This window comes from Jaculus jaculus, chromosome 9 (assembly GCF_020740685.1).
Source record: "Jaculus jaculus isolate mJacJac1 chromosome 9, mJacJac1.mat.Y.cur, whole genome shotgun sequence".
NCBI classification, from domain to species: domain Eukaryota; kingdom Metazoa; phylum Chordata; class Mammalia; order Rodentia; family Dipodidae; genus Jaculus; species Jaculus jaculus.
The window spans coordinates 10,133,802-10,277,980 of NC_059110.1; the positions used below are offsets into that span (position 1 = coordinate 10,133,802).

General features: G+C 44.5%; 2 long non-coding RNA genes across 3 annotated transcripts; one reads left to right on the forward strand and one right to left on the reverse strand.

Moving 5' to 3' along the window:
* The first annotated feature begins 7,243 nt into the window (after positions 1-7,243).
* On the forward strand, positions 7,244-94,545 carry LOC123463594. Of its 2 annotated transcripts, none has more exons than XR_006639006.1 (4): positions 7,244-7,316; positions 34,585-34,676; positions 38,731-38,817; positions 94,312-94,545. It is a non-coding gene; the product is annotated as an uncharacterized LOC123463594 (long non-coding RNA). The 2 variants fall into 2 exon arrangements; XR_006639007.1 differs by lacking the exon at positions 94,312-94,545 and adding an exon at positions 40,481-40,555.
* On the reverse strand, positions 68,862-117,769 carry LOC123463595. Its single transcript, XR_006639008.1, has 3 exons — positions 117,610-117,769; positions 91,066-91,223; positions 68,862-69,375 (listed from the first exon to the last, which is right to left on the reverse strand). It is a non-coding gene; the product is annotated as an uncharacterized LOC123463595 (long non-coding RNA).
* Positions 117,770-144,179: the final 26,410 nt, after the last annotated feature.

Genomic DNA, 144,179 nt, shown 5'->3' on the forward strand with positions numbered 1-144,179 from the left:
GTAGTGCTGATTGCCACATTTCCAAGCTTTATATAAATGGTATCACGTTGCAGTTATATTTCTCTAATTGGCAATATATCCCTCCACATTGTGCTCTTGTGATATGGCCACGTTGATCACAGTAGCTCTGCTTCCTATCTTTCAACTGCTGCTCCCAAGTCAGCTGTGCAGACATGTAAGCTCCTGGTGATGGACGTTACTCGCTCGACTTCTACTTCAGCATTAACAGTGTTTGTGTAAACGTTCTTGTGTGTGCCCCATTGTTCATATGTAAAGTTTTTCTTTCACCCAGGAGTGGAAATATTTCAGAATTTGTTTATCTAAAGGACTTTATTTTAAAATATTTTATTTATTTGAGAGGCAATATATATATATATAAAGAGAGAGAGAGAGAGAAAATCAGGTTCTCCAGCCACTGCAAATGAATCCCAGATGCATGTACAACCTTGTGCATCTGGTTGGTGTGGGTAGTGGAGGATCAAACCTAGGTCCTTCGGCTTTGCAGGCAAGTGCCTTAACTACTAAACCATCTCTCCAGCCCCACTGTGTATAGACTTTCAGGGGACTTTTAGGGAGATAGTCAATTGATAAAGTGCATGCTTCCCAAGTATGCAGATCTGTGTCCAGTCCCCAGTACCCATATAAATGCCAGGTCTCCTGAGGTGTGCCTGTAATCCCAGTGCTGTGGAGGCGTACACAGAGGGAAGCCCTGGAGCTTACTAGCTAGCCAGTATGATCCAATTGGTAAACTCACGTTCAGTGAGAGAGACTGTCTCGGTGGCGATGGACAGTGCTCCTGAGGATGACGCCCAAGGTTGACCTCTGACCACCCCCCCACACCATGCACCTTTATACACACTTTATACATACACACTCACACATTCAAAATACTCTCAGGTTTAATCTTCTAAGACATATATGTGCATGAACAATTACCATATATGTGTATATATTATTATCTCATGTGCATGTATACTTGACATTTGTATACACATTCACATTTGTATATGCATATATATAAGTGTGCATACACATATGTGTATTATATAAGTGCATATGTATACATATACTTAAAGTTTAGGGACCCTCTATCTGAAGTACTTATTTTTATTTATTACTAATAACGTATTAATTATAAGTTAATTATTAATTCATTAATAATTATTATCGTTAATTATTTATGCAGTTTTGGGGATGGAACCCAGGGCCTCATGTGTATTAGGTCTTTATTTTATCACTGAGCCAAGTCCTAACTGCCTATTTAGAAGATTTATAAAAACAAAGTCACTATTTTTATTATTATTTTAGATAGGCTCTGGCTAAGTAGCTCAGTCTGGCCTCAAATTTATGATCTAATTTTGGGGTTATGGCCACCACACCCAACTTGGCTGCTCTGTGTTGAATTTAACATTATATGGTGAACAATTTACCATATCATTAAATATTAATTTTTATAAATTTCATTTATTTATTTGCAAACAGAGAAAGAGAGAGCAAGAGAATGGGCACACCAGGGCCTCCTGCCACTGCAAACAAACTCCAGATGCATGTGCCACTTTGTGCATCTGGCTTTACATGGGCACTGGGGAATCAAACCCATTTCGTTAAGCTTTGTAGGTAAGTGCCTTAACTACTGAGCAATCGCTCCAGCTCAGTAAATTTTAATTTAAAAGCATTATGTTGATGGTTGCAAATTAGATCCCTGTCAGAATATTTCCTTACTCTATTTACCTGTTTAACATCTAACCAGAGATTTCTTGCTCTGAGCAGAAGTGTTCTGAAGAGGTACAATTTGGTTTCATACCAAAATATTTTTTGATTAATTTTCTTCATGGCAATTTTAGTGGCTGAATTAATCCTTTTGTTGCTGGAGCAAGGAGCATCCTTCAGTCCTTCAGATAAAATAAAAGTATTTTTTTACATTTCTCAAGTGCCTACCACTCCCACTTTACAGATGATTAAATACAGGTAGAAAAGCTTAAACCAATCCTGTAGGTTACAATAAAAAAATTGGTAGGGTTGTGGTTCAGACTTGCAGCTTGCAGACTACCCCAGGAGGCACTCTTCCAGAGTGCCCTTTAAAGACATTTGCTCTCTCTTTTTCTCTCTCTCTTTCTGTGTGTCTGTCTCTTGCTTCTCCCTCCCTTCTCTTGTTTCTTTCTATGGAATTCTTTTTTGTTAATTTTTATTTATTTATTTGAGATTGACAGAAAGAGAAAGAGGCAGAGAGCGAGAGAAAGAATGAGCACGCCAGGGTTTCCAGCCACTGCAAATGAACTCCAGATGCGTGCGCCCCCTTGTGCATCTGGCTAACGTGGGTCCTGGGGAATCGAGCCTCGAACCCGGGTCCTTAGGCAAACGCTTAACCGCTAAGCCATCTCTCCAGCCCTCTATGGAATTTTTTATTAACCCAATTTAAAGTTGTGGATGTTGTAGTATTTTAATCCTAAATATCTCACAGTTAGCACACACTTAATAAAATTAACAGTAATTTAATATCACCTATATCGAACACACAGCTTAGCATGAGTGTATGTTTACACACATCTAGAAATAGAATACCTGGAACTTCAGGTGTGCTCATGAACTTTATTATGTAATGCAAGTTCTTTTTCTCCAAAATACTTTACCTTTTATATAACCTCTCCCTGTCCTACACCAATTCGTGTGAGAATTTGTGTGGTCTTATATCCTTAAGAGCACTTGCTATTGGCAGAAGACAAATTTTTGCTAGTCTGATGAGGTGTGAAATGGCGTTTCATTGTAGCTTAATTTGTATTTTCCTGATTATTTATGAGGTTAAACTTAAAAGACTATTCTTTCCCCTCTTATGTGAAATGCCTGTTCATTTCTGTTACCCATCTAAAAAATGGTTTGTTTGTCTTGAAGGCCTTTTCTCTTTAAGATGGAAACTGGCATGACAAATTCTCACTGTAACCTCTGGTTACTCAGTGACTCCACATCCCAAACAAATGGCCCATGGAGAATGAAGCTTAAAACAGAGGAATGCTTTCCTAAAAGTGATCATGTGGGAATTCGGATTTCAAAGGTAGAGATGAGGAGCGACATGTACTGGCAGCCTGACCTCCCGCCCGCCGGAAGGAGCAGAACCAGCATTGGTGCTGCATTGAAGAGCGAGACGAGCTGAATTCCATGTCCTGTTTCCTACCTGTCCTGCTTCAGGATGCAGGAATCTAAGTTATGAGAATTTCTGGAGGAGTGAGTGCCAAGTGCTTCTTCGCTTTTCCACCTATCCTCTGACATGAGTGGATCTCAGTCATTAATGCTGCAAGTCACTCCATTTTCCCCAGTCCTAAGCAGCGAAAATCAATAGTAGGATCGTTTAATAATGCTCCAAAGGCTTGAAAAGAACCTGGTAAGAGTGGTTTAAACCAAAATAAAGCAACTCCAGAGTGAGCTGGCTCCTGTATTTGTTGTTATTTTCCTGTGACTTAAAGAGAGCTATTTGTAGCTATGTGCCCCTGTTGCTAGAATGGAATTCATCTTGGGCTGTTAATCCAGATTTTTCAGATAGGTCACACGATAAACGGTATGGGCATCTTTATGCAGCAGTGTGAGAAAACTTGAAAAGAAAATGAGGTATGATTAATCACTTTTTTTTCAGTGCATGAATGTGAAGATTTGAATTTGAAAGTACAAATCACTTTATGGTGATTTATGGTGCTGACTGTTTCTTATCTAAGTCCCCGTGGAAAATAGCACTGTTCTGGTGAGTGGGGCCGAATGTTCTGCCTGCTATGCTTTATCTGTTTCCAGGGTCTGCTCATATTCTCAAGATTCTGACCACAAAATTTGGAACTAGAAGAGGACTTTGTGCTTCGCGGCTGGGACTGTCTCCTTTAGACTGGCCATGCTGTGTCTTGACTGACAGACATGAGTGTTTGGCTACAACAAAATTAACAGAATTGCAGAAGCATGTAGGTTTTATAAAATAGAAATGAAACTTCACATTGAAGTTTCCTTTATTTATTTATTTATTTGAGGTAAGGTCTCACTCTGGCCCAAGCTGACCTGGAATTAACTGTGCAGTTTCAAGATGGCCTCAAACTCATGGTGATCCTCCTACCTCTGCTGGGATTAAAGGCGTGAACCACTGAGCCCAGCTTTGAAGGAGGTTTTAAAATGTGATTTTCCCTAATACTCTTTTCTGAGGTGTGGGAGTTTGAATGTGAAATGTCCCCATAACCTCATGTGTTTGTGACAAAGTCTCGTACTCAATGCCCAGCTGGTAGCAATTTGGAGGTGAAGACTTGCTGGAGGAGCTGTGCCAGTTGCAGCAAAGGTAGGAGTATCGTCATGAGTTCAAGGCCAGCCTGAGACTACACAGTGAATTTCAGGTTAGCCTGGGCTAGAGTGAGACCCTACCTTGAAACAAAAGAAAATCTCCTTCCGTGTGTGTGTGTGTGTGTGTGTGTGTGTGTGTGTGTGTGTGTGTGTGTCTTCAGGGGAGGTAGTAGAAATTACATAAATACTCATGAGACCTCCCTGGAATCCATGAAGGGCTCTATTAGGACAGGCCCAGGAAGTTATGTTTGGTAGTCTTGGTGTCTGGGTGGTTTTTCCTCCACTTTGAGGAGCAAACAATATCTAACAATAAAAGCCAGGAGCAACTTTTCCCTCTGATGTGTCTCCACGGCTAGCTTGAACTGTTTTCTTTTCACTCTAGGCCAAGGTAAGAGAGGCCAACTGTGATGAACTTTCCTTTCCAAGTTGACTGTGTTCAGAATCACCTAGGAGACTGGTAAGGCACACCTGTGGGCGTATTTGTGAGGGCATTTCTGGAAAGAATTAACTAAGGGAGAAGACATGCCCCAAATGTGGGTGGCACTATTCTATTGCACTGGGAGCCCAGATGGAATAAAGACCGGAAAGAGAAAGTCTGGGAAGTGCTGGCATTCCTTTCCCTCTGCATCCTGGATGCCATGGTGTGAACTGAACTCTGTCTACTATGTCTTCTCCACTGCGATGGACAGAGCCATCTGGAGCTGTGAGCAGAACACGCCTTCCATCCCCTAGGTGGTTCTCTCAGGGATTTTGACCGTAGTAATAGAAAAGTAACTGATGGGCTGGAGAGATGGCTTAGCGGTTAAGGCACCCTTTTGTGAAGCCTAAGGACTCAGATTTGATTCTCCAGGTCCCACATGAGCTGGATGCACAAGGTGGCACATGCATCTGGGGTTCGTTTGCCATGGCTAGAGGCCCTGGTGTCCCCATTCTCACTCTCTCTGTCTCTAACAAATTAATAAAATAAATCTTAAACAGAAAAGAAAAGTAACTGCTGGGCGTGCTGGCACACGCCTTTAACCCCAGTACTCGGGAGGCAGAGGTAGGAGGGTCGCCATGGGTTCAAGGCCACCCTGAGACTCCATAGTGAATTCCAGGCCAGCCTGGGCTAGAGTGAGACCTTACCTTAAAAAAAACAAAAAAAAAAAAAAAAAAAAAAAAAAGAAAAGGAAAAGTAAGTGACTAGTGAACCCCAAAGTGTTCTTGTTCCCACCCCCTCAGCACTGAGGTTATAGGTGTGCACACACATATGGGGGGCTGGACTCAAGTTCTCATGTTGGCATACGAAGCCCTCTTAGTCCCCAGCATCCTCCCCTCCCCCCTGCTGTTTCTAACTTGTCGGGGAAGCAGTTTTCTGGAGTAGCGCGCTGGTGTAAAACTACTCTTCTTAGACTGGCTCATCATTTTCTTTTCTTTTTATTCCACCTTATAGATAAAAACGTAAAGGACCTTTGAAGCCACTTTATGCCTGTTTCCAATTCCTTTCCCGTCTGAAATTCTGGCCATCTTCCCATACATGTTTCTATATTTTTCTTCATGTTTTTGTCCTCCAACAATAATTTATTGATGGTTCGTGATTTAAGAAATATACATTCATATAATATCACTCTACGTTACGGTTTTACTCTTTAAATTTGAAATTTACTGAAAATTTTTCTATGTCTCTCTGTTCTGGCCTCTAATTGGACCATCAGTGTTTCAAGTTGTTTGTTTGTGGTTTGTGGGAGGGAACCCAGGCTCATGCATGCAAGTCAAGCACTACCACTGAGTAAATCCACCACCCCATGTTTTTTCTTTCTTTTTTTTTTTTAAAGAAATTAAATTATAATTCTATTCCTTTAACATTTATTATCAAAAATGCTTTTTTTTTTTTTTTTGTTTTTCGAGGTAGGGTCTCACTGTGGCTCAGGCTGACCTGGAATTCACTATGTAGTCTCAGGGTGGCCTTGAACTCTCGGGGATCCTCCCACCTCTGCCTCCCGAGGGCTGGGATTAAAGGCGTGCGCCACCACGCCCGGCTAAAAATGCTTTGTTTTTAAAAGATACTTGCATATGTGGGTTGCATGCCCACGTATGTATATGCATGTTCATATGTGTGTGTATATGCATGTTCATATGCGCGTGGCCCATGTGTATGAGTGGGTGCATGTGCGCACACTGGTGGAGGCCAGAGGTCTATAATGGGTTTCTTCAACCTTAAGGTGTGGTTTTAATCCTTTTGGTGGTGTGTGACTGGTTCCCATCTTAGTCTCGGTGCCACAGACTGGTTAAGCAAAGGGAGAGGGACGCGACAAAGATGGCTCCCCAATCAGGAAAGCAAAACTTCCCAGAAATCCAACTTCTGCTTTAGTTCTGTCTCCCAGAACTGTGCCCACAGTCACCTCCAGTGATGAGGGCTGCGTAGCAGTGCTTCCTGTCCACCCGCGATGTCCCTCTCCATCTGTGCGACCTGGAGACGGCTTTCACATCAGCTGCTGCAGCCCGTTCTTGGTGGCTTTAAAGAATCCACAGGGTGTACGCATTTGTCAGTCTATTGGGTTGCAGAGGGAGCCATTCACTGATCCACAAGCTTTCTACTTTCTTCTTTCCTTCACTGAGCAGATATTGAGATTCCATGCCAGGGTCACGGGAGTCGATGGTGAGTGGGGTGACGCAGCTACTAAAGCCCTAATTATTTCCCCCTCCGAATCCATCGGGAAGTTCAAAGTCAGCAGACTGTTCTGTTTCTCAGCCTCCGAGTATCTCCTTGAAGAAACATTGCTCTTGATACAGGAGACGATTCTGAGTCTCTTAGCTGGAGACAAAGGCTTAAAATGTGTAGGAAATACGTAGGGGAAGACTGGCTCAGCTATTCCTCAGCCTTTAATTAGTTACCTATGTTTTTGCTCCACTGCCCAGTTAAGCTCCCCTCACCTGCTGAGCTTAGGGCTCCCCAGGAAGAAGGGCTCGCATTTCCATAGCAGCCCTTGCCTTGCTCCCTTCATCTGTGGTTTTGTCTGCCTTCTCCATCGGTAGGATTCCATCTGTTTTCTTACCTTTCATCAATTTTTCAATGTTTCTAATTGGCTGTTGGCACCCTTTCTTGTTTATGTGCTGTTATGGAAATATTAGTGTTTATCTATCATCATTTCAATGGGATTTGGGGCTGAGTAAATGTTTATATACCATTTGCAACCTTGAACCAGAAGCTTCAGAAACGTGGTCATGCATTCTATTTGTTCGGCACTGCCTATGGAGCTAAGAAAGACTCAAGAGAGCCAGGCGGAAGGAACGATTCCTGGCTGCAGAGGTGCGCGGCAGCCAGCTTGCACCGACTTGCAAGAGCTGATTGTTAACATTTCAGGAATTTTGAGTTGGTTGATTTCACTTTGATATCTTGAAATTGGCCTTGGTTAGCAGTCTTTATACCACTGAAGTCAGCAGACATCGAGATTCAGCTCTGTCCCCTCCTTGAGAGAGCTGCTTGTTAAACATTTATCAGCACCTCACCAGGTTTTCCCCTTGAGTGACTTGTAGTATAGCTGTATAGATAAGATATTTACTGGAGGAAAAGTAAAATAAGTCAGAAGCCATCAAGTGCAGAGCAGAATAGAACAGATACTCTGGCTTCTTAGAAATTCAGACAGTAGAAACCTGGGTCAACTGTAATGGCTGAGGAAGCTTGGCATAATGGTGGCAATGGCAACAGAGCCTTCTTGCCCCTGGCATGGTAGAGGGCTGTCACTCTCCAAGGCAGCCTGAGTTCTAGCTCCTTCACTTTCTGCTGTGGGACCTGGGAGAATGACTGAACCTCTATAAGCATAGTGACAGGCAATGATGATTGACACCTTACTATTGGCAGGCGCTGTGGTGAGTGCTTCACATAAACGCAGTATCCACTAAACGGTGCCTACTTCAGAGGGCTATTCTAAGTGTAAAGGATAGAATCCTGTGCGAGCCGTACCAAAGGGGCTTGGGGAGAAGGGTCAGTGGGTAAAGTGCCTGTCCATGCAAACAGGAAGACCTGAGTTAGTGCTCCAGCACCCAAATACAAGCAAGGAGTGGGAGCACGTGCCTACAATCCCAGCATCGGTACATAGAGATTCCTGATGTTCGATGGCCAGCCGGTCTAGACTATTTGGGGAGCTCCAGGTTTAGTGAAAGATGCTATTTCAAAAAGCTGGGCGTGGTGCCACAAGCCTTTAATCCAAGCACTCAGGAGGCAGAGGTAGGAGGATCACCGTGAGTTTGAGGCCACCCTGAGACTACATAGTGAATTCCAGGTCAGCCTGAGCTAGAGCGAGATCCTGCCTTGAAAAACAAAAACAAAACAAAAGAAACCCCAAACAAACAAAAATAATGTGGGCTGGGGAGATGGCTGAGCGGTTATGGCACTTGCCTGTGAAGCCTAAATAATTCAGGTTTGATTTCCCAGTACCCACGTAAGTTAGATGCACATGGTGGCGCCGCGTCTGGAGTTTGTTTGCGGTGGCTGGAGGTCCTGGCGCGCCCGTCCTCTCTCTTTCTGTCCTCTGTGTCTCTCTTTTTCAAATAAATAAATAAAATATTTTTTTAAAAATAAGTTGGAGGATTGGAGAGATGGCTCAGCAATTAAGGTGCTTGCCTGCAAAGCCCAAGGACCTGGGTTCGATTCTCCAGTACCTATGTAAAGCCAGATGCACAAGGTGCTGCATGCGTCTGGAGTTCATTGGTAGTGGCTAGAGACCCTGGTGCACCTATTCTCTCTCTCTCTTTCATAAATAAATATTTTAAAACTAAGTGATTGATTGAGGAAGACACTCAGTATTGACCACTGGTCCCCCACCACACACACATCCTGGTTTTGAAGCAGGACTCTCTTCTTGTCTTTTGCTGTCAGAACGGCCAACGGAGCTGGCCTGCAAGCTTTGGTGCATTTTCCTGCATCCTCCTCATTGCAATAGCTCTGTTGGGATGTCACACAACATACTACCTTGTGGCCAGTTTCACATAGGGGGCCTAACTTAGGCCAGCAGGCTAGAGAACAAGTCCCTTTAACCACTGAGCCATCCCCCTAGCCCCTGGCCTCCAGCTCTTGTTGCTCTGATGTTAGCCTCCCCAGTGCTGGGTTTGCTGGCTTGGGCCACAAATATTGTTTGGTCAAAAGCTTTTTTTTTTTTCTTTCAGTTTTTTTTTTTTTTTAAGTTGCGAACTGTAATAAATGGACATACAGTACTTTGATCTTGTTCCCATTTCATTATCTGCTTTTGTCCCCTTTCCCTCACGCCCATTCCCCTGGGGATTCTTGTCTGTCAAGGTATTCCTTCCTCTGACTTATTGTCTCATTCCTTTTCTCCTCCTCTGTCCTTCCTGGCGAAATATCAATGGACTCAGAGCCATCCTGGTCTTGCACAGGCATCTGTAACCACTGAGGGGACATGAATGTACCAGTTGGTTCACTGTTGGAAGGACAGTGCCCCAAAGAATGTCTACGTTCTCCATTTTTCTTATAGTCTTTCTTCCCTCTTTTCAACAACATTCCCTGAGCCTTGGAGGGCTTGAAAACAAAACAAAACAAAACAAAACAAAACAAAACAAAACAAAACAAAACAAAACAAAACAAAACAAAACAAAACAAAACAAAGCAAAGCAAAACAAAACAAAACAAAACAAAACAAAACAAAACAAAACAAAACAAAACAAAACAAAACAAAACCTCCTAGCCACAGCCTCTTGTTTTCTGCTTTGATGAGTTTTGAGTCTCCTCAGTGTCTGCCGCCATCACCACAGAGAAGGCTCTCTGGCTACTGGTGAGAGTGGCACTCATATTTACTCTTCCACTTCTTCAGCAATGTGCCCCGAGCCCTGGTGGGTGGGTGGACATGGCTCATCCCGGGCTAAGATGTGGGCTCTGTCTTCCTGTCATTGTGATGAATCTCAGTGTTTGCTTCTATGTGTGAAAAGAAGGCTCTTTAACCAAAAGTGAGATCGAGGGCTGGAGAGAGAGAGAGCGAGCTCAGTTGGTAAAATGGTTGCCTTGCAAGCAAGGATGTGAGCTCAATCCCCCAGTATGCACATTAAACACACACACACACACACACACACACACACACACACACACACACACACAATGAGATCAGTATTAACTAAAGGACATAAACAAATACATTTAGAAAGCTTTAATGGATAAGGTCTTGGTTTAGCTAGAGGACAGTGAAAGCTTCTCTCTGAGTCTATGACCTTCCAAGCTGTAAGCTTTTGACTCAGTTCTAAGTACCAGGTGTGAATTACCTCCTGCTAAGTAAAAACCTTAAAAAAAAAAAAAAACTGGAAAATTAGCAAATATATTTAGATTTTTTTCCTGCTAGGCCATAAGAAATGGGTGGAATTTGCTTAGGTGAATAAGCAGGTATCATCTCCAAGAGAGCCATCAAAACATTTGGAGAAGGGCCAGTAGCCATGCCTGGGGCTGGGTCCAATGCCACCTAAGGGCAGAGGATTTCCTTTGGAAAGAGTGAAAACAACAGAAGGAATCAATCGGAAGCCGAAGGTAGAGAGTCCCGTGTTCTAAGTAAAAACTTTTAGATTTCATGTGATGGGAAGTAGGGAGGCACTGTAAGTTCTTGGAAAGTCAGAGACATGATTAAAACAGGATTTTAGGAATAAAATCTGGCAGGCTGGGGTTTATGCAATAGAAATTGGAGGGGCCGTGGCAGTCAGTTTGAGGTAGCGCGAGTAAGAACAAAATGCCTGGCTGTTTAAGACAGTGCAATCTGAGCCAGGAATTAGGAAAAATACAAAGTGAGGGTTCTTTCCCCATCCAAAAATGCCAAGGGTAAGTTAGGGAGAGAGAGATAATAAGCATGCCAGGGCCTCCAGCCACTGCATATGAATTCTAGACACATGTGCACCTTGTGCATCTGGATTATCTGAGTTCTGGCAAACTGAACTTGGGTCCTTTGGCTTTGCAGGCAATAAACGCCTTAACTGCTAAGCCATCTCTCCAGCCCTATACATTTGTTTTTAATCCATGGGAAGTTACTTCTCTTTTCTTCACTCTTTTTGCAAATTGCGTGTAGGTTTTAGTACATTCTTTTCATTAACTTACATAAAGTTAATGTGAATAAATTTCTTGCACGTGTTTGGTTTCATAACCAGTTATCATGGTATATGTATTTGGTGTTTTTTTTTTTTCTTCCCCTAACTACCCACAGAATGATGTGAAATAATAGCTTTATTGTGGTTAGGGGCAATGACTTTGAACTTCTGGAGAGGATGAGGACTCCACAGTGCCGCTGTGTGTTCTCAGGCTCACATCAACCCGTCCTGGACAGGCTCTGCATAGGAGAAACACGAGGATGCCAGACCCTGAGACCCCAGGCCTTTCCCTCATCCTTGTCCCCTGCCGTAATTGACAGGGCTTCTGGAAGGCTGTGCGCACCACAGTGGGCTTCTACCTCATTATTCTGCTAACATCCGACTGCACGAAGGCTGCCATATGACTTTCATGTTGCCAGGCCCATTTACTTCAGGCTGGAGAGATGGCTTAGAGGTTAAGGCATTTGCCTGTGTAGTCAAAGGACCCAAGTTCAATTCCGCAGGACCCATGTTAGCCAGATGCATAAGGTGGCACATGCATTTGGAGTTCGTTTGCAGAGCCTAAAGGCTCTGGTGTGCCCATTCTCTCTTTCTCTCTCTCTCTATCACTCTCTGTGTCTGCCTCTCTCTCTCTCTGAAATAAAGTTAATAACAATTTTAGAAATTATTTATTAGTTAGAGAGAGAGAGAAAGAATGGGCATGGCAGGGCCTCTTGCCACTGCAAACGAACTCCAGCTGCATGTGCCATCATGTGCATTCAGCTTACATGGGTACTAGGGAAGAGAACCTTATGTTTCACAGGCAAGCACCTTAATCGCTAAGCCATCTCTCCAGCCCCCATTGGAGGTTTTGATTTCTCATCTTTCTTCAGTTTTGACTCAAGACTAGGATACTATTTAAAACAATTTTTTAAAAACTTTATTTACAGATAGAGAGATTGAGAGAGAGAGAGAGAGAGAGAGAGAGAGAGAGAGAGAGAGGATGAGAGTAGACATGCCAGGGTTCTAGCCATTGCAAATTAACTCCAGATGCATGAGCCACTTTGTGCATCTGTCTTAATTGAGTGCTGAGGAATCAAACCTTGGCAGTTAGGCTTTGCAAGTAAGTGCCTTAAACTCTGAGCCATCTCTGTAGCCCAAGACTTGGATACTTTTAATCCCTCTGTCCTTTCTGAAAAATCCCTGTAATGGTTAATTTTCTTAAAAAAAAAAAATATATATATATATATATATATATATATATATATATATATATATATATATATATATGTATGTATGTATATTTGAGAGAGAGAGTATGAATAGGCACACCAGGGCCTCTAACCACTTTAACCGAACTCCAGATGCATGCATAACCTTGTGCATCTGGATGACATGGGAACTGGGGAATCAAACTAGGGTCCTTAGGCATCACAGGCAAGCACCTTAACCACTAAACCATCTCTCCAGCCCCACAATGGTTAAGTTTAATCAAGTTGATTGGGATAACACATACCTACCTAGAGTATCAGAGAGGCATAACTTCTAGTTCCTCTAGGAGGCTTTCCAGAGGGAGGAAGACCCATTCTGGTTCCAGGCAGAATAAAAAGGAGCAATGAAGAGAGAGCCTGGCATTCCCCTCTCTCTGCGTCTTGGCTACCGTGATATGCACTGAGCCCCGCCCCCATGCCTCCCACACCATGATGAGCAGCCCTCTGAAATCATGAGAAGAAGAATCTTTCCTCCTTTGTCTACGTCAGGTCATCAGGTCACATATACGATAAGTAGCCATCAAAATCAACTATCCTACCACCATCCTTTCATTGTAAAAGTACGGTGGAAACTGGGAATAAAAGGAACATATCTCAACATAATAAAGGCCATTTATGATGAACCTCAAGCCAACATTATACGAAATAGGGAAAAACTTGAAGCTTTTCCACTGAAATCGCCTTTGTCGTCTGGGGCTTCTGAGACACCAACTTCTCTTGATTCTCCTCTCTTTCTTTGTTTTTCTTTTTCACATGTGTATGTGTGGGTGGGGATTCACAGTATGTGTGGATGTGGAGGCCCAAGGTCCCTTCCGAGTGTCTTCTAACACTCTCTACCTTATTCTTTCAGTCAGGGTCTCTTGCTAAACATAGAGTTCACTGACTCAGTTAAACTAGCTAGCCGGTGAGCCCCTTGTTCTCTGTCTGTCTCCCCAGAGAATAAGGATCGCAGGCACATACCACCCATCTGACATTATTATTATTATTATTATTGTTATTACTATTTTTGCTGGGCACGCCTTTAATCCCAGCATTCAGGAAGCAGAGGTAGATCACTGTGAGTTCAAGGCCACCCTGAGACTACATAGTGAATTCCTGATTAGCCTGGACTAGAGCAAAACCCTACCTTGAAAACAACCAAACAAAAAAAATTATTTTTATTTATTTATTTATATTTTTTGGTTTCTCGAGGTAGGGGTCTCACTTTGGCCCAGGCTGATCTGGAATTCACTATGTAATCTCAGGGTGGCCTCGAACTCACAGCGATCCTCCTACCTCTGCCTCCCGAGTGCTGGGAGTAAAGGCGTGCACCACCACTCCCGGCCGTATTTTTTATTTTTATTTAAAAAAATTTTTTTTGGCTTGTGTGTGTATGATGTGCATGTTAGTGTGTGTGTAAATACGGTCATATGTGTGCTATGGCACTCATGTGGAGGTCATAGGACAACCTTTGGTATCGGTCCTGTGTGATATGTGCATATTTGTGTGTGAATGCTGTCATGTATGTACCACAACACTCATGCGAAGATCACAGGACAACCTCTCATGTTGGTCCTGTGTGATGTATGCATATGCATGGTAGTGTGTGAATATGGTCATGTATGTGCCACAACACTGATATGAATGTCACAGGACAACCTCTGGTGCCGCTCTTTGCCTCCTGCCTTGTTTGGGAAGGTCTCTCGTTCACCACGGCGTTGGCCAGGCTAGCTGGCCCGTGAGCTGCTGAGGAGTTGCCCTGCCCCGCCTCCCTCGCTGTTGGCGTGCCGGGGTCCGCCCTGAACTACTCTGTCTGGCTCCATGAGGGAAGTAGGGATCAGAACTCATGACTTCATGTTTGTACCACTCGTGCTCTTTCCACTTGCCATCTCCCCCGCCCTCCTGGCTCCTCTTAATACGAAAATGTTTGTCTCTCAGATGTGAAATGATAGTTTTAGAGTTTCTTATTTATTTTATTTTTTAACATTTTTAGAGAGAGAGAGAGAGAGCGAGAATTGGCATGCCTCTCTCCTCCCCCTTTTATTTTACTATCCTCTACTGGGACAAATGTACCGCTGCCTTTTGATCACCACCTCTATGCCAATGATAGCTAAATTTTTATATCTGACTGCCTCAAAAATCACGTCAGATTTACCATGTTCTAAATCAACTTTATGATCTTTTCCTACAAGTATGTCTCCTGTTATTTTACTCATTCCTTCATATGTCACCGGTAGCCATCTGAAGCCTCACCAGGAACACAGGAATTGCTGTACCTCTCTCCGTGTCTCCCTTCTCCCTTCTCCCCAGGGATCTGACGGTTTCAGCCCTGGAAGTTCTACCTCTTTTCGTTGTTTGAATATGAAGGCCCTCGGGTTCTGTACTCAAGGCTTGGCTGCCAATTGATAAGCTTTTGGAAAGTGGCTGGATCCCTGGCACTCAGCGTGAGAATGAAGGGGGGTCTTATTGGAGGTCACTGGGAATGAGTATTTCAAAGATACGCTCTGCCCTCAGTCCCTCTTATTTTGTTTCCTGTCCACCATGAACTGGGCACCTTTGAGCTTCTGCCATGATCTTCTGGCTCCCCTTGGGCTGCAAAGCAATGAGCCAGCAGCTCATGGACTGAAACCTTTGAAACCATGAACCAAAATAAATCTGTCCTCCTTTAGGTTGATTTTGTTCAAGTACTTTTTCATAATGAAGAAAACTAACACACTTTATAACCAGCTTTTAGATTTTTCTTAAAAAACATGTATATGTATACACACACACACACACACACACACACACACACACATATTTACTTACTCATGAGAGTGATGGAGAGAAAAAGAGAGTATGAACACACCAGGGCCTCTTGCTACATAAAAGATCTCGGGCACAGATGTGTGCCTGTCTCTATGTGGCTGCTGGGGAATTAAACCCCGGGCCATCCGGCTCTGCAAGCGAGCACCTTTAGTTACTGGGATTTCTCCCTAGTCCAGTATCTACTTTCCAGCTCTGAACTTACTGTTGTCTATTTCCCAATATCTGAAGCTGTGGGTTGCAGCCCGTGTGTGGTTATGTAACTAAATGTGGGGGTTTTGAAAAGCTTGGCAGCAGTTGAAGGTGTTTGAATGTACCACAACAAGAATTGAATTCAAAGTCGGATGCTTAATGAACGCGCAGTGTTCCTGGCAATGCTCACCCATGTTGCATCACATGACTTCGCTGCAGTCTTGGTTGTGAACACACCACATGCCCACTTTGTACTGTACATGCCACCTTACTGTGTGATACAACACATACATGTGAACATCACCTGAAACACCTCAGCTCAGAGTCGTGACTATTATATTAAGAATTGCAATGTTTTTACTATACAAAGGTTTCTGCTCTTAGAGAAATACAATGCTTCAAGCCGGGCACAGTGGCACATGCCTTTAATCCCAGCACTTGGGAGGCAGTGGTAGGGGATCACTTTAAATTCAATGCCACCCTGAGATTACATTGTGAATTCCAGGTGAGGCTGGGCTAGAGCAAAACCCTACCTCAATAAACCACACAAAAAGCTTAAAAAGAAAGAAAGGAAGAAAGAAAGAAAGAAAGAGAGAAAGAAAGAAAGAAGGGAAGGAAGGAAGGAAGGAAGAAAGGAAGAAAGGAAGAAAGAAAGAAGGAACTATAATGCCTCAGTAATAGAAACAGAGAAACAGACTTTTAATATTCCTTACTATTATTCTTCAGCATGGAAGTGTCAAATTACTGTATCTATGTTATAATATTTGATATTAGTGTACTATACTATAATGTTTGATTTTAAAAGTCACTGTTTGGGCTGCAGAGATATCTCAGCAGTTACAGGCACTTTCTTGTAAAGCCTCATAGCCCTGGTTTGATCCCCCCGCATCCACATAAAGTCAAATGCTTCAAGTGGCATCTAGAGTTTGTTCGCAGTAGAAAGAGGCCCTTGTAAGCCAATCAGGACTCATCCACTCTCTATCTTGCTCTCAGATAAATAAATATATAAAGGAAAAGTTGCTGTTTGATTTGCTGGCTTCAGTTTCATCAAATAATTTCAATTAACTTTGACTTGAGATTAGGACAAAATTTACAGCAATTTTTGAAGCTATCCTGAACATATGTGTCAATTATTGTCACCTTGCTGAGACAAAATATTCAACCAGAAGCAACTTAGGGAAAGAAAGAGTTTATTTTAGCTTACAGTTCCAGTGGTCTTCCTGCAGATCCTCTTCCCACTAGAATTTTTGGAATTCTTCCTATCTTGAACCTTCAATCAATTGGGTCTTGCCTTCAGGACATCTTTCCTATTGTTTCTGTGAAAAACAATTGTCTTCTCCTTATGAGGTCATCTCTTTAACACATGTAGCTGAATTGTCTGCAGTTCCTTTGCCTGGAATGTTAAACTTGCTCACATTTCTTTCCTTTTTAACCTTCACATTTTTATGTCTCTCTGCTTGCCATTTTACACTCTTTCATTACAGATCTCAGTAAAAGTAGCTAAGAGAAGCCATACTGCAAACTCAATGCTGTTCTGCCTTGACATTTCCTATGCCAGACACATGAATCCATTACTTTTAAATTCAACCCTCCTCAAGATCTCAGGGCACAAGCTGAACGCAGCCGGTTTCTATGCCACAGAACATCACATGAACAACCTCTAGCCCAGTCCTTGATAGAGTCCTTGTTCCTCTCTGAAACCTCATGAGTCACCTTCCACCGTCTGCATTTCTCTCAGTCTCCTGGTCTTTCAAACTCCCACCAGAATGACTCACTCAGGTCTAAGGCTGCTCTAGTCCAAAATTCCTAACTCTTACACAGTTCTCCTGCAAACCAGTTTCAAAAGCCTGCAGAACACATGCCGGGTTTATCACATCAATGGCCCCATTTCTCAGCACCAATTTTTTTTTGGATCCATTAACTTTTTTCATTGCTTGGACAAAACACCTGACCTTCAGAAGCACCTTAAGGCAGGGAAGGGTTGAATTTGGCTCCCCGTTCCAGAGGGTGGGGTCCCTCATGGAGGGGGGAAGAACAGCAAGTGGAGCTCTACTGTGCAACCTCAAGGTTTGCTCCCCAGCAACACACTTCTTTTAGCAAGGCTCTGCACCTGAAACTTCCACAGCCTTCCAAACAGCGCCAGCAGCTGGCCATGGAGTATTGGAGCATATGAGCCTGTGAGGTCATTTTACATTCAAAACATCACCACATTCTGCCAGTTTGTACTATGTATTTACATGATGTGGCATTCTCAACATGGACAATGGTATTAGAAGGTCACTGGAGGCTTGCTTTATGAGGGGATGCTGAGGCTCTGCCTCCCTTGTGCTTCCTGGTTGTTTTGAGATGTTTTGTTATAGGAGCAGAAACCTAACTAACTCCTGAAGAGTGTGCCCTCCAAATTCTTGTGTTGGAAGCCTAATCCGAGAATGTTGACGTTTGGAGACAGGACCTTTGGATGGATGCGATTAGATGGTGAGACTGGACCCCATGTGGATGGGATTAGTGTGTTTGTTAAGAAGAGACTTTCTCTGTTTCCGCTGCCTACCATGCAAGAATGTAATACAAAAAAAAAAAAAAAAATAGTCATCTGCAAGTTTTTCCAGACACCGGACCCTCCAATACTTTATTCTTGGTCTTCCTGGCCTCTAGGATTGTGATAAACAAATTGCTATTGTCTACTGCCTGGTCTGTGGTATTTTCGTTTTAGCACCCAGAACGGTCTAAGATAGTCATGTTCCCTCAGGCCTCATAAACCCCTTTGTATCTGCCAGAGTAGATTAGATGATACTTCAGTAACAAATGACTTAAGACATCTCATTAGCTTTTGTCAACAGCATTTTGTTTCACATTCACGTGGCTCTGATCCGCAGAAATAGCACTGTGGGATTCAGAGTGACGTAGCCGCCTCTGTGTGAAACATGGCTGATTATGGTGGGGAGAAAGGAGAGTGAGCCACATACTGTCTCTGGAAGCTTCTCTCTGAGAGGGGCCACCCATCATTGCTGCCTGTGTTTCCCTGGTCAAAGCAATCTACAAAGGGTCTTGGATATCACAGAAGGAAAGACATGGAGGAGGAATGGAAGGCAGACTCCTGGGTGACCAGCAACTTACCACCAGTAGTCACCCCTATCAGTGACTTACTGTTGTTTTTTGAAGATAAAAACAAAAACCTTTTACAGAATGGTAAGGGCTTGGGTGATGTTCTGTCTGATGAATTCTCCAACATAGCCTCTGTGGTGGTTTAAGTTAGATATTGCCCCGTAAACTTCTTCATCATGAATGCTTGCTTCCTAGCTGATGGCAATTTGGGAGGTGAAGCTTTGCTGGAGGAGGTGTGCTTGGGACTGACTTGGGGTGTTATAGCCAGCTCCCTCTTGCCAGAGCTCAGCTCTCTCTCTCCTGCTACTGTTTTCCACCTCTTGTGGCAAGGAGGTGAAATCCAGCCTCTGCTGTTCTCTGCTGTTGTAGAGCTTCTCCTTGAGACTGTAAGTCACAATAAGGAAAACTTTCTTCCCATCAGCCACTTTTGGTCAGGCGCTTTATCCCAGTAACGGAGGAGGAAACCACTGCAACAGCCTAAGCACGTTGTTCTTAGAACGTGTCACGCAGCTTCTCTTCTCAGAGTCCTTAATATCGTGTCCCCTCCTGCCCTCTCTTCCCCACTCCGTTTTGCTGCTCTTCATGCCAGGTTACCACTTCCTCATAGATATCTTCCCTGGCTCTATAAACTATATCAAGGTCCTCTGTTGCAGGCTGGCATAGGATCACATATATTTCTTTCAGCGCACTTAAGTGGGTTTTTCATCCTGAGCACATCAGAAAGTCAATGTGTGATCATGGTGGTGTGAATGTGAAATGTCCTCCGCAGGCTCATGTGTTTGGACACTTGGTCCCTAGCCAGTGGTGCTGCCTGCAGAACCTTTAGGAAGGGGAGGTTTCCTGGAGGAAGAAGGTCACTGGGGCCTTAGGTTTTGCAGGCTGGTTCTACTTCCTGTTCCATCTCTGCTTTATGACTGCAGTGTGTGATGAGCCCGGTCCCCGCTCCTGCTGCGATACCTTCCCCACCATGATGCAAATTCATCCCCCCTCAGAACTGAAAGAAACATTAAACCCTTAAGTTGTTTCTGTCAAGTATTTGCTCATAGCAATGAGCACATAAACCATACAGTGACAAACGTCTACCTTCCTGTCTCAACTCAGGGACCTAAGAGAGCAAGCTTAAAATATGCCTGCTCAGCCAGGCGTGGGCCACAGGCAGCGTTATGCTATTGAGGAAAGCACTAGAAGTTGACTGAATGATGAGAAGTTGAAATGCCCCTCAAAACTGATGGAACATTTGAAAATAGCTGGCTGGGAGGAGAGAGTACCCATGTGGGGCAAGTTAGGAAGCCATACATACCTGAAATGCTCAGGGTTCTCAAGAGGAGCCTAAGCCATAGAATTAATTGGTGTTAAAGAGGGGAGTTATTAGTTCATGACCTCCCAACAATAGCTGTCTGCAGGCTTTAGAGCCAAGGAACCCAGTAGCTGCTCAGTCCATGTGGCTGGATGCCTCAGCTGTCCCGATTCAGTACTGAAGGACTGAGGATTCCCGGAGAGCCGCTGGTCTTCAGTTCGTGTGGGAAGGCTGAGAAAACTTGGTTCTAATGCCGAATTGGAAAGGCGCATGGACAAGTGGAGGCACTCACGAGCAAGCAGAACAGGCAGTCAGGGAAAAAGGGATTGTTTCCTCTGAAAGCTTTTATGTATATATATGGTCTACCTCTGGGAGGGTCACCCACTCTGAAGGAAGGACTCTCTGGAGGAAGGACTTTCTTCTTTCTTCTCCTGTTAATCCTTCTTGGAAGCAACCTTAGAGACCAGCCCATGAGGAATGTCTGTAGATTCATCCTCTGATCGAGTTGGCAGCAGACCTTCACCATTACAGCTTACACTGGCTGAGGTTTGACTCAGCAGCAGGGATCTTACTCAGCAACTAGGAGGCTCGGGGTTTGACCCCCAGTGCTGCCAAAACAAAACAAAATGACAATTCTGTGAGGGTCTGAGCCATGATAATGAGTATGTATTCAAGGTCCAAAAGGCAGAGGTAGAAGACAGGAGTGGACATTCTAGATAGCAGAGGAGTAGAAGGGAGGTAGAGTGCTTGATTGCCTCCAGTTTCAAAGTGAGAAAGCACAGACGGTAAACGTGGAAGCAAGGAAATACGAGGCACAGATCACAAGGCAGCTTAATTGTGTCTATGAGTGTGCAGCCGTTAGGGGCTTTGCTGATACGCCTGTCTTAGCTTGTGTCTTCAAAGCTTGTCCCAAAGAGGATGTTTCTGTAGGTTATCCTCTTAATTCATTTCTGCATTTTAATTGCTGAAATGAACTGGTTGTGGTTTTCTCTTAAAGTATTTCATTTAATTATTATTTGTGGTGCTGGAGGTTGATTCCAGAGCTTCACACATGCAAGGCATGTGCTTTACCACTGAGCTGTATCCCCAGAACGTTTGCAGTTTTTGTTTTCAGACAGGCTCTTGCTAAATTGCCCAAGCAGACCTCAAACTTATGACCATCCTGCTTCTGAAGGAGTTGAGATTACAGGCTTGGGTGACCACAACTGGCTCTTTAGAGAATTTTGGTGATCTCTGGAGATTCACAAGAATGGGCAAAATAGGGCTGGAGAGATAGCTCAGCTGTTAAAGGTGCTGGCTTGCAAATTGTGATGGCCTGGGTTTGATTCCCCAATACCCACGTAAGGCCAGATGTAAAGTGGTGCAGAAATCTGGAGTTTGTCTGCAGTGGCAAGAGACCCTGGTTTGCCTATTCTCTCTCTCTCCTCTCGATCTTAAGTAAATATTAAAAGAGAATGGCGAAAATAGCTTATAGGCACAACACTCTTAGATGTCTAAGAATTCCAGCACTTTAAAATGCCATGGCTAATACTGTTTCAATGGAGCAAGTGTGTCTCTTGGTGGCAGTGAGCGCTCTAGCACGCACTGAGCCCTAGGTTCAATTCTCAGTCCCAAACAGATGAAATGAAAAGAGTTCCTCAATTATGGTAAACATTTCTATAGAGTATGAGCTCACAAATGTTATTTCCTTTTCAAAGTCCTGTAGTATACTTTGTATTTTTAAACATCGTCCTCCTTTTGTATTCTTTTTGTTTTCTTTTCGAGGTAGGGTCTCACTCTAGCCCAGGCTGACCTGGAATTCACTATGTAGTCTCAGGGTGGCCTTGAACTCACAGCGATCCTCCTACCTCTGCCTCCCAAGTGCTGGGATTAAAAGTGTGCGCCACCATGCCCAGCCCTCTGTATTCTTGCCAATGTCACAGACATATGGTTTATCACATATGATAACATTTAGAAATAGCACAGGGGCTCTGGAGAGATTGTTCAATGGTTCAAGTACCCATGTAAAGCCAGATGTATAAAGTACTGCATGAGTGTGAAGTTCGTTTGTCGTGGCTGGAGGCCCTGGTGCACCTGTGCTCTCTTTCTCTCTCGAATAAATAAATAACAATATTTTAAAAAACCACTTCTTCATTGTGGTAGAGGGGGAAGACTGTAACAGCCACCTAGTGGGTAGAAGTTCCCTAAGGCATTGTTCTCCAGCTACCCCCACTGGGACTGACTGAGACGTTCACCATGACCCCACAGTGAATACCATAACCCCACTAAGGAGGGCCCCAGGGAACTGGGACCGAGGAAAGGGGATAAAATACTATAACATATATATATATATGGCTACCCTCCCTGAAAAAGAAGTAAAAAAAAAACAAAACAAAAAATAATCTCCACTTAAAAAAAATATAGAAGTTGGTGAGATAGCTCAGTAGTTAAAAATGCTTGCTTGTGAAGCCTTCCGGTCCAGGTTCGATACCCCAGTACCCACATAAACCTTGATGCAAAATGATGCATGCATGGTACATGTGAACACACCCACACCCACCCACACCCACACAAATAAAACTTTTTTTTAAATAGTATGGATGAAGTTACAATATCACAATACTATATATATATATATATATATATATATATATATATATATATACATACATATATATATATATCAACATGAAAATAAATAAAACACTGATTTTAACATTATTAGTTCTTTTTTTTTAAAGAATTTCTTTGCATGTGTGTATTGGGGGGGGGCATGCCAGGGTCTCTTGCTGCTAATGAATGTCTGTTCTTTATTTTAAAAATTGTTTTGTTTATTTTTACTTATTTATTTGAGAACAACAGACACAGAGAGAAAGGCAGATAAGTAGAGAGAGAGAGAGAGAGAGAGAGAATAGGTATGCCAGGGCCTTCAGCCACTGCAAACGAACTCCAGATGCGTGCGCCCCCTTGTGCATCTGGCTCATGTGGGTCCTGGGGGATCCCTAAGGCCTTTAACAGCTGAACCATCTCCCACCCCTACAATGGGTTCTGTGGGAGAGTTGTGCTCCATTGGAACAACTCAAGCAGATTTTTTTTTTTTTTTGATGGATGCCTATGTGTTTTCCTCCACAGCAGGGTGAATTTGTGTGGACAGGTAGGCATGAAGAAATGGTTTGAATATGATCACCTCATCCTGGAGACCTGAGACAGTTTTCTCAGCTGTAACCATGGTTGTGCAAGTTCAGCCATTATTGTTAGAGCAAGTACCCTGCTTTCGACTTGGAAAAATCCTCAGTGTGGCCATAAGAAAGTCCGTGGCTGTGAAAAGGACAGGGCCAAGCCATACGTCAGGTGGAACAGTGTCATCGGCTATCCCCGTCTCCAGCTATGTCTCCCGTCCCGAGTGTCCTTTCCCCCAATAACAAACTGTGAGATCGTCCCCACGGGAGAAACATTTGCAATCTCTCAAAATGTGATGGGGTCAAAAACATTCGGGGAGGACATGCAATGCACCATGGAGATTGTGAAATAGTAGTCATGGTTCTGGGTTTTGCTCTGCGACAGAATTCAAACTGAACATTCAGAGCTGGGAAGATGGCTCAGTGTTAAAGACACTTGTTTGTCAAGCCTGCTGGCCTGGGTTCAATTCCCAAACCACCCGCCCAAGCTGGGCACAAACATGTAGCCAGCACTTGGTATTATTTTGCAGAGGCAAGAAGCCCTGGTATGTCCATCCCTTAACACACACACTCATGTGAAAAAAAATTAAAAAAAAAATTTTCACAGTAGGGTCTTGCTCTAACCCAGGCTGACCTGGAATTCACTCTGTAATCTCAGGGTGGCCTTGAACTCATGATCATCCTCCTACCTCAGTTTCCTGAGCGCTGGGATTAAAGGCGTGAGCTACCACATCCATTAAAAAAATAATTTTTTTAAACAGCAAACTTTTTTTATAAGACAGGAGGGCAGGCCCAGGGGAGACCTGAGCACTAGCTCCTGCAGTATGTCACCAGGTCACATCTGACCTCTTTCTCCTTTCTCCAAGCCAAGATCCATCTTGAAGGTGAGAGCCTGACCAGGGACACAGAGCACAGGTTAAGAGGGCAGAGTGGATTGGGTGAGATTTTTTGAGAGAATAATGTAGACATCTTGTTTCTTTGGCTGGTATAATGATGAGGCAACAGAAATGAGGTAGAGGGCTGGAGAGATGGCTTAGCGGTTAAGCGCTTGCCTGTGAAGCCTAAGGACCCCGGTTCGAGGCTCGGTTCCCCAGGTCCCACGTTAGCCAGATGCACAAGGGGGCGCACGCGTCTGGAGTTCGTTTGCAGAGGCTGGAAGCCCTGGTACGCCCATTCTCTCTCTCTCCCTCTATCTGTCTGTCTCTCTGTGTCTGTTGCTCTCAAATAAATAAATAAAAATAAAAATAAAAAAAAGAAATGAGGTAGAGTCACGGGGTTGTGACTCAGTTGGTAGAGTGCTTGCATGAGACCTGCTTTCACTCCCCAGAACCACATAAATTGGGCACAACAAATTGCCCTATAATCCCAGCAATTGGAGGTAATGACAGGAGGATCAGAAGTTCAAAACCATCCTTGGCTGCTTAGAAAGTTCAGCCCTGGGATACATGAGACCTTGTTTTTTTTTTAAGAATAAAAATAACAAAAATTAGTCAAAAGGGGAGGTAGAGAATCACAGTATTAACTAAAAGCAAATAGAGCTTTCAGTTTTTAAAAATTATTTATTTGAGAGATTGAGACTAATGCCAGTTTGTCCTTGCAAACAAACTTCAGATGCATTGGGTGATTTGATTCAGGTGTCCCCCATAAACTCAGGTGTTCTGATTGCTAGGTTCCCAGCTGATGGAGATTTGGTAATTAACATCTCCTGGCCTCCTGGCGGCAGTGTATTGTTGGGGGCGGGCTTATGGGTGTCATAGTCAGTTTCCCCTTGCCAGTATTTGGCACACCCTCCTGTTTCTATTGTCCACCTGATGTTGGCCAGGAAGTGATGTCCACCCTCTTCGGCTCATGACATCATTATCCCCTGCCATCATGGAGATTCCCCTGGAGTCTGAAAGCCAAAATAAACCTTTTTCCCAAACGCTGCTTTTGGTCAGGTGACTTCTGCCAGCAATGCGAACCTGAATGTAACGTGCATGCACCACCTTCTGCATCAGGCTTTACATGAGTATTGGGGAATCAAACCCAGGTCAGCAGGCTTTGCAAGCAAGCACCTTTAACTGCCGAGTCATCTCCCCAGCCCCTCAATTTTTGTTGTTGTTGTTTCTCCAGTGAATTAAATACCTTGGAACCTTTAAATAGTGTTCATGAACTATATAAAAGCTGGCTGGAGAGATGGCCCAGGTGTTAAGAGCACTTCCTGTGCTAGCAGAGAGCCCGAGGGGGCCTGAGAGACCCCGGTAGATTTCTAGCCCCAGGATTCTCATAAACAGCTGGGCATGGCCATACGCACGTACCTGTCCCATAGGGGAGCAGAGACTCATTGGAGCTCTGGGGGTGGGGGGCAAATCCTGGGGATTCTTAAGTTTCTGGCCCAAAAAGATCTGGTAAAAGAGCAACGAAGCAGGATGCCCAGTATTCAGCTGCTGCCAAAGGTGAGTGCGCCCTGCTGCAAGCAAGCCCATGGGCAAATACACGCGCACACACCACATCACAGCACACACACCGAGAAGCAGAAACGTACATAACATGCAAATAGCATCAGTCTGTTCAAAATAAGAATCACGGGATGGAGAGATGGCTTAGTGGTTAAGCACTTGTCTGTGAAGCTTAAGGATCCCCATTCGAGGCTCGATTCCCCAGGACCCACTTAAGCCAGAGGAACAAGTTGGCGCATGCGTCTGGAGTTTGCTAGCAGTGGCTGGAGGCCCTGGTGCACCCGTTCTCTCTCTCTCTCTCTGCCTCTTTCTTTCTTTGTCTGTCGCTCTCAAATAAATAAAAATAAACAACAAATAATAAGAATCTCCTTAGAATGAGAAAAAAATTCATTGTTTTCTAAAAAATATTTTATTTATTTGTTTGCAAGGGAAGAGAGAAAGTGCAAGCGAGCTCACTAGAGCCTCTTGCCAGTGCAAATGAATTCCAGATGCATGTGCCACTTGGTGTATCTGGCTTTACATGGGTACTGGGGAATTGAACCTGGGCTTCCAGGTCTTGCAAGCAAGTGCCTTTAACCACTAAGCCATCTCCCCAGCACAGTTTAATTGTGTTTAATTTTTCTCAGGTCTTGGTTCTAAATTTCATCATCATAGCCAAAATACAGTTGGTGAAGATTTTAGAAAATGAGTGTATGTGAACAAGAAGGCAAAATTCTCTGTGATAACATTGCTTTTCTTTGGTTCCTATTTATTATTAAGATATATCAGGGCATAGTGGCACCCACCTTTATCCCAGCATTTAGGAGGCAGAGGAAGAATGATCATCGTGAGTTCAAGGCCACCCTGAGAGTACATATTGAATTTCAGGTCAGCATGGGCTTGAGAGAGAGACTCTACCTTGGAACAAACAAACAAAAAACAAAACCAAAAAAAAAAAAAAAAGTGTATGTTGGAGAGAGAGAGAGAGAGAGACTGAGAGAGAGAGAGAGAGAGAGAGAGAGAGAGAGAGAGAGAGAGAGAGTGTATGGGCATACCATGACCTCTTGCTGCTACAAACAAACTCCAGATGTTTATGCCACTTTGTGCATCTGGCTTTTCGTGGGTACTGGGGAATCAAACACAGTGGGCAGGCTCTGTAAGCAAGCACCTTTAACCACTGAGCCATCTTCCCAACCTGGCTGATTCTTATTAAATCTTGTCATTTATTATTTTCACTTAAGCAGAGCCTGGCTTTGATGAGGGAAACTCAGTAGTACCTGCATAGGCAGGATGCAATCACAGCACCAAGGACTTGGCACAAGGTTAACAACTCCTGCCAATGTCTGCACCATACCATGCCCTAAACTTTATCTAGAAGTGAGACTTTTCTTCTAAGTAGAATATTTCATCTCCCTGAACGCTGAGGGTTCCGTGTAGAATTTCCTAGATTTCCAAAGTCCTCCAAGTCCACAAAGTTATCTCTACCCCCACAACCAATTAAAATGAAGATCTGTGAAAGATTAAAGGAGTTTCTTTTCTCTTCAGTCCATACTCTTTCTTTCAGCCAATTCAACTGTCAGCCTGGTGAGCTCCGAGTGGCATCCATTAGCATCTGGAAAGGGGCTCATCTCAGTCATTAGCACATGCATGCAAACCCAGAGGCCCTGACTGGAACTAGTAAGCACGTTGGTTAAGCCTCGTAGATAGATATGCTGATTAAATGAATGCATACAGTTTTGTTTTCAATTTAACACTGAAAAATCCTGTCTTTAGGTCGGTAAAACAGTTGGCATCTTCCACCTGGGAGGCAGGTGAGGAGAATGTGAGGCCAAGATGATTGGCTTTGAGAGAATGATTTTTGCATCCTGAGTTGGGATGGATTTTGTGGAATCATCAGTGATTCTCCCAGAGAGCTCTCCAATTTGACAACAAAGTCAAATGGTATTAAGAAAATTTTATAGTAGTTGGACACAATAGACAAAACTGGGGAAGACACCATGTTTGTGTGAGTTCATGCAACAGTTAGACCCATACGAAAGAGTATTTATTGTTTCTATTTAGATATATCAAAGACATCTTGATTCATTACTAAGTTATACAATCTTATTTTATTTTATTTTTTGTGTTTTTTTTTTTGTTGTTGTTTTTTTGTTTTTTGAGGTAGGGTCTCACTCTAGCCCAGGCTGATCTGGAATTCACTATGAAGTCTCAGGGTGGCCTCGAACTCACGGCGATCTTCCTACCTCTGTACTCTTGAGTGCTGGGATTAAAGGTGTGCGCCACCATGCCTGATTTATTTATTTATTTATTGAGATAGAATCATGCTATGTAGCCCAAACTGGCCTTCATCTTGAGATCTTCCAGCCTCAGCCTCCCAAGGGCTGGGATGGCTAACTCCAGCTCCCACTAGCATCTTCCTAACTGATTAACCCAATGGCTGATTACGAAGCATGTACTGAGTGCCCACATTGTTCCAGGCAGACAATGCTTACCATGGCACTCATCTCAGTTTTCTTTCTTGCTTTTTGTTTCTTTTTGTGGCACTATGGATTGAACTGCAGGCATCATGCAGGCTAGGCAAGCACTCTGCCACGGAGCCTCATCCCTAGCCCTTTAAAAAAATATTTTAATTAGAGACACGGGTTTCACTAGGCAGCTTTGGCTGGTCTTGAGCTTGTGATCTTCCTTCCTCAGCTTTCTAGCAGCTGGTCCTACGATTGATTATAGGTGTGTGCTACCAGTCTCTCGCTTTTAAAAAATGTTACTCATGTATTTCTGCTTGTGTGCATGCATATATGAGCCTATGAGGGTCGACTGCCACTGCAAATTTGGAATACTAGATGCATACCTCGCTGTTTGTGCTCAGCTTTCCATGGGTACAGGGGAATTGAATGTGGCCAGTCAGGATTTGCAAGCAAACACCTTTAACTGCTGAAACATCTCCCCAACCCCTCTGTCTCATTTTTATAAACTTATATTTTTCTTTTTTTTCCTCCTTTTCCTTCTTTCTCTAACATCTCTTAAATTTTCCTACTTAGATTTGTCTTGTACTTTTTTCTCTACTTTTTCTTTCTTCATTTGGATATGGACTTTTCCATTTCTACTTGCTTCATCTCTCCTGGAGGAGAACAGATCTCAACAGGAAAAGTGGAAAATCCCTATCCATTTCAAGCACACAATAATTATGGCAGCATATCTCTTCACTTATCATTTATCATTAACTTGGTTTAGTCACTGATTTGTTTCTCTGGAGTATATCTTGCTTTTCAGGGAATTTTAGCCACTTTGAATGCCATCTTTCTGGTCCTCAGTGACCTAAACTAAATTGCCAAGGCAATTTAAGAGTGAAATAGGGGTTAGAAAGAAGGCTCAGCTGTTAAAAGCGCTTGCTTGAAAATCCTGCTGGCCTGACTCCAATACCCCACCAATAAAGCTGCATGGGCATGTGTTTACAGCAGCAGTAGACCCTGATGCACGTGCAAGCACACACAAGAATTTTTAAAAAGGCAAAATAATTGCAGCAACTATGAAATTCTTCAAGAAAGTGGGCCTGACAAAGCCTTCATTCTCTGTGTTTGCACTGATACTGATCTTATTGGCATGCAAAAGCTTTGCTTTTTAAAATTATGTTATATATATTATTACAAGATATACTCTGGCATCCCCTAGTCCTGGCTCCCATTCCCCTGGTGGCCCTCCTTGGTGGGGTTATGGTACTTACTATGGGGTCATTAAGTCCTCAGTCAGTCTCTCTTGGGTAGGGGTGGGGATTGAATTGTGCCTCAGGGTATTCCTACCCACTCTGTAGCTCCGACAATCTTCTGCTCCCTCTTCCACAATGTTCCTTGTACCATGGCAGGCCTGTTGGCAGTCTGATGTAGTGCTGAGTTCTCTGTCCCTCTGGATTTCTGTGTTGATAGGTTTTGCTTGATCACTGAGTCAGTTGCCATTACTCTGGAGCTGGTTGTCAAGCTACATGTAGGAGCAATATTCATGTCTCTGCTTCCTCTGCAGTTTTTCCTGGGCCCCAGCAGAACTGGTAGAGGTGGCAAGTCTCATGCTTGGTGTTGCAGTCAGGTTCACATTGCTGGTAGAAATCACCCAACCAAGAGCAGCTTGTGGGAAAAAGAGGTTTATTTTGGCCTACAGGCTCAAGGGGAAGCTCCACGATGGCAGGGGAAAATGATGGCATGAGCAGAGGGTGGGCATCACCCCCTGGCCAACATAAGGTGGACAATAGCAATAGGAGAGTGGGAGAGTGTGCCAAACACTGGTAAGGGGAAACTGGCTATAACACCCATAAGCCCGCCCCCAACAAGACACTCCCTCCAGGAGGTGTTAATTCCCAAATTTCCATCAGCTGGGAACCTAGCATTCAGAACACCTAAATTTGTAAGGGACACCTGAATCAAACTACCACACTTGGCAATAGGCTATCTTCTTGTGTTATGAATGAATCTTTTCTTTTGTCTGTTTTCTCTGCCATCTGTAAAATAAAACAGATTCTCCAACCAAGAGTGAGTGCAGCTTTGATTAAAGTATTTGATGCAAAGTTATTTGAGATATTATTTGATTAAAGCTTTGATGCAAAGTTATTTGAGAGATTTTGGTGAGCAATCCCACTTTTCTTCTCCAGAGAGAGATGGGGGGGGTCTGACATTTGTGTATCAATTTTGTATCTAGCCACTTTATTACCTTTAGAAGTTTCTTGGTGGAGTCTTTTGGGTCAGATATATATAAAATCATGTCATCCTCAAATAGGGTTTTTTGAGTTCTTCCTTGTCAATTTGCAAACCCTTATATTTGTTTCTCTTGTCTTATTGCTTGAGCTAAGACTTCAAGTACTATGTTGAAAAGCAATGGTGAGAGTGAGCACCCCTGCCTTGTTCTAGACCTTAATGGGAACACTTCAAGTTAGTGTGATCTTGGCTTTAGGTGCTTTATAAAATAATGTTTATTATGTTGAGATGTGTATGGTCCCTTCATCTCTAGGCTCTCCAGTGTTTTAAACATGAAAAGGTGTTTTATTTTGCCAAAGGCCTTTTTTGCATCTATTAAAATAATCATGAGAGTCTTACGTTTAAGTTTATTTATGTGCTGAATTACATTGAACCATCCTTGCATCTTTAGGATGAAACCTACTTTATCGAGGTTGATGATACTTTTGATGTGGTCTTGAATTTGGTTTGTGGCTATTTTATTGAGTATTTTTTTGAATCTAAGTTTATTAGGAATATTGCTTTACAATTTTATATTTTTGTTGGTTCTCTGTCTGGTTTAGGTGGTAGAGTAATGCTGGCATCATAGAAGTTTGGGAGCATTCCCTCTTTTACAATTGTGCAAAATAATTTGAAAAGTTGTGGCTTCAGTTCTTGAATCAAGGTTTGGTATGACTGAGCAGTGAATAAATCAGGGCTTGGACTTTTTTTTTATTGGGAGCTTTTTTTGTTTTGTTTGTTTTTTTCAAGGTAGAGTATTTTTATAGCCCAGGCTGACCTGCCATTCATTTGGTAGTCTCAGGGTATCCTTAAACTCACAGTGATCCTCCTACCTCTGTCTCCCAAGTGCTGGGATTAAAGGTGTGAGCCACTATGCCCCCTGATGTTGGGAGTTTTTGTTGTTATTGTTGTTTGTTTGTTTTGTTTTGCTTTGTTTTGTTTATTACAGTAGGGTCTCACTGTGGCCCAAGCTGACCTGGAATTCACTATGTAGTCTCAGGGTTGTCTCAAACTCCTGATCTTCCTACCACTTCCTCCCAAGTACTGGGATTAAAGGCATGCGCCATCATGCCCGACTTTCGTTGGGGGATTTTTAATTACTTTTTCAATTATGTTAGAAGTAACAGGCTCGTCTAGGGAGTCTACTTTTGTAAGGTGATATGAGCCAAGGAATTTATTTCTTCCAGGTTTTCCAATTTTGTGGAATACAGGTTTTGGAAATATGCCTTGATGATTCTTCTAATTTCAGTGGTATCAGTTGTGACGTCTCTATTTTCATTTCTCATAGTGTTGATTTGACTGTTCTCTTGTTTTTTTCTCTTGGTCAATTTGGCCAGTAGGTTTATCAATCTTGCTTACTTATTTATTTATTTTTTGGAAGAACCAGCTCTTTGTTTTATCTTAAGATCAGATACCTCACTGAGGATGTAGCAGTAGCAGCTCTTGTACAGCCTGTGTTAGGTGGCCTGCACTAAATTGATCAAGGTAAGCGTGGGATTGAAGACCGTCCACTGCGTCCACTGTGTTGGGATGGGGGCCACTGAGCCTTAGCAGGATCTGCTTTTTGTATGCCACCTCCCTGAGGATCTGGGTAAGACCTGGCTTTCCTGGTATCCTGGCGCTTTTCTTCCAGTCTTACTCACTGTCTGACTTTCTAGAATGAGATCAGCTCCAGGCTGCTCTTCTGAGGGCCAGGGCCCATACACAGTTGGCCTCTGCTTCAGCCCTTTTCAGAGAATTTTTTTTGGGGGGGGGAATCTGATGGAGGAGTGGCTTACAAAGTAGGTATGAGAAGTACAATCTAAGTCGGTTGGTCTGCTGCTCATCACTGACCTTCCTCTCTCTGGCTTGTTTCCTCCTAGGCTGCTGCCCTGGGATGGCATCTAGCCCTGCCATATAATCCTGGAAACTTTGCTCTTTAAAACTGTTCATGTTCAAAGACAACCCATTTATAACCAATCAGTTTCGGGGCCTATAAAGTATTTGCGGTAACAATCCAAAGGGGGAATTGTAAGTTAGAGCTCATCTTAGACAGCTTAAATTTACACGATTGGCTTGGGAGTTGCTCATCCTGGTGCATTGGAGGCACAAGCTCCTGACCAAGCACGATTCCCACTTCACCATTGTAGGAATTGATGCACATAGGTGCACCGTTATATTATTATTTAATCAAATTGCTTTGCCATTAACCCAATATGACACCCATACAAATGACTCAAAGAGCCCTGTGTTTCGCAGGGGACAATCAATCGATACAGGGAAATCATGGCTATGGACAATGCCAACAACTTGGCTAGTTGTGAGAGGACTACATTTTCTCAGGTCGCCACTGCTAGTCCATCTTGTGAATTACAGCGGCCATAATTTTTGACTCTTGTCAATAACCACACCTCACCCAAGCATAATATTCAAATACACGTGGTCATTTTAAACCCCTCTTAACAGGTGCATTTGAGGTGATAACCAGCCTGTAATGTGCTAAATCATAAGTTTGTTGCCTTCTTCCTTTGCTCTCAAAATGAAATCAGGATGTCTTATCCCCAGGTAAAGCTCCTTCCTGAGATAAGTGTCTAGGTAAAAATAAACCTTGCTTTCCCTTTGCACAGACGAGATATCTAACAGCAAACCTGAGTCATGTCACAGCACAGCAACTTTCTTTCTTTTCTTCCTTCCTTCCTTCCTTCCTTCCTTCCTTCCTTCCTTCCTTCCTTCCTTCCTTCCTTCCTTCCTCCCTCCCTCCCTCCCTCCCTCCCTTCCTTCCTTCCTTCTTTCCTTCCTTCCTTCCTCTCTGTCTTTCTCTCTCTCCCTCTTTCTTTCTTTCTTTCCTTCTCTCTCTCTTCCTTTGTTTCTTTTTCTTTTTTTGTTTGCAGCAGGGTCTCAATCTATCCCAATCTGACCTGGAGCCCATCCTCTCTGTATTCCGGGCTGGCCTCAGACTCACAGCGATCCTCCTACCTCAGCCTCCTGAGCACTGGGATTAAAGCGTGAGCCACCACTCCAGGCCACAGCAGTATCTTTCTCATGGACTATCGTGGCGATCAGTGTGCTGGAGCTTTACCACCTCCATTTTAATTAAGTAAAAACACTTTATAGCCATGACTGGTTCAAACTTCGTTTCGTATTTAAAAAAAAAAAGCATTGCCACTATCATTGTGCAGACCCTCTTTCATAGATTTGCCCTGCGTGCCTATCCACCAGATGACTCATTTAGAGAATCAATTTATAGAGAGGCTAGGGACCATGCACCTTCTTAGGAGATACCCATAGGCTTGTAAGGAATGCATTGACAGGGGCTGGGGAGATAGCTTAGTTGGTAAAGTGCTTATCTTGTAAGTATGATGACCTTACTTCAATCTCCAGTGCCCATCTACGCAAAAATGCCAGGTGTGGTGGTACATGCCTGTAATCCCAGCCCTGGGCAGACAGAGACAGGGAATCCCAAGAGCTCAATGGGCAGCCAGTCTATTTCTAGTTGGCAAACTCTATTGTAATGAGAGACCCTGTCTGAAAAAAAAAAAAAGTTTCTGAGGAACAACATCCAACATTGTCTTGCAGTCTGCACATGCATGTACTCACAGATGCACACCCAGGTACACGTACCTGCACATTCACGTGCACCTGCACACACACATCCATGCACATGTAAAAGAAAAAGAAGCTTATTGATAGGCTGTTGGAATTCTATTTTGGCAGAACGTTCTCATATGGGAGGCTGAGGCAGGAAGATTGAAAGTTTGAAGCTAGACTGAATTATATAAAGACTGTGTCTCAAAAAGAGATAGATAGAGAGAGAGAGAGAGAGAGAGAGAGAGAGAGAGAGAGAGAGAGAGAAGAAAACAATCAAATACCCCCAAACCCCAAAGTAATAACAAAAGACCTCCAGCTGGGTTTGGTGGCACATGTCTTTAATCTCAGCACTTGGGAAGCAGAGGTAAGAGGATTGCTGTGAGTTCAAGGCCAGTCTGGGAGAACAGGGTGAATTCTAAGTAAGTCTGGGCTAGAGTGAGACCCTGCCTCAAAAAAATCAACCAACCAACCAACCAAACAAGCAAAAAAGACCTCTTAACTTATTTTAAAGCCAATTGAACTTGAGCTCAAAGAGCATTTATCACAGGCAGTGATGAAACTTGTCTCTGCTTCTGTTACTTTCAGAGACCAGGCAAGTCAGGATACATCTCTGTGAGGCCACTCATCTCTCAAAATGGGGCAAACAGAACATCAGCCATGTAAAATGCCGCCTTTTAAATAAACACACACACGATGTGTATGACTGAAAACAATGACTTCCTTAATCCTTCCCACCAGAGCCTGTTTCTCCATGAATCATACTGTATACATAACGGTGATGAAAACGTTCAGTTGGAAATTTCTCCCTGACTGTGGAGGAAACTGCGGAGGTGAGTCACAGTTTGCTTGATGACTGCCCCCAGGGGAGCTAAATCGGGAAGCCACAGGTTTAAAAAGGGAAGAGTGAGTCCTGAGCAGAAACACAATGGTCAGAAACTCCTAGAAGGTGACAGATAGCTCCCCAGGCTTCTCACTGTGGGGCAGGGCGGCTGCTGGCTGCTGGCTGAGAAGTCCCGAGGGGTGAGGAGTCAGGCTCCCTGTGGGTGCCCCACAGCCTGGGAAAAGCAACAGGATTTCTCATTGGGGGGAGAGATGAACGCTGCCTGTAATGAGACGCATAACTGAACACACTCACTCAAGTGAAAGAGACTCGTTTAAGAGCAATTGGATTAGAGATGGAGATTTACACGGATGACTTTGAAGAAGAGGAATGTGTGAGAGACAAGAAAGTTGCTTGTTGGTCATCTGCTACAGGACTGTAAAATGGCTTGTTGACTTAGTGTCACAGGTCACAGTCAATTTTTTGTTGCTGGGACAAAACACCCAACCAAAAACAGCTTATGGGAGGAAATGATGTATTTTAGCTTACAGTATTTTTTTTCTTTTTTCTTTTTTTGTTCTTTGAGGTAGTATCTTGCTCTATTCCAGGCTGATCTGGAATTCACTATGGAGTCTCAGGGTGGCCTTGCACTCACAGTGATCCTCCTACCTCTTTCTTCCCAGTGCTGGGATTAAAGCTATGCACCACCACTCCTGGCTGGTTTATAGTCTTGAGGAGAAGTTTCATCATGGCATAAAAGCATGGCAGAGCAGAGACTGGGCATCACATCTTGTTAATCAGCTGGAAGGTAGCAGCAAAAATGAGCTAGCTATGAACATTCAATTGGGCTGGACTAACAGACTCCAGTGTCACACCTCTTTCAGCAAGGCTCCGCCTCCCAAAAGGCTCCACTAGCTGGGATGGGGAATGAGGCTTAATCAAAAGCATATGAGGGTTAGAGAGATGGGTGAGCAGTTAAAGGCACTTACTTGCAAAGCCTTACAGCCTGGGTTCAAATCCACAGTACCCATGTAAATATGTCCATTTTGTCAGTCTCTCTCTCGCTGTCTTTGCAAGTAAATAATAAATAAGATAACATGAAGCTATGGGAGACATTTTATAATCAAAGCATCACACTTAGAATACAGTGTAAAGTGGAAAAAATGGAGACCTAACTCGTAATTAAAGTATGATGTGTAATTTTATACAATGTGTCCTCTGGAAAAAGATTGGGAATACATAGATGTGAACACAGTTACCAAGCTAATACAAATACAGGCGTGGTCTTTGTTTTCCATTGTTTTATTGTAGTTTGGACATGAGGGCTGGATGGGAGTGGGAGTAATTAAGTATAATAGAATCAAATGGTAAGACCCCTGCCCAAGGAATCAGGAAGACTGTGTCTGAGTGTCACGTGGCCACATCAGCTGCAAACTTAACCTCTGGTGTCCATAAATAGAAAGTGAGAAAGATACCACCTGCTCAGCACTAGTGGGGTGTTTTGTAAATCTGAGAGAGTATTGTAGGTGATTGTGTGAGGCATCAGGGTCCTAGCGATGTGAGACTGGAGATTTAAGAAGAAAAAGATTCCAGAACTCCAAAAAAAAAAGCTGAGCTGAAATTCTTGTTAACAGTCACTGTGAAAGCTGGAGAATGTATTCTATTTAATTTTACACTAAACAACTTACATTACTGGATATCTATGAATGATTTCACTAACCAGACTTTGTACTACCATTGATAGAAAAATCCATTTCTTTTCTTTATGAATTTGGAGAGCTTCTTTTTACCATTTAATCCTAAACTCTGTTATTTCACTGTGCACCGTTCTATTTAAATTACTGTAGAGGGATAATATTTTTCATCTGCTTGGGAAACTTTCTGTAGTTGCTGGGTTTTTGTGTGTGTGTGTGCATGTTTCTATACATGTGAGCACATGTGTGTGTGTGTGTGTGTGTGTGTGTCTGTGTGTGTGTGGAGGGGGGCGTGCAAGGAAGGGTCAGAGATCAATATCCGGTGTCTTCCTCTGGTGTTCTCCATCCTCTTTTTTTTTTAATTTTTATTTATTTTTTTAAATTTTTATTTATTTATTTATTTATTTATTTATTTATTTATTTATTTATTTGAGAGCAACAGACACAGAGAGAAAGACAGATAGAGGGAGAGAGAGAGAATGGGCGCGCCAGGGCTTCCAGCCTCTGCAAACGAACTCCAGACGCGTGCGCCCCCTTGTGCATCTGGCTAACGTGGGACCTGGGGAACCGAGCCTTGAACCTGGGTCCTTAGGCTTCACAGACAAGTGCTTAACCGCTAAGCCATCTCTCCAGCCCTCCATCCTCTTTTGAGACAGAATCTCTCACTGAAGCTGGAGCTTCCCAATTCCCTGGGCAAGCTGGCCAGCCGGCACCAGGAGTCATTCTGTGTGTGTTGCTAATGCAGGGATTACAGACGTGAACTGCCGTTCCTGGCATCTACATGGCTGCTGGGGACCCAAGCCCTCCTGCTTGTACCGCGAGCACGTGACCTGCTAAGCCATTTCCCTTGCCCTCATTGTTTTTATTTTTAAATATTTTTATATTTTATTTATTTGTTTGAGAGAGAGAAAGAGGAAAAGAGAGAGAGAGGGAGAGAGAGAAGGGAGAGAGAGGGAGAGAAAGAATGGGCATACTAGGGCCTCCAGCCACTGCAAATGAACTCCAGACACATGCGCCCCCTTGTGCATCTGTCTTATGTGGTTTCTGGGGAATTGAACCTGGCTTCTTTGGCTTTGCAGGCAAGTGCCTTAACCACCAAGTCATCTCTCCAGCCCTGTTGTTGCTTTTTTTTTTTTTTTTTCCCCTGAAACGTACTCTGTAGTCTCAAATTGGCCTCAAACTCATGACGGTTCTCCTACCTCTGCCTCCCGAGTGCTGGGACTAGAGGTGAGCGCCACCATGCCGGGTCCCTGTTTTTTTTTTTTTTTTTTTTTTTAAGTAGAATCCACCAGGCATGATGACATACTCCTTTAATCCCAGCACTCGGGAGGCAGAGGTAGGAGGATCACCATGAGTTTGAGCCTACCCTGAGACTATATAGTGAATTCCAGGTCAGCCTGGGCTAGAACGAGACTCTACTTCAATAAACCAAACAATAAAAAAATAAAAACAAAAACAGTGGAATCCAGAACAGAAGCTGGGTGTGGTGGCGCACGCCTTTAATCCCAGCACTCGAGAGGCAGAGGTAGGAGGATAGCCCTGAGTTCAAGGCCACCCTGAGACTACATAGTGAATTCCGGGTCAGCCTGAGCTAGAGTGAGACCGTACCTCGGAAAACAAAAAACAAAACAAACAAACAAAAAAAAAAAAAAAAAAACAGAACAGAAAGGAAGTGATTCAGGAGATAAGCAAGCTTGGGGTAGCAAAGGCAGGTCACCAGCTCAAGGGCACAGGGCACTGCAGTCCTTAGTTCAAATCCTGGTTTGTTACTCAACAGTTGGGTGACCCAAGGTAGATTACTTCATCTCTTTGACCTCTTTGTTCACCTGTTGAGAGAAGGAAAAAAAAAATATTCAGCTGCTTCCAAATGTCATGGTATGGATTTAGTTGTAGAATAAATGTAGGCTTCCCTGCCATCCGGACTAACCTGTAGCTGTTGCCATGGTCCTTGTTTTATTTATTTTTATTTTTTTCTCTTTTTCTTGGGACTGAACCCATAGCCTCATACAATTTTAGGCAAGTAAAGCCAGCTGTGGTAGTGCATGCTTTTAATCCCAACACTTGGGAGGCAGATGTAGAAGGATTAACTGTGAGTTCAAGGCCACCCTGAGAATGTGAATTCCAGGTCAGCCTGGGCTACAGCAAGACCCTACATGAACCCCCACCCCCCGCCAAAAAATAACAACCAGGCGAGTACTCTATCACTGAGCTGCCTCCCCAGCCCTCTGCCCCTAGGTGAAGGTCCTGCCACTGGGCTACACCCCCATACTTCTGGAATCCGCTAGACAAGGGCTCTACCAGGGTCCTCAGCCCTCCTCAGCTTCCTTCAAAAAACATTTCTAGTGGAAAGGAATGGTTTCTCTTTGCCAGGTTTTCTTTCATCTGGCAAGAAGGAAGAACAAAGAATTATTACCACGCCTGTAACAGCACTTTGAAGGCTTGTTTCACCAAACAGAGGTACGTGATAGCTGTATGGGCAGGTATCAGCTATTTAAATCATGTATATGTACTCTCACCTCCTTGAATAGAGGAAAGCAGGAGATAGATACCGCAGGCCATAGGCTCTGCAAGGTGTGGTCACTTAACAGTCATGAAACGAGACGTCTAGTGAGTAAGCGCATGGGGCAGCACACTGGACTTCCTGTCCAGGTGGGGGGGGGGTGCTGCCTAATGCAGAGAAAGGGGACGCTGCTACAGGTGACGGAACGGACTACGTGACAGGCGCAGACTACTGAGGGTCTCTCTTTTCTCTTCTGCTCTGACCGGTTTGGAAGGTGATTTGAGGGCAGCGATCACATCTGTTACTTTCCCCTTCTGTCGCGTCTAAGAGTGTTGAGTAACATTTAAAGCTGTTTGGTGAGGAGAACGGAGTGAGAAATTGTCGCACAGGGCCTTGGGAAACCCTTGGCGTCCATGGGCAGCCAAGATGACTTCGGAGGAAGGGTTCTGGCGACTTCTTCTCCTTGGGAAGTGATGGATGGGGTCTGACCATAATTTGTTTGAATAAAGACCTGATGTGCTATGATAGAGTGCTGGCCACTTAACAGAACCAGCAGACGCCTCCGTCCTCTTCTACCATTGGCTTTAAGACATGCTGAGTCTGGTTAGAAATGGTTTTGTGTCTAGACAGGCAAACAAAAGGACAGTCTACTGACATTTGCTGTTGGGTTGGACAGATAAGAAACAATAAAATAATAACATGTGCCAAGTGTGGAGGCCCTGACCTGCGCTATTCACTGAGTTTTGTGCTCTGTACACATTATCTATGATTACTTAATTTATTTTTATTTTTACTTTTTGGTTTTTCGAGGTAGTGTCTCACTCTAGCCCAGGCTGACCTGGAATTCACTTTGGAGTCTCAGGGTGGCCTTGAACTCAGGGTGATCCTCCTACCTCTGCCTCCCAAGTGCTGGGATTAAAGGCATGCGCCACCACACCCGGCTGATTAGTTAATTTAAAGAAATTGTTTTATTATTTGCACGCATATACACTCATACATGTGTATGTGTGTGCATAGCCACACCAGGGCCTCTTGCTGCTACAAATGAATGCCAGATGCATGCGCCACATTGTTGCCAGCTTTACGTGGGTTCTGGGGAATTGAACCTGGGCCATCAGGCTTTGTAAGCAAGCACTGCGCACCCCCTCGCCCCAGGCCCAGATTACTTAATTCTTTCCACACGTTTCTCAAGTACCTGTTACGTGCTAGGCATTCCAGATGCTGTAAGTACTACAGGGCATAGGGATGAGAAAGTCCTTGCCTTTGGGGAATGTTCTGGTACATGCATGCAGGTGAGAACAGACTACTAATGCAAACAGTGTTCACTGGCAGTGAGGACCAACAGGAAGAACCAGGAACAGCGAGAATCAGGTACACGTAGAGGAAATTTTCGCGCAGGTGTCCGAGGGCATGGCACGGTGATCCTCCTACCTGCTGCCTCTGAGTGCTGATGGCACAGGTGTGCCCTGCTACACCTTGATACATTTTTTATTTGTATGCTTTGAGGAATATTCATACTGCTGTTCCCAAGGATGCACCATTTGCTGTTGCCACCACCCAACTTCTCCTCATCTTCACTTTGTTCATTTCGTTTCTTTTTTTTCTTTTTTCTTCCTTTAGTTCTCCTCCTTTTCCGAGTCCCTTTCCACTGAAATAATTGTCCACGTGAGCATGAGATGCTCCTAAGGCTCCGTCACGGCACCGTGCTTCCACGTTTTCTCTCAGAAGGACTCAGAGATTTCATGTTCACATTCAACTCCGCCGCTCATTGGTGGGGAGAAGAGTGACAAGAATGGAAAGGGCCCAAACTTAGGTAACTTGCCTAGATTTCCAAACAAAAATCGGCACCACATGTTCAGTCCTTAACAATGTTGCCCAATGACTCGAGAGCCCTTGAAAGAGCTACACTCTTCTTTACACATTTTAGAATTACAGCTATAACTCGATCATACATTTAAATATTGATGTGAAGAATGTAGTATCTAGCATCGTGTAAATATTGATATCTTAAAATCAAGTGGTGATATCACTCTCTTAAATGTATCTAAGTGAAATCTAAAAATCCAAATCTTATCAGTTTATTACCACCATCATCCATTTAAGAAATACATAAACAAACTCTTTTTTTGGCAAGCAAAATTGCATTCCGTTTTCTTTTTGAATCTTGATTTCCATTCTACTTCCCCTCAGAGTTTTATGCTAATGTAATATAATTACAATACAAAGTCTTATGTTGTACTTCTATCTATCAAACATACGTATAAGAATGAAATTTATACATTTTGAGATTCTTGTGACTTATGGCTCTAAGTGTTTTCTGGATTGAGTTATCTTTACAATTGCTAGTATTACACAATTGATCAAAGCAACCTAAATGAATACAAAAATTTTGATAAATGCTAGCATAAAAGTAAAGTTTTATTGGAAGTTTGCAATTTTTTAATAAGAGAAATGGTGCTGTTCTTTGTTCAAATGTCATGTGATGGTGGATGAACATTAATTTCACTAGGTTGCTGGGTTGACAGAGTGTGTGGCATCAGCTCTGGTTCTGTTTTACATGATTTAGTGTTAGGAGACCTTGTGCTTATACATGAAAAGGGAGTGGAAGGAATTTTGTTATAAAAGTGTCCTTTGAGTTTTGGATCTGCTTCCCACTTACTTGCCCCACATTATTTGATCATCTGTTGTCAAAGATTTTCTTCTAATTTTTAAAACTTTTATTTGTTTATTTGCAAGGCGAGAAGAGCAAGAGAGAGAGAGAGAGAGAGAGAAAGAGAGAGAGAATGGGCTCACCAGGGCCTATAGCCACTACAAATGAACTCCAGACACATGTGCCCCTTGTGCATCTGGCTTATGTGGGTCCTAGGGAATTGAACCTGGGTCCGTTGGTTTTGCAGGCAAGCGCCTTAACCAGTAAGCCATCTCTCCAGGCCTCAAATATTATTTTTAATGAGCAGTCAGGTGATGACTTTATTAGCTCTTTCCTTTCTTTTGTTAAACTTCAGCACATGAATTGCTACTCAGTCTATTATAGGTGGAACTGTGTCCCCCAGATTCATTTATTGAATTCCTAACCCCCAGTACCTCAGAATGTGACCTTATTTGGAAATAGGATCTTTGTAGAACTAATTAACTAAGATGAGGTAAGAGGGTGGGCCTCAAACCACTGAGCCTGATAGCCTTTAAAAGATTTTTTTTTTTTCTTTTGTGAGGTAGGGTCTTTCTCTAGCCTAGGCTGACCTGGAATTGACTATGTAGTCTCAGGGTGGTCTCCAACTCATGGCAATCCTCCTACCTCTGCCTCCCAAGTGCTGGGATTAAAGATGTGCACCGGGCTGGAGAGATGGCTTAGCGGTTAAGTGCTTGCCTGTGAAGCCTAAGGACCCTGGTTCAAGGCTCAGTTCCCCAGGTCCCACGTTAGTCAGATGCACAAGGGGGCGCACACATCTGGAGTTCGTTTGCAGAGGCTGGAAGCCCTGGCGCGCCCATTCTCTCTCTCTCCCTCTATCTGTCTTTCTCTCTGTGTCTGTCGCTCTTAAATAAATAAATAAATAAATAAATAAAATTAAAGGTGTGTACCATTATGCCTGGCAAAAAAAGAATTTTTTGATAGACACAGACATGTATAGAGTGAGGATTAAGAGACACACAAAACAGATGGCCATCTACAAGCTGAGAAGAGAGGTTTGGGATATTCCCTCCTACAGCCTGTGAAAGAACTAACTTGGCTGACACCTCAGTTTGGACTTTTTAGTCCTCAGAATTGAGAGGCAGTAACTTTCTGTTGTTTTATGCCCCTTGCCTTTCTGTCTCTCCCCGTGACACTTTGATAAGGCCACCAAAATAAACTAATGCACAGCTATCCCCTCCCCTCTCCTCCGACCCACTTCCATTTTTCCTATATTTGGTGTGTAGATGAGTTATTATTTTTATGTTTTACACAGGGCCTCCCCTTGTAGTTCAGGCTGGCCTGCAACTCACTATTGGGCCCAGGTTAGTCTTGACTCACAACAATTCTCCTGCCTCAGTCCTGAGTCCTGGGAGCATGAGCCAGGTTCACTTTTCCTTCAGCAAAGCACCATTTTGCAGACAGCACATGGGAAAGACGGGCCGGGTGCTTAATATAAAGCAGAGACCGCATTAGAAGCCCTGTGTCAAAATACCCTTCCCCCTGGGACCCTCTGGAAAGTTTTGAAGTCTTTTGAAGGGAATGTGCCAGATTTTAGGATGTTTGCTAATCTCACGCATGTGAGAAAACATTCATCACATGGAGGATCTGCCTGTGTGTAGATTTTTTTAAAAAGTTATGGTTTTTAGTTTTTCAAGAAATTGATTGATTTAGCCAGGCGTGGTGGCACACATCTTTAATCCCAGCACTCGGGAGGCAGAGGTAGGAGGATCACCATGAGTTCGAGGCCACCCCGAGAATACAGAGTGAATTCCAGGTCAGCCTGGGCTAGAGTGAGACCCTACCTCGACCCCCCCCCACAAAAAAATTGATTGATTTGCACATGTGTGTGGGCACACGTGAGTGCATGCTTGTAGGCTAGTGTCTCTTGTCACTGCAAATAAATGCCAGATGCTTGCACTACCCTTTGAATTGAACCCAGTCTGGTAGGCTTTGCAAGCCAGGGTCTTTAGCTGCTGAATTGTCTCCCTAGCTCTTAATATTTTTAGTTTTTGGAGACAGGGTCTTAAATGGTAGTGCAGGCTGGTATTTAGCTTGCAGTAATCCTCCTGCCTCAGCGAAGGGTTACAGGCATGCACCGCCACTCTCGGCTCTGCGTGTAGAATTCTGACTTGTGGCTAGGAGAAGAAGGAAGAGTATTCTGGCTCCAGAGGATGCAATTTGGGGATGGATATCCTCCTAGGGAATTGCTAGCGCGGGGCCAGCACTTCCGGCTTCCGTATTTAGAGGCCCATATTCAGACTTGGTACTCCGCTACTAGAAGTCTTTTTGTGAGCAAATGACACCATGGAAGGAAGCAGTGCTTAGGAGGATGAGGATGGGAAGCAGGGAAGGACGCAGGGGCTTGGTCAATAATGCCTGGACTAGCATCTTGGGGCTGGAGACAGGCAGCTGTTTTGAGGGAGACAGACATGAATGGTTTCATTACAGAGAAATTGGGCGTCCCCCCCCTCCTTAATGATCTTCCTCTTGGAGGCGCTGCCAGTCCCAGCTCTAAGACTGCGTCCTCGCTTCTCTCTGGGGCCCTGGGGGAGAGCTGACACCCAGGTGGGCCGAGCACTTCAGCAAGGCTGCCTGCCCGCCAGCTTCATGGTCCTTCCACTAGGAGGATGGAGAGAGAGCGGCTATGTGGAAAGAGTCCCCTGCAGACGCAGAGATGCCAGGACTCATCACTGACGACTGTGCATCAGAGCCGCTCTTCCTTAGCCGGGAGAGGACGGCCTCCGAGGGCCTCGAGGAAATCCTGGGAACAGAGACGCCTTCGTGCGCCGCCTGAGGATGCCCCTCTCCAACGGGGAGGGTGCTGCCATGCACCGTCCTGAGCCCCACGGGGAGGAGAGCCACTCCACACTCCTTCTGGATTCTCGCAGGGATTTGGCCCGGTGCCCAAACTCCCGCAGAGGACTGCTCATTTTCTGTCGGAATCATGGGCCTGGCTGGTTATGCAGCCACACAATCAAAGCGTCCCTGGGCCTTGAAAACCAATCTCCACCTGCCACCGCCCCCCCCCGCCCCCCATCACCAGGTGCTTCAGGAGAGGACCCAGACCTCAGGGTGATCCATCCAGTGACACACAGCCATCTCCTGGGCGAGAGTCCGCTTGAGATTTTAAGACTGAGAGGATAACAACACGGGTTTTATTTTACTCATTTAATTGCTTTGCTTTAAATCACTTATCTATTTAAAGCTTTGAAATTTATTTGCAAGGAGAGAGAGAGAGAGAGAGAGAAAGGGGGTGGGGATTGGGTGGGCCAGGGTCTCTTGTCACTGCAAAGAAACTCCAGATGCATGCGCCACTTTGTGCATCTGGCTTTAAGTGGGTATTGGAGAATCCAACCCAGGCCTTCGCGGGTTGCACGCAAGGACCTTTAACTACCGAGCCATTTCTCTAGCCCTATTTAGTGGTTTTTGAGACAGGATCTGCCCATGTAGCCCCTGAACATGACATCCTTCTGCTTCCGGCCCCAGCGTTGGGACTACAAGCGTGTAATCTGCGGACTCTAGGAGTGCGTGAACATTTGGCGTCTCCGTGGAGGACGGGAGGAGACGGCGGTAATACCTGCCCGAGCATCTCCCCTGCATCACTCGGGCGTGTCGCGTTCATGCGCGAGTGTCCAGTTACGCGCTGCGGGACAAGAAGCGCAAGGGCCAGAAGACCAGGGCGGGCACAGGCACACGTCCTCGGTGCTGGTACCTGCTCTCGTTCAAGAGTCGGGCAGGGAGGCCGATGCGGTGATGTGCCAGCAGAGCCTGTCACTCCCCATGTGCCCATGTTAGCTCAGGACAAAATGGAGTTACAGCAGGAGGATAAAAGGAAGTGGGTCTTTTATTGGGCGGGGGAGCACAGGAGCACAGGGCTGGAGAGATGGCTTAGTGGTTAAGGTACTTGTCTGCGAAGCCTAAGGACCCAGGTTCGGTTCCCCAGTACCCACATGCATCTGGAGTTTGTTTACAGTGGCTAGAGCCCCTGGTACTCCCATTCTCTCTCTCTCTCTCTCTCTCTCTCCCTCTCTCTCAAATAAATAAACAAAATATTTAAAAGAAAAATATAAGAGAATGGAGTATCGTCCTGGCAGCTCATGTTTTTCCCGAATAAGAGCTTCCATCTTTGCTTCAGAGTGGTCTCCGTGGTCTTGGTCACTCCTGAATCTTACACCTACCAGGCTCCAGGCACTACACACACATACACACACACACACACACACACACACACACACACACACTTTCTCCTCTAACCCTTTGGGGTGGGGACATTATAGCCACATTGTACAGGGGAAGTGATGACATTGGGAGCTAGTAAGCACCTATCTCAAGGTCTCAATTTTAGAAACTGGCTACAGGCTTTGGCAGCAAAAAGCTCCCAGTTAAAAAATCTTGTTATTTGTTTATGAGAGGGAGAGAGCAAGCTAGTGTGTGCATGAGAGAGACACACACACAGAGAGAGTGGGCACACCAGGGTCTCTTGCCAGGGTAAACAAACTCGAGACATGGGCACCACTTTGTGCTTTACCTGACTACTGGGGAATTGAACCCAGACCAAAAGACTTTGCAAGCAAGCTCCTTTAACCACTGAACAAACTCCTCCGTCCCAAAGAGCTTCCTTTTTTTTTTTCTCTTTTCTTAAAAATATGCTTATTTTATATATTATAATAGTTTGTAGTCTTTCATCCCTTCATCCCTGTGCACAGCTCCCTGAGGACCCTCCTCAGCGGGGTGTTATGGTATTTGCTGTGGAGTCATGAAGGCCTCAGTCAGTCTCTGTTAGGTGTGGGGGGGATGCCTCAGGGTATGCCTACCCACTCTGTGACTCTTAGACTCTTTCTACCCCTCTTCTGCAATATTCCTTTAGCTCCCAGCTTTTGTACAAGTACATAAAATATATGATCATATTTACCCTGTATTCCCCTCTCCTGTCTCCCACTGAGTCCCTTCTTCCCAACTTGTCCCACTTCAACCTTGATGTCTTCCTTCCTCTCCTCTGACTCTTTCGTTCTCCTCCTCTTGTATTTTTTTTTTTTTTTTTTTTGGTAATCCACCTTTTTATTATGGTCGCTGGCATGCACATGGGTGGGGGGTTATTCACTGGAGTGTGGGCAATATGCTATGCTGTTGAAGAACATGTCTCCAACTTTCCCAGCAATCATGGACTGCCAATAATTCCTCAGGAAGGTGTGGGGCCCTTACAAGCCCCTCCACCGTCCATGGTGAAATATTGATGGGTCCAATACGGTGCAGGTCCTTTTTGTTTGTCTGCTTATTTGTTTTCATGGTAGGGCCTCACTCGGACCTGGAACTCACTCTGTAGTTCCAGGCTGGCCTTAAACTCACAGCAAACATCCTACCATTGCCTCCCAAGTGCTGGGATTAAAGGCATGCACTGCCATGCCTGGCTTTGTGAAGGTCTTGTGTAGGTAAAGACAGCTGCTGTGAGCTCATGAGTGCAACAGACATGGCATGTTCAGAAGACAGAGTTCCACAGCACTCTTTTTCATCCTCTCTTATATTCTTTCTGCCTCCTTTTCCACCAATGTTACAAGGATTAGGCCCTTTAAGGGGTGATATAGATGTCTCATTTGGAGCTGAACATTCAATCGCCACTTGTTTTTTAGCCCCTTGACAATCTCTGACCAAAGGTGAGAGCAGCATTAAGCTATAGACAGATACAAATATTTAGAAGGCAGTTTGATGGGCACAGCTTGTCCATTTAGACACACAACAGTAGTAGTAGCTTTACTCTTCCAGGTTCTGACTTCCCCAGCCATGGGATTTTGACTTAAGTTTTCAGTACCAGGCATGGATCTCCTCCCATGGAGCAGGCTTCAAATCCAATAAGAAAGCAGTTGGTTACCCCCATAACAGACATACCGCTATTGTACCAGTGGACATATCTTGCCTAGCAGTTGGTCATGCAGCACACAGGGCCTATTGCTGGGTAAGACTACTGATGATTTTTTTTCTCTCTGTGAGCTGCTTTCAATGCACCTTTTGGCACTATGAGGGGTATCCAATAGGGAGGAAGCTTCCAGCTCAGTCCCAGCTTGATTTCTCTGTGTCCTGTAACCTTCACCATTAGGGGTTTACCATCTAATTGTAAGCAAGAGCTCTGGCCATCTACTGTTTTGTTTTGGGACACTCAGGGGCCTCCCAGACCAACAACTCACTGGAAGGTGTGAGTTCTCTCTCACTCTCTCTATATTTTTGTGGCTTGCAATAGCAAACACTTATTCCTGCCTCATGTTACATATCTCTCCAGGGTCACTAGAGGCTTTGCTCTGTCCCCAATCTTGGAAGACACCACTTGAGTATTTCTGGTTGCTATAGAAGATGGAAAAAAAGAGAAGCTGGATAAGTGTTCAGGGGTCACATGTGTTAATTTTGTCCACATTGGTGACCAGAGCCTATCAAATGACCGTCCATAACTTCAAGGTGGAAGGAAGTCCAATCTTACCATCTGAGAGGGAAGGAGGAGCATTTGTGGGCAGAGGAAGGATCTGCTAACAACAGTTTTTACTGGGGCTGGAGAGATGGTTCAGTGGTTAAGGTGATTGCCTGTGAAGCCTAAGGACCCAGGTTTGATTCCCCAGTACACATGCAAGCCAGATGCACATGCTGGCATGTGTGTCTGGAGTTCCTTTGCAGTGGCTAGAGGCCCTGGTACACCTATTCTTTCTCTCTCTTTCCATCAAATAAATAGATAAAAATAAAAATAATAAAGCAGTGTTTTCTAAAGTGTTTTGCTTTCCATGGAATCCTTTCTCTCTCAAGCAGAGGATCTGGTGGTGGTGGCGCTTTACAGATGTTATTTCTGGTCCTTACAACATCCTGTTAGGTAGATACTATTATTACCTTCACTTCACAGATGGAGTTATAGAGGCCCAGAAAGGTCTTGTACTAGCTGGATCCAGATGGCACAGGGAATGAAAACTGATGCCTGTGCAGGACTCAGGTCAGCCTGACTGGAGACTGTGTGCTTTTGTTTGGAGGAGGATTTCCAGTGAGACCATCTGCACTTCAGGGCTGCAGCAAAGGGACCATGTATAGTTTCAAAAGATTAAAAACTGGTTCAGCATGTATTTTTTTTTTTTTATTTACTGTTGCAAAAGATACTAGTTACTCTTTGTAAAACTTCAGACAATACTTACAGTGATGAAGGCTAGTGAAAAATCACTGGGGATCACATTTGGAGAGCACTGATGACAGTTTAGATATTTACTTCCACACCCGTTGACTTGTACCTTATTCTTCACATAAGTGCGTTTCAACATTCCTGTTTATTTGTGCGTATGTTCATGTGTGAGTGTGGGCATGCATGTGCCAGGGCACACGCGTGGAGGTCAGGGGACAGCTTTTGGGTTGGATCAATCCTCTGTCTTTCAACTTTATTTTATTTTATTTATTTATTTGTTTTTTAGTTTTCTAAGGTAGGGTCTCACTGTAACTCAGGCTGACCTGTAATTCACTCTGTATTCTCAGGGTGGCCTCGAACTCTTGGCGATCCTCCTACCTCTACCTCCCGAGTGCTGGAATTAAAGGCGTGCCCCACCACGCCCGGCTTTTCAACTTTATTTTGGTCAGGGTTTCTTGCTATAGATAATACACACACACACACACACACACACACACACACACATACATACATATATATTACTTACTTATTTGTGAGGAGAGGGGAAGAAAGAGGAAGAGAGAAAGTGAGATAGTGAGAGAAAGAAAAAGAGGCACCAGGGCCTCTTGCTGCTACAAATTCCAGACATATGTGCCACTTTGTATGTCTGGCTTTATGTGGTTACTGGGGAATCAAACCTGGACCAGCAGGCTTTGCAAGCAAATGCTTTTAACCACTGAGCCATCTTCCCAGCCCATGCTATGGATTTTTGTTTTGCTGAAGACTTCTAGGCTTCCTGGAAATTCTTCTGTCTCCACAATGCCTTCAGTGTGCTGGAGTTACAGAAGTCCATCGTGACCTCAGGCTTTTTTCGTGGGATCTGAGGACTGAATCTGTGCACTCTCATTTGAATGGAGAGTGCTGTATTCATTGAGCCATATCCATCAGCCTATGAATTGCATTTTCAATGACTGTCTGATATTCTCTATTTTTCTTTACTAAGTGACCCTGCCACCATTTATTTAAAATGTCTAAGGATGGAAAATGTATCTTGTGTTCAGTGACTTCCATCTTTTATTGTCTGTTTTATAGAGATATCTGATATATGTTTCTGTTTCTAAATCAACTCATGCCTTCACCAGTGAGAATTTCTATAATGGTCAAAGATCTGTAACCAAAACATTAGTTCCATGCTTCTCTTTTCTCTCCCTCTTCCTGAGAGAACAACCTTGATGTTATTAAAATGTTTGTTCCGTGGGCTGTAAAGATGCTCAGTGCTTAAGGTGCTTGCTTGCAAAGCCTAAGGACCCTGGTTAGATTACCCAGTACCCATGTAAAGCCAGATACACAGAGCGGTTCCTACATCTGGAGTTCCTTTGCAGTAGCTACAGGTACACCCATATTCTCTCTCTCTCACTCCCTTCCTCCATGAAAATTATATGTATGTATGTATATAAATATATGTATATGTATGCATATATATGTATATATTAAAACATATATATTAAAATGTTATATATACATATATACATATATATATACACACACACAAATATATATATGTAAATACACACACACACACACACACCTTCCCATTCTAGCGTCTTAGTTTTCTTTGATAAGGCCCTAATCAATAACTACTCCGTCCTGCCTCGTTCCTACCCATTGCAGTTTTCCTGCTTTGCGCATGGTGTCACCTCAACCTGGAATGGCCCTGGTCTCCAAGGCCCAGCTTCAATGCCCTTCCTTCATGAAGCCCTTCTGCCTGTTTTCCTTCAGGTTAATTCTTCTTTTCTCCAGGCTTCACAGGACTTCCTTATCTCTACCATTCTCTCCTCCAGGACCACATTCAGGCCTGTGGTGAGAGCTCAGAAGGGCCTGGGAGATGCAAAGAACAATCAACCTTGGTTCCGGTGCTTTAGTGACCCTCCACCCGTGGGAGCGGCGATGGAGGGAAAGCAGCAGGGCTGGGTGTTGTAGAAGGATGCCCTGGCCATTCTCATCAGAGCAGCTGTGATGACCTGATTGCACCCGGCGATGTTCCCTCAAAAAGGGAGGAATGGCTGGGTGTGGTGGTGCACGCCTTTAATCCCAGAACTGAGAGGCAGAGGTAGGAAGATCACTGTGAGTTCAAGGCCAACCTGAGACTACATAGTGAACTCCAGGTCAGCCTGGGCTAGAGTGCAACCCTTTGTTGAAAAGCAAAACGAAAATAAAAACAAAAAATAAAACGGAGGGATTGGGGGCAGGTCAACAGACCCTCCACTGAGATTCTAGTCCCTCCATCCTGGCTGAGGCCAGATGTCATCTCTGGAGGATCTAAGAGTACTTAGGGTGTGGAAGGATAACTGAAGAGTTAGAAAAACAAACACAACAATCTATTCAGCTATGGGGGGTGGTCATGCACGTTGGGGTAAGCCATTTGTGGTGATGCTATTGCTCTGGGGTCACCTGCCCCTCTAAGTAAACCCGATTCAGTCATTGCGTGGAATCGTTACTTTGGTCTGTGGCTGGTGTCCTCTTTGGGGAAGCAGGTGTTTTGTTCAAGTCTCCCCAGAGAAAAGTTCACAGAGCTTTTGGGGGTGTAGCATGGTTGGTACAGGTGGCAGAATGCTCGCCTAACATGCAGGAGGCCCTGGGTCTGATGCTCAGAATTCTTTCTTTCTTTCTTTCTTTTTTCTTTTTTTAAGCTCCACAAACCCAGATCAAAACTTCAGTGGCGAGCATCAGGTGACAAATGAAAAACATCGTACCCCTGCACCAGCTGGACTGGTGGACTTTTGCTTGATGGCTGTTTTCACTTTGAAAAGTCAAGATCCCCAAAAAGGAGTGGGGCTTCTTCCCTGCTCCACCTCCACCCTGGGCTGAGAAGCTGAAGATTGTGTGTGTGTGTGGGGGGGGGGAGGATGGGGTTATGGGAACTTGTTCCTGCTAGGCAACCCCAGTAACACTGAGCCACACCCCCAGCCCTTGGGTCATTTTAAATTCAGTCCCTCTGGTTTTGCCCAGAATGTTTACTGAGGCTTTCAATCTGCCCTATGCCAATGATCCAGACCAGAGGTGTGCAGGAAGATCCCAGAGGGTGGGCACCGGGCACAATCCCATTCCACTGCCCCCATTTCCCTGGTGTCCGGTGTACTTTTCACAGTCTTTCTTTCTCCCTGAAATAGATGCACGCTCGCCTCCAGATTTAGACCTGGAGTCATGACTATTTCACGAAAGCCTGGAAAATATGACTTTTCCAGAAATGGTTTTAGGTCGGTCATAGATCTTCAGACTCCAGGCAACTGAAGGACGTGGCTGTGCCCTAATTAGATCGCTTTCCTTCCAGGCCCCGATGGGGAATTTTGCACCAAGCCTCTGGAGCCCCACACGGAAGGCGATGCCCGGAACGGGGCCTCTCGGCTTCTCCACGGAGCCCGGGGCGCCGCCAAGCGCTGTCTTGCAAACTCGCGGCGCCGGAGTCCGATCCGCGCGCGCACTCCGGCCCGGGTTTTGCGGCTCTCCGGCCGCCGCGCGAGCCGAGCCGGAGACTGGCGCCGCCGAGGCCGCGGCGGCTGGGGCGTGGAGGCCGCACTGCGCACGCGCGCCCCAGGGAGACGGGGGGGGGGGGGGCGGAGGTGGGGGCGGGCGGGTGTCGCGCGCTCTGTTGCTCCCCGGCTCGCGCACGCGGCCCGGAACCCTCGCGCCGCCCCCGCTGCCTGCAGCCGCCCGGAGCCGCCCGCGCCCCGGACCCGCGCCGGCCGGGCGGGCGGGCGGGCGGGCGGGGCCGGAGCTCTGCGCTCGCGTCCTCGCCCCGCCGCGGGCCGGGGAGGAACATTCCTGGCTCGCCCCACCCGGCTGCGCCCGTCCCCGCTCCTCCCCCGCCGCGTGTTTTCCGCCCCAGTAAAGATCGTGCCACACAAATAAGCCTCCGATGCCCTTTGCGGAGCGAGCGGGAGGGAGGGAGGGAGGCCGGGAGGGAGGCCGCGAGCTGCCGAGCCCGGGCGGGCCATCTTTTATTTATTTATTTTTTCCAGGGCGCGTCTCCGAAAGCCTTTTTCGAAAAGTCTTGTTTTCGCCCCAAAAGTGGAAGGTGTTGGGAGGTTGGGGCGGCGTGGGGCCGCTTCCAACTGCTACACACGCTCGAATAGTCGTCAGTAAAATCAAACTGACGTCAGCCCCGGGGAAAAAGATAGGTCTCTTTTGTTCTCCGGTACTCCCCCCTCCCCTCCCTGGCGATCAAAGGCAAAAAAAAAAAAAAAAAAAAAAGAATCCTAAAAAACAAAACAAAACATTTTTTTGGACTAGGGAAGAGACAAAAAGGAGAGAAAAAAAAAAATTGCAGTGCAAAGAGATAGCTTCCATTAGAGCTCCCTTGCTCGGGCGAAGGGAATGTTTAATGAATGCGTCTGAGTCTTTTGATCACCCTCGCTCGGCTGGGTTCAGTAGTGCCGGAAGGTTAGTTGCATATCCTGTGGCTGATCTGAAATTCGATCAGCAGAGGGGGCAAAGAAAAGAAAAGCATTTTAATGGGAATCAATAGAGGATCATAGGTCCTGGAAGGAAATACGTGTTGATTAAAAATGCCACAAGATTTAAAAAAAATGTTCACGACTGGTTTTTTAAAAAAAAAAAAAAACAACGAGAAAAAAGGAAAAAGCGAGGGAGGGAGAGAGAGGGAAGAGAAGAGAGAGGGGGAGGAGGAGGAAGGGAAAAAAAAAAAAACCCTTAGCAATCTATTTTCTGTGTGTGTTGCTGCCAGGGAGGCAGTCAGCAGACCAACAGTTTGTGTAATGCTTCAAGCTACAGCGGGCAAATTTAAAGCTGTACGCTCAGAACAACATAATAAATACTTATTGAAAATGCATTTCTATTTCTAAGCGGGGCTCACTCATGCATTATACAAAACCCCTAAGGCTGCAGCAGCAAGGCACAAGGGGACAAAATAAGGTATATTGTGACTCAAGTTCTTAAAACTAAACAGAGTTGAGCAGAGGAGCAAACACATCCCCCCTTCTCCTTAAGTCAAAAACAAAACCGATGGCTTTGAAAGATACCAAGACTTAAATTATCTGAACTTTAAAAAAAAAAAAAAAAGAAGTTGTAATTCTCTTTTTAAAAAAAAAATCTTAAAACTATGATGATAAGGAGAAGGGAAGCCAGGGGAGTCGACAGTGGTAGATAACATATTGATTGTGCTACTGCGTGGAAAATTATTGCCCTGTAGGTAGGGAAAGTGATCAACAATGTGATAAAACAGTTGAGGGTTTTATGGCCTCCTACCCGTTACAGTGGGAAAGGGCAGAAAGCTTTCGAAGCCTGCTCTCACACAAAAACACAAGTGCACAGCCTGCCTGCGCAGGTTGCTGGAAAAGACCATGGGGCCTGCCTTCAGCATTGTTTCAGGAACTCAGTGGCTCCTGAAAGCTAGGTTCTCATCCATCGCCCATCTCTTCCTTACTCTTACATCTCCCCCCGCCCCCCAAATCTCTTTGAAGAACATAGAAAGGACCAAGGAACATTTTGAAGGCAATTTCCCTTGGATGTTCCCAGTGCAATTGTACCCTGGATCCACAGGGGTTTTTGCGTCTAGTACCCCTCTTGCACACTCACACAACTCCTCAAGGCCCGTGGATGCGAAAACCCTCTGATCTTGTACCTCTGAGCTATGTACCATGGTGTATACTTGCGCATAACCACTGCACATCACTCTGTATACTATAATAAATCATCTTCAACTTACAGTTCCCAGGGTCTGAAGAGATGTTCAGTGGAGAAAGTGTCCTCCCATCAAGCCAGAATACCCGAATTCAGAACCTTGCACGCCTCAAAGAAGCCTGAAGCCAAGCGGCGGCCGGCTTCGGGTTAACCCAGCGTGCTGGCAGCGAGATGGGAGGTGAAGACAGAATTTCCTAGAAGCTCCTGAGCCAGAAAGAGAGTGAAAAACCCAGCCTCAAATGAGGTGCAAGCCGGGGACTGACACCCAAAAGTTGTCCTGTTATTTTCCACACGTGCATTGTGGCACACGCAAATCCCCCCTTTTGTGAATGTGTACACATACACATCAATCTTGCACACAGATACAAACACCTGCCTTATAATACCTACGAAAGCTAAACGTCATAGAGGCAGTTGTTAGGCTGTATTGTTTGGTCTGTACGGCTGGGTGTGGAGGCACAGGCTGAGATGGTAAGTTTGGGTCAGCCTGTTACAAAGTAAGACCCTGTCTCAAAAAACAGACAAACAAAATGCAACAAAATTCAGCCTTTCTTTGGTTGATTCCACGGTGGGAGCCAAAGCTGGAGTGCTGATGACATTTGATTTCAGTACTTTGGGTAGAGGAAGATCTATCAAAATTGAGGTTTCAGCCCGGTGTGGTGGTGCACGCCTTTAATTCCAGTGCTTGGGAGGCAGAGGTAGAAGAATCACCATGAGTTGGAGATCAGCTTGAGACCACATAGTGAATTTCAGGTCAGCCTGGACTGCAGCGAGACCCTATTTTGAAACACACACACACACACACACACACACACACACACACACACATTGAGGCTTCTTGTTTGTCACATTTATTTACTTATTTAAACTTGAATAGTTTTGTTCTCCCGTAGATTATAAAATCTTTGAAGGCAGGGCATATATCTCCTTTCTCATTCCTAATTTCAGCAGTGTTCCTCAGGATAAAATTTTGCATGTGAAATGTAGTAGAGAGCTGATTGAATATTTGGAGTTGATAATGACAGGTGGCACATTGATGGATTTCAAGAGAAGTAATATTGCTAGGTGATGTCAGACAAGTGACTGGGCTTCTCTGAGCTTCAAGTGGCTCATTTATAAAATGAAGACCCTTAAGGATTTACCTACCAGGATTCACTTTTGTGGATGAAATGTGTATAATGTCTATATATACGTACTCCAATGTATGTATGAATGTATGAATGTATGTATGTATGTACGTACGTACCCTTTTGTTCTTTTTCCAAATATCTCCCTAGACCAGGAACCATGCCTCCCTTAGGCCCACTCTTACGTCGTCCTTCCTTGAATCTGGGCTGCAGCTGAAGTGATGCCGTCTTATTTTCAATGCTAGGTCCTAAGACTCTTGCTGCTTGGTTTACTTTGGAATCCTGGCTCTTAAGACATTCCTTCACAGGAGCTGGCTGTTGTCTTCAAGATGGGGGCATTGTGGATAGGCAAGATGATTTATGGATAGGCAGGTTGAGAACATGCAAATCTTTTCCAGCAATGTTGTTCCAGCCAACCAATAATGTCATCCACTGGCCACCTGTTCTGTTAAATCAGTTGCTTTTATTGTGAAGGCACAGAAGCGCCCAAGCAAGAGCTGCCTAGCTGAGCCATGTCAACCTACAGCACCATGAGAGGCAATAAATAACGAATCCACAAGATGAGGCATGGGTTGAGTGTGATCTCAAGATTTCGTGTGTTGGAAAATTAATTCCAAAACTCACATGCTCATGGTCTTTAACAGGTGTGTGGTGGTTTGAACGTGAAGTGTCCCCTATAGCTTCATGTGTTTCTGATTAAGCCTCATACTCAATCTCCTGCTGGTGGGGCCTTACTGGAGGAAGTGTGTCAGTAGGTCTTGAGTTTTTTGTTCCAGCCCTCCTGGGTGTTCACTGCTTGCTCACTCTATCATCATCATCATTATTATTGTTGTTATTATTATTACTGTTGTATTTTAGAGAGAGAGAGAGAGAGAGATTGAGAATTGGCATGACAGTGCCTCAGCCATTGCAACTGACCTCCAGATGCTTGCGCCACTTAGTGGGTACGTGCAACCTCACGCTTGCCTCACCTTTGTGTGTCTGGCGTACATGGGATCTAGAGAGTGGAACATGGGTCCTTAGGCTTCGCAGCCAAGCGCATTAACTGCTCCAGCCCCTAGCTTGCTTGCTTTTGCTACTACCTCCTGAGTGTTGTGACAAGAAGTGATGCCCAGCCTCTGCTCTGCTATGCCGTGATGAAATGTCCCCCGAGACGGTAAGCTGAAATAAACCCTTTATCCCATAGGCTATGTTTGCTCAGGTGTTTTGTCCCATTAGCAAGAAGGTACCACAGCTTTGTGGTAACAGTGGGCTCTGTCTGACACATGGTTGTCTTTGTTGTCACAGGAAGCCCCCCGCCCACTTCTGATGTAATAAGATCAGAAACTGAGCTGATATGGCTGCCCAGTTCTGGACTTTCAGGTTCCAGAACTGTGAGTAAAAGAGACTTCTTTATAAACTACCTGGCCTCAGGTGTTTAGTTACAGCAACAGGAAAGGACTGAGGCAGCTACCTAATACGACGTGTTTATTTCACGGCAGGACTAAACCTGCCTGTTTAATCCACAGAAATGAACTGCGCCAAGCGCCCGGCAGTCTTTGCCTTCCCCCGCCTCCCTTGCCTGCGTTGTTTTTCAGCTTCCATAAAAGCATGTCAGCTCGTCTTCCTCAGGTTATTACGCTAGAGGCTGGCTCTGCAAACACAGAATCTTATAGGCTCTTCCCAGGAGATTAGGGAAATCCCCGAGAGAGGAAGTCCAGCTGTGGATGGTTGGCGAGGCCCTGGCCTGCAGTGATGAAGGGTTGATCCATGTTTAGTTAAATGAGAGTAGTCTTCACATTCTAGAATATGCGGATAGGAGGGAGAAGAGGCTGTTCAGAGCTGAGCTACACTTTTCTTTCTTAATGAACTTTGTACTCATTTGCATGTACTTATGTACATGTGTATGTAGGCACACTCCCGTGTATCACTTTGCATGTGCTTTACAGGGGTGCCAAGGAATCAAACCCAGAGCTGACAGATTTTTGCAAGCAAGCACCTTTAACCGCTGACCGATCTTGCCAATCCCCAAGCTAGCCTTTTCTTATAGGGATTTTCCCGCTTAGCTTCTTTTGATGAACTTCTCTTGTTCATAGATTTTTTTTTTTCCAAAAAAATTTAGAGTTAAAGAGGACACAATTTTCAAGTTTAGAGCTATAAAAATGTGCAGATGTGGTTGTTACTTACTTAGTGTATTTTAGTACTAATGCCACCAAATGGTCACTTGGAGTCGAAGTCCTTCAGTGTCTGCTGGTAGATGAAGTGTTTCCAGGATCACTCCGAATGCTAAGATCTGCGGATGCCAGAGGCCTTACATATGCGATGTCATAGTACTGGGCTGGGAAGTTGCTCAGCAGATAAGGGCACTTGCCTGAAAAGCCTGCTGGCCTAGGTTCAATTCCCCAGTAGCCACCTAAAGTCAGATATAGAAGTGGTACATGTGTCTGGTGATTGTTTACAGTGGCAAGAGACTTTGGCATGACCATACACATATACACCCCCTGACACACACTATTTAAAAATGACATAGTATTTGCAGGAAGCCTTTGTAAAGAATGATGATGAGGAGGAAAAGGGTCTGTGCATCTTTCCCCCCCACCCCCAATCTGGGTGGATTTTGTTCAATTCACAGATGGGGAACCAGTGGATATAGAGGGCTGTGGTGGTTTGATTCAGGTGTCCCCCATAAACATAGGTGTTCTGAATGCTAGGTTCCCAGCTGATGGAGATTTGGGAATTAACACCTGCTGGAGGTAGTGTATTTTTGGGGGCGGGCCTATAGGTGTTATAGCCAGTTTCCTCATGCTAGTGTTTCGCACAGTCTTCTATTGCTATTGTCCACCTGATGTTGGCCAGGGGGTGATGTCCACACTTGCTTCATGCCATCGTTTTCCCTGCCATCATGGTACTTCCCCCTCAAGCCTGTAAGCCAAAATAAACCTTTCTTCCCCCACAAGCTGCTCTTGGTTGGGTGATTTCTACCAGCAATGCGAACCTGACAGCATTAGGGACTGACTGTATGTGTCTCACACTGCATAGTCAGTGTCCTCAGTGGAGAGTAGTCAGTGGTTTTCATGTGGAAGGAACAGATCTTGGGCTATACCCACTGTGTACTTCAAGATGAGTTGCAGTCGTCATGAGAGGCTTTTTACCAACTAAGAATGTGTGAATGATGAGGAGTTGTGGGCAGCAGATCAATTGGGGTTCACAAGTAAAGTACAAGTTAATTCTTTTATTTTTTCAAAGGTAAATTATAAAATTACTAACTTACCTTAAAAATTAAATAGGTACCATCAATGTAACAGGAATTCTTCAGATCTCAGTGAGGGTGGTTTGAAGGCAGAGGTGGGCGTGGAGGAAAGAAAAGCGAATCCATACAGTGTGGAGGGAAGAGCAATGGGTGGCAGGTGGATCCCAGGATGGGGCTGTGCCATTGATACCTACCTGAATTAGGACTGAAGTGATTCTGGGAATATCTTTAGCTGCCATGTCTTTGTGTGCGTGTGTGTTTTCTTTCCTTTCCAACAAAATGTTTGCATAGATTAAAATTACAAATCCTTTGAAGAATTTAGTCAATATATATGACTACATGCTCAGAAAATGCGTGCTTAGGGCAATAGCTTTTCCGTTAGCAAATGGCCCAGTGCTGGGGCACACGGATGGAGGAGGATTAGGGGGGCTCACAAGTTAGCCAGTCCGTGGGGTTGGTGGGGGGCACGGCAGCTCAAAGCACAGTGAGAGACTCCAGCTCAGGGGAGCAATGTGGAAGAAGGGTAGAGGGGGACACTTAACATTCCGCTCTGGCTTCCCCACATGTGCACCTGGGGTGTGTATCTGCACACACACGTGCACGCATACACTGTACCTCACATGCTGTGTACCTCCTCAAAGTGTGTGTGTGTGTGTGTGTGTGTGTGTGTGTGTGTGTGTGTGTGTAGTTGTATTTTGAACACGGTCTTTCTGCACGGAAGCTGCTTTCTGAAATGCACCAGTTAGGAAGTGTGTTCCCTCCTCACGTGAGGCTGGCAGAAGCTGCCTCCCAGCCCCTGGCTGCCGTGGCTGACTTCATTCGAGTCATCTCTCTCTCGGGTTTTATCCCACTTCATTCCAACAGGATGCCTAAGTCCAGATCAGTCTTTGTGGTTGGGTCTAATTCTTGACGCTGGGCCATCATTACGAAGCTTAATTCATCTTTTCTTCTCAATTAATTCCACAAACATGTACTATCCATTGTGTCCGTTAACTTCTCCTTGCTGAGACAAAATAACCGGACAAAATCAGGTTAATGGAGGAAGGGGTTATTTCAGCTTACAGTTCCAGGTGACAGTCCGTCGTGACGGGGAAGGCAGGTGACAGGACCTTGAGGCCTCTGGTCACATTCAGTCCACAGTGAGGAAGCCCGGCAGAGTGACGAACGCTGCTGCTCAGCCAGCTCTCTCCTGCTTGTATAGCTCAGGACCCTGGTGCATGAAACTGTGTGACCCACAGCTAAGGTGGGTCTTTCCGTCTTAATGACCTCATCAATGTAATCCCTCACACTTGATGTCCTCAGGTCATCAGATGAACCCTGGATGGGAAACCAGCACCATTCTGACCTGCTCCATTTCCTATCTGGGCCAGTTCAGCCTTCCTTAGTGGTGGTCCCTGGCTCCTGGGAGGTCACCATATTGATGCCACACTCAGGGCAGACACCTGATTGGCGTAGCGTTCTACAGCCCAGAACTCTTGGACTCAAGTGGTCCTCCTGCCTCAGCCTCCAGATAGCTGGGACTACAGGCATGTACCACCATCTTGCAGTCTCTAAGAAAGGTCAGGGAATCAGTCAGGCAACTGCTAGAGCCTGAGAAATGATAGTAAGATGGGAGACCGGAATTACAGGTATTTGAGATGTTACTAATTTTTTCCTTCCCTTTCCTTCCTCTTCCTCTTTCCCTTCCCTTCCTTCCTCCCTCTTTCCCTCTCTTCTTTCTCTCTTACTTTTTCTCTTTTTTTATTGACAAGTTCCATAATTGTAAACAATATCCCATGGTAATTCCCTCTCTTCCCCCTCTTTCCCCTTTGAAACTCCACTCTCCATCATATCCCCTCACCGTCTCAATCAGTCTCTCTTTTATTTTATTTTGATGTCATGATCTTTTCCTCCTGTTATGAGGGTCTTGTGTAGGTAGTGTCAGGCACTGTAAGGTCATGGATACCCAGGCCATTTTGTGTGTGAAGGAGCATTCTGTAAGGAGTCCTACCCTTCCTTTGGCTCTTACATTCTTTCTTCCACTTCTTCCACATTGAACCCTGAGCCTTGGAAGGTGTGATTGAGATATTTCAGTGCTGAGCACTCCTCTGTCACTTCTTCTCAGCACCATGGTGCCTTCTGAGTCATTCCAAGGTCATTGCCATCTGAAAAGAGGAGCTTCTTTAACCAAAAGTGAGAACAGCATTAATATGTGGGTATGAATATGTGGGTATGAATGTGCATACTGGGCAGTTTGGTGAGCATAATATATACATTTAGCCAGACAGCAGCAAACATTATACTCCTAGGGCTCATGACCACCCCTGTTGTAGGTTTTCAGTATCAGGGATGTATTCCCTCTCATGGAGTGGGCCTCCAGTTAAATTAAAGGGCAGCTGGTTTTCCCCATAACAGATGTGCCACTATTGCACCCGTTGGCTCATTTGGCCTGGCTGGCCAAATATAAGGCTTGCAGTGTCTACTGTTGAGTATCTTCAATGGTGATTTCTCTCTGCTATTGAACTGCATGGCTTTTTCCAGCTTTCTGTCAGCTGGTCTACATGGAAGAGGTTTTCAGCTCAGCTCCAGCCAAATTTCTCAGTGACCTTGCAGCCCAAGTATGTGGACTTTTCAGCAATAGGGTCTTACCATCTATTCCTGGTGGGAAACCAAGGGCCTCAGCAATGGCCTGTAATGTTTTGGGGGCATCAGGGACCTCTCTGGCCAACAACTCACTGGAAGGTATCTCATCCCTGGCACTGAAAATTTTCTAGTAACAATCTATGGTTCCCAAGTGTTCCATTGTCCAAAACGTTAGGTTTCCATGTGACTTATTTATATCCTCTTAGATTTTGATTAGCCCTCCCTCCACCTTACCTTTACTCAATCTCTTCCCCTGATATCACTTAGGCCTTTTCACCCCAATAATCTGTTCTTCTACTTACATATATATAATACCATCCTATCAAGTCCCCCCTCCCTTTCTATACCCTTTATATCTCCTTTCTAACTTACTCCTTTCTTCTTCCTTCCCTCCCTCCCTCCCTCCCTCCCTCCCTCCCTCCCTCTCTCCCTCTCTCCCTCCCTCCGTCCCTCCCTCCCTCCCTCCCTCCCTCCCTCCCTCCCTCCCTCCCTCCCTCCCTCCCTCTCTCCCTCCCTCCCTCCCTCCCTCCCTCCCTCCCTCCCTCCCTCCCTCCCTCCCTCCCTTCCTTCCTTCCTTCCTTTCGAGGCAGGGTCTCACTTTAGCCTACACTGATTCTGTAGCCTTAAGCAAGCCTCAAACTCATGGCAAGCCTCAGCCTCTTGAGCGCTCAGACCACAAGTGTGTGCCATCATGCTCCATAGATGCTGCTAATGTGGCCCCTGGTGCTGTGAAGACACCTAGATATAGGGGTGTTTAAAGTAGACCTGATCTTTTAAGTTTTGAGTTGAGTGATTAATAGAAGACTCCATTTTCTTTTGAGACATGAGCTGTTTTGTAGGCCAGATGTACCCCACTTTGGTCTTAGTGATGGCTTCTGAGTATGACCGACCCTCTTAAACAGATTCTTCGGGATGGAGAGATGGCTTAGTGGTTAAGGTGCTTGCCTGCAAAGCCTAAGGACCCAGGTTCCATTGTCCGGATCCCATGTTAGCCAGATGCACATTGTGACGCACGTGTCTGGAACTCGTTTGCAGGGCTGGAGGCCCTGGTGTGCCCATTCTCTCTCTCTCTCTCCCTCTTTCCCTCTGCATCTAATAAATAAATAAAACAATAAAAATGATAAAATGGTTTTGTCTATATTAGACATACTGGCAGATTTTGGAAAAGTGATTTTTTCCTCTATTTTCATGGTTGTTGATAATAATAGTAACAATAAAAAATATTAGTTCCTTTCTTTTGTATGTACAAGCATGCTGAGATGTTTGCATTCATTTTGTACTCACAGTATTTTAATTACATTTTATTTTTTTATTGTGGTAGAATTTACACAACATAAAATTTATCATTTTAAGTATTCTTAAGGGCACAGATTAGTGACATTAAGCACACATATTGCTGTACAACCAATGATCATCTATTCCTAATAGTTCCCTGTTTTCTTCTCTTCCGTCCCTTGGAAATCACCATTCTACTTTCTGACGATGAATTTGACCATCATAGTTACTCATGCTGTCATTTTACATTTTAACCATTGGGCAGGATAGCTGTGAGACTTGCCATGGCATCGGAGAAAGATTCCACAGGATGGGACACTGAAAAAAAGTAACGTATCCACGTGTTTTACGCACCGATTTTCAATTTTCTGTGTATGTGTGATTTATCCTGAAGCTGGCTATATCAAGTCATTCTCAATGGTGGGGGGGGGGAGTAAAAATTTATGGCCTGGTAAAGTCAATTATAAGGAATAATAATAGGGCTGGGCAGATGGCTCTGGAGTGAAAAGTGTTTGCCTGCAGAGCCTGCTACTCAGAGTTCAATACCTCAGCCACCTATATTAAGTCAGACGGGCATTCATTTGCAGTGGTAAGAGGCCTTGATGTATGCATACACACATGTGCAAGTAAATGAAGAAAAATTTTAAAAAATATAATAGTGTCTATAATATATGATATTCTATCTCCTCTGATTTTCTTTGTTCCGTCTTTTATGTGCTAAACTAAGTGTTCTCCAGTTGAAGCAATCTTACTCAGGACACCTTTGTTAGTGTCTCCCATAAAGTACAAAATAAGATGGTAAATACAGTAGTATGATTTTATAATCACTGATTTTGTCCACTTCTAGAAATGATAAAAACATTTTGTTCTAGCTGCAAATATCTGAGAAATGACACTTTGTACTCTAGTGTATACATTTTTAAAAAATTTAAATAAAGTGATTTTGATAAAGATAGGAAATTATATCTTCTATTGTTCTTAGCCTTTGCAAAAAAAAATTCCAGTAAGATTATTTATTTATTTGACGGAGAGAGAGAATGGGCACACCAGGGCCTCCAGCCACTGCAAATGAACTCCAGATACATGTGCCTCCTTGTGTATCTGCCTTTACCTGGGTACTGGGGAATCAAACCTAGATTTGCAGGCAAGCACCTTAACTGCTAAGCCATCTCTCCAGCTCCCCCAGTAAGATTATGAACATATACTTAGAGTATAAATAATTTTATTGCCAAGTTATTCATGTGAAAATTTAATTAATATAAGTTACATATTGCAATAAAAATGATGTCTGTAATGGCAAGACGAAGATTTCCACAGCTCTCTGCTTTCCCTATGATGTCATGTCTGTCAGGAGGATTGGAAGAGGTCTTCACTCTTAGAATCTATCTCTTTATCAGAATTCTAGTTCTTAGGTGGCAGTAAAGACAGGAGTGCCTCATTAATTCTCACTTTGTTAATCCATAAACTCTACAATTTTCTCCCAAATTCCTCAGCAGTATCACTTTACTTCACAGGAAACATTTTATGGCCAGGAGCTCTAGGCAAATCTCAAATCACTAAGAATTCATTACTTTTGCCCAATATCCTACAAGCCATTCACAAGCTGACTATCGGAAAGTATTACGACTCAACTACATTTATCTAAATAAACTAGGAAAGCAAACACCATGATTCTAAATTCAGTTTGAAAACAACACATTGCGCATAGATGCACACATTTACATGTACAAATGTCACACAGGATGTAGTGGATTGTTAGAAGAGTAGCCTGAATGAATCTGACTTCTCTGTATTCACACCTCTCGTCTACTCCTTTCACCAAAGGAAGGTGTTCGTTTTTCTGCCCTGTGACTGTGCCCTGGTCTTGTGACTTGATTTGACCTATAATATGGCTGCAGTGACACTGGTGTCATGTGAGGCTAGACTTCCAAAGACTGTGGAACCATTTGCTTTTGTTTTGGCTATGAGTAATACTGGTCAGGTTGAAAGCTTTCTGGAGAGGAAGCCCAGATGGGCCCAACACTTGCCAATCTACCAGCTGATGGTATCCAGGCAAAATTTCCCCAGTCAGCAGAATCCTGGGAAATAATAAATTGTTTTTTATATTTTATTTTTATTTATTTATTTGAGTAAGAGAGAGACAGAGACAGAGACAGAGAAAATGAGCATGCCAGGTCTTCTAGCCACTGCAGATGAACTCCAGATGCATGCACCACCTTGTGCATCTGGCTTACGTGGGTCCTGGGGAATTGAACCTGGATGCTTTAGCTTTGCAGGCAAGCATCTTAACTGCTCAGCCATCTCTCCCACCTGAATTGTGGTTGTTTTAAGCAGCTAACTTTTAGGGTGTCACAAGTGGTGATGAGTAACCCACACAGAAATTGATGTCTGGCAGTGGATATAAACGTAGCAAAGTGTGAAAGCAAGTGACTCTGGCTTGGGGACTGCAGGGCTGAAAGTACAGTACCAAAACTCGTTGTAGGCAGAGGAGGAGCAGCTCATGCCTGGTTATGAACAGCCTCATGACTAAAGAAACTTGGAAGAGAAAAATGAACCCTAGGTCAAGAAGATTTCGGGCAGAGCGGTAGAAAGGCCTATTGGGTTTTTTTTTTAAAGGCAAGAAGAGAGAACTGAGCCAGAGTAAAATGGTTGTTTAAAAATTTGCACTGCCTGACACCTTCATCCCTGAAGTTTCTTGTGACAATGGGCAGCGGTTAATGCAGCGATGCTCAGCTGGAGAAATTGCCAAGAGTAAGTGGCTACTACTGTGTGCTCAGCCTCAAACAGGGCATGTAAACTACCCCCACTCCAAGGCCCAGGGAACCTTCCAGAAGAGGGAGTCAAAAGAATGTAAGAGCAGAGGATGGGGAGGTGGTGCAGTCAGGTTCGCATTGCTGGGAGCAATCACCCAACCAAGAGCAGCTTGTGGGATAAAAGAGGTTTATTTTGCCTTATAGGCTCGAGGGGGAAGCTCCAAGATGGTGGGGGAAACAATGGCATGAGCAGAAGGTGGACATCACTTCCTGGCCAACATCAGGCAGACAACAGGAACAGGAGAGTGTGCCAAACACTGGCAGGGAAACTGGTTGTAACAGCCATATGCCCACCCAGAACAACATTCTGCCTCCAGCAGGTGTTAATTTACAATTGCTATCAGCTGGGGTGACTAGCATTCAGAACACCTAAGTTTATGGGGGACACTTGAATCAACCCACCACATTTGGCCCCTGGCCCCCATAAACTGATAACTATCCATGAAATAAAATGCAACACAATCAGTACAACTTTAAGAGTTCCCAAAGTTTTTATCAATCCTAATGATTTTCAAACTTCCCTGTAATCTAAAGTCTTTTAACTGAGCCATAATACCAACAAATCCCTCAAAACCCATAATGGCACAGAATAAACACTGCATAAGATGGCACTGAGAATAGCAAAGAAATATTCAACTAATATGCCAATTTGTTAATCCAGGGGGGAATAAAATGGACTTTGAAGAACAGGACACTCCTTGACCATTCAGGCCCCTTCAAAAGAGTGTATATTCTTCCTGTTGCCCCAATGCAAGTCAGTTGGTCCAATCTCAAAGGTTATAATCTCTTATGTAATTACAGTGGAACAGGCAGAAGTTTCTTCAGCCCAAAGATTTCATTTCTGTGCCATATCCCTCTGCATATGCCAGTCCTTTTCTATGCAATGCAACATTGTACAACTTCTCAGGACATGGGCATAACAGCAAGTCTCTCACACAAACTGCTTCTAGTCCAGTCCAAGCAAAAGTTTTTCTCACCCTCATAAGCCAAACCTCACAGTCCATAGTCCTTACTGCATTCAGGTCTTTCAACTCTGACCAGAATAGCCCATCAAGCTATACTTACAGCACTGCAAGGCATCTCTTAGCCTAAGGTTCCAAATCCTTCCACAGTCGTATTGAAAATCAGCTCCAAAATGCCATAGCCTCACAGTCAGGTGTCTAGCAGCAAATTACCCTACTCTTGGTACCAACATTACTGTTGCAGTCAGGTTTGCATTGCTGGGAGAAATCACCTGACCAAGAGCAGATTGTGGGAAAAAAGAGGTTTATTTTGGCTTACAAGCTTGAGGGAGAAGCTCCATGATGGCAGGGGAAAATGATGGCATAAGCAGAGGGTCGATATCACCCTATGACCAACATCAGGTTGACAACAGGAACAGGAGAGTGTGACAAACACTGGCATGGGGAAACTGGCTATAACACCCATCAGCCTGCCCCCAACAATACACCACCTCCATGAGGTTTTAATTTCTAATTACCATCAGCTCGGGAGACTAGCATTCAGAACACCAAAGATTATGGGGGACACCTGAATCCAACCACCACAGGAGGGGTGCTATGAAATCCTGTCTTCTGGATGAGACATGGCGATCACACTTGAGCTCATGGTAGTGGAGCTTTCCTGAAAAAGATTGAGCCTGTCAATACTTACCTTTGATGGGGGTAGGACACATGAGACCCCAGATCTCCCAAAGTAGCTAATGACAGCCAACAGTTGCCAGGTTATGGACTAACTCATGACTACAGTAACTTGGAAGAGAGAAAAATAAACCTGAGTTCAAGAAGATTTCAGGCAGAGGAGGAGTCAGTTCATCAGTGGTGTGGCCACTGGTAAGTTATCCATCCATTCTGTAGTAAATGAGATCTTTCACCCAGGGAAACAATCCTAAGTCAGTTCAGTGGGCTTAAAAAAGGCATGAGGGGAGGGAGGGTGTTACCATGGGATTTTTTCTATAATCATGGAAAATGTTAATACTAAAAAAAAAAAAAGTCATGAGGGCCAGGTGTGGCGGCACACACATTTATTCTCAGCACTCTGGAGGCAGAGGTAGGAGAATCTCTGTGCCTGGAACTACAGAGTAAGTCCCTGGTCAGTCTGGACTAGGAGGATATCCTGCCTGGGGCAGGTGGGGGGGGGGCGGGGAACATGAAAATAAGATGGGGAAGAAAACCGTGTTGATGGGTAGGTGAGGAGTAATTAAGGGGAATAAGATCAAAATACTCACAAAACGCATGTATGAAAATGTAAAGGGAAAAAAAGCAAAACTAAAAATAAAATTAGACTGCAGAGATTATAGGAGAGATAGGATATTTTGAGTGAAAAAAAAAAAAAAGCCAAGTCTTTAAAAATCCTAATCTTTCCAGTTGGTTGAAGATTGTCAAAATAAGAAATAGCCTCCAGGTCATCACTGAACCTCGGCTATGACCATTAAGACTTCAGAACAATTTAAGCAGGCGTGCGTGGCGGCTGTCAGCGCCTTGCGAACCCGGCAAGCATCGCAGCTCCACACGCCCCAAGTACAGGGACGCCTTGAGAGGAAAGGCATATCGTGCTTTCTGGGACCTGGAGAAACCCGCAAAGGGCTTTTTAAAAAAAAATTTAAACTTTTTTGTTTATTTTTATTTATTTATTTGAGAGCGATAGACAAAGAGAGAAAGAGGCAGAGAGAGAGAGAGAGAGAGAGAGAGAGAGAGAGAGAGAGACAGAGACAGAGACAGAGAGGGAGAGAGAATGGGTGCGCCAGGGTCTCCAGCCACTGGAAACAAACTCCAGGTGCATGTGCCACCTTGTGCATCTGGCTAATGTGGGTCCTGGGAAATCAAGCTTTGAACCGGGGTCCTTAGGCTTCACAGGCAAGCGCTTAACCACTAAGCCATCTCTCCAGCCCTTCTGCAAAGGTTTTTTAAGAACACTGTGTTTATGAAGTTATGGTGAGCTTGGATTGAAAGGAAGCAAGTGTTCAAAACTAAAGAGGCCTCTGCACTCTGAGAAAGACAAATATATGTTTTCTCTCATTTGTGAATCCTACATCGTGTATAGACACACGTTGCAGTCAGGTTTGCATTGCTGATAGAAATCATCCAACTGAGAGCAGCTTGTGGGGAAAAAGAGGTTTATTTTGGCTTACAGGCTCGAGGGGATGCTCCATGATGGCAGGGGAAAGTGATGACATGAACAGATGGTGGACATCACCCCCTGGCCAGCATAAGGTGACAACAGTGACAGGACAGTATGCCTGACACTGGCAAGGGGGAAACTGGTTATAAGACCTATACGCCCACCCCCAACAATACACTCTCTCCAGGAAGCGTTAATTCCCAAATCTCCATCAGCTGGGAATCTAGCATTTGGAACACCTACATTTATGGGAGACACCTGAATCAAATCACCACAACATATAAAACGCTAAATATATATGACCTAAAAGCAGGTGGGACACTCGGGGAAGGAAGAAGCCAGCAGGGTGGGGAGGGATGTAGGGGAGAATATGGCTTCTGGTCACTATTTGGTCACAGGAACAAAAAAATAGTAATATAGGATACAGCAGAAGCAACATTGCCCAGCTTCTGAGGCTGGGGAACTACAGGCTTTAAAGCAGCTGCTTTTGCTGTCTTAGACTTCACCACGCTGTGGAAAATCCAAACCTCAATGTGCGGAAGAGCTGTGTCTATCATCTTGATTGCTGAGCACCATCAGCTGGTCCGCCAGCTGCACGTGGCTGTGTGTGACCCCAGTGAGAGCCACCGCACAGGTGCCCACCCACAGAGTCATGAAGAATGATGAGTTTTGGGGTGGCTTATTGCATAGCCATAGATAACTGGCACTAAAGGGTAAATAGCGGGGGTTTCTGTAGTCGAGGATTTTCTTCATATTTGTTCTCTGCTTGTCTCTTGAGGTGAGGGTATTTGACAAGATGACCCGCTCGGATGTTGGAAGCGAACACTGGAAATCCCTACGAAAAATGGATGGAAGAAACATAATTTGTCACAGGGTCAATTTCAAATCAGACTTCAAGACTAGCTTATTTATTCACACAAGGCTGCTGGTTTTTCCAAAATAAGGCAAAGGGTGTAGAATTGAATCTGCCTGACATCAAACTCCAGCTCTGGTATTTTCTGACCTTAAAACAAAACAAAACAAAAAACAAAAAACAAAAAACAAAAAAAAACAATGGCCTTAATTGTATCTCATCTTCTTATCTTCCCCATTAAGTTGGCTATTTCGGATCTTTTAACTCTCCATACAAAGTTTAGAATCACATATTGATACCACAAAGTCACTCACTGGGAGTTTGATTGGCATTGTGAAAATCTGTAGGTCAAGTTAGAAAGAACTGACATCATGAGTTTATTGAATATCCTCAGGGTATCTCTCCATTTATTTAGTTCTTTGATAATCTTTTCGCAGAGGGATTTTCTTCACGTAGACTTTCTACCCCTTTTGTTAGGCTTGGAAGTAAGTAATTTCATTTTGGGAGGATGCTGACATAAATGGTAATGTGCTTTTAATGTCAAATCCTACATACTCATTTTTGGGAAATTAGTTACTCAATAGTTGGGAAGGTTTTTTTTTTTTTTTTCAATGTTTGGACTTTTTATTTCATCCTTTATCATCTATACACACTTTATTTATTTTTCTTAACTTAAATCAGGATGACTTCCATTATAATGCTAAAAGCAGGAATAGATGTCGTCCTTACCTTATTCCCTTTCTTAGTGTGAAACTTTGATTTTTCCATGAAGTATGATGGTAGTTGCAGTTTTATTATTTATTTACTTTTATTTATTTATTTATTTATTTATTTATTTATTTATTTATTTATGTTGGTTTTTCGAGGTAGGGTCTCACTTTAGCCCAGGCTATTGTAAGCCACCACACCTGGCTTATTTATTTATTTTTATCATGAATTGAATTAAAAAAAAATCTTCTAGAAGTGACAGTGGAGTATTCATCACTAAATGAGACATCTCTAACATACCCTCAAGGGCTCAGAGACCATTGTGGAAAAGGTGGCACAAAGAATGTAAGAGCCAAAGATGGGGATGACTGCTTACAATACTATCTTCCAGACACAATGGGCCTTGATATTTATGACCTCACAGTAGTTGACACTACCTACACAAGACATGCATAATAGGAAAAAAAAAAGACATCAAAATAGAAGAGAGTCTAATTGGAAAGAAGGGATTGAGTGGAGGGGGCATTTGGGAGGGGTAAGTGGGGGTCATGGGAGGAGATTATGATCATGGTATATTGTCTATGATCATGGAGGTTTTCAATAAAAAGTTTGAAAAAGTGCCCGACATGGCAGCACACACCTTTAATCCCAGACTTGGGAAGCAGAGGCAGAGGTAGGAGGATCACTGTGAGTTCAAGGCCAGCCTGAGACTACATAGTGAATTCCAGGTCAGGCTGGGCTAGCATGAGACCCTGCCTTGAGAAAACAAAACTAAACTAAAAATGCTTTTCTACATCTATGGATATGACTATTTGATTTTTCTTCTTTAGCCTGTTGATTTTGGAATATTGAGTCAGCCTTACCCTGGGATAAAAGTTCTGCTAAGTTGCTCTGCATCAGTCTTTTACTCATGGTTGGATGTATAATTTAATTGGATAATATTTTGGGGGGGGGAGATTTACATCTATGCTCATGAATGATATCCTATAGCTTTATTTTCATATAATATCTTTACGTGTTAATTGGTAGTTATGTAATGAGTTAGGAAATGTTCTCTCTGCTTCTATTTTCTGCAAAGATGGTAGAGAACTGGTATAATACATATGCTCTACCACTGAGCTATATCCCCACTCCAATTGATATATAATTTCTAATTTATGTATTTGGTAGAATTCATAAACTGGGCCTGGTGCTTTTTTGTTTTGGAAACTATTGATCCTATTCTTTAATAGTTACAGGCCTGTTCAGATTGTCTGTTTCTTCTCGTATGATAAAGGCAGATTATACCTTTTAATAAACTGGTGCAATGCACATATGGTAATCCCAGCACTCAGAGGCTAAGGCAGGAAGATTGTGAGTTTAGGGCCAGCTTGAGCTACATGGTGTAACCTATGTCTTGAAAGGAAAACAAACCAGAAATTGGTCCATTTCATCTAAGTTATCAAATGTTTGGGAGGAATTATATATAAAACTTTATATCCATTTAATATCAGTAGGACCTGTTGTGATGTCTCATTTTTCCTCATTCCATCCTTAGCTTAAAAAAAAAAAAACACCCTTTTATTTAGGGTGTGCTCACAAGGGGAGAATTCTAAGGTGAACCAGGATCCATCAATACATCAAGAACAGAGAGCAAGGCAGGGCATGGTGGTGCACGCCTTTAATCCCAGCACTCGGGAGGCAGAGGTAGGAGGATCGCCAGAGTTTGAGGGCACCCTGAGACTACATAGTGAGTTCCAGGTCGGCCTGAGATAGAGTGAGTTCCTACCTAAAAACAAAACAAAACTGAGTAGAAAGCGTACTGCTACCATGAGATGGGTCACCCCCATCTCAGCTGCCTGGCCCAGGAGTCACTACAGGGGAAGCCATGACATGAATACTGATCTCTTTCCCTGAAACCAAGCTCCAGGGACATGGCAACTGCCGTGATGGCCATTCAGACCTCATCAAAATGAGATCCAGAAGCTACAGAGAACTCAACATGAAGTCAGATCCCTATCTCGCCTACAAAGGCTCAGGGAACATGGCCAAAGAGGGAGCAGAAAGATGGGAAGAGCCTTAGGGTGGGTCAGAATAGCCTTAAAACACCATGTTTCCCCTATCCCTGCAGAGACTGACTGAGGCCTCTTGGGTCCCCACAATGAATACCATTAACTCCAGTGAAGTCCCTCAGTTGAATTGGGATGGAGGTGAGGGGGGTCTATGAATACAACTTCTTTAATTAAAAAAAACTCAATCAATAAAAAAATTACAAATGACAGGTGTGGTGTTGCCTGTATTTAATCTCAGCATTCAGGAGGCAGAAGTTAGGATTGCTGTGATTTTAAGGCCAGCCTGGGACTACAGAGTGAGTGCCAGGTCAGCCTGGGCTAGAGTGAAATCCCACCTTGAAAAAAATCATACCCCCCCAAAATAAAACCCTTTTGGGGGACTGGAGAGTGGTTAAGATTCTTGCCTGTAAAGCCTAACTACCAGGGTTCAAGTCCCTAGCCCCATGTAAAGCCAGTTGTGCAAAGTGGCATATGCATCTGGAGTTAGTTGGCAGTGGTTAGATGCCCTGGTGTGCCCATTCTCTCTCTGTCTGGAAATAAATAAATAAAAGTTAAAATAATATTTTTAGTTTTTCAAATTTTGATTTTTCTCTTCTCTTCTCTTCTCTTCTCTTCTCTTCTCTTTTTTCTTTCCTTTCCTTTCCTTTCCTTTCCTTTCCTTTCCTTTCCTTTCCTTTCCTTTCCTTTCCTTTCCTTTCCTTTCCTTTCCTTTCCTTTCCTTTCCTTTCCTTTCCTTTCCTTTCCTTTCCTTTCCTTTCCTTTCCTTTCTTTTCTTTTCTTTTCTTTTCTTTTCTTTTCTTTTCTTTTCTTTTCTTTTCTTTTCTTTTGAGGCAGGGTCTCATTCTAGTCCAGGCTGACTGGTGACTTTCTCTGTAGCTTCAGGCTAGCCTTGAACTCACAATGATCCTCCTACCTCAGCCTCTTGAGTGCTGGGACTGAAGGCATATACCACTACTCCCAACTTCATTTTTGATATTAATATTTTTGTCCTTTTTCTTGTTTAAAGTATCTTAACATTTTTTGAACATTTTTCTTTGTCTTCTATGTTATGTGTGCTTTAACTTCCAAGTATTTTGCTACTTTCAGCTTTTTTTTTCCTGTATTGATTTCTAGCTATTCCATTTTCCTCTGAGCATACTTTACATAATTTCTATTCTTTTGAATTTGTCAGTGAGTTTTTATTTATGACCCATAATGTGGTTTGTCTTGGCGAGAAGTCTGCGTGGCCTTGAAAAGAATGTATTTGTTGTTGAAGAATGTATACATGTTACTATATCCACTTGACTAATGGTGTTCACTTCACCCTTGTCCTTACTGATTTTACTTTATTTATTTAATTGAGAGAGAGAATGGGTGTGCCAGGGCCTCTAGCCACTGCAAATGACATCTAGACACATGTGCCATCTTATGCATCTGGCTTATATGGGTCCTGGGTAATCAAACCTGGGTCCTTAGGCTTTGCAGGCAAGTGTCAGAACGACTAAGCCATCACTCTAGCTCCTTACTGATTTTATATCTGTTGAACATATCCCTTTCTGATAGAGTGGTATTGAGGTCTCCCAATATAATAGTACTTTCATCTATTCCTCCTAGAAGTTTGATCAGATTTGGTTTGTGTATTTTGGTGCTCTGTCTATGGTTAGGAACATATGCAATAACAATTGCTGTGTCTTCTTGGGATTTTGACCCTTTACTCATGATCGAATGCCCCTCTGAGTCATAGATAACTTTCTTTGGTGTAAATGATGCTGTGTATGCAATTAATATAGCCACTCTCTGTTGGGCCAGCATGCTCTGTCTTCATCATCACTTTACTTTTAATCTCTTTGCTTTTATATTTAGAACGAGTTTCTTGTAGGTAACAGAGTTGGGTTGTGTTCTCTGCTTTACTCTGATCATCATTGTCTTTCAAATGAATTTCGGTCCTTCACATTTAAAAGGCTATACTTGGATTAACATGCACCTTTTTATTGTTTTTTAAAAAATATTTACTTCTTTATTTATGAAAGCTAGAGATTGAGAGAGAGAGGGACAGATAGAATGGGTGTGCCAAGGCTTCTTGACACTGAAAATGCACTCCAGCTACATATGTACCACCTAGTACATCTTGCTTTTCGTGGGTACTGGGGAATTGAATCTGGGTTCTTTGGCTTTGGAGGCAAGTACCTTAACCACTAAGCCATCTCTCCTGCTATTGTTCATTGTTGTCTTGGCCCTCAAATTTTTTTTTTTTTTGCCTTTTGTAGCATTATTTTTAAATGGTCACATTTTCTCTTCTTTCTTAGCATATCAATTCTACTTTTAGGTTTTTTTTTTTTTTTTTACTTGAGAAAGAGAGAAGGAAAGAGAGAGAGAGAGAGAAAGAAAGAGAGTGTGTGTATGGGCATCAGGACTTCTTGCCACTGCAAACAAACTCCAGAAACATGTGCTACTTTGTGCATCTGGCTTGATGTGGGTACTGGGGAGTTGAACATGAGCTATCAGGCTTTGCAAGCAAGTGCATTTAACTGCTGAGCCATCTCTCCATTCCAATTCTACTTAAAATTTTTTTTTATTCAACTTTTCTTTATTCATTTGAGAGAGACAGACAAAGAGGGAAAGAGGCAGAGAGAAAGAGAGAGACAGACAGAATGGGCGTGACAGTGCCTCCAGCCACTGCAAAAGAACTCCAGACTCATGTGCCACATTGTGCATCTGGCTAACATGGGTCCTGGGGAATTGAGTCTCAAACTGGGGTCCTTAGGCTTCACAGGCAAGTGCTTAACCACTAAGCCATCTCCACAGCCCCCCAATTTTACTTTTCTAATTAGGTTGTCTGAAAGCTTATAATGTATGTTTACAACGAATTCAGAGTGTACATTGAAATAATGCTATATTGCTTCATGAGTAGTGTGCATACCTTCTAATGAAGCATTCCCAATTCCTCTCTCCTGTGTATTGTACCATGGCTGTCATTATTTCATCTCTATGTAAATGTACAAAAACATATGTACCTATGTATGCATACATATATATGTAGATATAGCAAAGTAAAGTAACCAAACACAGTTCTTTAGATATATCTTATTTATTTGATACAGAGAAAGAGGCAGAGAGGGAGAGAGTGGGCATGCCAGGGCCTATAGCCACTGTAAATGAACTCCAGACGCATATGTCCCCTTTTGCATCTGGCTTATGTGTGTCCTGGAGAATCGAACTGGGGTCCTTTGGTTTTGCAGGCAAATGCCTTAACAGCTAAGCCATTTCTCCAGCCCCCCAAACACACTTTTTTATTTGAACAGACTGTGTTGGTCAAGGTTCTCTAAATGAACAGAACTGGTAGAATGAACATGTATTATAAAGGGGATTTATTATATTTGCTTATAGGATACAGGCTGGGCAGTCCAATAATTGCCATCTATAGGTTGAGCAGTCAGAAGCTGGTAGTTGTGAAGTCCATGGGGCTGGATGCCTCGGCAGTCCCAGTCTGGCACTCTAGGCTTGAGGGATGGCTGAGGATCCACTTCTCTTCAGTTTAAAGCTGGGTTCTGGGCTGGAGAGATGGCTTAGCGGTTAGGTGCTTGCCTGTGAAGCCTAAGGACTCTGGTTCGAGGCTCAATTCCCCAGGACCCACGTTAGCCAGATGCACAAGGGGGCGCTTGCGTCTGGAGTTTGTTTGCAGTGGCTGGAAGCCCTGGCACGTCCATTTTCTCCCTCTCTCTCTCTCTCTCTCTCTCTCTCTCTCTCTCTCTCTCTGCATCTTTCTCTCTTTGTCTCTCTCAAATAAGTAAGAATTAACAAAAAAAATAAAAAATAAAAAAAAAATAAAGTTGGGTTCCCATGTTCAGAAAGGATAGTAGCTATAGAGTATACACGACCAAGTAGTACCAGGCAGCCAGGCAAGAGGCCCTGTACTCCCTAGGAGTGTGTTTGTGTAGAGCCCCAGGACTGGCAGGGCTGCCCTCTTTGGGGGAAAGACTTCCTCTCTCAGTCCGTCCTTCTTGAAAACACCTTCACAGACCCAGCTAAGATGATGTAGGTCTTACCTGATCCTACTCTGACCAAGCTGGCAAAAGAACTTAACCAACGCCATCTTTAGATAAATTAACATTGAAGAACTTTTTATGTTACTTTCACTTATTCCTTCTCCAGTGCTCTTCACTTCTGAGTTTCTTATCCATGCCATTTTCTTTCTCTTTGAGAAACTTTTTAAAAATATGTTTTGCAAAGCAGGTCTACTTTTTTTTTTTTTTTTTTTTGTCTAAGAAAGTTTGAATTTCTCATTCACATTTTTGTTCTGTTTGTTTTGTTTTTTGAGGTAGGATCTTGCTCAAGCCCAGGCTGACCTGGAATTCACTATGTAGTATCAGGGTAGCCTTGAACTCACAGCGATCCTCCTACCTGTGCCCCTCCCAAGTGTTGGGAGTAAAAGCGGATGCTACCACACCCAGCTCTCATTCACTTTTGAAGGATAACTTCACAGGGAAGAATTAAAGATGGTTTTCCTTTTAACCAGTTAAATATTCTCTTTTCCCTTACACAATATAGTAGCCAAGCTTGATACTGCTGTGAGAGCAGCCGAGGTAACCAAGTTTAACTTAAAAATCAGACCCCAGCAATCTACTTCCTCCAGGTGGGGCTCTCTTCTTAAAGTTCCCACCACCTGTGACGCTAGTTCTGAAGCGGCCCCAGTGTCTGCATTGCTTACCTTTGCAAGTTTGTCTTGTAGTTTCTTGTTTGGGAGGCTGGAGAGATGGCTCAGCGGTTAAGGCACTTGCCTGCCAAGCCTAAGGACTGGAGTTTGATTCCCCAGTACCCAAGTAAAGCCAGATGCGCAAGGTCGCACATGTGTCTGTGCTTTTTTGCAGTGGCTAGAGGCCCTGGTGTGCCCATTCTCTCTCTTTCTCTCTCTCTCTTTGCCTCTTTCTCTCTCTCTCAAAATAAATAAATTAAACTGGGCATGGTGGCGCACGCCTTTAATCCCAGCACTCGGGCGGCAGAGGTAGGAGGATCACCGTGAGTTCAAGGCCATTTTGAGATTACCTAGTGAATTCCAGGTCAGCCTGGGCCAGAGTGAGACTCTACCTCGATTACAAATAAATAAATAAATATATTTTTTCAAGCGGACTGGGTCACTAGCCTTTGGCCGTGTAGTGGTATGGTGTGTGGGGAGCAGTAGTTTTCTATCACCCTACGATTCGGCTTCCCCTCTTTTGCTGAGCTGTCCCTCGGACTGGACTTCACCGGTGCTTCTCTGGTTTGGTTGCGTTTTACTCCCAGATAGGAGGGCATTTCCCTTCCTCCAGGTCAGTTAGACTCTGAAAAACACCCAGAGGTTAGATTCTTGTAAAACATTTTCTCCCGAGGGCAGGCCTTCTTAAGAAAAATCCACAGTCTATTCCACACTGGTTCATTTGCTCCTTCTGCTAGAAGCCAGGAGAGGGGAGAAGATTTTTTATTTTATTTTTTAAATATTCACTGAGGGGACCTGCTTGAGCTCCTTAGAGGTATAATTTACCAAAACGTGCCCTTGTGCCTGGCTCCACCAGAATTTTCAATTCTCAGATGTGTCCAGATCAAGCCTCCAGCAATTTCTCCTGTTCTACCTGGTGTGTTCCCTCAGCCCCACACCCCACAGGGGTTTCTGCTGGGGGATGCTCTCCCTACCCACCTTCCTGCCTGTCTTTCTCACACAGGAGAGAGGCAGTAGTTTGCCCTGTAACCTTAACTCAGGGATCTGAGGCGGTTTGCTTTTTGACTTGTGAGTATGGAATGGTGTCTTCCAAGTTTCTTACATGTTGGAAGAGAAAACTAAATTCCTAATTTTATAATTATTATATTATATTATTATAAATATTTTTACTTATTTATGAGAGAGAGAGGAAGAGAGAGATTGGGAGAGAGAATGAGCACACCATAGCCTCGTACTGCAAACAAATTCCGGACACACGCAACACTGCACATCTGGCTTTATGCAGCTACCGAGGAATTGAACCCAGGCTGGCAGGCTTTGGAACCAATTACCTTTAACCCCTGAGCCATTGCCCCAGCTCATGAAGTCTTATTTTTTGACCTTTGAACAATTTAGCAATTAACCTAACTGTCCGGAGCCTCGCTTCCTCCCATGTGTGAGTGCAGATTACATTCCTGTGTAGCACTGCTGTTTCGGGAATGAAATCCATAAACGCACGCACGTCTCCTGGCTTCACGGGAGCCGCGGTGGGGGCCTGTCACGTGCGCAGGACGCTGGGGCTGAAGGCTTGGCCATGCAGCCTCCGGGGTGCAGCTGTTCCTAGAATGCTCGCGTGAGGCCTGCTGTCGTGCATCAGGGGGTGGAGGAGGCATGGCAAGAACGGGTCCCTGAGCTGCTCTTCGTAGCATCAGCCTTTGTGGCTGGGCCCGTGGTCGACGGAAAAGCACGTGCTCGCAACCATCGGGCCAAAGGCTCAGGTTAACCATAAGTGTGAGCAGTGGAGACATACACGGCGCTCTGGCTGCAGCAGAACACGGCAGTTTATGGATCACGGACCAGGAGCTTCCTGCCGGTAGGTCAGCCACATTCTGAGGCTTGGGGGACAATCGTTGTCAGGAACATTATCTCTGAACACAAAGGACAATAGAGCATTATACTGTCTGCATTCAGTCCAGGGTTCTCTCTGGTAACATTTTCAATTTTTTTTTAAAATTTTTCTCACTACTCTACAATATTATGATACCTTCCTAATGAGCATGAAACTATAGGCCCCTGTCTATTTCCTTACTTGGGTATTATTTGAGGGTCTATTATAAAGCTCTGGAAGGAAGAGTGCAGATATATAAACCTTGTAAAATCTTTCTTTCTTTTTTTTTGAGGCAGGATCTCACTCTAGCCCAGGCTGACCTGGAATTCTGTAGCTCCACTTTGACCTCAAACTCACAACTATCCTCCTACCTCCAAGTGCTGGGATTAAAGGTATGCGCTACCACACCAGGCTGTAGTTTTTTTGTTGTTGTTGTTGTTAAGGTTACACCCGTAGTATGAAGTTTCCATATATCTTCCAACTACTCTGCTCAGGGAAGTGTGGAGGCCAGACACTAAGATGTCAGTCATCTTGGGAATGAGTTTGAGGTTCTAGAGCTCATGATGATAATTAGATCATGCACCCTTGGCTGAGCTGTGCCTGCCAAGTGCCCCTATTATTGGAATTAAAAAACATGGTGGCTGGTTCCAAGCTGTGGGCTCAGTCCCAAAACTCCTATGCTTGCTGGCTTCATCTCATTCTGAGGTCATCAGAGCTGCGGTGTCTACATTTCATAAGGCTTTGTGGAGTTCTGGGAAAGCACTGTCAAAAACTGTGCCAGTTTATATCTTGAAGCTGAAAAAAGAAAGTCTGACAATGTTCTAAATGCGCTAGGAGTCAACAGGCAAACCAGCTTAGTGTTGATATTGTGACACGATTTTAAAAGTTAAAGTACTTTTAAAGGTTAAAAATAATTGAAAAAAGAAAACAACCCTGCATTTTGGATATTGCTACTTTGTATCTAACCCTAGTTAGCGATATCTAACCCTAGTTAGCGGCTTACTTGACAACATTAATGGCTACTGAAGGAGGTAGGCGTTGGTGCCCAGCACAGATGGCACGGGTTAACAAAAGCTGGAGAGGCGCCGGTAGCTGGCTGGTGGGGAATGAGCTCACAGAGCCACTACCACCAACTCTATCTTCTCTTTGAGAGAAGCCAAGATCCACGCAGGTTGATTACAGAGCAACACAGTACACAGAGACACAGTGAAAACTCTTTGTTCTAGAAATTGATCTGGCCAGATTTCTGGATCTGGAAGGAACTGGCAGGGAGCTCTTGTGCTGGGAGAAAGCCCAGAGGACTCAGGGGCATGCCGGGCTGGCGACACGGGCGTGCTACCCACAGACCCTGCAGGTTGGCGCTTGTTTGAAGTAGTCGCTGAGTGGGTGAGGGGTGGCCCGGCTGCTCCTAAGTGGCATGACAGCTCATCCAGCTGCGGTGTGACCTTCAGGGGTGGGGGAGATGTCTGCCACTCACCCTCTTGGGAGATCGCAGGCTTTCAGGCCACAGACTCCTCGCCTCTAAATTGAAGGAACTTGGATGAGATGATTTTCAAAGTCCCTCACTATTCCAAAATGCAATGATTCTATGAAATTAAGCCCATTTGATCTAAAATTGGAACTGAATACCTTCTGGGTGTATGTATGCATGATGGAGGAACCAGTTGCACTACAGATAAGATAGAATTCTCTTTTCAGCCTTCTTCCTGCCCCCCAACTTCCCCACCCATCCTAAAGCCTTTTTTCTTCTCCACTCACTTTGTGCTCTGTGCTGAGGAGGTTCAGAAAAACACAAGCCACTTTCCTTCCTTACGATGCTTAGCATTCCAGAGGAAATGACTGACGCGTGAAATGGTAACTGTCCGGAGTGGAGCGGCTGCGTGCAACGGAGGCAGCAAGATTGAGAGGCGCGGGTTTGAGTGTGGGCTCAGATTTCATTCAGTCACGGGGGTGAGTCGGACACCCTTTTGATCACAGCCTCACCTATGCCTCTCCAGCCCGTGTCCTCAGTGCTCCACAGCTCTCCTTCCTGTTTTTGGCTCTCACATCCCTGTCTCCCCGTGTGCCTAGGCCAGTGTCCCAGGATATACATGGGCACTTCACAGCCACGGTGGGATGGATGGGGGAGATGGATGGGCCGTGTGCGGAGGAGGTTAGGAGGGCCTTGAAGGTGAGTGCATTAGCCTTTGCAGGGAGGGGAGGAGGCCACCTGCAGGGCTCCCTACACAGCTGGGTCCATTTGTCTATCACCTGGGCACTGCTCGGCTGGAGGAAAGTCTGGGGTAAGAGTAGACTCCGGGATCTGACTGTTCTCGGTGGACACAGCAAGCTGCTGGGGCTGCCATTTTGAATGTATTTCTTTGGACAGTAAGATATCAGTGGGTGGCGGCCGGCCTCATGGCTCAGCAGTTCAAAGCGCTTGCTTGCAAAGCCTGCTGGCCCAGGTTCAGTTTTTCAGTACCCACACAAAGCCAGATGCACAAAGTGGTGCATGCATCTGGAGTTTGTTTGCAGTGACAAGAATCCCTGGCATCCTCATTTTTTTTCCTCTCTCTCCTTACAAATAAACAAACAAAAAATTTTATTTTGGTAAAGGTATCAGTGGATGATCTCATTTTACTTTCTGTAATTTCTTTTCCATTCTAGAAAAGCCATCCCATCAGAGATAGCTGTCAACATCCAATCACTCAGACAGCCCTAGGTGCCCGGGTGTATGGGAGGGGCTTTGCAGAGTGGCAGGCACTGAGTACTGAGGGATCTTGGGACCCTCCACTCCGGTGGCTCCCCCATGTTGGTGCAATTAGGATCCCCTGTGGATCTTTTAAAAAAAATACCAGGGCTTCAGTTTCTACCCGGCTGCCCCAAACCCTAACTTAATTAGTCTGGGAAGGAAGGGCCCCAGCACCTCTGCGGGTTTACAAGTTCCCCAGATGCTTCTAATGCGCAGCCAGGGTTAGAGGCACCAACTGGTACACCACGTCCAGAGAAATCAAGTGGCTTGTCTAAAAGGGACAGCTGATGTTAGCTCCAGACATTCACCAGAGGAGCCGCAAAGAATTTCTGCGGGTGAATGGTTTTCAGTGGGTCTGTAGTGAATTAAATTAATCAGGGCTGGAGAAGTAAGTCACAGATAGTTGCTGGGGGAGTGGAGGGGACCTCTCTGACCAATGGAAGGACTGGAGATGAGGCTACCGAAGTTCTTCCCATGGGGACACACCATATATCACACAGGCCAACCCAGAGCATAGAGATTTCCATGGGCCACGAAGAAAGGGTTGGCAGTGGATGATACTACAGGTCGGGTAACTGTCAGTGGTCCTATTTCCTGGAAAGCCTCTCTTGAGGAGTCTGCCAGGTATCCCTGAATGGCCAGGATGCGGGGGCTTCTGCTCTGCACAGAGAGCTTCCTGAATGTGACCTTGTGATAGGTGTCATGCAGCTGCAATGGAAATGCCAAGGGATGAGCAAAACAAGCTTTGCTACTGATCTGCTGTCCTCAGACACATCGTAGACTGTCGCTGCTCTGTCACTGAGAGCAGCTGAAGCTCCACACATGGCCCCGGTATCAGCCAGTTGCTGGTATAAAAGAAATGCAGAGCGCTGGGAAGCTGACTTGTGGGTCAAGTGTATGCCTCATGAATGAGCACCTGAGTTCAGATCCCCAGTATCCATGACAAAATGTTGGGTGTGGGCTGGAGAGACGGCTCAGCCATTAAGACATTTGCCTGTAGAGTCTAAGGACTTTCAATTCTCCATTATCTACATAAAGCCAGATGTACAAGGTGGCACATGTGTCTGGAGTTCTTTTGCAGTGGCTGGAAGCCCTGGTGCGCCCATTCTTTCTATCTGCCTCTCCATCTCACAGATAAATTAATAAATTTTTTAAAAATATGTTGGGTGCAGGCTGGAGAGATGGCTTAGTGGTTAAGGCATTTGCCTGTGAAGCCTAAGGACCCAGGTTTGATTTCCTAGTACCTATGTAAGCCAGATGCACAAAGTGGCACATGCATCTGGATTTCCTTTTCAGTGGCTGGAGGCCCTGGCATGCCCATTCTCTCTCTCTCCTTCAAACGAATAAATAAATAAAATTCAAAAACCAACAAATATATAAAAAAAAGTTTAGGTGTAATTGCACACGACTCTAATCTCTGCAATGGGGAAGTGGAAATGGGGGTCCCTGGAGCTTACTACCCAGTTAGTGTAGCTGAATTGGGTGAACTCTAGCCTCAGTGACACATCTTGCCTTGAAAAATAAGGTGGAGAATGATTAAGGAAGACATCTAGCTTAGCCTTCACATGTGCACACACACCATGTACTCACTTGCACATGAATATGTGCCAATACACATCTGAATACGCACACATGCCCATACACATTTGAATACGCACACATGCATGCACACATCTGAATACGCACACATGCATGCACACATCTGAACACACACACATGCATGCACACATCTGAATACGCACACATGCATGTACACATCTGAATACGCACACATGCATGTACACATCTGAATACGCACACATGCATGCACGCATCTGAATACACACACATGCATGTATGCATCTGAATACGCACACATGTATGCACACATCTGAATATGCATACATGCCCGTACACATCTGAATACGCATACATGCCTGTACACATCTGAATACGCACACATGCATGCACACATCTGAATACGCACACATGCATGTACACATCTGAATACGCACACCTGCATGCACACATCTGAATACGCATACATGCATGCACACATCTGAATACGCATACATGCATGCACACATCTGAATACGCATACATGCATGCACACATCTGAATACGCACACATGCATGTACACATCTGAATACACACACCTGCATGCACACATCTGAATACGCATACGTGCCCGTACACATCTGAATACGCATACATGCCCATACACATCTGAATACGCATGCATGCCCATACACATCTGATACACACATATGCATGTACACTGCATACATGTACACATATACAAAAAGTTCTGGCACAGTGACATGGAAAATCAGAGAACAAAGTCTCTTGCGAGCCTAGAGTTCAAGGAAAATCCATTTCCGAAGTTCTTTCCTTCTGGAACTAGTGGCACCTGGAGCGATGGCTCTGATGAAAGCCAGACAGAAATGTGGCAAAACACCCCACGCAGACCCTTCAGGTTGCTCAGACCCAGAGAAAAGGACTCCGACATAGGGGACAGAGCCTGAGGATGGGCTGCACCTTCCAGGGTCCCATCAGTGCTCTGACTCTAACATCCAAGATTCTCCAGGGTTGTAAATTCAATGCCTACTGTGACGCTTTGGGTTTGTTTATAGAAATCTTGGCTATAGGAGACAAGACCCATTTTGGAACACCTCTATAAACTTTGTGGTCCACTCAGACCCTGAACTGTGAATTGGAAGTCCCAAATGCATTGTTTTCTCTTGCTAAATTCTCTAGGACTCTTAAAAACAACCAACTGCATTATCCTTTTTATTTTCGCCAAATGTATTATGGCAGCCGTTACTTGGTCACCCAAAGCCCTGTCTTTCAGACGCTTGATTGCAAGTGACAATTTAGTGAATATTTTGCCATTGTATGCCACAAGCCACCAATGTCCCCTTGGCTCCTGGTGACAGAGCCATTAATGCTTTTAAATCTAATCAGATCCAATTGTAGATAATCCAGTTCCAAGTCAAAGAACCCATCTTTAAAGTTCTATTCCCCTGAAACTACTGCCAGTGCCAATATAGACACCAGGAAGGTTTGATCAGAAAAGGCGGACCAGAGGCACGGACGTGCAAGTGGGATTTCTTGTGGCAATTGCACCTCAGGCTGTTGTGGAGTCTGGTGCAAAGTCTATGGAGAGTTTTTGCCTCTGTGTTTGATGTCTTCCCGAAGAGAAACTGGAACCTGATGGAATATACTCACAAGGAAAACTGCCACTTCTGACACCCAACCGCCAAACTTGGTGAGATGGGCTGAGTGTAAAATGACTGCCATAGCCTCAAGCATGTGTGGTTAAGTTCCTCCTCAGTCTCCATCTGGCGAAGCCCTTGGGAGGTGGAGCCTTGCTGGACGGACAATGTCACTGGGGACAGACCTGGAGGTTTATTTGTCTGCCCTGCTGGATGTGCACCAGCTCGCTAATCTTGCTGCTCCTCTCCCCTGATGTGACACAATGCAATGCTCTGCCTCTGGTCTGCCATGCTTTCTGGGCCACGATGAAACTTCCCTTCAGGGCTGTAAGCTGAAATAAACCTTATCCTCCCATAAAGTGCTGTTGGTCAGGTGTTTTGTCTCAGCAACAAGATGACTGGCATACAAGTGCAAGGGAGGCTGGAAGGTGGTTCAGACCAGAGGCATAAGCTGGTCTCCACAAGAGGACAAAGGAGCCACCGTGGGGAGGAAGTTGAGAGCGTCCTTGTGAGGACGGGATGACTTACTTTTGTCAGGTGTCATCCCTGACATGGAATGAAATTAGCTGCAAAGTGCCAATGTCCTGGATGCTTACAATTCAAAGGACATTGAAAAGGTGTTGATTTCATATCTGTAACTCATATTTTAGTGAGATAAGTACAATTCAAAGAGACTGATTTCATAGCCTTACTCACATATTCTATTTTCTGATAGGGATTTCAGCCTAAGTTCTGTGTTGCTCATGTGTTGGCACCTGCTCAGTGAGGCTGAAGAGACAGTTGGGGTTATCATTTCACTCGGCTGTCTTGGCAAGGTTGATGGAGTTCAGCTTGGCTCTCGTATTTGGGTTTAGAGCTGTATTAAGTTTTCCTGGTTGTTTCTGAAAGCATAGCACGGGCGTGATGCTTTTAGGCGGATGTTGGAGTCACATTAGATGGCTGAACACACCAGCTCTGATCCTTCTGGCCAGGCTCCCTCAGGCAACCTCTTACCCCAGTCTCCAGACGTAGGATAGTGATGGTATGAAGGACAGAGAGAGGCTATGACAAGTGAGTGGGACAGTCTGTAAAGATGACGAGTCACTTGTTGCAGTCACCTTCTCAGTGATGGGGCAAAACCCCAAGCAGCTGGTGGAAGGGAGGCTTCATTCAGCTTACAGTTCTGAGGGGAAGTGTCATCATGGCAAGGAATGCAGAGCTTCAGCAGGAAGCTGGCTCATGTTATCCCATATCAACCGGGAGGCAGGTAGCCAAGAGACTGGCCGAGCAAGTGAACGCCCAGTAAGGCTGGACCAAATAAAATTCAAGGTCAGCCCTGAGTGGCAAACCTCCTCCATCGTCCAAAGGCTCTGCTAGCTGAGGTTCAAGTGTGAAGGTTCACGAGCACAGGAGCCTATGGGGGGGGGGGGTCATTTCACAATTTGAGCCACCACACCGCTGTTTTGTACCATGGAGAAGGTAGAAAGAGGTTTGGGAAACAGTTGAGTGTGAGTCTGGTTTAAAATGCATCTATGAAGGTTTTCCTGATGGATCTTGTTTCTTTTTCTTCTTTTAAAATTATCACTATTTTTTAAAGATTTTTTTTTTTAAATTTATTTTTATTTGAGAGAGAGGTGGGGGTGGAGGGTGGTGGGAAAGGGCTTGCCAGGGCCTCTAGCCCCTGCAAATGAACTCCAGATGCATGTGCCACTTAATGCATCTGGTTTATGTGGGTCCTGGGGAATCAAACCTGGTCCTTTGGCTTTGCAGGCAAGGACCTTAACCACTAGCCATCTCCCCAGCCCTTATTATTATGTTTTACAAAGTTTGCAGTCATATATCCCTTCTCCCCTGGCCCCACTTTTCCTGAGGGCTCTCCTCAGTGGGGATATTGGTGTTCACTGTTGGGTAATTAAGGCCTCAGTCAGTCTCTGGGGGAGGCTATGCCTCAAGATATTTCTACCTATCCTGTGCCTCTTAAAATTTTCCTGCTCCTGAACCTCGGTGGGTCTTTTAGCAATTTGGTTTAGTGTTGAGTTCTCAGTAGACTCTGGATTTCTGATTCAATGTGTTTTGACTGCCCACAGTATCTGTCGTTGTTACCTTGGGGATGGTTGTCAGGTTAGCACTGGGAGCAATACTCATGCTACTTCTTCCTCTGCAATTTCTTGCGGACCCCAGCGGATGTCATAGAGGTGGCGTGTCTTATGGTAGGTAGATGGCTTTTTTTTCTTGTCATATTGATGGATCTTGGATTTCCTGAGTTTTCTCTGGCATCTTCATGGTTTGGCGAAGGGGTCATTATGCAGAATCTTGTCTCTATGTTCCCTGTTGCTTCGGGTGTAACTGCTGTGTAACCATCTTAACTGTAACTTTAGATCTGTTTTTTTAAAAAAATATTTTAAAATTTACTTTTATTTATTTAATAGAGAGAGAGAGAGAGAGAGAGAGAGAGAGAGAGAACGAGAACGGACACACCAGGGCCTCTAGCAACTGCAAACTCCAGAAGTATGTACCACCATGTGTATCTGGCTTACGTGGGTACTGGGGAATCGAACCTGGGTTCTTGGGTTTTGCAGGCCAGCACCTAAGTGGCTAAGCCATCCCTCCAGCCCCAGGAACTGGTTTCTTTTGTCTGACCTTCCAATTCCCAGAGTTCTTCTTGGGCAGGGCTCCATGCTAATATAGCTTGTTCCCTTTCTGCTTTCTTCGTTATCCATGGTTTTCTTCTGTGCATGGGCACACGTGGTGTGTGCTGGAGCATGCGTGTGGAGGTCAGAGGGCAACATTGAGTGTTGCTTCTCACCTTCCACCTTCTTTGAGGCACAGCCTCTCGTAGTTTGCCTCTGTGTTTGTCAGGCTGTCTGGTCCAGAAGCGTCTGCATGGTGTTCTTGTCTCTGCCTCCCTTCTTCTTGCCCGAGGCACGCTGAGAGAGCTGCTGGTGCTTTAGATGGGTCTCAGGGTCCACACTCAGGTACTTACGCTTGTGTGACAACTGTTTTATCCGCTGAGACGTCTCCCAACTCCATCCTTGTTTTTCTCCTTTTATTTCCCAGCAGAAGCGGTTATCGCTTTTCCCAGAGAGCCCTTCCCTCCTCCAGGGCCTCTGGGAACCAGACCCTGCGTCTTCTGGCAGCTTCCTTGCCCACTCCTGCCTGCTCAGGCCTGTTTAATGTTTAGACTTGCCAAAAACAAAACAAAACAAAACAAAAAAAACATGGCAATCTGTGTTTGGAGCCCATGGGGCAGAGCAGGAACCCAGGCAGGTGACCTCTATGGAAGTTGAGAGGCTGTGGAGGAGGGCAGCAGCCACATTCTCGTCCGCTGCAAAGCCAGGCTAGGGGCTCACAGCAGCATCAGTCTTTCTGACAGGCAAACAAAGGAGCAGTGAAGAAGGAGGAAGAGTAGGACAAGGGACAGCTATCTTAGCCTGCTGCTCCCGGAGTCAGGGTTGGTCCTTGGCTGCACATAGACGTGGAAGTGCATGGACACTCCTTCCCTAGCCCACCTGGGTGACCAGGGAAGCGAGCAGACGATGCTTTTTTTAAGTTAATTTGGATTGAGTGGTTTATCTTAGTGATGAGTTCCCCTCCCTCCCCCTTTCTGTGGAGGACAGGAGGCAGCAAGAAATATATTATACACAGCAAGGCATGTACGCTGTGTTCAACTGAGGAAGAAAAATGGAGAAAGGCAGCCTTGTGTGAGTTCCCTTCTCCCAGAGGCCTGGAACATCCGCGTGTGTAGTGCTTTTGATGAGATGTGCTGTTCGCCCATGGCATTCATCCATGAAAGCTCCTCTCCTGTCCACACCCTTCCAGCCTCTAGACATGGAGCACTTGTTCTTTTTTCCTTTGTCTTTTTCCATCAAAGCCAAGCAGAGCTGTGGTTTTCCTCAGTAAAACCCCTCTTCCTTTTGGCCCCATGCCTGGTTCTTCCCAAGGTACTTGGAAAGAAAGGAAAAATTCAGACTACTTTCCTTTTGTTCTTGACTGACTCATGGGTGGAAGGAGGAAGGGCTGGTTTTCGGTCAAAAATACAGCACAGTTTTAACGAAGGCTTTCCACTGATCCTCACCAGTGGTTTTGCTCTGTTAGTCTCAAGCTCCGTCTCCACGTTTCTCGTCCATTCCTGAGAGCGCGGCGCTGGGCCCAGAGCAGGTGTCTGGGGAGAGGCGAGTCCAGAACGCAGCGGGCGCTGCGTCCCGGCCTGTGCACAGGGCTTCCGCTTGAAGCTAAGAGCTTATTGATATGTACGTAAATTACATACAACTTTCGTGGCTCTGCGTCTCGACTTCTAAAGCCTCACACATGGTGTGCTATGGCGTAAATCAGTCCCAACATTGTTCGGCCCCGAACAAGAGTTATGTAGGTGCAGGAAAATCAAAGCAGAGCTTTCTTAATTATAGTACTGGATTGAAAGCAGGTATTGACCTGTGGGATCTCCTCATTTGTCTTTCTGTCCGTCCATATATCCATGTGTCTAAGATAGTCAAGGGGTCAGACAGGAACACAGGCAGAAATATGGGGCTTCTAAAGGCAGCGATAAGAACCGCGATTGGTATGAAGCTCAGCGTCCAGCCCATTTCCATGTCCAGGAAAAACCAAGAAACCTCCTCCTGAGGGATGGTTTTGCTAACATCGTCACGTGAAAAATAAATAAATAAAAAGAGATACGCTCTTACAAGTGTATTTTGCAAAACTAAAAAAAAAAAAAAAAAAAAAAACATATAAAAGCTGGGAAAAGAGACTCTTATGTGCTGCTTAAAACAAAAATTCATTCTGCCCTCTCTACCAGCTTGCTGCCTTAAAGGAGAAACCCGTTAAAAGAACATATCTGTGCAGGGAACAAGGTCATGCACTTATTGGTTTTCTGCAGCACAGCATAAATATACCAGACAAGGAGAATCAGTTTGCTTTTAGTATAGCCTTGTTTGGTGCACAAGGCTGCAGTACATATATATTTTCTAGTGCGGGCTGTGCCCAAGTACTGAGTCGTTCATTCAGGAGTTTTGAAATCAGAGGAAAGCCCAGTGTTTACTGCAATAAACAAACAAATAAATAAACATGTTCCCTCAACACACACTCCAGTCCTCCTATCGTTATGCTCCTGAGTAACTTGGTGATGTCACCCCGAGGGGGTGGGACCGGCCTGCATACAGCCTGTATCTCTTGTAGGCTGATTATTTCCCAAATTGTTCTCCAACTTTCCTCTTCTGCATTAACCTGTCCTGTGGTGGCAGGTTGCTGTCATGAGCTGTCTGGCGGCTCCTTCTCCACTTAATAATATGGCAATGCTTCATTGATCCGGCACCCTCAGAGTCCATCCACTGGCATGTTTAGCCAGCTGAACTTTTGATTTTATTGTTTTGAACACCAGTAGTTTTTTTTGAAATATTTTATTTGTGTTTATTTATTAGAGAGAGAAAGCAAAAGGGAAAGAGAGAGAGAGAGAGAGAGAGAGGGAGAAAATGAGTGTACCAGGGCCTATAGCCACTGCAAATGAACTCTAGATGCATGTGCCACCCTGTGCACCTGCCTTACATGGATACTGTGGAATCAAACCCGGTCCTTTGGCTTTGTAGGCAAGTGCCTTAACTGCTAAGCCATGCCTCCTGCCCCCTAATCTTTTTTAAAAAAATATTTTATTTATAAGTGAGAGAATGAGAAGGGCACACCAGGGCATCTTGCCTCTGTAAAGGAACTCCAGAAGCATGCAACACTTTGTGCATCTGGCTTACGAGGGTACTGGGGAATCAAATCCAGGCTATCAGGTTTTGAAAGCAAGTGCTCTTAGCCACTGAGCCATCTCCCCAGCCTGCAGTCTTTTGTGTGTGTGTGTGTGTTTCTGTGTGGTGTATGCATGTGTATGTGTGCGGTTAGCTGTGTGCCTCCTGTTCATGTGTGAAGGGCTAGAGGAGAACGTTAGGTGTCTCCTTGATCACTCCTCTGTTTTATTTCCTTGAGACAAGAGTCTCTTACCATACCTGGACCCAGGTTCAACTCCCTAGAACCCACGTAAGCCAGACATACAAGGCCACACATGTGTGCAAGGTGGTGCACACATCTGGAGTTTAATTGCAGTGGCTACAGGCCCTAGCATACCAATTCTCTCTCTCTCTGTCTCTCCAAAAAAAAAATTAAAAAGATAAAAGATGATCGGGGGCTGGAGAGATGGTTTAGTGGTTAAGGTGCTTGCCTGCAAAGCCTAAGGGCTCAGGTTTGACTCCCCAGTATTCATGTAAGTCAGACTGGCTGATTAGTGAGCCCCAGAGAGTCTCTGTCCCCACATGACTGGGGTTACAGATGTGCATGGCCACACCTATCTTATATGTGGGTGATAGGGGTCAAACTCAGGCCCTTTCAGGCCCTCACATTTACACAGCCTGAATCTTTCCTCACCAAGCCACCTCACCAGTCCCAATAGTGATCTTAAAACTGTTTTCAGTGCTTGTATTCTTGACGGTCTTACCCAAACATGACGTAACATTATCTCTGGGATTGGGGCGTCTTTCTATTCACCAGTGATCATGCTGTCAACCTGGGTCCTTCCACCAGGGCTTGCCATATGCTGAATGTCTTCAGAAGTCACTGTGAACTAGATGACTTTTTCAGCCTTGTCTTCTTTACCTGTAATGAGAGATAGAAGTTTCTACGTCACTGGGTGGAAATGAGAGGTGCATGACGGGAAGAGCTTAGCACAGTGGCTCACAGTCAAGATGCGCTAGCTAGCATTGTTGTTCTTTTCCTTTAAAATTATTTTTATTTATCTGAGAGAGAAAAGGAGAAAGGGAAAGAGAGAGGAGAGAGAGAGAGAGAGAGAGAGACAGACAGAAAGAGGGAGGGAGTCACTGCAAATGAACTCCATATGCACAAACGATTTTGTGCTATTGGCTTTATGTGGATCCTGGAGAATTAAGTCCAAGCTGTCAAGCTTTGAAAGCTTTTGAGCCTTTTAACACCTGAGCCATCTTTCCAACCCTGTTCTTTTCTTTTCTTCTTCTTTTTTTCATTTGTTTGATAGAGAGAAAGCGGGGGGAGAGCGAGTGAGAGAGAGAGAATGGGTGCACCAGGGCCCCCAACCACTGTAAATGAACTCCAGATGCATGCGCCCCCTTGTGCATGTGACTTATGTGGGTTCTGGAGAATGGAACCAGGATCCTTTGCAGGCAAATGCCTTAATTGCTAAGCCATCTCTCCAGCCCTCTCTTTTTTTTTTTTTTTTTTTTTTGAGGTAGTGTGTCACTCTAGTTCTCTTTTTGTTTTTTTTTTTGAGATAGGACCTCACTATGCTGCCCAGGCTGGCCCCAAACTCCTGAACTCATCCAATCCTCTTGCCATGCTCTCTTGAGTGGCTGGGGGCTGACAAGCGCATTGCTGTGCCCACCTTCATGTTGGCCCTTCTTCCTTAAAGTGAGCAATGCCATTGGTCATAACCACCATAATGAAAATGTAATAATGATGGCGTCAGCATATGTGCACGGAGCCCTTAAAGATCGTATACATGTGCGGGTGCTTGTGTGTGGAGGTACTTGTGGGTGTGGGTGCATGTGTGTGTCTGGAGGCCAGAGGACAACCTTAGGGGTTGTTTCTCTGCTGCCCTTCTTGAGACAGTGACTCTCATGGGCCTGGAATTCACCACAGAGGCTAGAGTAGCTAGCTAGTGAACTCCAGGCATCTCTGTCTCTGCCTCACCAGTGCTGGGATTACAAGTGCATGCCACAGCAACCTAGCTTTTTCTTTATTTCTTTTTTTTTTTTTTTTTGTTTGTTTTTTCAAGGTAGGGTCTCACTTGAGCTCAGGCTGACCTGGAATTCACTATGTAGTCTCAGGGTGGCCTCGAACTCATGGCAATCCTCCTACGTCTGCCTCCCAAGTGCTGGGATTAAAGGCATGCACCACCAAGCCCGGCTATTTCTTTTTAAAAAAATATATTTAAAAATATTTTATTATTTGTTTATTTATTTGAGAGAGAGAAAGACACAGGAAGAGAAAAGGAGAGCGAGAGAGAGAAAGAGAGAGAGGGAGAGAGAGAGAGAATGGGCACGCCAGGGCCTTCAGCCATTGCAAACGAACTCCAGATGGATGTGCCACCTTGTGCATCTGGATTATGTGGGTCCTGGGGAATCAAACCAAGGTCCTTTGGCTTTGCATGCAAATGCCTTAACTGCCAAGCCATCTTTCCAGCCCCTTTAAAAATATTTTTGTTTAACATGTGTTCTGGGGCCTGAACTCTGGTCCTCATGTTTGGATGACAATCATCTTACTAACAGAGCTATCATTCCTTAGCTCCTTGAAAGATTCTTTTTCTTTTCTTTTCTTTCTTTCTTTCTTCCTTTTCCTTTTTTTTTTTTTCTTTTGATTTTTCAAGGTATGGTCTCCCTCTAGCTCAGGCTGACCTGTAATTCACTCTGTCATCTCAGGGTGGCCTTGAACTCATGTTGATCCTCCTACCTCTCTCTCCCAAGTGCTGGGGCTGAAGGCATGCACCACCACATCCAGCTTCCCTTGAAAAATTCTTACAAATATTTTCTACAACAGTTTGATGAGTTTACTCATTATCTGGTGTACCCCCCTGGATGATCAGGGGCAGGTGCCAGTCCCTGGAAGTGTAAGAGCAGGTCAGCTTCTCTGGCACCTTTCTTCCTCCAGAAACTTCCATTGCTCTGTGGCTGGTCAGACTGTTGCTCCTCAGGACAGCTTCCTGCTTTATCTTCACCTAGTTACACACGAGCACTCGGCACTTAGCACTCCTTGTCCTCAGGTGCTCAGGGGGTGCTTTGCTAGGTGCTCTGAGGTGTGAATGGTGGCTTTGGATCTGTCAAGGCATCTGAAAGCCAATCTAGACTCCCCAGCACCCTTTCGGGCACGTTGGCTTGCATCGCGCAAGGAAAGGAGCGCGGATATTCGATCTGTAAGGAGCCCATCTGGGAGGGGAGGGCAAATTCTCACATCCGTGCACGGAGGGCCCCAATGAGGGAGGAAATGGAGCGAGCATAGGAGCTTCAAGGGACAAGCTGTCTCCATCCATCTGTGGAGACTGACCCAGGCACGGGGTACTGGGGGATCCTGGGGGGTGAGTTGGTGGATCTGGCACTCTTGTGGCTCAGGCCACTTGAGGTTTCTGCCTCTGGTGTTCCAGCCAAGGTCTGCTCCTCACTCCTGAGCCATGTCCTTGAGTGGCCTATTTAGCTTGACGCGTAATTGGTGCCTACAGCCGATTGCATCCAGAAGCGAAGCTCGGGGACGGAGAGTCGGTGGTGCCAGGAGCCTCCTCGCTGCCCGGGCCAGCTGCACGCACCCAGCTCTGTGGTCCCAGCACCCCCGCGGGGCCCTCTCCCTAGTTCCCCCCTTCTTTGCTGAGACATGTCCCCTTGACCTTCCCCAGAACAGAAACGATGGCACCCGGGAGCCCAGGGCTCTCCCGGGACTGTTCCTGGGCGCGTCTCTCGGGGACGTGGCCTTCGTGGGTTGTGTCCCTATTACTGTATGGCAGGCAGATCACCAGGACAGAAATGTCAGCTTGACAACAAAAGGGCCCTCTTTGTACGCACTGCCTGACAGAATAAACGCATTTGCAAAGAGCGTGTCACGGAGGGGCACAGGTACAATTCAACAAGGAGGGAGCTGAACCAGCTGTTCCCAGGCTTGCGCACAGGACAGGGTCCCAGGAAGTCTCCATGTTCTTCTTCTTCTTCTTCTTTTTTTTTTTTTCCAGTGCAAATACCTGAAAAAGGGACCCTGAAGCATGTCATGGAGGCCAGGGATGACTTCGTCAGCAGAACAGGAGACTATGCCATGTTTGGTTGAGTAACTAGCAGCTAATAAGGTTGACATTGATAATTTCCCTCCCTTCCCTTCTCTCCTTCCCACTAAATCTGTATACACTTCCCCCTCTGAGAAACAGGAACATCATTTTTTTAGAAAAGGATAAAATTTTTCCCTATTAAAATCATCCTCCTTCCTCCTCCCCTCCTCAGGGATTTGCTGCTTGTAGATAAGTCAAAGGCCCCATGTATCTATTGGCATTTTAAAAATAAAATTTCTCCTCGATTCTAAATACACCGTTCATCTTGAAGGGCAGTCTAATGCTTGCCGCATGACCACCGTTTCTTCCTTGATGCGATTTTTACATTTACTTCCCCTCAGAAACCATGCCATTTGCTTCCACTTCCCATAAGGCCGTCAAGCTGGTAACTCTATTTTGATACTACTTACCAGCCACTAGATAGATGCCCCGATGAATGCTCCCAAAAATAGAAGCAGAACGGACAGGCACTGTTCTTATCCCAGGCTCTTTGCACCAGTTGTCCCCAGGCTTATTTTGATTTCGTGCTTCTGCCCATTGGAAAGTTCTGTGAGCACACAGTTTACATGTATGCATGGCTCACATCACATATTTATATATAATTTATATTAATGCAAGATTTTATTAGGCATATTGTGAAACACACATGAAATGGGGCATCCCCCGCTGAAGTTTTTGTATATACTCGGAGCTTTTTGGATCAACCTCTAGCCATCCATCATACACATTTTCTGCTCATGTCTTCCAAGTATAACTTAACTAAGCGCAAATACACTGTGGAGTAGTGTGCATGCATTGTACCACACATGCACACATACGTGCCTCCACATATGCGCGCACACACACACACACACACACACATACACACACATACCACACATGTGCAAAAAAAGTGGACAGACTTGTGGGTGTGATCCTTAGATGGAATGCAGCATTTAAAGTTTTTTTGTTCATTTTTATTTATTTGAGAATCACACACACACACACACACACACACACACAGAGAGAGAGAGAGAGAGAGAGAGAGAGGGAAAGAGAGAGAGAGAGAGGGCATGCCAGGGCTTCCAGCCACTGCAAACGAACTCCAGATGTGTGCACCCCCTTGTGCATCTGGCTAATGTGGGTCCTGGGAAATAGAGCCTTGAACCGGGGTCCTTAGGCTTCATAGGAAAGCATTTAACCTCTAAGCCATCTCTCCGGCCCAGAATGCAACATTTTAGTCACCCATGTGGTTACTGAAGGACCACAGCCTCTCCTGTGACACCTTGGTAAGTTTAAAAGAGATTACAGGGCTGGAGGGATGACTTAGGGCTTAAGGCATTTGCCTGCAAAGCCAAAAGACCCAGGTTCGATTTCCGAGGACCCACATTAGCCAGATGCACAAGGGGGCATATGCTTCTGGAGTTTGTTGGCAGTGGCTGGAAGCCCTGGCATGCCCATTCTCTCTCTCCCTCTTTCTTTGTCAAATAAATAAATAAATAAATATAAAATATTGAAAACAGAGATTATAACTTCTAACTGCAATGTTCTCCCAAAGGGTTTCTTCCAAAGACCCTTTATCCACCCAAGAGCCCCAGCCACTGGTGCCATATTCTTCCGACATCCAACCAGCAACACTGCCATGACTAGCAGATTGAGGATGACCTGTTCCAAGTGATATATCGTCAGGACTTTAATCGTGACCAGCAACTTCCATATTTTTATAACTGTAGGGAGCTAATGCAGACGCCATTACAAGATGGCGCTGGCTTCCTGCCAGTCTTGAGGTAAACAATTCCTTATTTAGGCAGCGCCTTGGCGCCAACCTCGCTTGAGGTTGCGCATGCGCTTGACGCACCTTGTCCCGAGCCTATCCCGTGGCTCCTGTGGGCGGGTGAGCCTATGGCAGCCAATCAGTAGGCGCCCCGTAGTATTCTGCCCTATAAAAGCAGCTACACTCCTGCGCCCCTCGCCCCTCGCCATCAGCTTTCCTGTTAACCAAGAGGCTCTCCAATAAAGTGTGATCAAGAAGGATCTTCGTCTGGTGGTCGTTCTTCTCCTGCAGGACAGGGGGCTCGCCCCATATAACCAACGGATTTGGGCTAGGTCACCATGCCTATCATTCAGTTTGCTTTATCTCATCATGTACTATTGTATTATCTACACCATCACAAGAAGGATGAAGAGAGTATCATAAGATTGGGAGCAAGAGACACCATGTACATATAACTTTCACTGCAGTATTTTTGTTCTATTGTTTTTAGTATTTAATCTCTTATTGTCCATACTTCATATATTAAACTATTCTATACTTCCCTACCTACCTACATACATACGTGTAGGAAAAATGCAATGTATGTTGACTTCAGCACTGACTCAGGCACCCATTACAGGAGGACTGATGCGTTTACACGCCAGTGAGAACCTGTGTATTTACCATACGCCCTTTCCAGAAAGAGGTTACCAGTTGTGCTTTAGAAAATGGATGGGTTTGAGGGTCCCTGATGCTTAGCATCAGTTCATTTTTTTCACTCACGTAGAGGCAGGCAATTTGAAAACCAAGTCACCCATGGCCTTCTGAGAGAGCATATTTCGGTGTCTGCTCTCGGCTGTGTAGTTCCGGCTGAGGTTCAGGGCCTGCAGTTTTGATTCCTTTAAACAGACCGAATCCAAGGGCCCACTTACAATTTGAACTTTATGGACACTAACAACGAGTTGAAAGAACAAACTCTGTTTCTCCTACAACTCCCATAACACAATGACACAACAATATTTCTTTTTTAAATTTTTTTTTGTTGTTGTTCATTTTTTATTTATTTATTTGAGAGTGACAGACACAGGGAGAAAGACAAATAGAGGGAGAGAGAGAGAATGGGCACGCCAGGGCTTCCAGCCACTGCAAACGAACTCCAGACGCGTGCGCCCCCTTGTGCATCTGGCTAACGTGGGACCTAGGGAACCGAGCCTCGAACCGGGGTCCTTAGGCTTCACAGGCAAGCGCTTAACCGCTAAGCCATCTCTCCAGCCCCACAACAATATTTCTGACAGCAGATATATCCAGGGATTTCCCCTCATACTAAGCAAGTGATCAGTTCTCTAATGGATGCCAGCTGAATATCCTGTAATTCAGTCTGTCAGTCAGTCTGTCCTCTATGTATGTATGTATGTATGTATGTAAGTATCTATCTATGTATCTATTTATCTATGTATGTATGTATGTATGTATGTATGTATGTATCTATCTATCTATCTATCTATCTATGTATCTATCTATGTATCTATGTATCTATGTATCTATGTATCTATGTATCTATCTATGTATCTATGTATCTATCTATCTATCTATGTAGCTATCTACGTATCTATGTACCTATGTACCTATGTATGTATGTATGTATGTATGTATGTATGTATCTGTCATCTATGTATCTATCTGTCAAATCTATCATATATATTTCTATGTATCTACCTATCATGTATCTTTCTATTTATCATCTATGTATCTTCTATATAGCTATCTAATCTATCATGTATATATCTATGTATCTATCCATGTATGTATGTATGTATTATGTATGTATGTATCTATCTATCTGTCTGTCATCTATCTCAGTTTGTACTCCAGTCTGGTCTTGAGCCGAGACCCTCTTGCACAAGCGATAGGATTATAGCCACACCCCATCATGCCCCACGAGTCTAATTCCATTCAATTCTAACACTGTCAATTTTGAGATTGTGCCGAATCTCACAGGTTGAGGGCTCAGTATCACAATAGTCTCCTAGTACTGGGCCATTTCAGATGCCAATCTCAAGCAACAGATTTCCACCTATACTTTTGACCAATTGCCTATGAACTGAGGTTCCCATGACCTTCTTCCTGGGGTTTAGCTTATTTTCCATGAGAGCCCATCAGACTGAGAAATACCTACGGTGGTTTATTACAAAGGCTACAGATGAACAGCAAGAATAAAGAGATTGTCGGAGGCTAGAGTGGGAAGATACACAGAGCTTCTATGCCCTATGCAGAGTGTCCCTTCTAGAAATCGCCACATGTTCAACAATGTGGAAGTGCTTTGAATTCTGTCTTTCTTTTTTACTGAGGCTTCGTTATGTAGACATGACTGATTAGATCACTGGCCACTGGTAATCACCTTGGTTTCCTTTTCCTTCCCCAGGGCTTGGGGAAGGTCTCCAGCCTTCTAATCATGCCTTGGTCTTTCCTGTGATGAGCTCTTGTCCTGAATCTACCTAGAAGTACCTGGCCACCAGCAATCCAGTTAGAATACAGAAAATCACTGCCTTAGAGGCTCCAAGGGTTTTCAGGGGTTTAAACCAGGGTATGGGGAAGAAGGCCAACTATACATTTCATAGTTTCACAGACAATAATGCAGTGCAGATAACTGAGTATATCTCTCCCCTGGTGTCTTGTATCCCACGGATGAAGGGAACATCATTAGCTTTTCTTCCCATGTCTATCCTGTAGTTCAAAGACTTTGGCTCCGTTCTTCTCACAGAGCGGTTAACCTTGATTCTCCTTGTGATATTCTTCTGAAAGGTCATTGCTTGAACGACAGCTTTTCACCCAAGCTCAGCTTAAATGACACCTCTAAGAGGGACTTCCTCAGCATCTAGTCCAAGACAGTCCTTGCCACTCTCTCGTTTTGTATTTTATTATTACACTCATCACTCTCTGACATTATGTTGGTGTCTTTATGTCTGTCTTCCAGACAGCAAAGCTCGAGGATGCAGGAACTAGAAGAAGGACCCCGCGTGTCCCGTAGCTAATAACATCTTCGGGGCTGGCAAGGAGAGACTGACTCAAAGTTTGGGTATCTGAGAACGAACAAGACAGACGCCTGGTGCTATTTTGTGTCTTACTGTAGACTGGGTATTGCGTCATGCTTCATAAATCATGCAGTTGGCTGGGAGGATTCAGGCCTGAATAAAACATGTTGCTTTGTTCTTTGTTCAGATTCATTAGCAATGTTCATTCAACCAAAGATTTTTTAAAAAATTGAAATGACATCTGTTGTCTCGAATTCTTATTTAATTTTCCTTTTGTCTTTAAATATTACCTCTTCCTTTCTCTTCTCCCAACTTCCTTTTACTCTTCTGTTCTTTCATTATGGTTTATAACTGTCTGCATTCTTTTCTATCATGTGTAAGAATTTTCATTTTACATTTTCTCAGATTATTCAATTGTCTGTTTTCCCAGAGACACATTCTTTTTCCTCCTTCCTGTCTCTGATGATGTGAGTTTTCATGGTGAATCACTTCCCCACAGCATTGGTCATCTTTGAGTGTGAGCTCATCTTTGTGAGCTCAAGAAATGTGTTGTGGGCTGACACAGACTTCTGACTGTGCTATTCTCTGGAGAGTCTTGTTTCTCATTTAACCTTCTAGGGCTCAAGGGTTAACTGTATCACTTAACAAATAAAATCATGGTTAAGTACATATACTCTAAATTTACACACACACACACACACACACACACACACACACATATATATGTTATTTTCTTGTTTGTTTATTATTTATTTATTTGAGAGTGACAGACAGAGAAAGAGGCAGAGAGAGAGAGAGAGAGAGAGAGAGAGAGAGAGAGAGAGAGAGAGAGAGAATGGGCACATCAGGGCTTCCAGCCACTGCAAACGAGCTCCAGACGCGTGCGCCCCCTTGTGCATCTGCCTAACGTGGGTCCTGGGGAATTGAGCCTCGAACCAGGGTGCTTAGGATGCATAGGCAAGCGCTTAACTGTTAAGCCATCTCTCCAGCCCATATGTTTGTTTTTTTTTGAGGTAGGGTCTCACACTAGTCCAGGCTGACCTGGAATTCACTATGTAGTCTCAGGGTGGCCTCGAACACACAGCTATCCTCCTACCTTTGCCTCCTGAGTGCTGGGACTAAAGCCATGCACCACCACACCTGGCTCAACTTAAAAAAAAAAATTATTAATTTATTTGACAGAGAAAGAGAGAGAGAGAGAATGGGTATGCCAGGGCCTCTAACCATTGCAAATGAACTCCAGACGTGTGTGGCCCCTTGTGCATTTGGCTAACGTGGGTCATAGGGAAATCAAACCTGGATCTGTTGGCCTTGCAGGCAAATGCCTTAATGGCTAAACCATCCCTCCCACTCCCATATTAACTTTTAAGTGTATGGTTCAGTAGTATTTAGTATTTACATTGTTTTGCAACCAATTTCCAGAACCTTTTCCTCTTACAAGATGAAACTTTTATCTACTAAGAATGACCTCCTTTTTTTCTCCACAGCCCCTTCTAGAAACCACCAGTCTATTTCCCATTTCTGTGTTTTACCATTTCAGGTATCTCGTTTAAGTGGACTCACAGAGTATTTACATATTTTAAAAAATATTTTATTTTTATTTATTTATTTGAAAGAGAGAAGTGGAGGGTGGGAGAATGGGTATGCCAGGCCTCCAGATGCATGTGCCACCTTGTGCATCTGGCTAACATGGGTCCTGGGCAATTGAACTCGGATTCTTTGGCTTTGCAGGCAAACGCCTTAACCACTAAGCAATCCCTCCAGCCTATATTTGTGTGTGTGTGTTTGACTGGCTTATTTCCCTTGGCACAATGTCCTCAAGATTCACCCACATCATAGCATGTGACAGACTTTCCTTCCTCTGGAGACATCCATTGTATGCCTGTACTACATTTTATTTAACTGCTAATTTATTGGTGAACAGTTGGGTTGTTTTTATCTTTTGGCTATTGTAACTATGAGCATAGGTGTAAAATATCTTTTGACACCCTGCTTTCGTTTCTTTTGGCTATTTATCCAGAAGTGGGATTTCTGAGTCCGTGTTTTATTAATTTTTTAAGTGGGAGTCCTCCTCTCTGTGCACTTAATATGGGTGTTAACACAACTTCATGCGCACACCCGGCACATAGCCTCTGCTTCCTGTGGGTGTCTTTTTCTAACCACTGCCCTAAGCTGACACCAAGCTTCCTTGCTGATCCCCTAAACCATTGCACTGAGCTTCTAATTTCATTGTCACAGTCCAGGCAAAGCTTCGTGGCTCCAGGCTTTATACAGGAGCTTAGTCTCAGCTTCCTGCCTTGCACGGGCCCAACGTCTTTGTTGCCTCCCCCCTCCCCCCCCCCCCCCCCCCCCCCCGCACAGGCGTTAAACCTGAGCCCCAAGCCTATTAGTCCAGATCTGTTCACGGCGCTCCTGACATCTGCTTGGCGTCAGCTCCCACTCACCTCTTCTTCCTTTATTTCTGACACCTGGGGATTTCCTTTTATTGCTTTTGAGTGTGCAGCGAAAAAGTTTATCCAGCTTTTTTGGGAGTTTGGAGTGTGTGTTCATGTCTTTTCAGGTCTACTCAGCCTGGGGTGCCAATAGACGTTTATCCATTCAATATTTTTGAACATTTATGGCCTACATAGTGGTCAAAAACCAAATGACAGAGCAGTCAACCTCCAGAATCCCTTTAACTAGGAAATATCTATATCTACTTTTTCTTTTCTCTCTCTCTCTCTTTTGTTGAATGGGCACATCAAGGCCTCTCCAGACACATGTGCCACCTTTTGCATCTGGCTTATGTGAGTACTGGGGAGTCGAACCTGGGCCCTTTGGCTTTGCAGGTAAGCTTCTTAACCACTAAGCCATTTCCCCAGGCCCTGGAGAAGATTTTTAGTCACAGCACCTCAAATGGCAAAATATAGGTGTTGATGTGTGACGGAGAAGTGGAATCCACTTTTGGCTTGGACCCCAAACAGAAAGTTCTCTTTTTGTAATCATGGTCAGTGTTTCCTCAGGGTGTGCCACGTTGGAGGACCCACACGCACGGCACAGTGAGGGGCGCTCCGGAGCTCTGAACATGGAGGTACCAGAGCCGACCTGGAGCACCGTGCCAGGAGGAGTGAGAACCCATCCCGAGGTGAAGAGAAGAGTCACTCCTTGGTGTTTGTCAGAGGTGCTTCAAGGCCTCCTGTAGATACCCAGGTCCAAGGATGCTTAAATCCCTTCTACAAAACGGCATGGTGTTTGCATGTAAACTCCATTCATCTCCCCTTAGTCTTTACAGTTTAGAGTGTCTTTGGGGGCTGAGGAGATGGCTCCAAGGGTAAAGCCCCTGCTGTCAAAGCATGAGCACCTGAGTTTAGATTCCCAACACTCACGGAAAAGCCCAGGGTGGTGGTGTGCGCCTGCAGTTCCAGTGCTGGGAAGGCTCATACAGCAGTATCCCTAGGGCTCGCTGGCTTGATAGCTTAGCCAAATAAATAAATAATAAAAAATAAAATAAAATAAGAAAGACACACTGGGGAAGACACCTAAGGTTGACCTCTGGCTTCCATCCGTGGATGCTACTACATGCACACATACAATTTTTTTCTTTTTATTTTGAGACACACACAGAGAGAGAATGGGCAGGCCAGGGCCTTCAGGGGCTGCAAATGAACTCCAGGTATGTGCGCCTCCTTGTGCACATGTGTGACATTGCATGCTTGTGTCCCTTTGCGTCTGGTTTATGTGGGACCTGGAGGTTTGAACATGAGGTCTTAGGCTTTTCAGGCAAGAGCCTTCACTGTTAAGCCATCTCTCCAGCCCACACACAAAAAATTGCAGTGTCCAATCTATGACTTGTGGGTTGGAATAATAGACTAGTGTTTGTTTTGTATAATATTCAATAGGATGTTGGTCATCTATGGAGTTCATATCCAAGAATCATGTAAGTGTGTTACCAAAAAAAAAGGCAAATTAAAAAAAAAAGAAACCCAAACCCAAACCCAACTCATAATGTTTTAAGTAAGTTTACAATTTTGTATGGTGCTCTAATCTTAACAATTCTGGGCCACATGTGGCCCGTGGCCTGGGGGCTGTATATCCCTGCACGCCATCTCCACATTACTTACAATAAGTCCTAACATGATATAAATACTATATAAATAGGTGTTGTAGTGTATTGCTTAGGGGATACTGACAAGAAAAAGTCTGTACATGTTCAGTATAGATATGAGGCTTTTTTTCACCCAAATATTTTACATGCGAAACCCGTCAATGCAGAGGGCTGGCTGCCATATCAGGCAGGCCTTTAGGTAGCACATGCTGCAGGATAGCTCACATCATGAAGAAGTGGCATTGCTACTCAGTGTTTAAACAGCCACGTAGCCAGCATGTCAGAAAGACCTGGGACTTGTTTCAAACAGGAGCAGCGACAATGGGAGAAGGAGGTGTCTCCTCTAAACATCTCAACATGGGACAGCGACAATCCTGGACATGCTGAACATGGTTAGTAGAATTTGAAAAATGCAAGAAAAAAACTAGACCTGAAGACGTCCTTTAATCATTGTTGTTATTACTTATATTTGGCTAAACGTTTTCAAAATCCCTTATGGTGGACTGGAGAGATGGCTTAGTGGTGAAGCGCTTGCCTGTGAAGCCTAAGGACCCCGGTTCGAGGCTCGATTCTCCAGGACCCACGTTAGCCAGATGCACAAGGGGGCGCACGCATCTGGAATTCGTCTGCAGTGGCTGGGAGCCCTGGTGCGCCCATTCTTTCTTTCTCTGCCTCTTTCTCTGTCTGTCGCTCTCAAATAAATAAAAATAAACCAAAAACTTAAAAAAAAAATCCCTTATGGTGACTATCAGCATGTATATGTATATATATAATGTACATATATATACACACACACACACACACACACACATATGTGTCTTATATACATACATATATATCCACATATGTATGTGACATATACATATGACTTATATATCTACATATGTACATATATAATCTCTTAGTTGTTTTGCCTAAAAATTGCCTAAATCAATTGAGTAGTACGATGTATTTGATTTTTACTTCATTTACTCACAACTTGCATTTGGTGCTGCTGCTAACATCCTGAACTGCAGAGCATTTCTAGGTACTGCTGCAGGCAGATGCTGGAGCCAGAAGAGAGTCTCACTGGGCTTTGCATGCAAAGCTCTTCAGCCAAGAATGCTTTCCGTGCAAGCATGAGGACCCAAGCTCCATTTCCAGCCTCCATAGAAGAAGCTGGGCATGGCTGCACACGCGCATAGCCTCAGCACTGGGGGGGGGGAGGGTAGGAAGGGGGAAGGGAGGGAGAGGAGAGGAGGAGGGGGGAGGAGGGGGGAGGGTGGCTGGGTGGGTCAGAGACAGGAGGATTGCTGGGGCTTGCTTGCCAGCTAGCACAAATGAGAAAGACATTGAGCTCCAGATTTAGTGAGAGACTGTCTCAGGGAAGTAATGAGGAAAAGCAAGAGAGGCGGGCACTGGAAAGCCTTCTCTGGCTCCTCCATGCATGTATGTGGGGCACATGCATCTGCATGCACCACACATACTACACACAAACACCAAAATAAATGAACACCTACTTTTTTTCCCCCCAAGGTTTAGTCTTGCTTCAGCCCAGGCTGACCTGGAATTCACTTAGTCCTAGGCTGGCCTTAACCTCACAGAGCTCCTCCTATCTCTGCCTCCCAAGTGCTAGGATTAAAGGTGCGTGCTACCGTGCCCAGCTAAATAAGCATTTTTAAAAGGGCCACTTAATATTGGATGACTTGTGATAGCTTGTCTTGAGGAAGTGGTCAGTTTCATCTAGGTTGTCAAATTTGTTGTCAAACTTGTCACCCATCCCCTGTAATCGCTGTAATCGCTGGTGAAGCTCGGTGCTTCTTTATTTGTATCGAGCATGCGTAACTGGCTTGGGGATGGATGTCCTGGCTTCTTACTTGGTCTTCTGTGATACTCTCCTGATGGGGGACTTGGGGTACCTCAGTGCTGCACAGAGTGGATGGAGGTCTGGGCTTCTGTAGAATGCTGGGGCCTGGAGGATCTGTGTGGAGTCAGTGCTTTTTGAGCTCAGCCCCCCTTCCCACGTCTCTTGGTTAGAGAGCTGGCTTCTGTTGGGATAGTTTTTGTCTGCACCCATTGGCTCTGCAGCCTTCTCAGCTTCCTCAGTTCTAGGCCCAAGACGTATAAAACAAAAAGAAATTACACAGATTTCAATATTGTCATTCCTTGAGTCCCCAGATCACTCTTCAGTTCTGTTTCCTCTCCACCACTTAAGTCTCTCATATTTAACTTGTATAAATATGTATAAATATGTATAAATTCAATGTCCAGTGTTCAAAGTTGTAGTGGGAAGAATAAGAGAGCATATCTACCCTATCTTTCTATTGATGATTTTTAAAATGATTATATTTTACTCTTAATATGAAAATACTGTGTGCTTATTATAACATAATATAATGAATACTACATCATATATTATTGTTATATTAATATAAAAAGAATGAAATTAAAATATCAGCCAGGCATGGTGGCACATGCCTTTAATCCCAGCACTCCTGAGGCAGAGGTAGGAGGATCACCGTGAGTTCGAGGCCACCCTGAGACTACATAGTGAAGTCCAGGTCAGTTTGATCCAGAGTGAGACCCTACCTCAAAAAACCAACATAAATAAATAAATAAATAAATAAAAATATCAGGCTGGGAAAGATTATGTAGTATGGTGGAAGAAGAAAACAGCATGGATAGGGGTTATCAAAACTTTCCATTTTATTTTGACTTTAAGTACTTTCTTCCCACATATTTTTCCCATAATTAAAGTTTTGGATTTGAAACTGAAGGATGAGTAGAATTGACTTTTCCTTTAAGGAAACCTGATGCATGCAGATTTGGGTTTACAAAGCGAGTAGATGGGACTGCCTTTATTTTTTTATTTTTTTGGAGGTAGGGTTTGGTTCTAGCCCATGCAGATCTAGAATTCATTATGTAGTCTCAGGGTGGCCTCGAACTCATAGTGATTCTCCTACCTCTGTCTCAAGAGTGCTGTAATTAAAGGCGCATCAGACTGCCATTCTGAATTGTTCCCTGAATTACATAAAACTTGGGAATCGTGCTTTGTATGAAGTCGCTTCAGAATGATTATGCAGTAGCTACCTTGGGGTTGTTGGCATAAACATCATCCACATAAATAAGCACAATAAAACTTCATTTAGGAATCCAGGGACTGGAGAGATAGCTACCTTGTTAAAGCACTGGCCACACAACCATGATGACCTGAGTTTGACCTCTAGAACCCATTCAAAGTTGGTGCACATCATTAATCCCAGCCCTGGGGAGGCAGAGATGGGAGGATCCTGGAGCTCATTAGCCAGCCAATCTGGTTTTATCAGCCAGCCCCAGGCCAGTAAGAGACCTGGTCTCAAAAAAAAAAAAAAAAAAAAAGACACATGAGTTTGACCCCTAGATTCCACGTGCACATACATGTGCCCAGATACAAACATGCACATACACACATAAGAACACGCCTTGCCATCACACACATACATGTGCACAGACACAAGCATACACACACACGTCCACATACACACATAAGAGAATGCTTTGCTGTCATAGATAGCACTGCATTTGATTGTTGGGTGAGTCAGTTCTTGAATCTTCTCTTAATTATATGACTTGAATAAAAGAGCTTCTGCATCAAAAGGCGTTTTTGCATCGTGACTCCAGCGCTGTAATGGGGCGGGCTTTCCTTCATTATTAGTGACCATCTTTTCAGTAGGTTTTCTTGCCCTGCATGTAAACTATGGCCAGGCATCGATATTTTTCACATTAACATCATCACACCGAGTGTTACTGTAATGGCATTTTCATGTCACACAACATTGAGGCCTAAATGAATTTTTCCTAAAAGAGGCCAGCCTCATGAAGTAACCCCCACCGTTTCACACCATCTCTTTCATGGCTGTGTTTCAGCAGACAGTTCCCTCTCCTGTTTCATCTCCCTGCAAGGAATAACTACAACCCGCAACATGAATTACCATTTAACTACATTGTAAATTGGTTATTTAAAAACTAGAGTCTATGCTTGCAATAGCCAAACTTAAAATTAGGGGAAGGGCAGAAAGCCTAGTCCTCAAAGGACAAAAATCTATACTAATCTCAAAAAGCAAAACACAGCATAGACTTTCTCGACTATTTTTCTACAAAGGAAAGCCATTGTATTTCCATTCCCAGCCATGTCAGCCGTGATGGGCCCCTGCACCCTGTCCTTTTTTTTTTTTTTTTTCCCAAGCATTGATTGTTGACTTCCCCTGACACCCCATCACAACCCATTAGTACTGAAAACTGACAAGCTCGGCTGCAACAGCAAAATGGCAAGTTTTGAAAGAAAATATTGAAAGCACAGGCAAGGCTGGGCTATTAGGACCCACACAAGACTCAAATGCAACAATTCCCTCTCTCCTCTCCCTGGATGCCGAGTGTGAAGGTCAGCCGAGTCAGCAGCTTTTCCTTAACCCGGACTCCAAGGTCTTGAGGAAATTTATCCGAAGTAGTGCTTTCTTTTTCTTTTTTTTTTTTTTCTTTCATTTTCGAAGGAATTGGGTCGAGGCATATGAAAACAGAGTGGGCTAAAGGGCTTTTGCTGAGAAGGGTTAATCTATACAACTACGTGATGTCTTTTTTTTCAGACCGAAGTGTTTCAGACACAGTCCTGAGTGCCACCCTTGAGAGCCTGGAAGCTTCGTAATTCATGATCCTTTCTCATGGGCACAGTTAGATGGCATCTGTGCTCTGAGAGTCACAGCGATGGCAAGACTGAAGCATCACTGTATAGTTGATTGCCAGGGGAGATCCAATAGGCCTTGCATTTGTCGAGCTAGAAATCCAAGCAAGGACAGCCAACTTGTTAAAATCTTCAGAATTGGGGCTCAAGAGATGGCTTAGTGGTTAAGGCACTTGCCTGCAAAGCCTAATGACCTGTTTTCAATTCTTCAGTACCCACATAAAGCCAGATGCACAAAGTGGTCCATGTGGATGGAGTTCATTTGCAGGGGCTGGAGGCCCTGGCATGCCCATTTTCTCCCCTACTCTCTCTGCCTGTCTCTGCTTGCAAACAAACAAAAATATTTTTAAAGGGCTGGAGAGATGGCTTAGCGGTTAAGCGCTTGCCTGTGAAGCCTAAGGACCCCGGTTCGAGGCTCGGTTCCCCAGGTCCCACATTAGCCAGATGCACAAGGGGGCGCACGCGTCTGGAGTTCATTTGCAGAGGCTGGAAGCCCTGGCGCGCCCATTCTCTTTCTCCCTCTATCTGTCTTTCTCTCTGTGTCTGTTGCTCTCAAATAAATAAATAAATTAATTAATTAAAAAATATTTTTAAAAATCATCAGAGATGAATCTAACTTGTTTAAAGGCTGGGTGTTAGTTTTGGACAAAGACCAGGAGATGGGGTAACTGAACAGATGGTGGCTGTCATCCACTTGGGTGAAAGGTGGTTACCTGAGTCAAGAGCAGATAAAACAAAGGACCAAATGAAAAGTTTGCATCATTAGTCCTGGAATGGACACAGGAGAGCTCACACTGATTGTGATGTGCCTCAGGAACACATTCTTGTAATCACTCTCACCAGATAACAAGTCCAAAAAAATAAACACACACACACACACACACACACACACACACACACACACACACACACAACAAAAACCAAGCCAAGCCAGGCATAGTAGCACAGACCTTTAATCCCAGCACTAGGGAGGCAGAGGTAGGAGGATCACCATGAGTTCAAGGCCACTCTGAGACTACATAGTGAGTTCCAGGTCAGCTTGGGCTAGAGTGAAACCCTACCTCAAAAAACCAACCCCTCCATAAAAAAAAAAAAAAAAAAAAACTCCAAAATAAGCTGAGTTCCCATAACTGAGTTTTATGGTCAATTCTGCCTTTGGTCCTGTGGGCTCTTGGCTATTAGACTATTCCCCCGTCACCTCCAGTTATGTTTTGTGTCTGCTGGCCCAGTAGAGGTTTGCTAAGCCTGGGGTATCCGCTACTCCTAAAGCCTTAGTGTTTGTAACAGCCAGCTCCCTCCCTCACGATGTGGATAACTACCGAGCTCATAAACTGTCTTTGAGTTTCACCAGCCTCTTATTTTCTCCCTCTTTGGTGGAGACAATAAATGCTCTTGAGTTTGGGAACTCCTACCTGTGTCTTGGTGCAGGCTGGGCTCCAGTCAAACAGGGGTCCTCAGCAGGGGTTGTGGGGGCCTTCAGCAATCAAGCCTGACCTGGATGGACATGGAGACCCATTGTCAGTGGTCATCCTGGTGTCTCTTCTTGCTTCTGGCCCACTAATCCTTGAGATTAGAGTTCAGCTCTGAGCAAGCCCTTTGTTTCATTCACAAGAGACTCTGCAGAGACCTGCCTGTTTTGTGTCATTGCTCAGATTATGCCCTTGTGCACAATGAGAGAGCTATTCTGCGTCTCCAGGTCCAGATTCTTGTCCTGTTTGGATACCTGTGGGACTTAGCCCTGGGGGCCTCTTTATGCGCTATGTCCTCAGACATCTGCAAACCTGCTGAGCACCCTTGGATTGTCTGATTCATGTGGATCTTTTGGATGGGACTGGGTCTGGTCTTTGGTTGAAGACGTGCAGTCATCTTTGGCCAAAGGCAGCCTCCTGATTTTGGTCTATCATTGGCCCCGAATGTCACTTCTTCAGTGAACCTTTCTCAGGCTCCCTTTCATGCTACAGCCTTAACACTGTGCCCACTTATCAGATGACCGATTCAGACCTTGCTTGCTGCAGCCCGTGGAAGATGCTCTGGCCTTCAGTGAGGTTAGAACCTGCTCTGATGTATCTGTGCAACCATCTAACATCTATCTATTATCTACCTATCTACCTACATACCTATCATCTATCTATCTATATCTATCTGTCTATCTGTCTATCTATCTATCTATCTATCTATCTATCTATCTATCTATCTATCATCTATCTGTCTACCTACCTACCTACCTATTTACCTACCTATGTATCATCTATCTATTTGTCTATCATCTATCTTTGCTATTGTAGCAGTTATCTTCTCATTGCTGGGGAAAAACACCCTACCAGAAGCAGCTTATAGAGGGTTTATTTTGGAAGTTTTATTATAGCTTACAGTTTTGAGGACAGGTTTCATCATGGCAGGGAAAGAATGCCAGAACAGACAGCCGGGCATCACATCTTGTCACATCAGTGCAGGGAGGCAACAGAGAGAGTGAGCTAGCTCTGAACATCCAGTAGGCTAGACCAATAAAGTGCAAGGTCTGACCCAGGGACACACCTCTTCCAGCAAGGACCCACCAGCTGGGGATCAAGTATTTAACACACATGAGACAGTGGGGGACATTTTACATTCAAACCAATATGTATTAGCTATGTCTAAATATATCATATACATGTAACTAACTACATATGTAACTTAGCTTGACAAATCATATGAAGCAGGTGTTATTGATAATATCGGTGTCTCCTCATAGATGAGACAGCTAGGTGACAAGATTAAACCTTATACATTTCACATCCAGACCTCTCCATGATCCTATCATGATTCTTTCCTATTTAGGGAACATTTAAACTAAACTTTCTTCACAAAAATCCAAACTACATGTGATTAAGGTTGGTTTGAAAGAGACAGACAGCTCCCTCCACCCTTCTGCTTAGGTCTAATCATACAAGGCAATTCAGAGGCAAACTTAGTAACATGCTCTGAAGACAGGAGAAAAAAAAATTACCTACATAGGCTTTGATTCTTTGGTAATGGTCCTACAATGTATTTAAAATAGCAGCTGAAATATTTGGTTGACTTTTCATCTTTGCTCTTTGCTGTGATTTCTTTACACCACCACCCAGGTCCAAAAAGGAAGTTAGGAAATTGGCCTGGCACAAATGCCTATGTAGCTCGGTGTGCAGAAGCAGAAAGGAGCAGGTTGGAAGAGGCAAGAGGGAATTAAAAATTAAAGTGTCCCAAATAATAAATCGAAGAAACCTCATTCTGAGTTAACATGAGACAGCAACTTGGCAAACAGGAGGCAGACTTGGTTTCCAGGCTTGGATGGGGCTCACACAGGAGCGGTTTTCTGCTTACCTAGGGAGCCACGCACTCTTCAAAGCCATTATAATGGTAGGCATGGAGCTTTTAAGTGTTGAGAAGACCCATGTGTGAACACTCACAGGCCATTTCTGAGAAGTAGGATGTTGTGAAGTTCGTAAATGCTCAGATGAGTCAAAAAGCTTTCGAGATAGACTATTACATCATAAAGCAAAGCCATCTGAGAAGCCAGGGCCCTGTCACTGTGGGCCATGATGCTTAATTGTGCTAAGCGCAGGACCATGTCCAGAAATGTAGCAACATTGGCCTGAGCCCACATTACTGTTACTTTCTGACAAGCCTGATGCATCATCCTCAGAAGACAATCTTAGCCAAACATACTGCCTGGCTCCCTGCCTGTGCTTGGAGCCCTGGGCCCTGGGCCCTGGTTACCCTACAAGGCCACAGCCCCTCACACTGGCCCAGCTGCTTTTACCACAAGACCCTTCCTGCATTCTGTGTTCATCACAGAGGTGGGAGAGTCTCCTGATGAGTTCCCATCACATCACACCCACCAGCCCTGACTCAGCTGTAACAGGGGCTAGTCACCTGCTCCACCATCCTTGCCCTGTTTTCCTTGACTCTTATTGTTTCTAGCCTCCTAGTTGCCATGCACCATCCTCATTAATAATAAAATAAAAGCCACAGCTGTTGAGTACTCCCTATGTGCTCAATGGCATGCAGGGTTGCCTTATTCACTTCATTACACCCTGAAAGTAAAATTGGACCAGCTACTATTTGTGAACATGTCTGGTATTATATGCAAACACTCAGCCAGTGTGTGGCTGAGTCAGGATTTGAACCAGAATCTCCTGACCCTTATACATTCTCAACATTCTTTGTTTTCACAAACGAGCCCTCAGACCCTTTTACCCCAATGGTCCCTCTGAATATGTCAGTATTCCAGTTTATGCAAAAACCATGGTTTAATGCCTACAGCTCTGTCCTTGAGAGCATGAGCTGTGACTATTAAGTCAGTCTCATGGAAGTTGTCGTTAGTTCATTCCAAGTTATACCTGGGGTCTGATTTATGGTTTTTGACATAAAATGGCAAAATTCCAAATAAGTGTATCAACTACAGTTCTTTTTAAAATTTATTTGTATTATAATTATATAAATTATAATTTATAATTATATAAATCATAATTTATTTTTATGTATTTATTTGAGAGCAACAGACAAACAGAAAGAGAGAGAGAGAGAGAGAGAGAGAGAGAGAGGGAGAGAATGGGCACATCAGGGCCTCCAGCCACTACAAACAAACTCCAGATGCATACATCACATTGTGCATCTGGCTTACGTGGTTCCTGGAGAATTGAGCCTTGAATGAGGGTCCTTAGGCTTCACAGGCAAGCGCCTAACCACTAAGCCCAACTACAGATTTTTAATGGGTTTGCGAGACAAGTTTGTACATGACTAAAGATTATGAAAATATGTAATTATATTGATGTTTCAAGATAAAAAATCAGGGCTGGAGAGATTGCTTAGTGGTTATGGTACTTGTCTGCAAAGCCAAAGGACCTAGGTTTGATTCCCCAGGACCCACATAAGCCAGATGCACAAGATGGCACATGCATCTGGAGTTCATTTTCAGGGCCTGGAGGCCTTGGCGTGCCCATTCTCTTTCTATCTGTCTTTTTCTTTCTCTCAAATAAATAATAAATAAAAATGAGCAATGGAAGAAAATTAAAAAGAAGATCAAAAATCAGCTGGAGAGCTAGAGAGATAGCTTAGCAGTTAATGTGCTTTCCCGTGAAGCCTAAGGACCCCGGTTTGATTCCCCAGGACCCATGTACACCAGATGCACAGTGTGGCACGTACATATGGAGTTCATTTGCAGTGGCTGGAGGCTCTGGCATGTCCATTCTTCCTGTCTCTCTCTGCCGCCCCCCTATAAATAAAATACAAAAGCAAACCAAACAATTTGAAACAAAAAACCCTCAAAAATCATCAACCCTGTAGTTCAGTATATATATGAGTTGACAGTATCTGTTTATACCTGCATACTTATACATACAAAGGTACAACATACATGTCGATACATTCATAAGTTGCTAACTTTTATTTATATAAACATTTGTCTACTTACTCTTTATGACTTTAAATTATGTAAAGATTGAGTTCAATTAGCACTTGGACCTAAAGCAATATGAATGTACCTTACAAAAGAGAGACCCGTTATAAAGCAGATATCAGCATGCACTGTTTTGAGGCTTCATCTCTGCATTGTGCAGGAAAGGCTATCTTAATCTAATTTGTGAAATGACTATCCTTGCAAAGTTTCAAGTAAATACAATCTTACTTAAAATGCACTGGGAAGAAAGACAAATGGCTAATTACCATATGAAAAATGTTCAAAGTATCAAAGAAATGTAAATTAAAAGAACACTGAGACTTTTTTGTCTATCAAATTGGCAAGTTTAAAACATTATTACACTGTTTGTGAGGAGGAACATTTGTTGGGAAAATGCCTTGGCAATATATATACATATGCATATGTATATATATGTGTGTGTGTGTGTGTGTGTGTGTGTGTGTGTGTGTGTATGTAATTTAAAATGTTTATATCCTTTGTCTATGGTTTATTTCTGGGACTTTTTTCCTAGAGAAATCTTGAAATGTTTTTCATGCAACATTATATATAGTTAACACAAATTTACAACTCCACAGTAGATGAATCTATTCCTTCCATAACAACATGTCATTAAGAAGAGCAGAGTCCTCATGACATAATCATTCCTATTTTATTTTAAACTTCTTTCTAAAAATATTTTATTTATGTATTTGAGAGTGAGACAGAGAAAGAAACAAAGAAAGAAGGAAGATAGATAAAGAATGGGCATTCTAGGGCCTCCTTCCATTGTAAAGGAACTCCAGAGGCATGTTCCACTTCCTGCATCTGGCTTTACTTGGGCACTGAAGAATCAAACCCAGGCATCAGCCTTTGTTTAACACTGGAGAATCAAACCTTGGCATCAGCCTTTGCAATCAAGCATGTTTAACTGCTGAGCCATCTCCCCAGACCCACCTTGATCACCTCTTAAGGTGATCCCATCAATATCTTTGTATTGAGGATTAAATTCCCAAAACATGCATTTTTGGGAGACAAATGAAATCATAGCAGAGCATGCTACACGCCCAAATGAATATGTGTCATACAAACAACTAGTGACTTCTAACTTCAAATATTTTATCTTGAAGGTGTCAAATGTAAAAACATTGGCATGACAGTCTCCCATAGATCTAGAAAAATTGGTATGTCATCAATTGAGCAGTTTTTGAGTTTAGAAAGTCTTTGTTGATTGTTACATAGTATTCTTAGTTTAAAAAGTTATTCTTAAGCCAGGATGGTAGTGCATGCCTTTAAGCCCAGCATGTGAGAGGCTGAGGGAGGAAAACTGCTGTGAGTCTGAGGATAGCCTGTTGCTGAGTTCTAGATCAGCCTAGGGTAGAGTAAGACCTTGCCTCAAATCCTCCCAACACACAAAAAACATATTTTCTCCCCTTAGGGCTGGGGAGAAGTCTCAGCTTGCTTGCAAAGTCTGCTGTCCCAGGGTGGTGGTTTGATTCAGGTGTCCCCCATAAACTTAGGTGTTGTGAATGTTAGGTCTCCAGCAGATGGCAATTTGGGAATTAATGCCTCCTGGAGGCAGTGTGTTGTTGGAGGCGGGCTTATGGGTGATATAGCCAGTTTCCTCTTGCCAATGTTTGGCATACTCTCCTGCTGATGTTTTCCCTGATGTTGGTCAGGAGGTGATGTCCAAACCTCTGTTCATGCCATTGTTTTCCCCTGCCATCACGGAGCTTCCCTTCAAGTCTGACAAACTGTTTTTCTCACAAGCTGCTCTTGGTCAGGTGTTTTCTACCAGCAATGCGAACCTGACTGCAACACCAGGGTTCAATTTCCAAACCACCTACATAACCCAGATGCAGGAAGTGGCATGAGTGTCTGGTGTTCATTTGCAGCAGCAGCAGGGCCTGGCATGTCGTCCTTCACACATGCAAATAAAAATCAAAATTTTGTTCCTGTTTCTTCTCTCAAAATGTCAAATGAAATTTTATTATTATGTGTATTTACAATATTTTAAAACTTTGAGAGACTATTAGAATACTAAAATGTAAAGTGGCATATTGTGCCTCAGGGCGTAAATCATATTACAATGACATATCATAATCGTAAAAGACTTCTCGATGTGGGTGGAGCCTATAAAGGTAGAATGGTAACCAAGAGCGAGAACCGAGGGAAGAGTAGGAAGTGGGGTGAGGGAAGGGTGGAAGGGACACACACATGTGACATGCCAACAGAAGCCGGGAGGGGTTGGTGGGAGCAAGAGTGGGAAGAGAGGGGGGCTGGGGAGAGAGGGGCTTTGTGAATCAACTGAAACCAGCTGTTCTTGAGAATGTCAGAATGCATGGTACATGAATCTCTGTATGCCAGTTTCTGAAATACAAAGACCTCTCAGTGAAGAAAGATCTATCGGGTACTGACTTTATTTTTCAAATACATGCTACACAACTCATGTAAATGGATTAAGATTCCATGTTTACCTGAGCAGTTACCACTTGCTAGCCACTGAACCCAACAGGCTTACGACACAGGAAATTGGTCTTAACCCTGCTCTACTGCCGTCAAGAATTCTGTTCTACCAGGACAGACTTCTGTCACACTGATGGACAGGAGGGACATAAATAAGCTTCCTCCCCTCTGGGTCTTCACTTTGTCACATACCTATGACTCGCTCCTGCTACCTTAGGAGACTCCCCTTTTCTCCAGCTGGGCTCCCAAAGCCTCAATATTCTAAAATACCCTTTTGTTTAAAGAGAATTGGGGGAGGAAAAAGTAAACAGCATTCTATCATTCCTGGCTCGCACCCTGTCTCATTCCTGAAGATTTATGAGTAGAAGGACCCCACCTCGTGGCTGAGCAATGCCGGTCCTTACAGCAATTCGTAATGAAATGCTGTCATAAATCACCAGGGACCAGTCAGCACCCAGAATAAAACACCCTTGGCGTCAGACGACACTTGCCTCATGTGTTAAGATACGTCCTGTTTATTCCAATCAAAGAATGTTTGAACTGTGAGGAAACCAAGGGGGGCGGGGGAAGCTTTCTCACCTCCAGACTGCCATTTTCTCTATAAATCCGTAATAAACACACCTAAATTCCTTCATTACCACGTGAGGCAGCTCTGAAGGTCCATTGTATAAATCACTTGCATAGATGTTCAGACAATTTGGGGATTTCCCATTCATTACCACCAAGTGGGGGAACAATGGCACCGGCGAGGTTCCATTAGCCCTCCTCCTCTTGCGACTGTGGACGCTTAAGAACGGAGAAGATGACCCAAATGGAGCAGAGGGGCTCATTAGTTATAGAAAATCTTTTCATTGTTTTAATTGTGATGGGCCGGGAACTGTTGAGCTGCGAGATGATAATCGGGTTTATAAGGAGACTGCAGGGTCTTTGGTGACACACTGCTTCAGTCATAATGAGGGTTTTACAGTCGGCCCGGATGCTTAGACACACCAGAGTCTCTGGCACGCGAGCTGCTTTGGCGAGCTGGGCTCAGTCCACCGAGCCAGGTGCGCCTGCAAGGTGTGGGGAGAAGCCCCCGCCCCCCGTTAGCTTGCATGTATGTTTCAGGTGTGTTGCGGCGTACGCGGGCACTGCATGCTCCGAGCACACGTGCGTGGAGGCCAGAGGGGAACATCGCGTACGCTCTTTGAAATTCTTGCACTGGTTTCCTTGTGAAGGAGTCTCCCTCACTGAACCTGGAGGTAACATTTTTCTTTTTCTTTTTCTTTTTATCCCCCCCGCACCAGACCGGCTGACCAGGGAGGCCCAGCGCTCTCCCTGCAGATGCCCACCGCGCGACTGGGGTCACAGGCGAGCGCGCCCGGGCCTGGCTTTTCATTTGCGTCTTCGGGATGGACCTCGGGCCCTTGGCCGCTTTTTTTTTTTTTAAATTAATTAATTTATTTATTTGAGTGCGACAGACACAGAGAGAAAGACAGATAGAGGGAGAGAGAGAGAGAATGGGCGTGCCAGGGCCTCCAGCCTCTGCAAACGAACTCCAGACGCGTGCGCCCCCTTGTGCATCTGGCTAACGTGGGACCTGGGGAACCGAGCCTCGAACCGGGGTCCTTAGGCTTCACAGGCAAGCGCTTAACCGCTAAGCCATCTCTTCAGCCCCCCTTGGCGCTTTTTGCTCTAACCCGCGGATGCATTTCTCCAGACTCTAGTGTGTATAATACCTTACAAAGACACCACAGGAATGACAGGAAACGGAGCCCCAGCATTGTGGGCAAGCGACTTACTTACAAGCGATGTTTCTGCGGCGCAGTCGATTGGCTTTCTGAGAACCGGCGCGTCCCTGGCTTCTCCTAACCGAACCCGGGACCCATGACTTCCGCTCTGGCTCTCCGTCTTCCCAGCTGCTCCAGTTTAGTTGTTTCAGTTTCCGAGTGTCTTCCGGGCAACAATCTCACGACACTCCCGGGAATCCATGCGTCATGCTCGGCTCAGCAATCGGCCTGGAGTGGCCCTGAGTTCGCGGTCACCGAGCACACGTGGAGTGCACAGGGTTAATGAAGGCAGGGTGTTGAAGTCATAGCTGGTTTGCCATGCTCTGCCTTCCGGTCCAGGGCTCAACTAGAGCTCTGGCGAATGCCCAGGTAGGGAAGCTGGACTCCCTTCCTCCAGACCCCCACGCCCCGCCACCGATCTCTGGTTTCCGCTGCCCTCCTCCCTCCAAGGCCGTGGTGGGGGTCACAGACTTCCTCCGCTGTTGCTCACGAGTCTCCTCCTCCGACTGCTCCCCAGTCTGAACTTGTTGAAACTTTCTAACCATTGCGCAAGATCTGTTTGAAATGGCATCTGAAACAGTCACTGGGATGACCTTTTCTCCCAATGTTTGTGGCCTCTCTCTGTCCTGTGACTTACAGAGCCCAAGGCGGCTCTGGCCTGGTCACTGATCCACCCACAGGCTCCAGCACTTATGTCTGTTCACTGTGCCAGGCAGTGTGAGTCCACACTCCTCTCCAGCGTTCCTCTTCTCACCGTCCCTGCTGACTCCACACACATCCAGCCCTGGGGTCCCCCAGGCCCTGGGTCCACTAGCCTCGTGGGATCTGAATATCTCCGTGTGGGTCCATGTACAGTGTGGCAGGATATTTGGTGGATTTCTTTCAATATGGGAATTTTGCATTTTCAATTTAGGGAAAGTTTCTTGAATGATTTCATTGGGACTCTACTCCTGTGCCATTTCCCCCCTGAAATCCCGATATTTGGATATTGCCGTGGCTAGTTTTTTTTTTTATTATTATTTTTTTTTAAATTTATTGATTTGAGAGCGACAGACACAGAGAGAAAGACAGATAGAGGGAGAGAGAGAGAATGGGCGCGCCAGGGCTTCCAGCCTCTGCAAACGAACTCCAGACGCGTGCGCCCCCTTGTGCATCTGGCTAACTTGGGACCTGGGGAACCGAGCCTCGAACCGGGGTCCTTAGGCTTCACAGGCAAGCGCTTAACCGCTAAGCCATCTCTCCAGCCCCCGTGGCTAGTTTTATGCATCAAGTTGTCTAGGCTACGGGATGCCCAGATAGCTGGTAAGATGTTATATCTGAGTCTGAGGGGCATTTCTAAAAGAATTTTGTATTTGAGTCAGTACACTGTGTAAGTAAGATCCACTCACAACAAAATGGGAAAATGGGTACCATTCAATCTGTTGAAGTCAGAATAGACCAAAAAAAAAAAAAAAAAAAAAAAAAAGAAGGAAGGCCAAATTCTCTATTTTTCATTTTAAAATATTTTATTTTTATTTGAGAGAGAGAAGAGAATGGATATATATATATTATATATTTGTATATTTTATACACACACACACACACACACACACACACACACACACACACACACACATATATATATAGAGAGAGAGAGAGAGAGAGAGGAGAATGGGCATGCCAGGGCCTCTAGCCACTGCAAATAAACTCTAGGCACATGCATCACCTTGTGCATCTAGGTTCATGTGGGTATTGGGGAATCAAACCTGGGTCCATTGGCTTTGCTGGCAGGTGCCTTAACCATTAAGCCCTCTCTCCTGCACTTATTTTCTTTTTTAATTTTTACTTACTTATTTGAGAGTGACAGACAGAGAGAAAGAGGCAGAGGGAGAGAGAGAGAGAGAGAGAATGGGCACGCCAGGCCAGGCCCACCAGTCACTGCAAACGAACTCCAGATGTGTGTGCCCCCTTGTGCATCTGGCTAACGTGTGTCCTGGGGAGTTGAGCCTCGAACCGGGCTCCTTAGGTTTCACAGGCAAGCACTTAACTGCTGAGCCATCTCTCCAGCACTTATTTTCTTTTTTAATCTTAAAAAAAAATCTTTGCTTGTGTGGGTATGGACTATGTGTGCATGTTCGTGTGTGTGTGTGTGTGTGTGTGTGTGTGTGTGTGTGTGGGCACTTACATGCAAGCGTGTGAAGGTCAGAGGACACTTTCTGGGGTCTGTTCTCAACTTCCACCTAATGTGAGGCAGGGTCTCCGTGTTAGTTACTGCTGCACATGCCAGGCTAGCCCAGTAACTTCTGGGGGTTCTCCTGTCTCTGCCTCCCATGTCATGTACACGTGCTGGGATTATAGGTTCTAGGGTTACCTCATCCAGTGTCACAGGATCCATGGCTCTGAACTCAGGTCTTCATGTTTATGTGATAAGCTCTTATCCCATTGACTGTCTCCTCAGCCCCTTGAATTATCTCTTTTTTTTTTTTTCTTCAACTATGACATCCATCTTTTCCTACCCTAGAACACTGCAACTCCTAGTCAGTGGTCCCAAGGTTGTTGGATCTTTGACTTCCCTGGGTATCTAGCTTACACATGGCATGTTCTATAGGACTAAAGGTTTCCATAATCTCCTGAGGTAATTTTCATAGTAAATCTCTCCTCATATCTGTGCCTCTGTTTAACCAAGGGTCTTGCTCTTTTAAAACACTGGCTAATACAGATAGTAACCTCCTGTACCAATTCTCAAGTTTTAAAAGTTGTTCTTGCTTATTCTCTATCTCTGTTTTTCTTTTGGTCAAAATGTTTTCTTGGAGACTTTCTTGGCTTTGTCTACTGAGCTTTTCATATCTACTGTCATAATTTTATTTATTGCTTCATTTAAAACTTTTTATTGATAGGCTCATGCATATAGACAATATACCATGATCCTAATTCCCTCACACTACCCTTACTCCTTGATTCTTTTTTTTTAATTTTAGTTTTTCGAGGCAGGGTCTCACTCTGATCCAGGCTGGCCTGGAATTCATTATGTAGTCTCAGGGTGACGTTGAACTCATGACACACCTACCTCTGCCTCCTGAGTGCTGGGATTAAAGGCATGTGCCACCACACCCGGCTTGATTCATTTTTATTATGAAAAACTACCCATCACAATTTATCATTTTTGTGGGTACAAACATTGGTATTAAGTACATTACAGTATGATAATATTTATGTTGTCATTAACTGTCTGTTTTCCAAACTTCGTCATCATCCCAAGCCAAAGCTCTGTACCTATTAAACAATCAGCTCCAAAACAGTCCCCTGTAGCCTTTATTTTACATTTTATAGAATGTGAGCTTGTTTATTCCAGGCACCTTGTCTAAAGGGAGCAATATAGTAATTGTCCTTTTGTGCCTGGCCCCTTTTGCTTAGCATAATGGTCTCAAGATTCACCCATGTTGTACCTTGTGTCATTTCATTCCTTTTACGACTTAATAATATTCCATTGCAGTTGCATAGACACCACATTTCTTTCTTTCTTTTCTTTTTTTTTTTTTTTTTGGTTTTTCAAGGTAGGGTTGCTCTAGCCCAGCCTGACCTGGAATTCACTATTTAGTCTCAGGGTGGCCTCAAATTCATGGCGATCCTCCTACCTCTGCTGGAATTAAAGATACGCACCACCACACCCGGCTCTATTCATCTTTTGATGGACATTTGGGTCGCTCCAGTCTTCTGACCACCATGAACAATGATCCATTCGGATAACTTTACGTACTGGGTCTTTCAGATCAGAGTTCAGTTTTGTTCTGCTGCATGGTCCTGGCACTGTGTTTTAAAAAACTATTCTCTTTCCATTGGTTTTGGTGCTTAGTGTGTTTGTGAGTGAGTGTGTATGTGGTGCATTTGTAGACATGCAGAGATCTGAGGAGAATGTCTGGTGTCTCCTGTATCACTCTTCTACGTTATCTCCTTGAGACACAGTCTCTCACAGAACCGGAAGCTACCACTTTCCAGCCATCTGGCTGACATCTGTGAGATGCAACAATGCTACTATGTCCTTTCTCCCTCGGCACTGGGGTTACAGGTGTGGGTGCTACACTTAACTTTTAAATTTTTATTTATTTATTTATTAAGAAAGAGAGAGAGAGAATATGGGCATGTTAGGGCCTCCAGCCACTGCAAATGAACTCCAGATGCATGTGCCACCTTGTGCATCTGGCTTACGTGGGTCCTGGAGAATCAAACCTGGGTTCTTTGGCTTTGCAGGCAAGTGCCTTAACTGCTGAGCCATCTGTCCAGCCCTTTGGCTCTCTTTCATCTGCCAGTGTTAGCCCAGCTTGCCTGAAGCAATTGTGAATGGGGGGGGGACTAAATGGTTAAATTTTCTCATTAATCTACACAGCTAGGAGATGTGTAGTGTTAGGGGCCTTATATAATACAGATGGCAAAACAGGCTTACGTAAATTAGATCACCCTCTTGAGGCTTCATAGATAATGTGCTTATCAACTCTTGTTGGGACCGCAACATAGACAAGTCCCAGGGCATTTTTATTGGTCCCTCTGGGCGGAAAAGTGGGTGGCGAGACATTTTAGGTATTCCTAGGAGAGAATAAATTAGCAAGGTGGGTGGACTTCAGACCAATGGATGTTGCCTCAGATTTGGTCCATTTATGGTGTGGGAAAGAGAACTTATGATGCCAGCCTGTAGGCGCAGGAGAAAGCAGTCATGGTCGCACTTCACAACTCTTGACTCCGAGGAGGAGGATCTTTTGTGGGAAGACTTAACACTTCAGCAGAGTCCTTCATGGTCTTCAGGCAGGGCTGGCTGTGGGTAGAGGGACCCATGACAGAAAGCTGTGTTTGGTAAGGGCCCTCTGGTAGGGTCCTGGGATGCTGTGTGGGATCAGATTTTCCACTATGGAAGGCTGACTTCTTACAGACCACCAGGCGGATTTCCATGGAGCCTCCTGCGCTTTCCCCAGGGAACTGCCTTAACCCCTCCCACCAGATCAAAGAGGCTTAACAAGCAAACAGGACCAATAATCCATGTCCCCAGAAAGCCGGGTTCTGGCCAGCCTTATGCTGAGGCACTTCCAAAGCAAGATCACTTCTCAGTGGACAAAGGGCAGGAGAAACAGACTGCTGTCCCTGGGTCACCCCGTAGGGCTGGTCCTGAGAACCCTTCAGATACTCCGAAGAAAGTGCTCTTTTATGCTCATGTTCTGCTGGTTTTGTTTTCCTGTCTTTGACCTTAAAGAGTAGCTCAGACCCACAAACAGAGCTAATTAAAAGCAGGTGACTGTGACGGTGTGCCTGTGGAGTTTCAGTGGTTGGGCTGTGGGTTATTTTGTTTCTTACAGGAGGCTCAGAATTAAGAGCTGAAGGTTCTCTCTAATTCTGTGCAGTGAATTAGGCCCTTTTACCATTTTTTGTTTTAGCTTTTTCACCAGGAAGTAGTATTTTGTTTCCTTGTAGAAATGGAGTGGGTTAGGACTACTATATTTGCGATGTTCTTACAGCAACCAGAGCAAAGGGCACTGGACTAACCCAAAGCGACATTGTGTCTGCGGAGCCCTGGTCGTAAGAGCGTGGCATGCTTCAGATGCCCTGCCTGCCTACTTCTGACCGTGCGTGCTGGTCAACCCTAGGTCTCCATCCTGCACACTACATCCAAACTTCTCAAAACTAAATACAACCAAACAGACAGTTTTAGCTGTTTCCCTTTCTCTCTCTCTCTTTTTTTTTTTTCTTGGACAAGTGGATTCCTAGGATGAAGTGACTATTCTCAGAGGTGACGAGCAACTGAAGGCTCACACAGAGTGTATTGAGCAAGTCAGGGATAGACATGACTTCAAAGGGTCACTCAAGAATAGTGTGAGTTCATTCTCCTTAGGAATCCTGGTGCCCCCCCCCCCCCACTTCTGGGAGGACACTATATTGATCCTAGACTGAGTGTTGGATACCCGATGGGCATAATGCACTACAGCCCAGAACCCCCCTATTCAAGCGATCCTCCTGACTCAGCCTCCCAAGTAGCTGGGATTACAGATGTGTGCCACACTGCCTGGCGTGAGTGCGTTCTCTCCAGTGTGTCCAAAGCTCTCGGGAAGTCCAGACGTCCATGCTTCTTGCTCCAGCACAACGTGAGCACTCTGCAGGCAGAGCTTCCCCTCTTTGAATCTCTCCCTTCTGACACATGGTCAGTGTTAGTAAACACTTGCTGAGTGACTGCCGGGAGGCTCACACGATCTTCACCAAACTCTTCTTATTTATTAACCTTCTTACAGATGGCATTCTCATTTATTAATTTACTTTCTTGGGAATTGAGTAGGTTCGTGGTACCCCACGTGTGAGGTGAGTTTCTTCTGGCTTCCATGCAAGCAGGTTTTCTTCCACACACTGCCGTTTTCTGCCATTTCTCCTGGCCCTGGATGGTTGGGCTGGGGGGTGGGGGGCGGCTCCTGGCTCCACGCTGTCTAGGATTTGGGTTTTGCAGTCTGGCTCATTTCCAGCAAATTTGAAATGATGCAAACGAGAGCATGCTGCTATGCCAGTGCGCAGAGCCGAGGGAGGGGCCGTCTGGAGCCCTGGCGGGCTGAAGGTGCGGAGGGCGATGCTGGGCTGAGGGAGGAAGGTGGAGCAGGTATAGAGAGGATGAGAGGAGAAAGCACGGGTGGCCCCTGAGATGAGGGGAGAGTGGGTCCATGCTCAGGGACACGAGGGATCCCAATGGCATGGGCTTTGGGCTTCTGTGCCCTTTCTCTAAGTCCCCATCGCTTCTCCTTGTGACTGCTTCAGTGACCAGTGATCTTGAGGGGCTTCCCATAGGATATCGTCTTGTCTAAAGTGTAAACAAATTCTCATCTTAGCACCTTACAAAAAAGAAAAGAAACCCTATGGGAGCGCAAGGCCACCAGCTTGAGTTGAAGGAGCCCCTTCCCCAATTTACAAGTGCCCGTTGGTCCTTCGCTGAGCCACCTCAGGATTCTTAACCCTTGTCTATGATTAGGCACCTGGAACAGAACACAAGGCCGCTAATCAAAACCTGACAACTGCTGTTGAGGGCGAGGAAGTCCTTTCGAGTCCTGCTGCCTTTATAGCCTGGTCATGCTGCCCACTTCCTCGAGTGCTGAAAAAACAGTTCTTCATGTATTTGAAAATAAAGTGCATTTCCTAATTTGAGAACTCAGGATCTATAAATACACATTTGCCCAGGTAAAGGTGCTGCTCTGCAGCCTTCTTTATGAATCTCTGACATTTTTTCCCCCATTTGTAAAAAAAATTTGCTTAATTTACCACACACTCAGAGCTGCGCTAGAATCTCCCATAATGCTTTTGAATGAGTCCATTTGTCCTTGTAATTCCAACAAGTTATTCAATTCGAGGCTGCTTTATTACTAAATGTAAGTTTTACATGATAATGTCTTCCAGATGAGCCCTCCCTCTGTCACTATGCAGTGAGCATTTTCCCCTGTTAAATAGCTTTTGCCTTAAAGTTTGCTTTGCTTCTGTAATAAAACCGGTCTTTATTTGGCTTGCATTTTCCTAGTATATCTATTCTCCATTCCTTTGTTTTTGGCCTTTTAAAAATATACATATATGTTTAATATCTTATTTATTTATTTAAGAAAGAGAGAGAGAGAGAGAGAGAGAGAGACAGAGACAGAGACAGAGAAAGAGAAAGAGGCAAGTAAGTAGAGAATGGGCACACCAGGGCCGTAGCTACTGCAAACAATCTCCAGACGCATGTGCCACCTTGTGCATCCGGCTTTACATGGGTACTGGGGAATCGAACCATGGGTCCTCAGTCGTTGCAGGCAAGCGCCTTAACCACTGAGCCATCTCTCCAGCCCTAGCCTTTCTTTAATAGTATGTGTTAAGCATATTTCTTACAAAAGCACGCAGGCAGATTTTGGTATTTAAAAGTGACTTGAGAATCTCTCTTTTACTTTGTGTATTAGTTACTTTCTCATTGCTGGATAAAATACTCAACCACAGGCGATGTGAGAAATGAAGGTTCGCTTCAGCCTACAGTTTGAGACCGCAGGGAAGGCATGGCGGTAAGAGCCGAGGCAGCTGGTCTCATTCAGTGTGTGGAGAAGAAGCAGAGAGTGATGACCGCTGCTGTTCAGTCAAGCTCCCTCCTTTCTGTCACCACCTTTTGCATCTGGCTTCCTGGGTCCTGGGGAACTGAGCCTCAAACTGGGCTCCTTAGGCTTAACAGGCAAGTGCTTAACCACTAAGCCATCTCTCCAGCCCTGTGAAAAGATTTTTAATTTAATACCATTCCATGTGTTTATTTCTGCTTCTAATTATTGTGCTTTTAGGATTATATAAAAAAATTATCTAGACCAATGCCATGAAATTTTTACTCTATATTTTCTTCTAGTAGTTTTACATCTTATATTTAAGTGTTTAATCCATTTTGGGTCAACTTGTCTAGCTGGTATGAGATAATGGTTTAATTTTATTTGTCTGTCTATGGATATCCAGGTTCTCCATAGCCATTTGTTAAAGAGACTGCATGTTTCCTAATGTTTGTTCTTATTGACTTTGTCCAAAATCAATTCTTCATAAATGCAAGAGGTTTATTTCTAGACTTTCTATCTTATTTCTATGATTAATGTGTCTGTTTTAAGGCAGTACCAGTTTATTTTGATCACAGTATATTTGAAATTAGGTCAGGTCATGCTCCAGTTATGATCTTTTTGTTCAAGTTTGTTTGGATGTGGTTGCATATACATTCAAGTATTGTTTCCATTGCTGTCAAAAATGACATTAGAATTTTGATAGGAATTGAATCTGTTGATTACTTTGGATAGCATGAACATTTTTCGTGATATTGGTTCTCCTAGTCCAGGAACCTAGGATGTCTTTCCATTCATTTGTATTTTCTTAAAGTTTTTTTAATCAGTGCTTTTTTTTTTTCACTATAGATCTTTTACTTATTTGATTAATTTTACATCTAACTTTTTTGTTGTTGCTGCTGCTAAAAATGGGATATTTTCCTAGTTTATCTTTAAATTTTCTGAATTCATTGATCAGCTCTAACAGTTTTTCAATTTTTTTGGTGTAACCTTTAGTGTTTTTCTAAGCATGGAAAACTATATCATTAGCAAATATGGATCATTTCATGTCTTGCTTTCCCACTAGGATTCCTTTTATTTCTTTTCCCTTCCTTCTTTCTTTCCTTGTGGGTTTAGGGATTGAACTCCTGATCTCCCACAAGTAGCTCAGTGTTTTATCCCTGAGGTTTCTGCCCAAGACATTTTATTTCTTTTCTTGCCTCATTTCATTGGATAGAGCATCTAGTGCTAGGGTGCAAAAAAATGGTTAGAGTGGCAACTTCTTTGTCCTTGATCCGTAAGGAAAAGCTTTCAATTGTTTTTAAAATTTTTACTGTAGAGAATATTAACTACGGGGTTTGTTTATTGTTTTGAGTTACATTACCTTGTTATCAAATATGTTGAGTTTCTTTTCCTTTTATCTTAAAAAGATGTTAAATTTGTCAAATTCTGTTTCTGCATTGATTGAGATGATGGTGTAATTATTTTTTTGGGGGGGGGGCATTTGAGGTAGGGTTTCATTCTAGTTCAGGCTGACCTGAAATTCACTGTGTAGTCTCAGGGTGGCCACCTCTGCCTCCCGATTGCTGGGATTAAAGGCATGTGCCACCACGCCTGTCTGATGGTGTAATTTTTTTGTTCATTTTTATTTATTTACTTGAGAGCAACAGAGAGAAAAAGAGGCAGAGAGAGAGAGAGAGAGAGAGAGAGAGAGAGAGAGAGAAAGAGAGAAAGAGAGAGAAAGAGAGAAAGAATGGGTGCACCAGGACCTGCAGCCACTGCAAATGAACTCCAGGTGCATGTGCCCACTTGTGCATCTAGCTAACATGGGTCCTGGGGAATCGAGCCTTGAACTGGGGTCCTTAGGCTTCACAGACAAGCATTTAACCATTAAGCCATCTCTCCAGCCCTGATGGTGTAATTTTTTATTCCTCATGTAGTTAGTGTGGTATATCACATCTTCTCAGTTGTGAATGTTGAACCATCCTTGAATACCAGGAATAAGTCCATTCTCCCTCCCTCTCTCTGTCTCTTTCCCTCTCTCTGTACATGTCCATATGTGTGTACAGGTGTGTGTGTGGGGGGGGGTTAGAGGACAACCTCGGGTGTTGGTCCTCAGGAATACCATCTCTTTTTTTGAGACAGGGTCTCATCATACACCTGAGTGGCTGACCATTGAGCCCCAAGAATCCTGTCTCTGCTTCCCAGTGTCAGAATTACAGGTTTGTGCCATCGTGCCTGGCATCTTTCGGGGGTACCAAGGATTCAACTCACATCTTCATGCTTGTGAGGTATGCGCTTTACCAACGGAGCCTTCTTACCAGCTTGATAAATCCTATTCAAGTGGTGAAATATTTTCTTATGACTTTGAATTTATGAATTTGGTCTGCTAACATTTTTGTATGTATGTTCATCAGTTATATTGTCCTGTCCACCCTTGTGTCTGTAGTGTCCTGCCTTGTCAAGTTTCATTATCAGGGTAGGCAAAATTATCATTGTAAATGTATTTGGATGGATTCTCTCCCTGTAAATTTTTGGAAGAAACTGACAAGATTTAATATTAGGCCTTCTTTAAATGTTTGTTAGCATTCATCCCAAAGGAGAATTCTTTTTTTTCCCCCCTACCTCCTCCTTCTACCTTTTCACTCCTCCATATTCTCCTTGGATTTCTCTTAGGCCATCTCAACCTCAGCATTGTGTCCGCTACTTATGTATCTAGTATACATTCTCCGTAAGCCCTCCCCTTTCCTTCCTCCCCCATGGCCCCTGTCTAGCTTCCTGGCCTCTATTATTGACTTTTACTCCAATTCACATACAAATATAAATGATGGGAGAATTTTTATTATAATATTTTGTTATAATATTACAATATTGTAACAGTATTTAAGTTTGAGTATAGAATGTGCGTTAGCACCATTAGTATTATGTATGTTAGAGTAATAATATGAAGAGAAGATGTCACAAAAAAGTAGAGTTTAAATAAAATCTAGTTAAGACATACCACTAGTATGTAATTTGAAATTTATAAACATATATATAAAACATGGCACTTGATGTATATATGATATATACTTATATATTATATATGCTTGATAATGTATATAACTTGCATAAATCATACATAAATATGACTGTGTAATATATAAAGTTCAAGTATGTATCTGAACATAATTTTATATATATTTAATGTGTATACTCTAAATACCTATTTTATATATGATAGATCATTTAACAATTGTATATTATTGATTTAAAAGTTATTATGAGATATTGTACATATTTCTTATGATTCTTTCTTAAAGTATATTCTTTAATATTGTGGTTCAACAAATTATCTTACCCAAATGGGCTCCATTGTAAAATGAATTTGGAGAATGCCATTCCTTATATATCTTCTTGATGAGTTATGAGCATGCCAGCCTCTACAAATCATTGAGGATTCCCGAGGTAAAGAAATCAATCTGGATACTAGTTAGCCCAATAATATCAAGCCTTTTTGACAAAAATATATTTTTTATTAAGTAATACTTATTAGTATTCTATTCTATAAAATACAACTTGGAAATCTTATTCTATTGACATATGCTTTTACCAAGATAATCTTTAAAGTCTCATTTAATTTCCCAAACAAACATTATTCCAATTAGTTATGCCATAATAGTTTTACCTAAAATACATTTAAATTTCTACATAAAATTAAATAATAAAGTCTTTTTGGATAAAATGTAACTCTTTTGCTATCTAAAATAGACTTAAGTTAGCTAAACATATTTTTTTCTTTTATATTTTTTGAGACAGAATCTCACTATGTAACTTAGGCTGGACTGAAACTGGCTATGTACCTCAGGCTAGCCTCAAATTTATAATTATCCTGTCTAGAGCCACCACTCCCAGTATAAACATGAGTTTTAGAAGCACAATAAATATCTATATAAACTAATTGTTATGGTTTGGATATGAGTGTCCTCCAGATTTCTGACTCAGTCACAGAGAGGTAATGGAACATAAAATTCTGACATTGTGAATGCATAAAGCCACTCATGAATGTAAACTTTGATGGCATTATTTGGAGGTGGGTCCTGGATGGAGGAAGGAGGTCCCTGATGACTGTGACTTTGAAAAACATATTTGGTTTCTGGACCCTTCCTCTTTCTCTTTGTGTCTCTGTTTCTTGGCTACTGTGAAGTCTGCAGCTCAGTTATAAAAGATGCTCTTCACAGAAAAATTCTCTTCTGTCTCAGGCCCAAGGTAATGGGTCCAGCTGACCTTGTACTGAAAGCTCTGAAACTGTGAGAAAAAAAACAAAAACAAAAACAAAAACAACCAACTTTCCCCCTTGAAGTTGTTTTTGTCAGATATTTTGGCCACAGTGGTAGAAGGAAACTAAACACACTCACCTTAGAATATCAATACACTTCAAATATTCCTAAGAATCAAATTTAAGAGAAGATTAAGAGTAATAAGGATCAGTCATAACATATTTATGTCATTTTTATGTCAAATATATTAGTCTAGATGGTAGGAAGATTTTTAGCACAAAGTAGGCTTGTCTTGTATGCTACTAATAAATTTTGAGTGATTTTGAGCATTTCTAATAGCAAAGGCCTGTTATACCCTATAACTTGCAGATAGCCTGGACTGCATGATGGAAAAGTTTCAGTGTATTCTAGAAAGTGTGCATATATGTATCCATCCATCACCGCTACATAACATTCATCTACCTAGCCCATAATCCATTTACATAGGGCAGTATGTTAAGCACAATTCCTCCTGCCTCTGCGTTTCTCAAAGCCAAGAACAAACAGTAGTTGTCATGTGCAGTGGCATCCTAAGGTGAGCTGCTAGGTAGCATAAGTAAGACTTGGCAAAGAGGAGGGCTTCACGTCTTGTCACATTAGCTGGAAGGGAGTAGCAAGACTGAGCTAGCGGCGAACACCCAGTGAGGTCGGACAAATAAACCTCGAGATGTGTCTGCAATGGCACACCTGCTATCAGGGTCCCCCAGCTGGGGATCTAGGGCGACAGACACATGAGGCTATAAGGGGACATTTTTGCGTTCAAGCCACCATACTCAGAGTCTGCTCTTGGGCGGGAGTTTGCTAGGTCAGCTTTTGGGAAGGAATACTGGGTTTGAACAATGGCAGAGAGAAGTGAACCCGTGAGAGGAACTGTGACCAACAAGGGTGACTGGAACCACGCAGGGAAACCTGGAAAGAGCTCTTACTAGCTCTGCACTGTGGGTGACGCTCGAGATGTTTGTTGCCGAAGAGCTGCTCGGCCATGAGAGGACCGTGAAGCTCCTCTTGGGCAAGAACCAGAGAGGCTGAAGAGATCTGACAGGAGCCAGTGAGGCTGGGCACATGGGTGGGCACTGCCCCGTGGCAACAAGTTAAGACAGCAGATCCATGTGAGGCCAACGTCAAAACTGTGAGTGCTGGGGGCTGGGGACATGGCTTAGTGGTTAAGCGCTTGCCTGTGAAGCCTAAGGACCCTGGTTCAAGGCTCGATTCCCCAGGACCCTCGAAAGCCAGATGCACAAGGTGGCGCATGCATCTGGACTTCATTTGCAGTGGCTGGAGGTCCTGGTGTGCCCATTCTCTCTCTATCTGCCTCTTTCTCTGTCTGTTGCTCTCAAATAAATAAATAAATAAATAAATAAAAATATAAACATAAAACAACAACAATACAAAAAAAAACTGTGAGTGCTGTTCACTTCTATCTGCTGTATCTTATGCCAAAGTTCTGGCCAATGCAAGCCTGAAAGAATGCTGGAAAACATAGTGTAGAGCTACCACAGAGGCCAAAGGCCGATAATGAGGACATTTTTGAGGAAACTATCAGCATGCTACATCCCTTCCTGTACACCCCTGTGGAATGGGGGGATTTCCTCAAGCTATGTCGCAAGTGCTTCTGGGAATCACTCAGGGGTTTGGCATGCATCCCTGGAAGAGGGGGTGCAGGAACTGGACATCCGCCAAGGGAAGGCTATGGAATGAGATGAAGTTGTCCCCACTTGATGACAAGTCACCATGACAGGGCTGCCTGGGCCAGCATCTGTCCAGGTCAGGATGGCAGGTTTCAAGAGGGCCAGGCAAGGACATTGCAAAAGAGTGTTAGCCCAGACTCGCAATTCAATAAAATACTGGTTGGATCAACGAGAATGTCTTATTTATGGTCTTTCCAATGTCCAGTTACCTTTGGAGTGAAAGTGCACTCGGTAAAAAGGCGGTGGTCTGGTTTCCCCTGTGGAAACATACAATTGTGACCTGGTTTTGACCAACATATACTGGTGGAAGTGTTGTGAGAAGCTTCCAGAAAGGCTGCTTAAGGACAGCTGACTCAGTGAGCAGAGGTCCCTTTTAGCCTGCGTTCCTTCTTCTTTCCTCCCTCCCTTCTTCCCTTCCTTCCCTCCTTCCCTTCTTTCTTTCTTCCTTCCTTCTTTTCTTTTTCTTTCTTTCTTTCTTTCTTTCTTTCTTTCTTTCTTTCTTTCTTTCTTTCTTTCTTTCTTTCTTTCTTTCTTTCTTTCTTTTCTTTCTCCCTCTAGTCCATTTTCTTCCTTATTTCCTTCTGCTCTCCCCTCCTTCCTGCCTGCCTGCCTTCCTTCTTTCCAAGACAGTGTCTCACGCTAGCCTAGTCTAACCCTGAACTCACTCTATAGGCTGAGGCTAGCCTTGAACTCATGGTGATCCTCTTACCTCAGGTTTCTGAGTGCTGGGGCTGAAAGTGTGCACCATCATGCCTGGTTGTCTTTTAGCTTTTCTAAGTGAAAGACAGACTTGAAGGTCCTCAGGTTCTTTTGGAGCAGGAGGTGCCATTGAAGATGAAAGCTACAGTGCAAAAACAGAGGCAGAAAGTTGGGTTTCATTGGTCCTTCCACAGCCTGAGGTCTTTTTTTTTTTTCCCCACAATTAAATTCTAATGATAATTTAAGAGTGGAAATACTGGCATTAGGTGACCATTGCCGGAGGGTAAGACTGTAGGAATTCAGTTAGAGAGCCAGAACAAAATGGAGAGGAACAAGTTACACTAGGAACACAAGGAGGGGAACAAGTTACATCAGGAACCAAAAAGAGGGGAACAAGTTACATCAGTCAGTAAAGTCATGCAGAAGTCTCTGTGCTTTTGCAGAAAGCTAGAAAATAATTCTAAGAAAGCACTGGAAGAGTAGGCTATAAACTGCCTCATCTAGTTGAGGTCTTGCTTATTGCTTCCCCCAGAGCATTAACAACAACCTGTGTGGACAGGGACAGGGCGTTCTTAGACCTATTTTAGCAAGAACATGTAGTAAGTACTGAGAGATGATATCACTAATTGTGCTTACATTCACAAAAATCCAACTGCTCTGACATTAAAACCAAACCAAACCAAACAAAAAGCCAGTTTGTCTCAGTCTTTAAAGGGCCATAGATAGCTCAAGTTGAAAATTTTCTCTCTGTGTATTTTAATGTCTATAAGTCTCAGTATATTGCTCTCAGTGTTTATCTATTTTTTCCCAACTTTTTGGCAGGCATTTGAATCTCTCTCTCTCCCTCTCTCTCTCTCTCACACACACACAGACACACAGAGACCTAGACAGACACAGAGAGACAGAGAGGACTCATATGCTAGCTGACTGGTTTTCCACTCACTCAGATTTTCTCTTCATTGCCTTCTCTGGCTTTGTTCCACTGGACTTGACTCCTGTCCCCAGTCTCATGAGAGAATGGAGCCATAGTGTATTTTTAAAAAAAATAATCTTGGTGAATCTTTCCCCATACAGTTCAGTAACCTTTGGTAGGCAAATGTTCCTTACTCAGTAGTCTAACCCTAATGAATGGCATTGTCTTGAAGCAAACAAAAGTGTGCCCCTCCTTGCCACTGAAGAAGGACTTCACTGGAGTGTTGACCCTGGTACCCAGTTCAACTGGCTTGTCCAATCTGGTTCATACTGCTTCTGAAATCTCTTACTCAAATTTCCTTTTCCCTTGATAATTCCTCAAGTGGATATCTCATCTGTGTTCTGAAAATTCTTCCATGTGGATGCTTGCTGTTCATTTTTAACAAAATATTATCAAGGACACACACACACACACACACACACACACACACACACAGAGAGAGAGAGAGAGAGAGAGAGAGAGAGAGAGAGAGAGAGAGAGAGAGAGAGAGAGAGAGAGAGGGAGGAGAATAGGCATGCCTGGGCCTTTGGCAACTGCAAACGAACTCCTGATGCGTGCACTATTCTGTGCATCTGGCTTTACATGAATACTGGGGAACTGAACCTGGGACTTCAGGCTTTGCAAGTGATCTGCTTTAACCACCGAGCCACTGTCCCAACCCTGGTGTCCTTTTGTGTTCATTGTTTGGATCTCCTTGCTTGGCCTGCCTCTTTGGAGATCTTTTCCACCTCAGTCAGCTGTGCGTGATTTGGAGCCACGTCTTCTGTTTGCATGTGGCCCTTGGGGCCTAGCTGAACTCCCAGTCACACATTTCCCCAGGCGACAGTGTCTTTCCAGAAGTGAGCACGAGCAGGCCAGGAGGACAGGATGTACGTAGGCAGAGGGCGTATAATTCCAGAGGCGAGAGCTGCCAGCCCGGCTGTAATAAAGCTGTCTGTTAGGAAGTTATCTTTCATATACAATTGCTTCCCCTAAGCTCTTAAGCACATTAACTGCACCTGTAATTATACACACCTCAGAAATGCATAAAGGCTGCCTTCTTAGGCTAAATAAAACTGCTCTCTCGCTCATATCCTCTATTGCCTGCTATTCCTTAGTGCGAAGGAGAAAGGGGGAAAGGAATGAAAGCAGAGAGAAGAGGTAATTGCCCATTAGAGAACTGTTCAGAAGTGAACTTTGTCTCTCCTTCGCTGCATTAATTTTGCTCGGTGTGAACTGCACTTGACAGGGCTCTGTGCTGAGGCTTCTCGCTGCTCTTGCCCGGCGATGTGGGCTGCTGATTTGCATTTCACAGGATGTATGTTCTGAAACAGCCACGTAACTGTCTTCCCTGGACTCTGGGGAATGGCTTTGTGTCAAGGTGAGGAGCTGATAAGAATTTCTGGATTTGTGCAGGGAGACTCCTTCCTTTCTCCACTGACCTACTTCTTGCATGTGACTGTTTTGTGCCATGTGGTACTAATGAGTCTAAAACCCTGCTGGGCTCCTCTTGATGGCATATAATCTCTCCATCCTCCACCTCCTCCTCTACCCCATCCTCCTCCTCCTCTCACTTCTCTTGCTCTTCCTCCTCCTTCTTGTCTTGTGGATCTTCTTGGCTGTTCTGGGGTAGGAGCTGGTAGGAAAAGCCAGCCTTCTTGAACCTGAGCTTTGCAGACAGAATCCCTTCAGGCTAGGGCTTATCACCCACAACCCAGCAAGTCGGGGCTACTTATCTATCTGACCCAGTAACCAGACTTAGGGGACAGTAGATATGGGTGATTATTTAGCATTCCCTCTTTCAAAACTGCCTCTCACACAAACCGTTCTTTGTAGCGTCAGTAGAATTAATTGGCTGATAATCCAGGGAAACTGTTCAGGTTGCACGCAGTTCATCTTGGGTCCTCCGGGATCCATTTCATGTTTGAATGACTCTTCCTATCATATATGTTTACACATGTGGTTGCCCTTAGTGTTCAGGGATGATTTGGTGGCCTCTTTGCAGGCACAGTCTTAGTGGAAGGTGAAGGTGAAGGTTTACCTGAAGCCCTTGTGGAAGAGACCAGGTACAGATTTATCCACACTGAAGCTGCAAACATGTGGCAATTTAGCTGTAGAGGGTATGGAAAGGCAGAGCTCCTTCCAGACAACTATCATATACCTGGGGGAAGAACTGCACAAATTGACATAGACATACCATGGCACACACAGAGTAAGAACATGGACATGGACAGTGAATCCTATTTCTGGAAGGAGCTAGCTCTACAGGAAGTAAATTGCCAGCCTTCACTGACTATATGGCCAAACTATTCACCATCCACAGCACAAAGGCCTCTCTTCTTTCCTTTCCTTTTTTCTTTTAAATTTTATTCATTTATTTGAGGGGGGCGGAGAGGGGGATAGCAAGCGAGCGAAGGAGTGAGAGGGAGAGAATGGGCGCACCAGGGTCTCCAGCCACTGCAAACAAACTCCAGACACATGCACCACCTTGTGCATCTGGCTGATGTGGGTATGGGGGAATCGAACCTGGGTCCTTAGGCCTCTCAGGAAAGTGCCTTAAGCACTAAGCCATCTCTCCAGCCCTCTTCTTTTCTTTTAAAGGAGTGAGGGGAGTGTCCTGGGGTGGTGTTGGCTCCATGCTGTGTCAGGCATGCCTTCAGTGCTGCAGTTTAAGGGACAATGACATGAAGGAGCAGAAGGCCAGAGTGGAGTGTGTGTGTGGGGGGGGTGGGGGTGGGGGAAGTGAGGGGCTAATGCTCGGTGTGGAAAAAAAGGGAACTAGGGCTTGGGAGGGAAATCCTCCTCCTTGTTTTCCAGTGTGAGGGCTCCCTTTAGGGACTCTTTTAAAGTCATCAGTAAAAATGTGGCTTTGCAAGGATTTTCAGTCTGGTTTATGCTTGTTGGTGGCACTTGTGGCAGAGTGCCAGGTAGCAATGAAGGGAAGGGAGGTTGCTCCCAGGCCCGGCTACTTTAGAGGGCAGAGCAATTTGACTTCTCCCATTGAGACATGGTAATGGAGCAGGGAAGAAAGGGAAGGAAATAAACTCGTTAAAGTGTTGATGACGTGAACAGATGGCCCGTTACATTTGGCTGTTTCATCTGTTGTTGGGGATGTGGACAGGTTTGTAGGCTCATCATTCATCCGACTGTCCATTCATCATTTATTCATCCATTCAACAATCGAACAGACAAAATCCCCGGCAAAGTCCTCATGGAGTTTACATTTCCATAGAGGATTTCTTTTTCCATGGTGAAGTTGGATTTCACTGTTTTTCTTCCTTGGGGGATCTGAAGATCATTCAGATAGGCTTCATGCCTCCTACCTGCCTTGACAAAGTTTAGTCAATCATTGACAGAATGAGAAGCATCTGGTCCAGCCATTCTCAAGTGCAGATGGGTGCATGTAGCTCCCTCGAGTTTTGTGTTAATGATGCCTCATCCTGGCGGCCCACCTAGCAGTGTGATTCCTATGGTCTGGGATGGGGCCAGAGAGGATGTGTTTTCAAAATACGTTTTCCAAGTTATTATTATATCTTATAGTTGTTAGATGTATTTATGTGTGTATGTATGTATGTATGTATGTATGTATGTATGTATGTATGTATATGGTGTTAGGGAATTCTCCGAAGGCCTTAGCATGCTAGGCAAGCACTCTAGCTCTGAGCTACATCACCAGCCCTTTTAAAGACATTTAAAAAGTATTTATTTATTTGTGAGCACAGAGAGAAGAGAAACGGAGGGAATGGGTGCACCAGGTCCTCTAGCTGCTGCATGTGAACTTCGTACGCATGCACCACTTTGTGCATTTGGCTTTACATGGGTACTAAGGAATTGAAGCCAGGTCATTAGGCTCTGCAGGCAAGTGCCTTAACCACTGAGAAATCTCTCCAGCCCTTAAAACATTTTTATTTTGAGACAGGATCATGCTACATTTTCTAGGCTGGCCTCAAACTTGAGATCCTCCTGCCTCAGCCTCCCAAGTATTTTGGATCACGGGCATAGCTTAACTTAAATTCTGGTTACATTCATTATATAGAAATCTATATTAAAATATTTTATTTATTTATTTGCAAGGAGCAAGAGAGAGAGACACACAGAGAGAGGCAGAAAGAGAGAGAGAGAGAGAGAGAGAGAGAGAGAGAGAGAGAGAGAAGAGAATGGGTGTCTAGGGCCTTTAGCCACTGCAAACAAACTCTAGATGCATGCACCACTTCATGCATCTGGCTTTACGTGGGTACTGGGGAATCGAACCCCAGTCATTAGGCATTTCAGGTAAGCACCTTAACTGCGGAGCCATCTCTCCTGCCCTAGAGATCTACATTTGATCAACCTGCTGCTACTTCTATTCTAAGTTCTGGTTGCTTTCCCTGAGTTCAGCCCAATGGCTCCAGAATGACTAGCAGAACTCACGTAGACAAGCATATTCTAATACCAACTATGCAGTCATGTCCTGCGAGCTCACCCCTTAGAGCTAAATGGGAGCACTCCTCTCCTGTGCCCCTCATTTTACCAGTCCTCTTTCTAAGATGCTGCCAGGTAGGGAGGCTTAAACCCAGTTAAGGGGCTGAGCATAAGTGACTGTGGAGGGCTCAGGCCTAAGTGAGACATCTCTATTTCCCCCCTCCATGTCTCAGGGAACATTACAGAAGAGGGAGCAGGAAAAAAAAAGGTAAGAACTGGAGAATGGGGAGGAGTGATTTGTAACTCTCTCTTCCAGGCGTGAAGTGACCATTCCATCCACGAGCCCTCAGCAGCTGATGCTACCTACAGCAGACCTGAGCAGTACTAGACCCGTTGACCCTTCAACATGGGTGATGGAGGAGGGCCGGGAAGAAAGGCATTCCCAAAGCCTTTAATTAATTGCAGCACCTGAGAGGCTGAGGTAGGAGGACTGCTGTGAGTTCGAGGCCAGTCTGAGACTACATAGTGAATGCCAAGTGAGCCTGGGCTAGAGTGAGACCGTAACTTTGAAAAACAAAACAAAGAAAGATATTCCAAGCAGAAAAGGGATAATGAGAAAGAAGGAGCAGTAGTAATTCAGTGTAGTAGGGATGGAAGCGGGGTGACAGCAGAAGGTAATGAGAGGATTGTGACCCCAAACTCCACTATGCGCATGTCTAAAATTGGTCAAAAGAAAAAAAAAATACATGCACACTGCCGATGTGGCAGTGGTCAATGACCTCAGTGCAGCTAGAAAGTCAATCATTGGAGCCAATGCCTTTGTTTCCTCTGGGTAGGGGCAACGCCATAGTGCTGTTTGTGGTGGGCAACTCCCCTCTGGACGGCGCTTCTGACTGGCTCTCTTGAGCCCCCCAGTCACCTCTGCAGCTCCTCAGAGCCTCTGCTGGGGGGCCACCTCCCCGGCCACTGGAGTCCATGACCACTCACTCTCACTGCCCAGGGCCCCTTTGTGAATCAGCCTGTAAATGGTCCCTTGATGCTTAACAAGGTAAGGAATACAACCCTGTTCTGGGAGGACCAGCAGTCCTTCCTGCAAGGGTATATTTTCCTGCCCCAAACTTCTGCTTATGTGCGTGGAACGTCAAGGTCTTTCTCTTGGCATTATCGTGGTGACACATCCTAACCGTTGGGTGTAAGTGTGTGTCTAGAAAGGGCACCGTGAGAGGGCCAGACTCATTTCCAAAACCTCACTCCCGCTCATCTCATAAACATGCTGCCAGCCATTCTTCGAGTATCGTGTTGCTGGCAGTAAAAAGTCAGCCAGTCTGTCTACTGTGTCCTGACCCTCCTTCCCCCAGTGCGTGTGAGGGCTTGTGGGGGCCGTTGTTGATCAGAGATTAGGAAAGACTTTCTTCTGTCAGCCTGATCCAAGTTAATTACTCTGTTCTTTTTATAGTTCAAGGGAGAAGTGACCCAGTAACTCAGGAGACTGATAGAGTTAAAAATCCTCATAAGGTGGACACACCATAAGGTGACCCCAGGAGTGAGTCACAGCTTTGCATAATCGCCTCTCCTTGGAATATGTGATTTGCTTCTGATCAGTAGAATGTGTGACACCACTCTTGTGTGACGCCCCTAAGTTGTATGGAAAAGATGGATGGGTTTATAATTAATGTTTCTAATTGGTTGATTTCAAAGCAATCAAAAAGATGGTCCAGACTGGGGAGATGGCTCAGTGGTTAGGCATATGGCCCATGCAAGCGTGGGAACCTGAGGGCGTCAGAGTGTGTTTCTGCAGCACCATGTAAAACCGCCGGCCATGGGCATCTGTGTCTGCAACTCCAGTCCTGTGAGGAGCGGAGCCTGGATAATCACAGCGGCTCACACACAGGGCAGCTCCAGGTTCAGAAAGTGAACCTACCTCAAGGAAACACCCAGGTAAGTGACAGAGGTGGACACAGATGCTCTCGCCTGGCTTCTGCATGTGCAGTGGCATGCATGTCTGAACACATGCTTGTTCACACATCCCATACCTCAGTACTACACATGAATGCATATTACACATGCAAAAAAACAAACAAACAAACAAAAAAAAAAACAAAACACAGATAGTTCTGGGTGGGTCTGAGTCAATCTGATGAAAGCTCACAAAGGGGAGGGAGGAACCTCCCTGACCACAGAGACGTTGTCTCTGGCCTTAGCTATGAGCACATCTTTCTCTTGTAAAACTTCTGATGAGCTACCACACAGCTTGTGCCGCAGTTACGAGTTTTGGAGACCCTCAGAAGGGCACAGGCTAAGGATGGCCCACTGAACACACAGAAACAGTGAGAAGGCCAAGGTGTGGGATTTGAAGCCACTGGGTTTGTGGTGACTTGTTAGGGAGCAATGAAAAAGAAATATACTTGGGTTGGAGAGATGGCTTAGTGGTTAAGGAGCTTGCCCCAGTACTGGTATTACAGGTACACTTTGCCATGTCTCATTTTCACATGGGTACTGGGTATGGAACTCAGGATCTCAGACTTACCAGGCAAGTGCTTTTCCTACTGAGTCATCTTTTCAGCTTGGACTTGTGACTGGATGGCGTTACTGGTAGAGCCTGGATGGAGGAAGTAAGTCACTGCATAATTATATCTTGACCCTAGTTTCTCTGGTCTCTGTTTACCAACTGCCATGAGGTGAACAGCTCTGCTCCACTATGCCCTTCATTGTGCCCTCTGCCAGGATCTGTTACGTTACCACAGGCCCATGCTAGTGCGGTCAGCTACTCGTGGACTGAAACCTCCCACGCTGGGAGTTGGACCAATCTCTCCTTTTACATTATTTAATTCAGATATTTTGCCAGTGGGATGCAAAAGTAACTAACACATTACCTTCTTTCTATTTTCTCCTTCCCTCCCTCCCTTCATTTCTTCTTCCACCCTTCCTTCCTTTCTTCCCTTGCTTCCTTCCCTTCTCCCTTTTCCCCTCTTTTCCTCCTTCCTCCTTTTTCCTTTCCTTTCCTTCCCTTCCCTTTCCTTTCCTCTCGCTCCCACCTCCCTTCCCTCTCTCTCCCTCTATCTCTTTCTCTCTTTCTTTCTTAATTTCTTTCTTCATTTTTCCCTTCCTTCCTTTCTTTTCTTCCCTTCCTTTCATCTCCTTCCTTCCTTCTTTCATCCCTCTCTCTCTCCATCCCTCCTTAGTTTTAGAGTGATTTTAGGCTTGCATCAAAATTGAGTAGCCCATACAGAGTGTTTCCCATACACCCCATGCCTCTCCACATGTGGAGCTTCCCCCACATAACCACATCCTGCATCAGAGCAATGCATTTGTTGGAACCATGAATGCACGCTGACTCATCATTGTCATACAAAGTCCATGGGTTACAATTAGAGTTCATACTTGGTGGTCTACCTTTCGTGGGTTTCTGTAAATGCATCATGGCATGTGTCCACCATCATAGCAGTATATAGAGTAGTTTCATTAGTCAGAAAACATTCCAAGTTCTGTCCACCCATGCTCTCCATTCCACTATCACTGGCAACTGCTGACCCTTTATGGCCCCATCATTGTTTGTACCTTTTCAGAACATCCTAAGCTGTAATCAGAACACGTAGCCATTTCAGACTGGTTTCTTCACTTTGGAATATGCATTTAATTGTCCTTGGTGTCTTTCCATGGTTTGACAGTTTATGTTCACACAGAACAATAACCCATTATGTAGGTTTACAACAGTTTATCCATACATCTTGGTGGCTTCCAAGTTTTGGCAATTATCAATGAAGCTGCTATAAATATCAGGCGCAGTGTTGGTGTGGACGTAAGTTTTTAATTAACTTGGGTAAGTGCCAAGGAGCTTGATTTCTGGATGATATGTGAAGGGTATGTTTGGCTTTCTAAGGGGCTGACAAGTGCTTCCGAGCGAGCGTGCCGTTTTGCCTCCCTGCCGACCAGCGTGAGCACTCCTGCTGCTCCACGGCCCTGCCAGCGTCTGACGGTGTCGGTCTCTGGAGGCTGGCCTTTCTCACCAGCATGAAGAAGTCTCTCAGCATCGTCCCCATTTGCATTTCCCCAGTGAGACTGGATGTGTAGTATCTTTCCTCTCTTCATTTTTGCTTCGTATCTGGGATGAAACCCACATGACACTTTTCCTTCTTCCTATGGGGCTCTGAGAGGTGGCATTCCTCCTCTTCAGCGAAAATGCTACCAAGCAGCCAGCATATGACACAGATAGCAGTGCAAAGATCCACAGATTATCTTCACCTTTCATCTATATTCTTTTTTTTAAAATTTTTATTTATTTATTTATTTGAGAGTGACAGACAGAGAGAAAGACAGATAGAGGGAGAGAGAGAGAATGGGCGCGCCAGGGCTTCCAGCCTCTGCAAACAAACTCCAGACGCGTGCGCCCCCTTGTGCATCTGGCTAACGTGGGACCTGGGGAACCGAGCCTCGAACCGGGGTCCTTAGGCTTCACAGGCAAGCGCTTAACCGCTAAGCCATCTCTCCAGCCCTATATTCTTTTAAAAAACAATTAAAAATATTTTATTTACCGAATACAGAGAGAGATAGATGGAGAGAGAATAGGTGTGCCAGGGTCTCCAGCCTCCAGCTACTGCAAATGGACTCCAGATGCATGTGTTATCTTGTGTATCTGGCTTATGTGGGTACTGGGAAATTGAACCTGGGTCTTTAAGGTTCATAGAGAAGTCCTTTTAGTTGCTAATCCATCTCTCCAGCCCTCATTTATATTCTTTTGTGTATTCGTGTGTGCGTGTGTGTGTGTGTGTGTGTGTGTATAAGCTAGATGACAACCCTGGGAATGTACTATCCTGTTTTCTTGTTTTTTCCTAAATAGAGTCTTTCTTTAGCCTGGAGTTCACCAATTAGACTGGACTGTCTGGCCACTGAGCCTTAAGGATTCTCTTCTCTCCACCCTTCTAATGCTACGATGCCAAGCGGGTATCACTACAACCAGCTGTTTTCTTGTGGGTTCTGGAGATAAAACTTAGGTTTTCATACTTGACTAAGTTCTGTCTCCAGCCCAGCTCTTACTCTTATTCTACTCCTTTTGCATGTGTGTGTGTGCGCGCGCGTGTGTGGGTGATGCATGCATGTGTGCCCCATGGCCTCCTGTGCCCTGCGGTGGAGGACGCTTGCCTCTGGAATCAGAGCGCGTTGTCCGACGTCCTGTTCTATGGCTCCTCTGCCCGTTCTTATCTGAGCCTGAGTTTCTTACTGATCCTGGAACTTGCGGTGTTCCACATGTTCCTGTGATTCTCGGGTTTCTGCTTCCCTGTGGGACTGGGGTTCCAGACACACGTAGCCATGCCCGGCTGTTTATGTGGGTCCTGGTAATTGAACCCCAGTGGTCTCTCAGGCCTCCTCAGGCCCTCATGCTTATACAGGAAGCGCTCTTAACCACCGCACCGTCTCTCCAGCCCTCCTATTCATATTTTTGGTTGTAACTTACACAACATTTCTTTGGGAATTGAAATGGTAAAGACTTTGTAATTCCAGGTGAAGGAAGAAATGTGTCATGGTAAATGTGCAAGGTTGCCCCACCCCCAACATGCTCAGAAAAAGGCTCTCTAAGGGTCTCGTGTTACAGAGGGGAGCATTGGAGGCAGCATCTTATCAAATTGCTTTTGTTAAAGCTGCTCTCGTCTAGGGGATGTGCGAGGGGCAAGTTAGGAGACCAGGCTCTGTGGCTGTCATCTGCACAAGTCTCTTCTCGCCCATTGCCTACTCGTGGCAGGAGTAAGGTCAGGCGAAGCAATCTCGCAATCAGTTCATGTCAGAAATCAGCTAAGTTTTTTTTTTTTTCCCTTTTGGGCTATAGAAACCCAATCTAGACAACTGGATTGGTTAGCTTGGCTTTGGTGTTAATAGGGAACAGCAAGAAATTGCATCCATTCTCTTTTCAAGTGAAATATTATCCCTCTATTGTACAGTTTCAAAATTTAGAAGGTATAGAGTATCCAGAACTCGGGAGACGTTACAATTTAGAAGGCTGTACCATTTTATAATCTCGCCCTGAAATAACAGTGCCTACCTACACTTTGTGAAAATGGCTTAACTCTCACTGCAAATGACGGCCTTATGTCTCAGAGGCATGCTTCGATTGAAGATGGCTGGGGCTGTTTTTTTTTCTCAGTTATCTTTCTCTAAGTTTGAAAGAAAGGGATATGTAATTGTGCATGGTCATATCTGCAGAAATCTTTTTAGTAAGGCCTCAGCTCACCTGTTTACCCTCAGAGCTTGAGGGCGTTAATGTTTTACTTGCTGAATGCAGACTTGGTATGAAACTCTTGCTCACAAAAGAGCTTAGGCACACATTTTTCTCGCCCATAAACTAACTTTTTTCTTTTAAAAGAGTCCAGCATGATAGACTGAGCAAATATATTTATAGCTGCTTCTTCCTAAAGTACATTAAAAGGATAACAACGGGATAAATAGACATAGATTTACAAGCACAAAGAGAGCAGGAGTATTACAAGGCACACGTGGTGGATGCTGTGCATCAGGTAAATGTGTTCTCA